Source organism: Gobius niger (assembly GCF_951799975.1).
Source record: "Gobius niger genome assembly, chromosome: 20".
Classification (NCBI taxonomy): domain Eukaryota; kingdom Metazoa; phylum Chordata; class Actinopteri; order Gobiiformes; family Gobiidae; genus Gobius; species Gobius niger.
This window is the reverse complement of record NC_136871.1, coordinates 28,152,513-28,264,093: the sequence shown is the minus strand read 5'-3', so window position 1 is coordinate 28,264,093 and position 111,581 is coordinate 28,152,513. Positions and strand designations below refer to the sequence as shown.

General features: G+C 41.9%; 1 protein-coding gene across 13 annotated transcripts; it reads right to left on the bottom strand.

Moving 5' to 3' along the window:
• Positions 1-5,857: 5,857 nt before the first annotated feature.
• Positions 5,858-101,052, bottom strand: atp2b2 (ATPase plasma membrane Ca2+ transporting 2). 13 transcript variants are annotated; one of them, XM_079578864.1, is made up of 24 exons: positions 88,422-89,142; positions 60,842-61,042; positions 56,214-56,471; positions 55,324-55,449; positions 53,141-53,266; positions 51,984-52,016; positions 50,482-50,571; positions 48,801-48,842; positions 46,365-46,526; positions 44,361-44,575; positions 43,132-43,374; positions 26,669-26,910; positions 26,249-26,483; positions 17,593-17,772; positions 17,355-17,442; positions 17,137-17,243; positions 15,658-15,849; positions 14,766-14,979; positions 14,345-14,556; positions 13,288-13,395; positions 12,822-13,004; positions 9,890-10,076; positions 8,382-8,431; positions 6,743-6,883 (listed from the first exon to the last, which is right to left on the bottom strand). In XM_079578864.1, exons 1-23 carry the CDS (start codon positions 88,618-88,620, stop codon positions 8,424-8,426), a joined length of 3,651 nt encoding a protein of 1,216 aa, XP_079434990.1. In that variant the 5' UTR covers positions 88,621-89,142; the 3' UTR covers positions 6,743-6,883; positions 8,382-8,423. The 13 variants fall into 13 exon arrangements, with proteins under 13 accessions (XP_079434983.1, XP_079434984.1, XP_079434981.1 ...); XM_079578863.1 differs by having other exon boundaries at positions 6,745-6,883; positions 8,385-8,431; positions 88,422-89,141; XM_079578857.1 differs by lacking the exons at positions 8,382-8,431; positions 9,890-10,076 and adding an exon at positions 100,929-101,052 and having other exon boundaries at positions 5,858-6,883; positions 88,422-89,009.
• Positions 101,053-111,581: the final 10,529 nt, after the last annotated feature.

The window sequence follows — 111,581 nt, the reverse complement described above, 5'->3', positions numbered from 1 at the left end:
GACCTTTCAGAGTCAAAATGGACAATTTGGGTGGACCATGTAACACCAACAAATCATATCAAATCATTTTTTTTTTTTCTTTTACAATATGGCTACCCCACAAAAAGGTCAGGCCTAAAGGGGCTTAATTTAAAGTGTTTTGGACACCATGTAGTCGACTTACCTCCTTTCTGAAGATGAGCACATGAAGAATAAGCTGCAGAATATGATGATATCTTTAACCTGCAACGGCATCCTGTTCTAGTTAAGTTTTTTTTTAAGTATAAATGACACAAATGCACCACTGAAATGTGGATAAAAGTCTGTTTTCTACATGATTCATCCTGCAGATGTTTGACTGCTCACTCACCTCTGACAGCGCGGGCGCCACGGGTCCCTCATCACTTCTGCGGCACTAGTGCCCTCTGGTGGCTGAAGTCTGGTAGTGCATTTACAGTATCGCTTTTCCCCATAGTTATAGAATATATCCCACATGAAGAGCTAACAAATTACCGAAAAGTTTAACAAAGGCTCTAAGCTTTGACCCAATAACATTTCCTTTCATAACAGTCAAATTGTTAGGCTATGTTTTATATCACTCTAGGCCTAATTACCTATCAATAGCTTAAATGTAGAAGATTATTCAAGGAACCTCCCCAGCTAAAGGCAAATCAGTTAAAAAACAAATTTAACAACAGTGAAGTATTCGCAGTTTGTTGCTTCATCCAGTTTCTCGCAGAGAAAGGAGTAAGTGGAGCCCAAACTCCTCCGCAGTGCCGCGGTGTTTGGCGTGTTTTAAAGGCCTGTCAGTTACGGGACTTTTCTATCGGCCAAAGGGAAGCAGCGGGATTCAAAGTTTGGGGCCCGAGAGGGAGCCTTTCTTCCTGGAAATGGCTCCTGGCTCCGAGGCCTGAATGCACCCTGGACTGCTCTGGAGCGGGGCATGTTTGTGGGAGAAAACTCGGTATTCACGGCCACAGCTCCCGCCAAGGCCTGACAGGAATGCTGATGATATTCACATATGGAATAAATTAAAGGTGCACTATGCAACTTTTTATGAGGAAAAAAAGAAGTTCATATTATTTGACCTTTCAGTGACCCAGCGGCTGTGAGGGTGGTTAGCTTTTGGAGCCTTTACTTTCCATCCCGTAGGCTCCTATGATGCTTTAGGATCAATTTAATGTTTTTTTTTTTTTTTAGGATTTCTGGTAGGGTACAGTTTAACCAGCAATGAAAACCTAAAAAGCAACTGATCCTTGAGCGCCCTACAGGCCATCAGGATGGTGGCTATGCTGACGACTCAAGCATCCGCTGGGTCACTGAAAGGTCAAATAGTTTTTGTTGTTTTTCTTAAATAAAAAGTTGCATAACACACCTATAATATAGGCTACATTGGTAAATTGTGATGCTACATTTTTTCTTTTCTTTTTTCTCACAATAACTGGCCAGGTTGGTACCACCTCATCATTTCTCATTCATCTGGACACTTTCACGCTAACAGCAAACACTGAGTCTTGCCACAGGCCAACAGCACTAACACCGTGTAGCCCATGTCTCACCATTTGGTGTTGATCAAATTTATAAGCTAAGTACACACAAAGTGTCATCTTATTGATGTATTATGGGCCGTTGTCTTGTGAAATACTGCCCTCTGGTGGATATTAGATCCTGCGTTATGTAGACTACAATCATTCCCTCCAATTCCTATATTTTTGCTGTCGTAGAAGCCCATATTGTGGGTGTCAATGTAGGCTACAAAACAGAATGGCATAACATTACATCACTACTCTATTTTATTGAATTAGTCAGTCACTGTGACACTGATAATTGTTTTGGTCCAGTGCATGAGTTAGAAACCAGTGCAGTGAAACAGATGAAATGCACAGTCCATATAAAGGACTATATGATATATCAGCCATTTTGGCCAGATGGCTACAGCTTGGCAAACTTTAGAGTTCAACCCGGTCGATAAAAGGACTATACTATGTCTATGAGTTGAACAAGGTCTAACATGCTAAGACTAAACCAATCCACAGCAGAGCATCTCTCAAAGCAAAGCACCTCCAAACCCGCAGCTCTATAGAGGGGTTTGTTCCCAGTCTGCAGGGGTCAGGATCTATCAAAACGTCTCCAAGGAAGAAGAAGAGGTGAACCTAATTGTGACCGAGCGATAGCAGTTATCTCGCCGACAGGATACAACCATATATTGAAAATGAAAATATTTTAAAGCCACACTGCGAAAGAATCCAGGTTATGTGTGCCAGAGTAAAGAGTCAGGTCTGAGCAGTGGCGAGACACTCTTCTTTGGGTACTATTTCATTGTATTGATTGGGTGAAATATTACGCAGTGTGGCTTTAAACGCCACTAAAAAAAATGTTCCACAGGTTGTTCCCCATGCTTTAAGTTTCTGTTGGTATGTAACAGTAACATGGAAACACTAGTCGAAAATCGGTTGAACATTCAAAATGAAACAGACACTTTACTGGGTGACAGGTACATGAACAGATGACACACATATAAGAAGTCATGTGACCAGGGCCAGGACACACCATGCTGGGTCATGCTGCTCCGCGACATTTATTAAGTGATTTTTGCATTTTTTTTGTTACTTTTTTTTAAAATCCTCTTGTACAGCATTTTTTATTTTTTTTGTCTCCACTTGCGCTCCCCCCTGTCAAAAAAAAAAAGAAGAGTATTCGGGACAGTCAAGAAGCAAGAGCAAGAGTTCGTCGACAACTTTCCAACAACTTCCGAACCATGTCCATAAGTTTCTCATAGTAATGATAATAATTATAATATAATTTAACTCGTTCCAGGCTAGAAAATAATTTACATCACACGTTTCGACTTTTTGGGAGACCACAAACATTCCAGCAACACACTCTAGGATTTTTCAAGGGTGACAATCAGAAAAAAGCATGACGTTTTTGCATAGTATTAAATGAACAAAGACATTGAGTTCTTTATTATTTACAATTATTGTTATAGATAAAAAAATATCATAAAAACAAGATGAACACTTACTCACTTACCCATGAACGGCTAAGTCAATAATATATAATATGCCAAAGTGTTTAACCTGTTGGCATTTATTATATTTGTCTTTTTCTTGGTTTTTCCACAAATCGCATGCGTCTAAATACAGTACATCGAGGCAGGTGAGAGTACTATTGCAAGTCATCATCCGCATTGTCAAAATTATTGGTTTAAAATATGTTATTGTTTGGATGATTTGAGAGATGAGCAGTGAGCAGTCTTTAAGACGTATACATGCTAGCCATTTTATTTGGTACAGATTGTTAGCAACAATAATGTCATTCATACTGTAGGTTTAACAACCAGAGCAGTTGGGCCATAATCAGCCGTTCTGAATTCACTTTCTGACTTTCAGCCCAAAGTACATCTACTACTTTTGAATTTAAGTGAGCAGTTTTCAACCACTTCTAGACTTTATACAAACTTTGTGTTGTTGAAAGTCGAAGGGGCGCCGAGTATCAGCCGTGGTAACTGTGGAGCTATGCAAGAACTAGTATACAAAATACTGCTCCAAATGCATTATATCAGGGCGTAGCAGCCCCTTAACATCCGCAGGGGCCTCTAACCAATTTGAATTCACTCTATTCAAATCAATACTGCTGGTTTTACTCATAAATTTGGACAAATTGCCAGGATTGTGTGCTATACACTTATTTCATTTTGCATGCCCGAAGTGAAGGCGCTCTATGGAGCCCTTACACACACTCTATAGGACTATATTGTCAGCTTGTTTTGGAGCATTATTTTGTGTGTCATGGGGGCGCATGGCTTGTGGGACAGGATATCTCAAAGGGACTTTCTTAGTTAAATATAGGTTTAATAAAGAAACTTAAAAAAAAATCACAAGTGTACCCAATAACTTGGCCAGCAGGGATACTTTACCGCATTGAATCACTGCTTTATTACAAAATTGGCATCTTGTTAAAGCTGGATGTGCCTGAACAAAGCTCTGTGTCTTTTGCAATCGATATTGTTATTGATTATTGAAAATATCGTCTTTAATGTGGCTATGTCGCTGTTTACTGTTTCATCAGCGATAACAAAGAAACCAACAAGCATGATCGCAGACTATCGTCTCAATGTGAACTTTTAAAAAAAAAACTTCGCCTGAGCTAACTTTGTAAAGCTTACACCCTCTACACATGAACAAGGTATGGACAGAGGATAAGGAGGAAAAAAAGAATTAAGTGCTTGGATACATGATTGTACACATATAGATTCACGTAGAAAAATTGTCAATTCGTTGCATAATGGCCTATAGTATCATGCTCGCCAATGAAGTTAGTAGTAGGAGAAGAAATAACAATATATCGTCGCAGTAGGCTAGTTTTAGTGGCCTGGTCCTTTCAGTGTGGTGCATCTCTTGTAGGCAACATCTCATCCCTGTTAATAATGTCGGATTTTCGAAAAAAGCACAGTAAATAGAATACAACTAGTGAGTACAGTTTCGGATGCGAGGAGGAGTACTGTCATTTGGGGTGGATCGAGCGGCAAGGAAGACAAGCTTGGTTAAAAGACACAAAGCACATCGAGATTTTTACACCACAGAAGTTGTCATTCATATCCAGATAGTGCAGAAAAATTATCTTTTTATATATAGAAAAAGAGTCCGAGTAACATTCCTCTTTAGTTTATGTTCAGTGTGTCCTCTGACTTTTTTTTTAAGATGGTATAAATGCCAAAAGGTTTGTCTCACATGAGCTGTCCGTCAGTAGGGTCTGAAGACAAAAAAAAAAAATCCCCAAAAAACCTTTGCAGACTTTTATTATTATAACATTGCAGCCTTGCGATGGAGATGGTGGTGTTTCTGTTTACGAGTCTTTTGAACAAGCAAGTTTGAAGGTCGAAAAACCATGTGAGCCGCCATCTTTGAGCTAAGACCATAGCAAACAGAAACCCCCGGAAAAATAACAGTCAAAATAAAGGTAGAATATCCCACTGTCTTCGAAATGTCGAGAAAACCAAGGCAAGCCACTCCAACTTGATCCCAACAATCATACAGAGTAATAATAAGATTTCACATGTACTATTCCCCTTTTATTTTGGTTTCTTTTTAGTTAATTCCTCTAAATATCTACAATATTTGACAAGATAGCAGGCAATTTCCAGCGGATTTTTTTTGTCCTTTTTCATCACACAGCTCCTCCTCAGCTTGCTCTTAGAAACAAAAACAAAACAGGACTTTGAATTCTCTACCAGGTTGTAAACAAATTACATTCTCTTTAAGACATAAATAATTGAAGCAGGAGCAAGGCAACATGCCGACAAACAAAGATAAACTCTCTCTATATATCTGTATTTATATTAATAGAATATATCCTGTAAATGCTATTATTGTGGTTGTTAAGTTATTTTCCTCTTTTCTGACAAAACTGTAGTGCAAGTTGAACCCTAAGCGCCTCGACCACGCCTTTTTAAAGGATCGTTTTGTACATTGGTTGGATACAAGTTCATGCCACGCACACAGAAACTTGCAAGGCTCTTTAGAAGAAGCTGCAGTCGATAATGAAATTAAAAAAAAATAATAATAAAAAATCAGCCAGGCCCAGCTCGTACCAACCAAAAACAAATGCGAAATAAATCCCTGGCTACACGTACAATGACATGTTGTAACGCTGCTCAGCCCGGTGGTGCCGATGCAAAATGGCGACAGACTGATGGGCGGGAACAAATTGCCATGATTTAGCTTTGTTAGCAATTCAAATGAAAAAAGGGGGGCGGGAGCTGTCATGTAAATAGTGCTATTATTGCTAAGCTAACGTATAGTACAACTGCTTTATGGCTGATGACGATGTCGCTATGAATACAAATATGTACAGTCTCGCGAGCGGATAGTTCAGCTTACAAGTCCAGCGTTTTTGCCCGTCTCTGCCCTGTCTGGAGATTAACTTTATACACATTTTAAATAAATAAAACTATACAATAAAAGGGCCCAAAAGTGGGGGAAAAGTTTTGGAAAAAAAGAAAAAACATCCATGTGCGTGTAGCCAGGCCCTTAACCCCTTGAAATAAAACCTGGGTAATGTACATTCATGCAGGAGCAACAGTAAGAATAACAATAATCAGAATAGCAACATTTTTAATTTAATTTAAACTATTATAGTATTGACAACGTTATTGTGGAGGAGATTTTCAAGTCTTTCGCTTTAGAGTTCCTCCCGTTTCCTCCTAACGCCACAGACACAGTCTTATTCGTGTGCAAACGTGGCACTGCAGTCGGACTTCCTTTCACCTGTCGCCGTTAGCAACCACATACAAGATGGCCGGCGTTTGTGGATCTTTTTTGCTTTTTTTTTTCCGCTTTTTTTGTTGTTGTTTGTTTTTTGTTTTGAAATTGTGATTGTAACGTTTCTTTTTCACCTTGCTGTTAAAACGTGAAATAGTAGCGTCTTAAAGGGGAAACGTTTGCATTTGCGCACGCGCGGGACCGGCCCCGCGCGCCACAAGCAAAAAAAAAAAACGGTTAACGTAGGGCTGACGAGGCGATGCTGGAGGCTCGAGGAGTGGGCTCCAGGCGTCAAATTTTGGAGTAAATACTTATTAACTTTTGTAGGGTTAGAGGCTGGTCTCCAAGCTGTGCAGGGGGGAGGCGGGGCTGGAGGAGGCGGCCGATTTGCTCGTGTCGATGGTGAGGTTGATGCCACTGTCTATAGCGTTGTTGTTTTTGTTGGGAGAGGAGGGCTGACTGGAAAATTTCCTCCTCCTCCGGGCCGATTCTTCGTCCGTGTCGTCGATGAGCGGGATGTTGGGCGTGGAGTCGTCTATCCTAAACTCGGGGTGCGTCATGAAGTTGTGAATGGATGAGCGGGAATCGGGTTTTTCCAGGCCTTCGTACAGGGAGCTACGGAAAGCGTTCACGACGCGGATCTGGAAGGGGGAGGGGGAGAGAGAGCATATGAAACTGTTAAGTGGTTGGATTTCAAGCTGTGGAAAAGGGCTTTGAGGGACCCTTGGAAGATATAAGAGATACAGTACAACAGACAGAGAAAATTAATGTTATTTTTTGGAAAGTGAAAAAGAAGTCTGCAGTCGTGTTTCGGCTTTCACAAGATGACTACAGTTCACAAGTCACTCAAGAACTTGGCGTGCACTAAGGAAAACCGTGAAGTCAACACAATTGTAAAAAGGAAAAACAACAACCAAAAAAATCGTACATTTCACATCTCAAAAAAGCAACACAAAAACGCTCGTTGTAAGTATACGCTTTTTTATAATCCAATGTGCGGTATACCTAGAAACAAGCCACGTTAATAATAAATGGAAATGCTCACAGAAACAAAGTAAAAAAGGAGGAAAATATCACATGCAGAAGAAATCTGGTGGAGAGGCTCAGTGAGGAGGAAGAGGGTTAGATCTCAGAGATCCAAAAATTGGGCGTTTGAGGGGTGGTGGGGGTGTGGGTGGGGGAGTCTGCCCGGGCGTTCCACACAGACTCTGAATGACACAAAAAAAAACAACAACAATAAACAACGGTGTGGGTGAGGCCGGTGAGGATGTGATGGGTCAACTCAAGCATCGCAGTGGAAAAGGCCAATAAGGCACAGAATAATACACACACATCGTTAGATGAGCACAGGAGACCACGCGGGAACAACACAAATGGACATGCAACAAGACTCAGACGGGACGCACACACTGTGACGCTAAAACATGTGTGACAGGAAAAAAACACGGCTTCATCTGAGCTCAAAGGTCAACTTCATGCACAGCTCAGTAAACACTCAACTATAGGCTCCAAGTACTTTAGCTTAGGACTCGTATATTCTACACTACAACTGCACCTGCTGTTATATTTATCAAATGCTATATGTCTATTTAGAATCTCTCATTTCTCTTGGCTGAACGTAGGTAAGGAAAAGAGCACTGCCACTTCTACCTGTAAATAATGCCACTCTCCTGAGAGTCTGTGGAAAGGCTGAACAAAAGTCTGCAGGTCACGTGACTCAGAGGTCTGTGTCTATCGCCATGGAGACGCTAAACTAAAACAACGGCATCAGAAAAAAAGAGACTGCTGTGTGTTTGCGCAGGCTGATAAAGTTAATATGTATTTTTCTCAGGTCTGACTGAGAATGTGAGAAGAGAGACTTCGACTGGATCTTCTAGGTGACTTTGAGGAAATAAGAGGTAAAACACATGACTGTCTTGCATGGTAGCCTGCTTTCTTACTATTTCATCTGACTACAATACTCGATTTTTAAACATGCTCAGCACTGCGTCCTTAGCATTACTGCACAGGCGACACCTCACATTGGAGCTTATGCTTGAATGTTTGCCGGGCTCTGGGTAAGTTGATCGGATTAGTTGACACTGAGGTCCGTTCAGACAGACACGAGGAGGTGACGTGATCAGAGGGAGACAAACTCACAACCTGAAATCTCACGCCGTGGGTATCACCCTTCCTGCGCTCCTAGCACTCTGGGGAAACAAACACATTCACCAATGAGAGGACATACACCTAAGCATGGACGAGTCTAAGATGAATCAGAGAGAGGCAGAGGACAGAGGAGAGAAGCACGAGCAGCCAGAGAGAAGACGGTCAGGGACGCCAGCTTCACTTTAAAGGAGACCTATTACACTTGTTTGTTATGTTTTTAAATAAATAAACCTGTTGAGAGCCTCCATTTACTCTTTTGCTATTCAGTGAAAAGTGATCTCATAGTTAAGTGCTGGTTTGGGGACGATCTAATCTGAAGTCAGTCTTCATTTAGACCGGTCTAGGCTATACCCAAACAACGACAAACTTTCATTTAAAGAGGGGGTATTGTGCCACATCATGTCAAACACATCTTTATCAATATCTTACACGTTGTTGGTTAGAAAATGCAACATTGATCTAAAACATCTCAAACAAATCCTGATCCTCCACGTGAGAGAGCATAACTTTGCTGTGCAGCAGTGTTGTTTTCGTCAATGAAGACGGTAGAGAAATAATTTAGTTGACACCTTTTCTTCAGGCTGACAATGCAACGATGAGCTAAAAAAGCTCATGACTAAAACACGCCAACAACAGTTCTGTTTGTCGAGGCGAAAATGTTAGAAAGTGGTTCGGCAGACTTGAACACACTCGATCGACATGACACAGAGTCTGTGTCGTCTGAAAGTCACATGGACTTGGACGCTGCACCCTCTGCGATACCACTGGGACTCCCAATTAAATTCAGTAGCGGAATGAATGCAGAAAGCCTGTTGTTGAAGGAATGTGCAGAGTGACACCGGTGCTGTTAATAAACAACCTCAAAGTGATGATTAAAGGATAAGGACAGAGGCCGCTGTAGAGAAAAGCCATGTTCATAATGATGACCTCGCAATGGAGCAGAAGATACTGCATTTAAAGCTATTGTAAAGTCAGAACAGTTAGGCAGGAAAAGTGGTGGAGAGTAACTATGGAGACACGTAGCCAGTTTCAGAAATGACCCCCAAAAGCCATCTTCTTATAGATTCTCATAAAATACTGTTGCCCGAGCGTATCCTCGAGTGGATGGGGCCTTAGCTTGAGTTCAGTATATTGGAATCTGCTTCAGTCCTCACATTCACTGTAAATATACAAATTAAAGTGTGTTGTGGTCATTAGGTGTCAGGATTACTAATTACCAGCCAACTTATATTTTGGATGAATAATTTCACAAAGTTAGCGTAATAGGTCCTCTTTATTGAAAAGAAAATATTTAAAAACTTAAATCAATCACAATGATCCTTTGTTCAGAGGAGGCTTCAGCCAGAAACGAACATTTCTCCATAAGTTTCGACTGTAGCTGCAGTCCTCTGGAGGAAAGACCTCGGAGACTGGGCGTGAGATTTAGCAAAGAGGGTTTTTTTAACAGCTGGCGACCCTGAGGAGAGCAGAGCTGAGAAGAGTGACAGAGGCTGACTCACGGCCAGTAGGGGGAGCAGTAGCAGCAGTAGTGCTTGTAGGAGAGGAAAGGGCATTGGACAAGGACACGTGACTAGGACTAGAAACATTGGTTACATCCTGCGTCTGGCTGGTGGTGGAGGACTGGCGCCTCAGAGCCCCCGCGCCCTGAAATGACGTGCCGCTCTTGAAGGTGTTCACTACTTCGATCTGTGGAGACGGACAGAGAGGACAATGGCTCTGAGACTCATGGCACACAGGCAGCACACAGCGGAGTGGGGGCATGTTTGTAAAGGGAGTCTGCACTTACCTGGGCAACAGCAGCTCGCAAATGTACAGTACCCTAAGAAATTTAGAAACGAGCTCGCTACTAACCTCCACTGTGGACTTGGAATGAAGATCATGAATGTTTATGCAAAGCTAAATACATGTTTGAAACGGCAAAGATGGACATGCTTCAAACAGGGTAAGTTAAATTAAATACATAAATTGAACAAAGTGCAAATCTAAAAACCTCTCAAAAACCACAGCAAAAACAAAACAATCAATACCCAGACACTACTAGATAGTAAATATTGAAACTAAAATCTGAACAGAGGTGGTCAGTGAGTAAATTCACTTAAGTACAGTACTTACATTGAATTTGAAAGGATTAAAGATTTACTTTAATCGTATTTTGGCTGAGAACTCACTACTTATACTCCACTGCACCAACATTCTATTTCTACTCTATTCATTTCTAAAAAAGGCTGCAAAGCAAAAAGTCAATTTATCCATTTGTTCAATTTAAAAGCCTAATAATACAAGCTCCAGAACAGTAGGTGGCGCTGTGCAGATGTACTGCCAAATTTCACTGACTCACAACAAGGAAGAAGGTTTGTCCCCGCCATTTTGCCAAACAGAGGCTGAATTCGGGCACAATTTTAAAGGTTTTTTTTTTTTTTAACCAGCAAAGTTATTTTCCCCACATTTCTGCAACTTTTACTTTTATTGGAGTAATATTTGACCTGTAGCATCTGTTCTTTAACTCAAGTAACAAACTTAAAACACCGCTGTATCTAAACTATAGTAGATCCTCATTCACAATGGTATCGATACATTGCAATCTTTCTACAAAAGACGTTTCATGTTTTAGAATGGCATTCTGAAAAATCAGAAAAATCAATTGAAACTGAAGCATTTTTCTTTTTCTATTGTTGTTTTTTTACAATATATATTACAATTATAATTAGATGGCATTGTAAAGAAAACAGTAAGTACAGAGCCATGATATCAAAATCTTCTAAGTGTGTAAAAATGATAGTGTAGTGACAGTTGACCTTTTGCAAAAGCCCCGCCCACTTAGTTACTGTTGCTAGGTCAGTCAAACTTTCTGATGCCGATGCTGGAGTGAGTCTTATTGGAGCAATACCTGCGCCCTATCCTCCTGATCGAGGCCAAAAGGGTTACATTATGCAGCAGAGGGATATATTAAAGATTTTTAGATCTAACGAAGGGTAAAGTACAACTATTGACACTAAAGCCTACAGGCCTCAGGCTAAATTCAAGAAACCTCATGATCTCTTCCTTAAATGCAAAAGCACAGCTTTGTGGACCAGTCGTGCTCTTGCACTGCCGCACTCTCTTATGTTTGCAATACTGTTAAATTACGAGCATCGCTTCACAGCTAGCTAAACCTACAGGTGCCCCAATGATAATAAGCTGCAACCAGTTATCGTTAGAACTGTGACAAAATTTTGACCATAAAGGGACAAAACACACCAAAAAAACAAAACGTAGTGTACAATTTAGGGCAGTTACGTAACACCATTGTGAGACTGTAGACTGAGGATGGTAAAAGTTCACCAGCCCAGTTTTAGTTACGCCAAACAGCTGCAGTTTGTGTAATGTTATGTGACTGTCAGTAGCTAGATGTTAGCTAGCTAAGGTGTTAGCCTCGAGGAGACGTATACTTGCTTGTTTATTTTTTGAGACATTTAGCTGGGAGCAGGCGGCTTTGGGAAAGGAAAGAACTCGACTTATTGTCCTATTTACATACTCCATAAGGAGGTCGCTTCACCCTTTTGCTTCTTATTCGTTTGGTAGGTTTTTGGTGGTTAACAGCTCAGAGCTCAGTGCTGGTATGTACCACTGTTCAGCAGCTTGACGGACCTAGCTTCATGGTAACGGTCGCTAGAATGTATGTAAGGTAAAAAAACAAAAACAAATAGCAGTTGTTTCCCTAGCACTGAACCTTAATGACCCATGGTACTCCTTTATGTCATTTTGAACAATGAAATTTCCAACTTTGCGTTATATCTTTCCTTTCACTGCTCCGTCTTTGTTCATGAGGGCACATTCAAATTGGTCACAGTGGTATCGGTCACAACGCGATTGATCGTCTTCAGCTCTGAAGATCCTTGAACAAAAAAAACCTTATGGAGGTGACTTAAAGCAAGTAAACAACATGCACACGCAGACTTGAGCGCTACTACACTGACGACAGGAGAAAGAAGTTAAACGGACAGTACTCGGCTCCTTGAGAAGAAAACACTTGGATTAGCTTCATTCAGTCTTAACGTTGGTAATGTTAACAAATCTGTTCATTACGTTTTACAAAGCATGCAAAGGCGTGAAAACAAACGTGGCTTTCAGATAATCAATACATTGCACAAAATGACCACTGACATATCAAAATCAAAACATACACATGCATTTTTTTACTTTTTACTTTCTTCCATCAAGCATCAAAATGTCAAGTTTTCTACAATCTGAAAATAGCAATAAAAAAGTAACTACAGCACATTCAGCAATTTGTGACACCAACAAATTGCTGAAACCACCAACTAAATGCAACAACTTAAAAACGATCCAATAGTATCTTAAGCTGCGACAACTACTACAACAACTACTACGACATCTACTACGACAACTGCCGCCACTATTCTTCGTCTGGACAGTTGTTAAATCTCTCACCTGGGTCTGAATGCGGTTGAGGCCTCTGAACCACAGGATCTGGCCCCGCCGCAGCTCTCTCTCTGCGTGGTCGATCTCCTCGTTGTCCTCGTTTACATCCTCCTCCGGCATCTCGTCTTTCCGCGTCAGCGCCCCTGCCCTTCGCAAGAACCGCAGCTTACTGTTGGGAACGGACGCTATCACCTGAAAAACACACCAAAAAACACAAATGTGAGAGGAAGAAGAAACGTAATGATGTACTGTAATTAATATCCCAGTTTTAATGCATTAACCTCTTTGTGTGATGTTAAATGTAAAGACTCCCTAACAAGGTTCACTCAACGTCTACAATAGTCTGAACAATTTAACAAGGGAAAGGTGAAATATTGTGAGACTTTTGATATCACAGTACCCATATAAGGACATTTTGTAAAATAAATCAACAGACCGGTGAAGTCTGGAAATACAGGGGGAAGTCGTGAGTTACCTGCCCCCAGACGAGCTCCCCGAGGCCCAGGAACACGCACCACATCCACTTCTCCAGGTCCAGAGGCTGACAGCTGAATGGCTTCCCCCCGAACTGCACAATCACAATCTGCACAGAGAGCAAAATCACCAAATTAAAAAAATACATCGCTTTCTCCTGAGTCTGGAAACATGGCATCTCTGTATGTTGTAAATCTACCTTGTTTTATGTATGAATGTAATGTCACTGAGATTCAGGGTCTATGTAATGGATGACCAATCAAAAAAATAGAAGGTAGACATAAAAAAAAAAGGAACAGACCGGTCAGATTGTTTGTGACTGAACCAATTTTGTTCTGTTACTCAGACTGGATTCCTGCATCACCTCTGACTATTTACGGTCTGTAATGATGCAGTACATTCCTGTGATGGCCTCACTGGAGAGGGTGATAAGGCTCATATCAAATACAGAGAGAACTAAGTGTGTAATTACACAACTTAACATTGTGTGGGGTCTCTGCGTTGCTACAATGCATAGTAAACCCCAAATCAACCAGAGATCCAGGGTGGGAGTGTTTTCTTCTCAAACAATCACTGCTGTCAAACCGCATAGATTAGATAAGAGGTTTTTCAGGGCTATGGCCTTTTGTGGGTTGTGACAGCAACATCAGAGAAATGTGTCTCTCTGGAGACCTGCAGTGGGATAGAGATGCAGAATGAATGGCATTTGTAGTGTATCAATGAAACGTAGGTTGGATGAATTCCATATTGCAAGTGATCAGATCATGTCTGGGAATTATGGAATAGCCTGGGCTGCATTTGAAAAAGTCAGATTTGTGTTGTTCACACTAATATGTAAAGATCAGACACAAGCTTCATTTGGGCAAAGAAAAATATGGCCTGCATTATAAATTCAGTGTTTCCCGTACATCAAATTGCAAATTCGCAAATGCAGCTCTCTAAGTATTGAGATTTTCATCAACCTTTACTCAGCAACAAATCAGGAATCCTCCATCCCAACTATATTTCAACCAAAGAACACGCATACGTCGAGTTTTTCTGTAGCGTACGGTACCTACCTGCATAGCGAAGGTGCCAAAAACAATGGAGCAGAAGATGGGATTCCTGAAGATGCCGTCGAACACGTTTCTCTCGCCGTGGATCTTTCTGGCGTTGATCTCATTGAACAGTTGCATCATGACGAAAGTGTTGAAGATAATGGTGTAGTGTTCGGAGGGAGGGGAGTGGAGAGGAGCATCACGGCCGCTGTCGATGTCAAAGATCTGCTCACCTGTAGGCAGCACATTAGTCAGTTATTCAGTATATACAGCTTGTCCATCATACATCATTGTGTTTTCCAGTATTGTGTTTTTTAACGTAATGCCTAACATGAAACAAAATATGAAAACCACAACATGTACCAGAAGCATCCATGAGGTCGTGCAAAGAAGTGATATTAAATCTGGCAACACGAGTACAACGCCGCAGTGCTGTCCATACCGACAAACAGCAGAGTGAAGATGATGACGAGTTGGTAGACGCCGTGGCCGAGGATGTTCTTGGTCATGGTGGAGGAGATGAGCGGCTTGTTGCGTCCGTATGGCTTCCTCTTGAGCAGAGACTCGGTGGGAGGTTCGGTGGCCAGGGCCAGAGATGCAAACGTGTCCATGATCAGGTTCACCCACAGCATCTGCACCGCCTTCAGAGGGGAGTCCTGGAGATTCAAAAACAAATGTGTGTGAAAACTAGAGCAATGGTTCTCAAGGGGAACTTTTCTTTCCATATTTATCAACAACAAAAGTGTGAAAATGTTACCTGAGGCTGTTAAAATGACTGGCGCTGTTCTGTGCTATCAGCTTTAGGGTTACTCGAAGCTTAAATCAACAATAATCTGTGGGGAACTGCAGTATTTTATATTATGCATTGCACATTCAAACAGCTGAGCTTTTTTATCTGGTAGATATTGCTGCTAGTCATGGCTTGTCATCATAGGGTGAAGGAGGGTACCAACGTCCCATCAGCTGAGAAATGGTGCCTAATTACTATATTTTAGTGTTTCACGATTGGAGACAGCAAGCTTTTGATTTGACCATCAAAACACAACTGAGAATACAGTCACCTTGATTTTGTGAATCATTATTCAAATTGGAGATAAATATGTATTTCTGATTGTTGCAGCACATCAGAATATATTGATCATTTTGCAGAAATCTTCTGCAAATGTAGTTGTTTTACTGGCATCTGTTTACAGAGGAGGCTTTTTGCTTTGGTAATAATCTTAAACACATCTTTATCACTATCCTATACGTTGGTTACTGAATATTTATCTAAAACAGCTGAAATAAAAGATCCAGTAGTTCCTGAATTTCATGCGATCTCCCATAAGCCTGACCTGTGTGATGCAAGCGCCGGTGAAAGCCACGATCACAGCCACCACATTCACTGTGAGCTGGAACTGCAGGAACTTGGAGATGGAGTCGTAGACGTTTCTGCCCCACATGACGGCCTTCACGATGCTGCTGAAGTTATCATCAGTCAGGATGATGTCAGACGCTTCCTTGGCCACGTCCGTCCCAGCGATGCCCTGAGAGAGAGAGGAGGAAGATAAATTATACATTCAGAAAGAGGCCGCTCTCCAATTGTTACTTAATGTTCTCTCTAAAGCTGCAGCCAATATTAGGAGCCAGACATTGCTTGCCAAAATGTATGGAGTACAATAAAGTCCTGAGGGTGTATGAAAGACATTTGGCAATAAATGTGTTGAAATTATGGGCTATACAGCTGCTGTCTTCCTGAAATGTGCGACGTAGAGAAGTTGCAACAGTAGGAGATGGTCCCCGTTGTGCACATGGTGGAACATCTGTAGCCGATGATGCAGCTCTGAATGTGACAGATTGTAGCCCCTTTTGTTTCCATACGCTGACACCAGGTTGGAAACAGGCTGGCAGACAATGTTTCTACTTCTTACACTAATACGCAGATTAAAGAAGCTTCTCCGGAGCATTTTTTTTTTCCCTTTAACCTCTAAAGATATTCATAATAAATGAAGGTTGCATTCATGAGAAATCACAACATTCTAAACAGCCTATAATCTAAAGCCTAGTTGGTGCAGCTAAGAATTTTATGGTAGAAACTATCAAAGGGTTCGGGACGGATCCAATGAAATGAAAACTAACAGTTAAACATCTTCTCTCTCAGCACATGCATACGGGCTCATGAAGGTGTCCCAAAGTAATGACGATATTCAATATCATGTGCTTGATATGGGTCAGATGAAAGGACTGTCAGCCAAAAGATGAATGTGGCAGCTGAGTTGAGGTGAGTTGAGTTGTATAGGCCCCTGCTCTCATTTTGAAATTATGACATTATGACGCAACCTACGTACCTTAATGTAGTTCACAATAAACTAAAAAGAATGAGGAACATTGAACGTTATATAAGTTAGAGTCTATCTTTCTCCTTTGTTGGTATAAAATAGTATTTTACTTATTGCATGTTGCCATTTTGTCCTCGCTCCATAATAATGTGGCATAAAAATCAACCATATTAACATGTTTGTTTCGCTGTGGTGGGAAAGAAGCAGCTGAATGACAAAAATGAAGATCAATACCATCGAAAGGGCAATCCAACACAGTATTGACCAGACCGCGCTACATACAGCTCAAAAAGATGGCATTACACAACCACTCTTTACACACTTCCATGCACAGGTCGTGTTCCCCCAGCACTCCACTAGGAGGAGCTCTCTCTCCACAGACCGGGGAGGTGCAGAGAGATCGAGGCCTGTGAGAGGGGGGCCTAAAAATACTGCAGAGGTGATGAAGATATCTGCAGATGTTGACTCAGATGGATCTCGGCACACATTACTCACCATGGCAAAGCCCACATCGGCTTTCTTCAGCGCCGGACCGTCATTGGTGCCATCTCCTGTGACGGCCACCACCTGCCTCTGGTCTACCATGGTGCTGTCGATGATGCCTACAGCAAACACAGCGGGAGGAGCAGAGGTGGAAGAGGGCGGTGTACGATTGTATTAGACGTGGAGGCAGCAACATGTGAGAAAAACAAGGGTGGAATCAGTGGGTTTACCTTTGACGAGCGTGTGTTTGTCGGTCGGCGAGGATCGGGCTAGGACTCTCAATTTGGGCCAAACTTTGTCCATTCTCTCCTGCTCAACCTGTAAACAAAGTGTTATTTTAAAAAGTGATATCTGTCAGTCTTTTTTGTCCCTTCCTTCTGTTAGTTAAAGGGTGGTTTGGGTCAGGCAGAGTCCACCATAATCTAATAGAGAAACTCAAAAAATGCTCTATTTCCCTGATAAACTCACCTCTCCTTTCTCGTTGCGGATCCTCCTGTTGAACTCTTTGCCGTCGATGCAGATGAAATCTTCCCCCGGGTGAATGATGCCACACTTTATTGCTATCGCTCTGGCCGTATTGATGTTGTCTCCCGTCACCATTCTCACTGTGATCCCCGCGCGCTGGCACTTCTGGATGGCATCTGGGACCTGGCCATTCAAACACACAGAAAGAAAAAAACATTACTGCACTGTAACAACAACTCAGGGATTTAACAAGTTTGAAAATATTTGCTGAGATTTTGCCAGATTAAAACAAAAGAAATATCTATATTTGTATGGGTTTCCAGGCATATAGAGCATATTTTAGATATCCAACCACCATGCGATCTAAACCAGCTCAAAATACAAATCAGACAAAATCATGACCTAATAACCCAAAGGAGGACAAAAATGTGAACACTCTTTTTTTCACTCTTTTTTAGCCATTTTCTGGTACGATATGAACTTATTTATCACATAAAGGATCAAGTCTCAATCTGTCCATAAAGATATTTTCTTACAGCAAATTGTTCAGTAGAACAGCTAGCTAACTGTTAGCATTAGCCCGACTACATTGCTCCTCTCCACGTCTTTGTATCTTTAGTTAGTAGAAAACTATATTCATAACTCAGCATTTGTTAAAGTAGTTTTTGAATAATTAGAGAAAGTTTTGATTTTTTTGCAAATTGTTTTCCCCCTTAACTGTTTTCAAACATGACCATATATGGGCGCTTCCAGAGATGCCGACTGTATCTATTTCAACTGTTGGGCAGAAATTTGAATTATATTTCAATTTTGAAGCTGCTGACAGGAAGTGACATAGATAGAGGCAAAGTTCCATAGCAGTTTGACTCATTTGCCATTGACTTAACATGGTTGGCATGGCAAAACTTTAAAATTGTTGTCCATCCATCCATCCATTTTCTTCCGCTTTATCCGGGGCCGGGTCGCGGGGGCAGCAGTCTCAGCAGAGATGCCCAAACTTCCCGATCCACGCCCACCTCCTCCAGCTGTTCTGGGGGGACCCCGAGGCGACACCAGGCCAGCTCGGAGACATAGTCCCACCAGCGTGTCCTGGGCCTTCCACGAGGCCTTGTCCCACTAGGACATGCCTGGAACACCTCCCGTGGGAGGCCACCAGGAGGCATCCGGAACAGATGCCCTAGCCACCTCAGCTAGCTCCTTTCGACGTGAAGGAGCAGCGGCTCTACTCCGAGCTCCTCCCAGGTAACTGAGCTCCTCACCCGATCTCGAAGGGTGCACCCAGCCACCCTGCGAAGGAAACTCATTTCAGCCGCTTGTATTTGCGAAAATTGTTGTCCTCTCTCTAAATTATGTCACTTCCTGTCAGTGTCCAATAAGGAAGTGAAACTATAAACATCACAAAAATGGTCAAATTAAAGAAAGCTGGGTACAATCTTTCATTTTACTATGTTTTAGAAAAAATGGATCTAATGTGTCATATGCACTTAAAACTCCATTTCAGTGCAGCCAACATCGTGCGCCTAATGTCCATCAGTACATAATGTTACAAATAGTAAAAGTTGAATTCAAACAAGCAAATTAATCGAAATTCAATTACAATTTCAATTATTACACTAAACGATTACAAAACTAGCAGACTTGCATTATTTCATGGCGCTGGGATTATTTTCCCTTCGCATTTCAATCTTTTTAATGTTTTTATGTAAAAAAAACAAATGGCGCTGTGTGATGATGTCATCAGGCCGCGCTGCTCAGTTTACTTGTGTTGGTGTGAGGGCTGGCCAGCAGGGGGCAGGTGTGAAACAGAGACCTGTCCTTAATCGAACTTGAAATCATTTGTACTTTTATGACTGTTCAGAAAACAGAAAATATTCAGCATCGTTTTTTTATTAATATACTGTATATACAGTATAAATAAAATAAAGACTTTTTTTTAAAGGCAGCAAATAATCGTTTGAATAATCGTGATTTCATTTATGACAAAAATAATCGTGATTATTATTTTTTCAGTAATCGAGCAGCCCTACCCCAGGCCTGACTTTGAATGGAGAACAAGCTTGGTGGTATTTTGAGGTGGTCATTATTTCCACATCCAAATCATCTGTGACCCAACTACACAATATCCACCTTTTTGCGTGTGAGCTTTTGCCCAGTATTCAGTATCTCACTTTATGAGTTAAGACGAACAAAGCAATTTGTTTACCTTTATAAATCCTTCCCGTAGTCCCTGTGGGGGTAATACAGGTGTTGATGGGCTGATTGGGGGTGTTTCTCCCTCTGGTGTCTCTGTCCAGAAAACCAACTACCTTTCCCTGCTCCAACCCGGAGGCCTGAATACACACTAATGGAATCCCGAAGAAGCTAACAGGCTAACGGGCAAAGCTAACTGCGGGCTAGCGCCACTTTAGCAATATTTACAGCCAAGTTTGAGTGACAAAAATCTCTCAATTGTGTAATTGGATCCCTCTTTGTCTTGTTTGTCAGCGTAGTATTTACTCTCAATTAATGAGTAAAAATTAAAACGCAACATGCTATGACACTTGCAGTGGCGCTTATGGTCTCAAGGGGCATGAGTTACTGCTTTAAGTTAGGTCTAATTTATATTGGCCCTAACATAAACATTACCATTGTATTATTGTGAAAAGCATAAATGTTATGGGGTAAGTAAACGTAAGCTTTCATTACTACTCCTTTTGAGAGCTCATTACTGATGTGAATCTGTAAACTAAATAAACTACAACTACTTCTACTATTAGAACTAGTATTTTATTATGCCATTATTGAATACTTCTTTTCCAAGTCATCCCCTGAACTAATCTATAGACTATCCTATACTACAATTGCAATTACTGCTGGTGCTACTGCTCCACTACTACAGCTCCCCGAACACTGCTACTAGTACTACAACCAGAATAACCGAGATGAAAAAAAAAAAAAAAAATGCTATTAAACTTGAACCTTTTCCCTCCACACATTTGTAGGTGTAAATATAGACGTAAATGTATGGAGGGTGATTTGCAGCGGAGGCAGCTGAAAGGAGTATTAATTCAGACCCATACATTCTTGGTGTCATGGGTCAGAATGTGGGCGAACGGCGCTCTCCTGCCCACAGATAAACAAATGAGGGCCGCTGCTGTGGATCAACTTTCTCAACACACGCAGGCGGGAGAAAGCATCCTTCACCCGTACATATGGAGCCTACAGCAGGTACACATGGGAGGAGGTGGTTTGAACTCCCGAGCACATATGCATAACATACAGCGAGATGAAAGAGCGGACTAATCCATCGTGTGGTGCAAATGTTTACTGTACATTTTAATGAGGCACGATGCTGAGATCTGAGTTATGTCATGGTTTAGTGAGTTTGTAAGCGAGTGAGAAAATAGTAAATCCTTGGTGCATAAGATCATAATGACAAAAGGCAGGAAAAGTAAAAACATTTTTCGACCAAAATCAATTAGAGTGACTTAAACCACATAACTGACTTAAACCGCAGAGCTAATATAAAGTGTTGGGTACATTTTTGTATATTAGCAACCGTCAATCTGAAGCATCAGTATTTTATAAAACCATCTGTCCTTATCTGTAATTTAGGCTTAAAACAATTGAACAACCCTTTTGTGGACCCTTACCCGTGTTTTAAAAACCACTGCTCCGTATCATCTTTCCTTTGCACTTTACAGAGAACTGCTTCATGCAGCATTTTAAACATGTCACTGAAACACTCTCACATTTATCTCACATTCAGAGATGGTTAGACTTTACAGATGTCGTGCAGCATCTGCAAAAGGTCCCGTCAAACATAGACAATGTCGGCATGTGCAGAGGAGCGGAGAGTAGCCATAATATTTACTCAAGTTAAGGCAAAGTTGCTTTAAAATATTTGACATGAGTAGAAGTAAAAATTAGTGACTCAAATAATTACTCTGAGTCTAGTCTAGTTCTATGAGTAGACCAGTACTTGGGGAAAATATTAAATTCACTGTGTGGACTGAGTAACTGAGCAAGACATGTGTGAGGAAAAACAAAAATGAAAAACCAATAAGAATGATAATTTCTCAAGAATAAATCTACATCTATGTCACCTACAAAGCACCTGGTCAGAAGTGCGTTACTGCGATGTAATTGTTACTCTGTCATATGCATGCTCCATAGTTTTTCTACCCTATGTAGGTTACTTTGTAATTATCATAATTATATTATAAACAGTCTTCATGGTCCTCTTTACCATTCTCTATTGTTTTCCTGCTCTTCTAGTAGGCTACTCTAAATCAGCTTTTCAAGTCACTACTCACAAAATGTATTTGTTCTCATTTCAAGGGTGAAAACAAATCTGATATATGAACTATTATAATAATTGTTTATAATATGTTAATAAAATTATTTTATGTTATTATCTCATACTCACTACTTATACTACATACAATATACACATAGTATATATAGCTCAGTGTCGACCCCCTGAGGGTCCCAACACTGTGGAAACCCCTACTTTGGATGTTGCAACAATACAATATCTCTATTATGGGGCAAAAAGGGCATCTCTTACTGTATGTACCTGTTACCTAACACTGCTTCATACTAATGCAGTAAGCCTCACTTGGTCTTTGGAGTTTTGATATTGCTACAGTGTACTCCAGCAATTTTAGCTGGACACCACTTATCCTTTGTGATCTACAAGAAAGGCCCACAGCAGCCCCATAGTAAATAATGTTCCTGGAAAGCAAGTGCTCACAACAATCTTGTTTTCTTCCCTTTGACCGGGATGATATCGCATTTCCGTCTGCCTACTGTGGTCGCCCCTGCCCCGTTCACCTCGGGGAGTCTGACTGCTCGGGTTGACTGGTCATCCAACCACCGAGAAGGCCGGGGCCTATTCAAAATACAATGGACGGGTCGGAGGAAGCCGGCAGAAGGCAGTAGGTGAGAGTCTTGTGTCTCAAACGCGGATACAGTTACACTCTCCTTTTTCTCGCTGTCTCTTTTCTGTGTTTAGCCTCTGCTGCTTTTCCTGTTCCTGTCCCGTCTCTCAGGAGCAGCCACTTATTAAGACAGTGTCACGTTGTGGCGGATGAAATTAGACACTAAACAAAGCTAAAACATGTTTACTGGAGTGGGTGACCTTCGGGGCGGGAGGGAAAGTCATCTGCTTTTTCATGTTGCACAGGGCTGTTATCATTTTATCTCCAAGTTTACAAATATGATCATACTTTTTAATCAGGCACTGCAGTATGTGCAAACCCAATAGTTTTCAAGGGGAAAGAGGCCATTAAGGCAGAGTCATTAAGCACTGAAGATGTGAAGTTAAACTATAAAAATAAACAGCTTCTGGACTATCGCTCTTTCTAATGCAGAGGTAGCTGATGAGGACTTAATAGTACTTACTATTACCCAGCTCTAACCCACAGAGTGTGAGCGAGTTATTTATTTGTATGGGTCAGAAAAGTCTCAATTATACGTCAGTTTAATAATAATAATAATAAAATCATTGACTAATATATTAAGCTTTTTGCAGGTACACAGTATTTGGAAAGAATATCAAACATCTTTATTGCTATGTTGGTTGGTTTGTTCTGGTTAGCAAATGCAAAATTGAACTAAAAAAGCTGAAACAAGCTTCACTTTCTGAATTTCATGCCATCCCCCCGCAAGCCCCTCTTTCCGGCCCCTTTAAGTAGTGAAGCTATGGTGAGTGTTTTTTACTTTGCGATGAGCGGATTAAGCTTAGCAAGAGATCGAGAGGTGAGGAAAGCATTTCCTGGATATGTTGGCCCTCAGGAGGAGCATTCTGGGAAACTGCTGCTGCGATGTTACTGGAAGATGCTCTTGCGACTCAAAACACAACACCGGGTATGAGAGAACAACTTTGTAGCATGGTGAAAAAGTACTAAAAAAGTACACTAAAGGTGTCAGCGAGTTAAGCCTCATATTTCAGCATTTAGTGTAATTATGTTGTGATACGTTCTGAATAAAGCCTGGGGTCAAACAAGAAAAATCTATTTTTAAATGTATTGTCAATTACTTTGTAAGGATACATTGTCGAAACAATGTATTGAGCACAGCCCTAATAAGAACCAGTTTAAGAGCACCAAGTACCACAGTTTGAGAAACAATGCTCTATACCCCAACAGGCATTTCCCCTCAAGCGGCGCCACTTGAGCTATATGTGAGAAAAGAAAAAAAATGGAAAAAATAAAAGAAACAATAAAGAAAACATTTTGAAAAAGAAAAAAAAAAATATGAATAATATTTTTTTTTAAATTGAAAAAAAAACAACAACACCATTCACAGCCAAGCGATAAGTCGATTGATCGTGAAAATGATCGATAGATTGATTGATTACAAGATGATTGTTAGTTGCAGCCCTAGTGTATGTGTATTCATGTATATGTATTCATTTATTTACTCCTTTTTTTTTATTTTTTTTATTTTGCCCCCGGGGTAATTGATCCCCGGGGTAATTGTTCCTTTGTCTTTAATGTAAAAATAATAAAAAATATCATGAAAAAAAAAACAAATACAAAAAAAACAAATGCTCTATACCAAACAGTAGATTATATGCACCTTCAGCAAAGGTCTGCCGGGATTTCAGGCAATCAGGTAACAGCATTTGCATAATTGCTTTGCTCAATCACTTACTTAAATAACAAGTTAAACACAGGGCTAGGGGATAGCTGAAAGGAAGCGTTCACATACTGTACATGTATGGAGGAGATACAGAGGAACCATCAGGGGAGCAGATAGGAGGAGACGAGACCAGTGAGCAGAGAGAGAGCGAGCAGGGGGATGGTGCAGATGAAAGAGGGGTTGAATTATGCAGCAGTCACTTACAGTACTTTACAGCACTGCTCAGCTCTACCTGGACAGGAGCTGACAGACCTGCAGCTTATTTCACTCCTGGGAAACAATACGACATCCACATTGTACCCCATCGCCTCTCACAAACCCTCCTCATTAAAAACCAATGGCAGGTCTTTTAATATGAGAAAGAAGGCCAAATAAATGCATCTATATGGGTCAAAACAAAACTAGACGAGAACAGAATTATATTTGGAACTCCACAAATGCCATTAATCCTGGTTCTTACACAAATTGAAGTGCTGCTGCTGCAATAAATACAGTAGCTGCTATTATTTCCACAAAAAACATTGTCCTCTGTATTTGTCCCTCCTTTCTCCTCCTTTCTTTCAGGAGAAGTGGGCAACCGTCCTGCAGAGTCTGTGAACATTGTCCATAAGATAGTCAGGACTATTATTGATCTAGTTTCCAGACTTTTCTTTCTAAGGATTCTATGCTAAGTTGACGAAATGCACCAAGACACATGAAAATAATATTAATACATTGATCAATTTAAATTCTGCTTGTATAACATCTTTATTTGTAACAATGTTTTCTTCATTTGCCTGTGTCTGGTGAAGCCTGTGCAGGTGCTAAGTCTTTTCTGTGTTTTCTGTGTTTTTGTCGCTCTGACATAAGACACCCACACACACACACACACACACACAGACACACACCCACACACACACACAGACACACACATTTGTCATGTAGCTTTCCCATCTGTATGTGGGATCGTTCAAAAGACGTCAAACCAACAACGAGTCAACAGCGTGTTTTATAATTAAATATACAAAACAAAAAGGAGGAGAGACATATTAGAGCTTCTAAGCAGTGGCTTCTGAAGAAACAACACTGACACATTTACCTCATCGCTGTTTCTAACACAAAGTCCTAACCCACTGGCAAAATATACAGTGGAAGTAACCATAGTAGTAATGTTTTTACAGGAATAGCATTGGCTTACTGGCTTACAGGAATATTTATTTTATATTTATTTCTTTATTAAAGACTTGGCAGTAGTTTAGTAACTATTTAGTAACTAGGTTTAGTAAGTTATATCAAACTAGTTCTCTGAGGCTGCAGTATAAAGATACGTTTTATTTATTTCTTTGATAGGGACAATGCATATTAATGAACAGTTGCACATGAGCACTGTAAATATGCCAGATTATAGCAGGGATGCTAGTTTCCATCTGTAGTCCCTAGGCAGGCAACACATACACAATTTACTAAATGTGACAACAAATCACTGCAAATGCAATGACAACTAAAAGTGTTCACAGGCCTGGTTTTCCTTTAGCCACTGTTTCAAACATGCTTTACAAGTGGCCAGAGTTTGAGTCTCTCTTACTGATAAAGGAAGACTATTCCAGCAGAGAGCACAGTCTGTCCAAAGGAGGTTCGCCTGTGTGGAACCTCACAGTGTGCTCGAGCTAATGCCCTGATGCCCATCCCACTCAGACTTTGGTTTAATGAAATCCTGCAATGGAGGCGGGGCAAGCATGCAATACTTTGTATACAAGGCAACCATATTTAAAATTAATGAAATTATCAAAATGGAGTAAATGATGCTTCTCTAAAACAGTGCAGTGGTGAAAGACTTTCTTGTCCAAGATTTTTATGGCTTTTTTGAAAAAGAGACTCTATTGGTTTGAGTGTTGTACCAGCAGAAAGTGACCATGTGGTTATGCAATACTCTATATGGGACAGAATCATGCAGTGGAAAAACATCCGGGCCTCACACAGAGACATAAAGGGCCTGTCTAAAGTTTAGACAGTAGTTCATTTACAGAAGTATTCTTAAGTATAAAGCTGGTACCTCTGGTCTGACGGGGTCCTCGATGCCCACCACGCAGATGGCAATGAGGTCGTTGAGGATGTTGTTCTCGTCGTCCCAGTTGGGTTCGGGGGAGCCTGGGAAGTCTCTGTACGCCACACAGATCGTCCTGAGCCCGTCACTCGCCATCGGCTCGATCACCTTCTTCACCATCTCGTCCTTGTCCCGTGGACGGAAGACCCTGGACTCTCCAACTTCATTCAGAACGTAATTGCATCTGTGTCACACGGGAAGAGGAAGCCAAATGTTAGTCTTGTGGGACAATTCATCAGAACAGATAGTTGAATAGTGTGAAAGGTTAAGGGTCAAAATTCTATTTATTTCACGGTCAATTTTCCCCAAATTATTGCTGACAATGCTTTAAAAAAGTGAAATAAACAGAGCGAAAATGATCATACTGACTTCTTGAGGACGATCTCGGAGGCACCCTTGCTGTACATGCGGAAACTTCCGTCAGGCAGCTTGATGACGGTGCTCATGGACTTGCGCACCGAGTTGAAGGTGTAGACTTTGTAGAGCTTCTCCTCGGGGATCTGGTTCCTGATGGGCTGGTAATCCTTCTTCAGATCCAGCACCAGTCCCAGCAGGCCGCACTCAGTCTTGTTACCCACTTGTTTGGGCAGACCCCCTTCCTTATCCGGAGGCTGCGGAGAAGATAAAAGCATTTTAAATGGCTGTAATTCAATTGTATGTCTGACTGCTTAGAATACAGCTACAATACACTCAGAGTATAACTGTCTGAATAAAAGGACTGCAATTTGATTTATTCTATTTATAACACCAGTGGACATTTAAAGCACCTCATGTATTCATGTCCTGGGCCGAACGAGCAGCCAGCATTAACTCTCTTTTATTCTTTTATTTGATTAAAAAGTACTAACTGGAGTCATTACCTTATTCCAGTCAACAAAAGATATCCTAAAATATTTGTGCTGCCACTAGACGTCAGCAAATTACAAAACTATTCCTTTGTGCAGAATCTTTACCATTATTAGATAAGGGCTTTAATGACCTAAAAACAGATCTACTAGTTTTGATTTTAACGTTTGTGGACAAACCATGTACAATTGAGGCTTAAAAACATTCAAACCATTGTGATTTTATCATTTGAAATAAAGTAAGGATAAGATGAGGATATGGGTAAGACTGAAACACAGGGGCCAGAACTGATTATCACTTTGCCTGGAGCTCCCTCTGCAGGGGTAATGGTAATGACTTGGCAAAAATAAACCTTCAGTTTCAGCGAGCAGAGGGGTTAACAACTTCAACACGCCGTGATGAACAGACTTCATGTTGGAGTTGGATAAGTAACTCCGCTTACACCAGGGTTCCACAAACTCACTAAATCTGCCAGACTACGGGACTATTTTGTGTGGGTTATTAGCCGGTCACTGAAGGCTGGTCTCAGAGCGAGTCATTCTCCGCAGCTATTACGAGGATCTCAGTCAGGCTCAACGACACAACATCAGCACAGAATCACAACACAACAGGACTAACCCGGAAACACTTTTCCCTGGAAGTAAACACCGATATGCGGCACTCGTGGGCAGGAGTTATTTACCTTTTACGCTGTTTAACCTGAAGCTAAAGCTAGCTAGCTCAACCAGCTCAACTGTTTATGGAAACAGCTGCGGTGGAGTCGCTCACACCTGGGCCCCCCCAACTCAAACTTTTATGTTTGACTTTACTAATCCAGACAAAGATGCTTCAATGCAGGATCATTTTATGTACGCCTGAAAATGATGAATAGCCTTAACCGTTTTCAATAGAAATGTAAAGCTCATATGTTATTAACAGTAGCTAACCTAGCTGCTCACTCTCCTCTACAAACATTTAGCAAACGCTTTGTTTTGGCCAAAAACATTGAAATTAACACACAATCCATCTCATACGTTCCTGTCAGTCACTGATTACGCCTTTATCTGATTCAGCTGTGTCACTCCGCTGTGGCATCGCTATGGCGACGCCACAGCGGAGTGATATCCCAGTGATTTAACTACCGGACTACGTGTGCGGTTATACCAAAATAATGCACCAGCCAATCAGAATCCAGTATTCACCCAGACCATGGTATAAAGGGGTTTAAAAATGCGGAAATCTTTTTTTTTCTTTTTTTTTTTCCTAGTATGCAATGAAACCCAGGGTACAGATCAGAGCGCTTCAGCATTAGAAGAACCAACCATCTGTTTAATGCTGCATGAATGATGTGAACTGCTTGTATTTGACAAAGGAACGATACTTAAGTAACTTGCGATATGCAAGGCGGCTGTACAATATCACAATAAAGATATTATTGCGATATTTTACTCAACCCTTCAACACAATATGTTCCATTCTAATTAAACACAAATAGTAAGTAACTAGTTTTTCAGACTTGAAAATGCAATGCATTGTTGCGATATATTGTGGCTTCTTGCGATACGGATATTGCATCACCAGATATTGCGATATATTTTTTGTGATATATTATGCAACCCTAAAAGCAAATACACTTTAAATGTGGTTTGAAGCTCAAATTTAACCCTTATTTAACCGGGAAAATAACGCTGAGATTCAGAATCTGATCCTGAAGGAAAGACACAAGGAGAACACAGGACGAGCCCTCCCCCACTTTGGGACCATATTGCTGTGAAGCCAGAGAGCTAGCGTCTTTACCACTGCTACATTAAGCCATAACACTCATAACACTCGTCAGGTCATATTGTTTTGTTCTGGGTGTATAAATTCAAGCCTTTTATTGAAATGCTTCAGAATTTTTTCTTTTAAATGGCTTCAAACAGTCTTATCGGTTCACTAGGCCTCCCCTACACCATCTCTGTTTGGCAGGTTTTTATCTTTCTATATAAGCTCTGTGTGATATTTTCTTGTGCGGTGCCATGTAGCTGGCCAAACGGCCCGAAATAGCAGATAGCGATAATTAAGCGTCTCTCAGGTGAAAGGCTGGCTCTCTGTAGGAGGCTGAAATGAGATAGATGCAATCAAACTCTGCTGTTCTTATAGGGGCTCAGCTCGGCCCAGTGCCGCTGTAATTGCACACTGGAGCCGTGGTCTTGCACGCTTCAGTGACCATCTCTGTATCCAGATGTCCATACCACGAAGAAAGGATAAACTACAGCAGCTAAATAATACCCAAGCACCAAATAGACGGTCCTCATTTGCTATTTATATACATTATTATAGAGTGCAGGTGCAATGATGACTACTGTGTTGATGCTAGCCAGGTGAGACCGATCCAGGGTTAATACAAATGGGGAAAAAAAAACTTCTAATGTTTCTGAAGTCTTAATTATTGTGAAACCTATCAATCCAATCCAATCCACTTTATTTATATAGCACATTTTATAAACACATTGTAAATCTCTATCAAGAAATAAGCAGCCAAAAGGAACACAACCTTCAACAAAAAAAAAGAAAAGTTAAGGTCTCATCCACTACTGCCTTTGTCGGGAATGCCAGGCAGCTTTAAGTCACTTATGGTTTCTTATGGTTTATGCTATTAGCTGGACAAAGCCAGAGCTAATTTAACCGAAGGAGATGTGCTCTTTGGCCATTTTGCACAGGTCATTTATTTCACTATCCCTTCCATGTTCTCTTTCATTTCTATACTTTCCGATATGTCAGCATAATAACCGCACTGAGCTCTCGTAAGTATTGATATTATGATTAATAGAGATGAATTGTGGTTCGAATCGGTGGTGAAAGAGTCCACGCAGGTTCAGCCGTCTCCATGGCAACCCCGGGTCAGGTGAAAGCATTATTACATTGAACTGGACTGAGCTCTTTGTCCAGCCATCAAACATACAAGGCGAGCGAGAAATCCATACATGCTCCTATGAGGCACTTTTACACCGGCTTATTTGCTGATAATATTGGACGATCTCCAGTTGTCCCAATCGAAAGGAGATTAAAAATAAGTAAATGTTCGTGCTTAGCAGGGTTGAAATCCATAACATCCCAGAGGCAGTACTCATGTTCTGTTTTCTGATGAGAAAATATCAATTATTAAAGTCATAAATTGTGTTCGTATGACTTTAAGTAAATGCATGATAACGACTTGGTTGCATGTCTGTGGTAAGTGCTAAATATACTTGTTCAAATTAGACAAATTCTTTCTACAAAACAGTGAAGGTTTAAGAATATCCAACCCACTATCACAAACATCTGTCTAATTGGCTCTTACTCGTAATCTAAATATGATAGTTGACCAGTGCATTACTCTCCCCCTCTTTAAATCCCGATGCATTTGCTTATTACTGTACCTTCCTCTGCGGGTCCTTGCGAGTGCCTGCAGTACACTTGACACCTACACTGTGAGCTAAAGAACAGCTTGTCAGGTACACACGCCCTCCTCCCTGCACTCTCCTGCTCCACAGCACGTCAAAAGTGCACCCGACATAATGCTTCTGACTCGCTGCTAAGGAGACACACACCGCCAGTCTGTGCTTTCGCCCCAAAATAGACTTAGAGCATGCACAGAGAAAAGCCATCAGCTTTTATATACATGCAACCCTATATTATGCATCGTTCAGGCCTTTTGAAATACTTTTGGGCACCTCAGCATTGGCTTCAGAATGTACAATTAATTCTGTAATTATAAGTGAGTCAGCCTCAAAGCCACATCACAGAACAATCCAGCCAATAAATTGAAGAAAATAAAAGTCTTCCATTATGAGGGATATTTATTGATGAAAAAATACCTAATAATTGATATTTGCCAAAAGAATCTGGAGGAAAGGCAAATGAGATAAAGCAGTTTAGAAGTTTAGAGCCCCCGCGGCTAGCTCAAGCACTGCCCCATTACTTTGACACCCAGACGTAAAAATATTCAAGATTTGTTTTGGACGCAGAGCATGAATGAGCATTGAGATGTCTGGACATTAGAAGCCTGATAACACGGTGAAGAGCTAAAAAGAAAAAAAAAATACTACGGCCCTTTAAAATGAAAAGAATATCAAAGGCATCGCAAAATTTGGAAACTCACTTTTCGTGTTTCGTTCCGCGGCTGGTACAGAGTGGCAGATTGTGTATCGGCGGAGTGGTAAATCACATTAATAGCGCGTTTGAATTGGTTTCTCAGGATAATGGGTGTCTGTGTCCGGTCGCTAACAAGGATTTGATAGAGAATGCTAATAAACTGAGCCAAATTGTTTTTTGCTGAGAGGTGAGAGAGACTAATGCGAAACCAAGCACATCTCATCCTGCCTTCAATATCCGTATATCAGTCTCTGAAGCTCCGTTCCCTCCTATCCAACATAAAAACGATATATATGCCTACTTTTTCTTTTTAACGTCAATAAATAAAGCCATTTCACACATTATGTAATCCAATACACTATACCAGGCATTTCCTTTCAACTATGACTGAACCATTTTTGATAAATATTGCGATTAAGTTTGCAAGAAAAAAAAAATCTTAATTGGGATCATAGTGCACATACATGTTCACATATCAAATACTTTCACAGTATTTGAGGCCTTATTTCTAGAGGCTTTAGAGACCGTAGCCCAAGCTAGTTTTTAGGTTAGTTTTAGTTGTTTACATTACCGTGACAATAATGTACTTATGAACCCATTACCAAAGTTAAGCAAAGGCCTTTAACAGAGGGAGAGAAGACTGAAATATATGTTCTTCAGACCTTATATCACACCGACAAAGTAGGACAGCACACAGGATAGAGCCAAACTAAAATAATCGGGCTCAAATACTCGTGACTTTCTTGCTGTGCCACCGTGCCACTCATATTTGTAGAGGTCTAACATACATGGTTAGGGTTAAAATAAACCCCATGTAGACAGATTTTGTTGTTTGCAGAAGACATTTCAATTACCTAGCCTTGTTCCTCATTTGCTGTATCAAAAACTTGACCTCTTCACGGTACTGACTGTATCTAGTTTATTCCCAGTAAACCAATTAAAAAGTGCCAGTAAGACTGTGAGTTCCCTACAGATAGCCATATACACTGCGTTCCAAATTATTATGCAAATGACATAAGATTTTCTAAATTGTCAACTCAAATGAGAGTCAGCATCATTTTCAAGTCTTTAACTGGTAGAGGATCAATTTAATGTGGTTGAAAAAATCTCCAAGTGATAACAGTATTTATTTCAAAAATAAATATAGTAAAAACCTCAAAATCCACTGTTCCAAATTATTATGCAACTCATCGTTTCAATACATTTTAAAGCTTGTAGTTAACTGAAAATGGTCATTTGTTGAATTTGTAGCATTAGGAGGTCATATTTACTGAAATCAAAAGCTATTTCAATAAAAAAAAAATATTAACAGGTCAAGTTATATTTTAGCATAGGAGCCCTTGTGTGATAGCAGCTTCAACATTCTTAAATCCATTAAACTTGTGAGTTTTTGGACAGTTTCTGCTTGGATTTCTTTGCAGGATGTTAGAATAGCCTCCCAGAGCTGCTGTTTGGATGAAAACTGCCTCCCACCCTCATAGAAGTTTTTTTTTGTTGAGGCTCCAAAGGTTCTCAATAGGGTTGAAGTCAGGAAAGGATGGGGTCCACATCATGAGTTTCTCTCCTTTTATGCCCATAGCAGCCAGTGATGCAGAGGTTTTCTTTACAGCAGGACATGGTGCGTTGTCATGATGAAGATGATTTTGTTCGGGAAAGCACGGCTCTTCTTTTTGTAGCATAGAAGACAGTGGTCAGTCAGAAACTCCACATATTTTTCAGAGGTCATTTTCACACCTTCAGGGAGCCTAAAAGGGCCTAAAGGTGCTGACCAGCTCTCTCCTCATGATTCTGGCCCAAAACATGACTCCGCCCCCTCCTTGTTGACGTCGCAGCCTTGTTGGGACATTGTGGCCATTCACCAACTATCCACTACTCCATTGAGTTGACCATCCAGGGTCACACGGCCTCATCAGTGAACAAGACTGTTTGAAAATGAGTCCTCATGTATTTCTGAGCCACTGCTCATGCTTGTAGCATCTGTTCTCTTAATCTGATGTGTTTGTCTGGCAGAAACCGTCCATATTGTGCCTTTATCTGCAAAAACCAGAGTGTGCTCTGAATCATCCACAAATCTCTTATCTGTATGATGATTACGCTTAATCTTTCATGAAATATCGAAGGTTTTCATACCTAGACCAAGGCATTCAACATTATTTATTTATTTTTTTTGTACCTTTTTGACACAAAAATACAATTTGCATAATAATTTGGAACGCAGTGTAGTGAGTAAATTAGATTATACAAATCAGCACATTAAACATTCTGTAACTCCCACATCTGCTCACATTCAACAGACATGTATTTGTATTGTATTAGTAACAGAATAAATGGCGTTTGCTAATGAGCGATGATTAGATTAGTGATTACAGGAAGGCCCTGGTTGTCATTTTGTTAACGAGAGGCCTGGACTAATGGTCTCATCTGCACTCTCTGTGAGGAGGGCTCTTCAGAGCCCGACCACAGAGCGCCATCAGACCCTCCAACCTGAAGAGTCTGGCAGAGGGAAACAAACAACAGATGTGAGCGGGGCAGTTAAATCGCTACTTAGCTTCCTGCCCGGTTACAGCGACCGAAAAAACATATATATGTTTTTGTTTTTTTTACACAGTTAAAGTAGTTAACTGGTGTCGAAAGCCAAAAACCTTCTTATCGTCTTGCTTATTCACTATGAAGTATTATTTTACATATGACATCTTATCATATGTGGACAATCAAAAATAAATTGTCAAAAATGGGAATATACAGATTTTGTTGTCTGGTAGGCAAGACCTTTTCTTACAATATGAATGATAATTTTTGACAAATGATGATTGTCATTTTGGATATTTGTGTCATATCAATTTTGGAATACTTGCTCTTCTCCACCATCTCAGAGTGTGTGCTATTAAATCAAACTCTAAATTTAAAAAAACAACCCATGTGTCAATGTTCTTTGTGTCTTTGAACAATGCATGGACCAGTCTAAATAGAGGATCTTTGCTTCTTGACTTGGCTCGTGCCTCTGTCCTGGCGTGTTGGAGGGAGCAGCTGCCCTCTCCCTGGGCCCTGGGTGCTCCTGCGGGCGGCGACATATGCCACAGGGAGCACTGGCACCCGCACTTCCTGCTCCACCTGCGGCACTCCCTAATCCTCCGCTATGCACCACCTCTTCTGCACTTCCGTTTCGATGCTTGTGTGAATATCTCGCACTGTGTAATCTTCGCTTGCATTAGTGACGCATAGTTTCCGACACGGATCACTGCTGAGGCTATAGAGGCACAGGTAATCCTTATTCGAATCATTTTATGTGGAAAATTTCTGATTGTTTTTAAACCATGGGAGAGACAGTTTGAGCAATTAGGTGCCTACCATTGTCTCACATACTTATTGGTACATTTTTACATAAAGGCAACTGAATAATTTCCTTTAGGAACTGTTCACACTCCTTTCCCAAAACATTATTTTAAGATAAAAGATTTGCCCAGGCGTGTTGCATTTATGGAACACTCTCGTACTGTAGGTATTATTACAGCATAACCGTCTGAAGTCGAGTCATGCACCAAAGACTGCCTCATACTCCTTGTTTCTCCCGTTTCAAGGCTGCTCCTCCCCATATATCATGTAATTGTTCAGTGGGCAATGCTGCAGCCAACTGGGCCAAGGCCTGGAGCTGGCTCTGAGGCACGGATATACACTCCTTCAGTAATTAAGACATTACCAAGTGGACCTCCTGTCTTCTGTCTTTAGTGGATATTGTACATAATAGTAACATTAGAGTGACATTATGACTGTGTTAAGAATAAATGCATAAAGAAACTATAGTGAAATCAGCTATTTACTCACCAAACTGTGAAAAAAGCCATTAAAAACAGCAACTGACCATGAGCATCGGATATCGGCGCCAATACTGGAAAAAATCCGATATTGGGTATCAGCTACAAATATGCAATACTGAACAGGCGACCCACGGGCGAGATGATTCAATCCGGCCCCAGCACAAATTCCTGAGTATGTCAAAAAAGAAAGCAAGTCTCTAGCCCATTCCTGTGCGGAGTTATACTTTTTTTTTTAAAGAAATAACCAGAATTCTCACTCCAGCCACTACAGGCAGCTTAAAGAAAGAAAGGAAAGAATTCCACAAGTGTCCAGTAGAGGGCACTGACATAAGAAGAGATCAGGATATAAACAACACATTATAATCCTGTGGTAAATAGTCTGCCCCTGGGCAGCTGTGGCTACAATAGTAGCTTACCACCACCAGGTGTTGAGTGAATGACTAATGATTAATGGCTTGTTAAGTGCAATACAAGTGTAAGCCGAGGGTACAGTCCTGCCAGGCTCATTATCATTCATTTATTAAAAAAAGTTTCCTCAATAGTATTTTCCCAATCAAAACGCAATTTACTGGAGCTTTTTTTTATGGACCCCGGCAATACACTCCCGATATATTCTGGCCCCCAGCTATGTCATTTTGAAGCTTAGAACATGGATAATTCAATCGCTGAGTAGTTTTAACCTCTGCAAATCTATTTTAGATCGGCATGCAAACCCGCAGCTAGAAACAGCATGCAAATGCTAACGGGATCATGCTAACGCTAACAAAAACTAATCACGGCTGGGTCAAAAACTAAGATAGAAATGCCTAATAATATAAAACGACCACTGCTGGAGCGGCCAAGTGTTGGTATTTTAGTTTATGAAATGCTGTTATCTAACATATCTTTAAAGCACAAGTTCAGCATAATGATCACATAATTTATGCGATTTGTTTATATTAATTCAATCTATAAGCCTGTCATGTAGCCAAGGAAATAAAATAATTCAGTGATCCTTGTTAAATGTTTTCCATGAGTTTATTAATAGATATAACTGATAATTGATCTGCAACATCAAGAAAAGATAAGACTTTATTCATCTTGAAATGGAGAAAAGAGAAACATTTACTTTTTCACTCACAGCAGCATACTCAAACCCCTGGTAATGGTATTGGAAACAATAGAGCTGGATCGGTGCATCTCTAGTTCTTTAGCACAGGAAGATTAATCATAACCAAAGACAGATCGCAATCACTAAATTGCAAAGGCCGCATTCATTTAGGTACTGCGCAAAACACCAGAATACAGTCCCCATCTTGTTATGTGTAAAGCTGCTAATCCTGTCAGTAGTTTAGATTTAAATTTATTCATGGTTAACATCTGATCATCAAGTCACACTGTGTGACTGAACCGCATACGAGGAGAGCCCGAGCCCACGATGGAGGTGCTAACACGGTGCGGCGCAAAAACCCACATGAAATGACCCATGGATACTAGCTTGGTCTGTCATATCATCTTTTCAAACAGTGCCTATTAACACCTAAACATTCACTAAATAACAAGGCTAACTAACAAATGACAAGTAGCCTAGCCTAGCCACTAAACTTGACTTTCATGTCCGTCCCTGTGCCTCCTCAGTCAGGCACTTGCAGCTGTACTACTAAATACCTTCACCACTGTACAAAAACATTGATATTTGACGATGCAGACTCATTGCACTTTAGCGTACATATCTAGTAATATAGTGCAATCCCTCATACTGCTTTCACTATTAGAAAGATACTGCAGACAAAAATGGGGACATAAATTTGCAATTAAGTAGCAAATGTTCTTTGTGTTGCTATTTTCACCATCAGCCCCCTGCTGCTTTTTAGGCTTCACTTTAATCATTTATCTCTCTTTTTTTTTTTGGTGAAGAATTGCAAATTGTTTCATCACAGACACGCAGCAGTCCAAATATGGCAGCGACGGGAGCGGTGGCGCAGGCTTTGAAGTGTGACTGGCAGATTATTAATCGGCTGCAAGAGTTTAGAGAAGCGTCTGAGATTGATTAGTGCAGAGAAGCCAAACATAATGTGAGTTTAGCGCCACAATTTGGACTTTTCTTTTTTTTTTTTTACATCCTCTTTCATCATCGTTTGACATTGCTCTAACCCTACATGAAGGGACCAGCCAATCACTTGTTACTGTCCCACAAAACCAAACGTCTGCACAACCAAAGTACATGAAAAGTACATGCTTCGTTGCCAACAACCGGGATTGAACCACAAGCCACGGACCTTTCAGTTACTGGGTAAACATCAACCAGTCATAGTTTCCTTTTGTACAATTTTTTGAGGCACAAAAGTTTAAATAAACAAAATAGCATAGTGAGAACGTGGGGAAAGACATTCATTACACAAAACTGTGCTAAGGAACTGTAACATCAGACCACACAGACTCCAGAGCAATTCCAATTCTATTCTATTCTTTTATGACTACTAAGTACTAGGCAAGGCAAGTTTATCTGTAGAGCACAATTCATACACAAGGCAATTCAAAGTGCTTCACAGATGCATAATTACAAGAAAGCAAATAGAATCAATAAAAACATCAACATAAAATTAATCAATTACAGTAAAAGGCAAGAGTGCAGATAAAATACTTTCAGTCATATGCTTGGGCAAAAAGAACTGTTTTCAGCCTGGATTTGAACATTGTCAGAGTTGAGGCCTGTCTCACATCCTCATGAAGACTGTTCCAGATTTTAGCTGCATGAAACTGAAACGCAGCCTACGACAAAGCTCAATTGGCCAATTCTTTATCCGTTGTTTTAATTTTCTTCCAGTATTGTTTACCTAGAAATACAGTGCTACTGCAGAGCCATCTTTGACTGTGGTTTCATTATGGCTCGATCAGCTCTTTGATCAGCTGCGGTTGTTTTAAATGCATATTAAAAAAAAGTCTAATTGACTGACTTTATCGTTTCCTCATAAATCTGGTTTCGAGTATGTATTGTACACTCGTGTTTCACAGCTATAAGGTCCTGGGTTTCCCTTTCTGTGTGGAGTTTGCATGTTCTCCCTGTGTCTGTGTAGCTTTCCTCCGGGTACTCCGGTTTCCCCAACCACTAAAACCTGTACAACATGTGAATCCTTCATCCAGGTGATTCTGACCATCAACCTGATCAACCTGGCTCCACATCTGGAGATGGCGCGGTACTGCTCCTTACGGGTCGTCCCAGCATCGTCAAAGGATGTGTCAAATGCAGAAGACAACTTTCGTTGTACAGTTGTTGTATAATGACAAATAAAGCAACCTTTTGTCTATATGTGTACTGTAAAGTGTCTTTCAAGCTTCTTCTTTCAAATCCATCATTATATAGTTGTATTTTCATCTACCCAATTCAGTTCACTCACCTGCGCCACCATCGCAAGTGTCGCAGGTGAGTGAGGTGAGTAGAGCTGGTCGTCTTGTGATCGGAAGTTTGTGGGTTCGAATCACAGCTCCCGCAAATGCACACTGTCTATTGTGTCCTTGGACAAGACCCTTCACCCTACATGCTTCCAGTGTGTGTACATTGGTGTATGAATGAGAGTGTGAACGGGTGACTGGTTCCTTACTGTAAAGCACTTTGGGTCGGATAAAGGTAGGCACAACATTCATTTACTATTTACTCTTTGACTCCAAGCAGTACTAAGTATCTCATGCCCCTAGAGGCCATAAGCGCCACTGCAGGTGTTGTAGCATGTTACGTTTTTTACTCATTAATTGTCCGTGAGAGTAAATACTACGCTGACAGAGAAGACAAAGGGAGAGAGGAATATTGTACATCCAATTAAACAATGAGATAGTAAACAAAAAATGTTTAAGTGGCACTAGCCCACAGCTAGCTATGCCCGTTAGCCTGTTAGCTTCTTCGTGATTCCATTAGTGTGTATTGGTGCTCCAGGTCGGAGCAGGGAAAGTTGAAATTGTGGTTTTCTGGCCAGAGACACCAGGGGGAGATGAAAGACCACCCCAATCATCCCATTAACACTTTACCTCCAGAGGGACTACGAAAAAGATTTATTAAGGTAAACAAGTTACTTAGTACTGCTTTGAGGCCGCAGAGGTTTTTTTGCTGGGCTCTTCAGGTAATGAATGTCCTGTTAGAAATGTGTGGCTGTATAATGGATATTCTCCAAAAGGTGACTCTCTCATTTTAATTTTGTCATGGCATCTGGAGCCCGAAAAAAGACTTTGTTCTTTAATTGGCATTTCATTGCACATATGGCTCATTTGTTGGTGCCTGATGTAACTTCTTTGAAATTCTACATTCTCCACATATTTATTCAACTACATCTTGTTCTTAACCACCTCAAGCCCATTTCTTTGCATTATTGAATAATCTAAAATAGGTCAGATTTTTAATTGGAAGTGGACGTCGATTTGAACGGAACTGGTCATTCAAATTTACATAAAACACATTTAACAAAAGCACAAAACTGGAAATTGAAGAACTCATTATCTTTGTGAAGCTGCAACATCAAAGCCTGGTTATTTTCATACAATGATAACCTTATAGTCGCTTCCATCTCCACCGCAATTTAAAACCTTGGTGCGTGAACTAAAGACGCGTCAAAAATAGCACACTTTAATGCCTTATTTTTTTTTTTCTCAATTCAAAACTATTTCCTAATGCAGGGACGGAGTGCTGGGAGCTGTATATCCAAGACATCTCTTCTCTCTTCACACTGTGCACGCGAGCATGCAGCGCCCAGATGACAAAAGCACTGTAAGCCTGAGCCAAAAATAGGACAACACAAAGGCCTGCTCAAAAATATCTCAAGTTATAATTATCAACAAACAGATTATATCCTCTGTGCCATATGAAGCTTTAAATTGACTTGCTTTATCTGATATTAGATAATATGTAAGAGCCAGTTCACTCTAGTTTCATCTGCACACACTAGTATAGAGTATTGGCTGCACCAAATCTATGGCTAAACTTTCACCATAAAGTGGCACAACATTTGCTTCAGTGCCATGTTGAGCATATTTACATGCATAATACATGGGAACTTAAACATCGGACACTTTGATTTCTATATATGGATATCATATATTATTGATTGGAGACTCAAGAGAATATTAGGTTTTATAGTATAATGTAGTAAAGTGACAATATTAAAGCACTTCAGCATTATTTCTCTCCCGACATGTTTTATTGTATAAAAATTCAAATGATATGAAGCCTCAGCTGCATGTAGTAAGTTACTTGTGACCCACTAAGCCTGGACAAAATCTTGCCATCAAATCAAAATAGCAGTTTGATTGATTGGACTTCATTACAATATCAACAAAATGTCTCTTATCGTCCACTGTGAACAGTTTTTTACTTGAAAATCTAATTGTAATTGCAATTAGATATTCTTCCACAACAGTTTGGGATTAACTGCTAACAAAACATGCACATAGCTTATAGATATGACGGACAAGCTCTGAAGAACTGGACTTGATAAATATTGATTAGGACTCCCGTTGGAACCGTTAGCACATCTTCCAAAGAGAACGGGTGTAAATGTAGAATAAATTGCACTGAGATGGTGAAAACAAACACAAATGGGCTGAATCTCTGGCCGCCTCCACTCCCACAGTGCCACTCTACAGCAGTATGCTGCTGCTGCTGTGTTCTTATATAAGAGGCCAATCCAGTGGGATGCCAGAAAGGCTATAGAAGCTTTGATGGCCACAACACAAAGGCACAAAGGCAAAGAGGCACCCTTTGATACCCATATCAGCCCCAGCGCCTCTGGCCTTATAAGGACCCAGTATAGCTGCGATCTGGTGTCCGCGTACAGGCGCACAGTGGATGAGCTTCATTCTCACATATAGGCCACGCACCACTGCACACACTCCAGTGTCCTATACATGCTATATGATGCTGATGAGCTCAGAAAAGTATTCAAACATTCTGAAAGGCTTGCGTGCTTCCACATCAAAAACGTGACAACAGGCAATCAGCGGCGAGCCTTGGGTGTCGCCTCGTAAAAAAATAATGCCCACAGTGACGTCAGTCTGTTATGGTTCACTATGGAGTCAAAATAATCAATACCTAGACACTAATCAACACTAAAACTAGTAACTAAACTAAATTCTCATTTGCAGAGGTTGGTGTCAGTACTTTGCAGTCTGGCCTTGAGCTTAAGTAGTAGCTGCCTGTCTAAACTGTAACCGAAGAGTAGTGTGTTAAAAAGTGCTTAATCTAAACTAATTCTGATTATGGACAATGGGCACGATAAACTGAGATCACTGTAATGGACTACTATATCAATGTGCCATACAACTACATTTGTGCTTTATGGTATCAAAATGAGAATCGAGTTGTTTCTAAGTCCAAACATTGATTTTGAAATTTTTGCATTGTGCTTCTAGCACCTAATCCACTTTACTGCACGTCACCTGAGCGCTACACAGGGGTCCATTTGGGCTCTTCCAAACATCTAATGAATTGAACAAAAGAACAAGCTTATTTGAGTGGACTTTTATGGACTTTTGTGTAACAATGAGCTTAGGGTCATATGAGGCACTAGTTCACGTTTGGCCAGACTGTACTGCTTCAAGCACCTTCAGTTAGTTTAACTTAACCAAAAGTACTTATGATTTCATTGCTGGACAGTGGACTGACTCGCATGACCACCTTAAAGACTTTTAGCACTACAGTCATACACATTATGACGCACTTTCCATAGAGTACTATTCCTCAAGATGAAAGTCACTGGCACGGGTCCAGGAGCCTCCTGCATGAATTAAGTGCTACATAATGATTCAATAATCCATATACCTGTACTTCACATGCACTCAGCACTCGAGCTAACCTGCTTTTTGAATGGAGGGATTAAACTGACTTATATTGTATAATGCACAAAGCCCCGCTGCTGGTGCCTAATTCCCTCAGCATAAAGCTACAACAGAGGAACAACAGTTGCACATAAGGCTGCACAGCATTCGGCAAAGATAACATTGTGTGATTTCAGCAAATGTGGCTTTACTACAATCAACCCCAGGCTATTACAGCCTCACGTAACGAGCAACGATAGATATAACCAAGGGTCAAAAGTTTTCATTTTAAAGGGATGATAAACTAAGGACAGAAATGTTGTATATTAAGCTTGTCTTATGAACCAAGAATTCACACGTGGCAATCTTCAGTGTAATTATGACCACAGGGGTGAGGATGTTAAATCTGTGGAACCCTAATGGCTTAGCTTATTCTAGATGCAGTTTCTATAAGGACCTTAACGTCTTGGTCAGCCATAAGGAAGGATTAAGACATCGGCAGATCAGCAAAAAGCTAAACCTCAAAACGTGCCTCATATACAGATAAAAATGGAAGATGTTTGGGTTTATCACCAACTGCTCGATAGTGAAAGCAATGATTCAGCATAAATATGCGCTAAGCAGGTTTCGTGTTCGGTGATTAAAGGCTGAAACTCCATCTGTCCGTCGGCCCAGTCTCCATTTCTGATTGTAGCCCGGGCTAATTGGCTTGGAGGAATTCTGCCTTTGCCGCCTCACTGTAAACAAGGGGACCATCTTCGGCACTTACACAGATTGGATTCAATTACAGTCGGCCACGGTCTGCATCTCAGATAAGACCAAATTACACAAGCGTTCTCAAGGTGACAAGTTGAGTGAACGCCGGATGAATGGGAAGCAGCAGGCAAGGACACAAGACGCAGCCTGGAGTGTGCGGAGACAAGGGGACTGTCTCACCGGCTCAGAGCACCTTATGCTGAGCGCTGCCATAGTGCAATAACTCGAGGGTTATGTGGATGAAGAAAGCAGCATACTCAACATTCCTTATCGTAACATGCATCCTGTTGCCTGACGAGTTAGAGAAGGAAACATATCGCAAGTATGAAGTCGGAACATGAGCCACTTTGCTTGGTGTCCTCACTAACAGCATAAAAGTTTGCAATACAACTTTTAGTGCAAATCAGGAGCAGCAGAAAGACTAGAAAGACAGAAAGTCTCATATCATTTGGATGGTTGCCTATTTCTGTCAAACTGAGCCCCACAGTCCCTGCCACGCGCTTGGCTACTGCCAGTGTGTGGTGTTTGAAATGCTCTCACCAGTATCTTGGTGGTGTAGGCGCTGTTGATGGAGATGGCGTTGACCAGGAGCTCCAGCGACTTTGGCGGCAGGATTCCGGACTCTGGGATGGCTTTGTGGTGCATGTCTGCCACGTAGAGCTGCACAGCCGTCATTCGGTTCGTGGTTAGAGTCCCGGTCTTGTCTGAACAAATGGCCGTGGCGTTGCCCATCGTTTCGCACGCGTCCAGGTGGCGCACGAGGTTGTTGTCTTTCATCATTTTCTGTTGAAGGCACACAACACATGGTTAAATTGTGTTTTTTTTTTATTACAATTAACCCCTTAACCCCCACATTTTCTCAAGTTCAGTTTTCCCAAGATCTAAACGCCAGAGTAACGCCTCATTTGAAAGCTAAGACCTACTTTGTTGTCACATTTTTTAAGCTTTTTCGTCGGTTTTCTTTACTTTTTCATTGGATTTTTTGTTGCTTTTTCAGAAGATTTACAGATAGCTTGTTTTGCTGCTTTTATGTCGTGGTTTCGCCTCGTTTTGTCACTTTTTGGTTGCATTTTGTTGCTTTTCCTTTTGGGGGTTCAGAGGTTAAAGTTCAGTTGTGGAGAGTAATGGGTTTCGTTTACTAGGCTAGTCTCACAGTAGTTTTCATAAAATGTATTGTTAATAAATAAATGTATAAATTTAAAGTTTTAGATTTGATGTAAAAGCTGGTGTAATCCATTTTTTGTCTTGAAATACCAGCTAAATGTCTTTTTCTGTTACAACCATCTACAATGTAAACGTGAAAGAAAAATGGGTGCAGAAAGGGGGTCACTTACTCTGGTATCAGATTTGGGGCCCAAAAACTGTAATAAAGGCAACATGGCAACAAAACATGGCAACAAAAAAAGCATATTTTATTTTTCAGCTTGCACCTGCTATTTAGCACCTGCTTTGATAAATAACCCCATGACATCTATAGCACATTTTGACGGTTTTCTTGGGCGATCAAGCTCAGTTCAACTTTAAACATTGTCCCGCTCTGAACACCCATTAAAACGTGCATCTAATTAACCCATGTGAACATTTGGGATGTGCAGGAGGGTCTGTGAGAGCGAGAATACGGAATTATTCAGTTGGTGCAGCTATAACACATTCACCACATAGATTTTACTCACTACTATTACAAGTGTCTTTTCTAAAATAATTTGGGCGACTCGACCCACCTCTAATTAGAGCAGTAGGAAGTACATGAGTATCAGCTTGCTCCTTACTTTGACAGAATAGGCCAGGGAGATGGTGACAGCCAGCGGCAGCCCCTCTGGCACTGCCACTACCAGCACGGTCACGCCGATGATGAAGAATTTGACAAAGTACTGGATGTAAACGGGAGTGCACTCGGGCAGCCAGGGACGCTTCTGCATCACAAAGTTATCGATGGCGAAGTACAGCACCAGGATGATTACTGTGATGGCCGACATGAGCAAACCTGTGCAGAAAATTTTAAAATCACAAACAAAGATGCTCAACTCATCACCGTGTTCGGATTAGGGCTGTCACGATAATTACAATATATCGATTTATCGTTCAATAAATAACAGATAAACGTTACATTTTTTGGGCTCGATATTTATCGTCTGCACATTTATTAGCATTTCCCCTTTTTTTCATTGTAAAACTTAGATTTTTGACTGAAGCAAATTGAATTTCATTATATTTCATGTTTTTTGCAGCTTGTGTGGTATTTTAGGATATGATGATGCACTTTTAGAACAAAGGTTTACTGTAATTTTTATGAGAGTTGACAGTATCTAGTATCAGTAGGGTCAATAATATCGTTTATCATGATACTTTTCTCCCTCAATATATCAAACTTCCAATTTGTTATCGTGACAGGCCCAGTTGGGATAGTCTCGATCCATTCAATAGTCACCTCCAACTGCTAATGTTTGTTAAACTTTGGAGTTTAGAGTATCATCAATAGAGCACTACGTAGCTGAGATAAGCCATAACACATATTACAAGTGTTTTCGCATCACTAATTCATGAAGACTCAGTTCAAAGACCACAGTTTAAACACATCAAGAGGCAGAAATATTTTATATTTTCATATTTAAATATGAACTTCTAAACAAGAATCCCATGCTTTTTAACATGTTTGTAGGAGGTACTAACATGTTTTAAAAGGCCCCACAGAGACAGATATATGGATGTTTGCAATGAATAATATAAGCAGTGCATTAGTTCACTATAATCGTTGTAGTTATTTTGCAGTTGCGTCCAACAGAAGTTTAATCTGTTTTGCCTCCTGGAAATGAGTCCCGCCGATGCCACCTTGACTGAGTCCTCATTCATCTGCAGTGCATCCTCATATTAAAAGTTAGGGCATATAAATATCAATATGAATTTCCTGTTTGAATGGGTACAAGGCCTGGGGGTGACTATCATGTGCGAGAGGATGAGGAATGCCATAAGTCCAAAAACTGTGGTGGCTGCTGCTAATCCATCTATGGCACCACGTTGTTATGACATTGCCCCCATTCAATCACTCAGGCCGACAGACTGATGCAAGACTCACTGTGCAGCAACAACAACATCCTGAAGGCTACCGCTAAAATGATACGGCAAAAAAAAAATATTCCAGAAGAAAACTACCAATCGATTAAAGGGGAAAAAAAGTACATCTACAACGCTTTCGAAATGAACTCGCACCTGGACACAGTTTGAATCGGAAAGTGTGACGCCTGTTCCTGGATAAAGGGTAAATAAAAACTTGGAGCGCAGAGGACGCAAACGACTACACAATGTTTGCTGACGCTCATGTGGAAGGTTCAGGTAAAACAAATAAACACACAATGTGCTCCGCTGATTGAGCTCCAGAGACTGCTGTTTTGGTCTGATTACAAGTGTAAACACAACCCAAAATATCTGGGCCAGTCTCGCCAAGTACATGCTGTAATTGGACAAGTTCGTCAAAAGCTTTGAAGGAACCTTTTTATGTGCTATCCTCAATAACTGCATTATGTTGATTTGAATGAGAGGATAATGGCTGAGTTATAGACCGACACTATGACTAAGCAAGAGTCGCAAACCATGGACTTTAATGAGATCATCTTAAATTTGTTTATTTTCTTAGCTATTATTAATTAACCAGAAAAGTCCCATTGAGATACACGATCTCTTTCTCATGTCCTGCTGTTTTTAATCTTTACAATAATGGAAGTTTTATGCTGAAGTTTGATTCATTTTAATGAGTTGCGATGGGGACCAGCCTGTACCTGCTTTCCCGATCTGCACGGCCAGTTTGGTGAGCTTCCCCTGCAGGACAGACTTCTCCTTTTTGGGCGCAGACACTTTCTTCCTCTCCTTCTCCTCGTCTCCTCCCTCCGCACTCTTCAGAGGCTGCATCTCCATGGCAGCCGCTCCGTCCGGTTTCTTCACTGTGAACACAACACACGGGGCAGGGGCGCGTTAGAGACCAGACAGCACCTACAGAGAGGTAAGGGCAAGCGCCTCGTCACCCACCACAAACAAAGAAAAGGTGGTGTTGTGTTGCCTTTTCTATAGATCAATGATAATAGAGAATTTGACCAACAGCTGTTTCCTGCTTGAAGTGGGGTATTGTCACAGCAGCAGTACAGTATGGGTCAGTGGCAAGGCTGCACAGCAAATCTAACGTCAAGTACTGAAATTTATGTTTTGAAAATTAAGATTCAGTTCACGAGCCGATACTGGAAAAATCGGGTATCGGTATAATATAACACACGATATTGAACCGATACCAGTTTGAACTATCACTGCGGTATGTCATTTTGAAGGGCAGAACGTGGAGAAATCAATTGCTGAGTTAGTTCTAACCTCCACTAATGTATGTTTGCTCGCCGCAGCATGCTAATGCTAACAACGAGAACTAATAAAGGCTGGGTAAGAAACTAAGATGGAAATATCTAAAAGGGGCTAGATGCAAGTTAGTCATTTATTCTCACTACTGCCACCCCAGGTCATACATGTAACTGCACTTTCTATATTAAGCTCGTGCAAGATGGCAATTCGGGCCCGAAGTAATTCCGTTTGGAGTGACAGTGCAGGATTTTAGAGGCAGTTGTGGTGAACAGGTCTGAGCTCATTCTACACATTAGGACATTGTTGGAACATGTAGGGGGAGGAAAATACATAATTTAAACAGTTTTAAACTCAGTATAATCCCTTTAAGTAGCCTTATAAATTAAAATAGTCACTTCTGGAGTGGCCGAGTTTGTATTTTAGTTTATGAAATGCTGTTAAAGGATAACGGATCTAACACATTTGTAATGATCAGATTCATGTGAGTTGTTAATATTAATGTAACTTATAGAGTTCAGGATCGTGATGTCATATCGCTAAGATAATTCACATTAAAACCCAGTGCGTTATAAATAAATTTGACCATTAACGACTCAACAGCTAACAGAGTTGTTCCACTGCTTTTTTTCCCACTTTTTATACTGTCTTAGCTAATGTTTGTCAATGGAAAATGTATGCTAACAGCTGCAAACATGGCGGATCTCCATGGTAACAGTGGATTCTGTTTTCCCGTCATGTAGCCAAGGATATAAAAAAGTCCAGGGATCCTTGTTAAATGTTTTTTCCATTCGTTTATTAATAGATATAATTGATGTACGGTCCATGGTAAGATCATGACAAGAAAATGTTAAGACTTTATTGATCTTAAAATTGAGAAAAGACGACTATTCACGTTTGCACTCAGAGAAAGTCACTTTTAAGTGTTGGTATCGGTTAATATCGGATATCATCAGATACTCAAACCCCCAGTATCGGTATTGGTGAATAATTTAATTCATTCAAAGCTTTCATTGAGTAAATAAAAGCAACCTTAAAAACCCATGCCACACTACACTACTGCATGGGGAGTTGGGGGAAAATCATTTTATTTATTTTTTTGCCTCAACAAAAAGATCCTTAAAATAGCACCACAAAAGTTATAGAAATACGACGTTGAAACCTGCGAAACAAATTAAATGCATTCATTCTGAATAGGCAAAAAAATATGTCGTAAAAGTTTTACATATTTTTCAATAAACCTGCAGGTCACATATTATCACTGACATTTACCACTAACAAATAATTAAATACTTGAGATAACGGGGATCAAAATGCTACTTTAGCTCATCTTGAAGGAAAGGGAAACGTTACTAACAGGCAATGTGCACGAAAGTAAACACATGGAACGCACTCTGAGAAAGAGACTATGCAAATATATTATACCACTATATTGTAGCTATGGCAACGCACAGTGAAAGCTCAACTATAAAAGAAAAAAAAAACGTTACTGAGTGATAATAAGGATCATCAATATTGACTTCTTAGTCGCAGAATTTAGCTGATCATAAATGTGTGACACAAAACAAAAGGAAAAGAAGTGACTTTCTTTTTCTACCCTTTTAGATAAACGCTTCAGTGGAAGGAACAGACAACAAGTCGACGATACAGACACAAGAAACAACGGGACGATGAGAGCGACAGAGTGAGAGAGTTGGTTTACACACTACTGAGACACAATACGTCCTGGGTCAAATAGTTTTAATGGAGTTCAACCGATTCTGCTGTATTCCAATGTGCCTACGTGATCGGAGGACGTGGCCCAGAACGTACGGCGTGTGTGAATGAAGGAACACACAGAGGAGGGAGGAGAGATTTGAGATGGGGTTTGTTACCTTTGATCTGGTTGCTCTCCATATTGCCATCTTGCATTTTACCTATGATGGAGACATATAAGACAATAACCAACAAAAATAACCGAGGCAGACAAAGCAACAGTCCAAAGACGCGGACACAACGGAAACAGCAACAGGAGAATGGCTTTAATACGTGTCACAGAGAAAAGGCCATGTACAGTGAGTTCATGTCGGCTCACGATACTGAATATGAGTGTCGGTGCGGGGTTGTCCACTTTATATTTTAACTTCATCTAAATGTATTGTAGCAGTTATTTGGCACACACAATAAGTTCAAGTATAATGAGCAGTACAGTGGCCCTGAAGAGACAGTCACAGCGACAAATGACCAACTTGAAAATACACACACGCAAAATATCGAATCTGGTTTGATGGAGTTGAAGCTCAAAGATACAACCTGAAGTCACAGCCGCTTAGTGAAAGTTGTTTATGTTGATTGATGTTTTATTAGTCAAAGTCTGGGGAACCTGTCATCATCATTGCCTAACAGAGAACAGAACTTTCCTCAACTTGTTTTCGTGATTTGCAAATAGTTTCTCTCTTTGTCAAGATTTGTTTCTGCCTCTTGCCCTTCAGGGCCACCGTAGCATCAGAGTAGAAAATGAGTTATTGAGACAGAAACACTGCACACGCACGGGGCACACACACAGACCAACACAAACAGCAGAGAGCATGCAGAGGAGGGGCCATGCACCATCACAGCAGACGGAGGAGCGAGAGAGAGAGAGCCTGGAGGAAGAGCCTCCCACATGGTCAGGTTACGTAACATCAGCCAGAAACTCAGATCTACCTCAGTCAAGGCCAAGATTGGTCTGATTTATCTATATTTGGACTTATGCACATGTGCTCCATACGAGCAGACCATGTCTCTTGTGCATGTATTGGTAATTAAAGGACTCCACGCTGTAATTACAGTAATAATGCGGTGTTTGTTTTGTTGCTAGTCTCTGCAGAGCCACGAAACTCAATTGTGGGCCATCTTTAACATGTATATTCAGGAAATGCAGCTCATTCCACCTCCACGTTTCGCATTAGCCCAAGTCCCTGGAGTCACAATAAAGCTGAAGATGACAAATGGCTCTGTTCCAGCGCAGGACAAGGGCACCATTACACTGCAAATCACGCCTCCTCCGCCTTGAGAACGGGCGCTTTAGAAACAATCTCCAAGGCCAAATAAGACTGCATGGGGGAATTTCATCTTTTTGCGTCTAGTTTGTACTGAAATAGAGCATTTGCACCAAGTTATCTCACAGGACACAACTACCTAAAAGGAGGTGACCCGTTGGCATAATTTCGTCCCTATAAATACAAATGAATGCACTTGAACTTGTGCTATGGCAACGGGGATAAACGAGTCAAATGGGTTAGGTCCCTACTGTCATTTACAGTAACAATGTACAGCAGTGCAACTACTGTGCTGTGTTTATTTGGTACATTTAATTCACTTTGAAAGAACACATAGATACAAAGAGGTGAAAGACAGAATCTAGAAGAACTCGGTCCAAAGTGCCAAAGTGAGGAGGCAGCAAATAACTCGACACACACTTAAAGTGTGGACAAAGAGAACACAGAGAGCACAGAGCAGCTGAGGCGGGCGGGCGGGCGGCAGAGAGAGGAAAGGTAAGTCACAACAGTCAGAGATCAGAGCTTATCAACCTACCATTAATGAGGCTGGCACTGCCGGGAGCAGTAATGCCCGCAGCCCCATCCGTGGCTATAGTAGCGATGGGGTGGAGAGGGGGGTGGGAGTCTAGCCGTGACAATAAGGGTCCAAATGAACAAAAACACATACACAGCCGTACGAGCACACAGCCACACAAACAATGAACAGAAATAACATGGTTATAAGACATTCAAGATTCAGGCTCATGTCAAAACTAACTTTAAACCTATGTCACTATCACAGCAAATGTATACAACTACAAATAGCAATTTACTGTATGTTAATCTATGAAGTAAAAACTGGAAACATGTAAAATGTAACATTTAACACACAACACATGAAGGTGGGGACAATATGTAAACAACGACCTCAGGAATGGACCTGTTCATTTTACTGTAAAAAGTACTGTAACCATGTTATTCATGTTGTTTATTAAGAATAGCAAACTTAAAAAGTGTTAAGCGTTGGCCAAGTCAATTTCTTTTGTGTGTTTGCAGTGCTTCGACATAAACAAGGTCATGTGACAGCCAGGTAAATAAAGATCCCGAATTATTGATAGATTTAGTTTCTTTAGTACGAACAGTGCTACAAGAAACAAACCTTATAGATAACTTTTTTCCTCATCACCGTATGCCACAGAAATAGCACATGTGAACAGCTAATGTCTAAATGTGTCTAAGCCTAATGCGCTGCTTGTCTTTCTCTCATCCCATTATTCTTCCTCATTGCAGCTATGAGATGGCAGCCTGTCTAGCTAAAGACATTCAACACAAGGAGGAAATCGCGCTGATGCTGAATGCTTGTTATAAATGCTTGTTAGTTTGATGAGCGCTCAGAGAAATGTGTCGTCTGTTCACACTTAAAAAGATGCAGAGCTAAGCGGTCCAGGCTTCTCTTTTTAAGTGAGGGATTAACGTGGAGTGCACTGCAGAAGAAGAAATATCGACACAGGTTCAAATGGCTTGACTGTTTCATCTGAACGTAACCAAACTACATGATGCTGAGTTACTCATTAGAACATGTGTATGATGATGGGGCGACAGTGGCGCAGATGGTAGAGCGGGTCGTCTCGTGATCGGAAGGTCGGGGGTTCGAATCCCACCTCCTGGAAGTGTACACTGTCGTAGTGTCCTCGGGCAAGACACTTCACCGACATTGCCCCCTGTGTCTGCGTACATTGGTGTATGAATGGGTGAGTGGATCCTTGCTGTAAAGCGCTTTGAGTGCCTAATGTAGGTGGAAAAGCGTTTTGTAGTTCACCAGAAGATAATTTTTGCTTCAACTGAGCAACACTAAATAGCAACCAAAACAATCTTTAACTGAACATCTTCAGACTACTTTAATCAAAACCAAATCCAAGTCATTGGAACTTGTGTTGATATTCCTCATTTGCAGTGTGTAGGGTCTATGCATGGTGGTTTCCAAAGGGGGTTATTGGGGCTCAAAGGTCACAAAGGTTATGAAGCACTCCCAGGGGTCAGAGAAAAGTGATACTGTACCTGAGTTCTGGTGTCCGTCCTCCACTGCCCCACCTTCAAAAGGCGAATCAGCAACAATAAGAGTCATGACAACAGTGAACCCACCCACACACTCAGGACTCTGTATTTCGGCAACTGTAACTACCATTGAGAAGTATCCGGAAAGAAAATCCACCCATGTTATATATTGAGACCTGACATGGTTAGTTTAAATCCACAAAGGATAAATCTGACAGTTGATACAGGCACTTTAGAGGCAAACCAAATGTTTTCCTCCATGTGTGATCCTGTGTAAAATGTTAAAAATAAATCAGTGTACGACATACCATCAGTTGCACGGTAACACATGTTGGAGCTATAGCCAATAGCCAAAAAGAAGTAAAATCACTATTCCCAAAAGCTGATCAATATCATTATCATGTGTTTGAATAAAAAAAATAACTTTAAGCAAAACATAAAAACAATTGTGATGAAAAATAAGATGTAACTTTTTGGTTTTGCTGTTTATTTGCCCAACAGTTAAAGACATGTTAACCAGAAACAATGACAAAACATATTTTGACCAAAGTGCTTGATTTCCGGATTGCTTCACGAGTCTATTATTAACCATAAAAGCAGTTTCACCCGTGTACTCTTCAGACTGTGGATCAAACAGTCATTTCTAAACAAAGACTGATGCATACAGTGGGTTAATAACATTAAAATGCCTCAATTAATTCATCGCTCGCATTAGAATGGTTTAAAGAACGGCAACGCAACAGCAATTAAAAGAGTCAAAATGGCTGCCAGACCTCTTTTGTACCACTAAAGTTGTTACTCTAATGGGAGTCCTTTAAAGGCCACACAGTATCCTGGACTAAATGATGATTTGTGAATTATTCCGCCTTGTTAAGCTCTCTATAGTAAACTGCGACTTTATTTTTTTAAACCATTCTAATGTTAGCCATGAATTAATAAAGGCTGTTTAATTTGTTTAACCCATGGAGCGTCTCGGTCTTTGTTTAGAAAAACTTCTCTTGACACTACAAAAGCAAACTTCTACAGCTGCCCTCTGCATCAAACTCAACTGTGTACTTTAGAGTCGCTAATCACATGTACCGCTCGTCCAACAAAACAATAGTGCAATACTAACCGAGAGCTATAACTCATGTATTCAATTGAAGACGTGTTTTCTGTACCTTTCTTCTCCTTCTTCTCCTCCTCCTCCACACCGGCGCCCAGCAGCGTGAAGATGATGCCCGTCTGAGAGTTCACTCCCACAGCAGAGACGATCATGCGCCCCGAGCCCTCCATCACATGCGTGCCTGCAGACAAACGGGTTACTGTGCTTCGGCCTGAGGTAAGAGTTAAAGTGAGCGGACAATCGGACATGGAGGTTAAGGTGTGGCCAATACTTAGCACATGTCCAGATCAAACCGCAGGACAAGCCATTTGGTTAGGTGCACTGTCACAATATTGGTACTTTCAATTGTATTTGTGCAAAATGTCAGTAAAACTATCAGGTGCCTGCTGTTGTTCTCTGAGTTACTATGGAACATAACTGAATAAGCACACACATCAACAGTGCCCAGTGAGTCGTCTTGTAAAACATCAGTTTCACAAATTCCCTAACCTGATATTCAATCAAGTAAAAGTTTCTTGATCCAATCTGATCCGTGTCCATTGTGGTTTGGAACAGTACTGAAAAACTAGAGAAACAACAGAGAATTCGATAAAATACTGTCTTATGGGAAATATTGGTTATTAGCCATGTCTGCAGTAATTGTAAGGCAACACAGGCTTGATTATATAATTGTGTCTGAGGCATTTCCTGCATCTGAATTTAATTGACAAACTTCCACTGGTGTGATAAACCCACAGCTTACATGTGTATAATGGAGAGTAAAGCCAACACATAAGTTTCTAAGGCTGCGTGACTGACAGCCCAAACTGCTGTGCTCATTTACATGTGTTAAGTGTGATGCAATAAACTGGACAAGCCATCACAGCCCACTGGTGTGTGCACGTACTGTACTCTGTGAACTGGCAGTGGGCGACTCACATCCAACACAGACGCAGGCAATTTGGAGAGAAGGAACATGTACTATACAGCTGGCTAGAAAGGTATTCATCACCCATTATTAATTCCTATTTTGTGAAGCAGCCTCAGGGCCGGACCGAGCCAATTTGGCGCCCTAGGCAAGCTTTAACTACTGAAACAAAAAAGAAAAAAGCAAACAAACAAACAAAAAAACATGAATATTCATTTATTCATTTCCATTAATTAAAGTATGGACATTATGTAAACACATTATGATTATCATTGTTTTATTATATTATGATTATCTATTCAAAAATATTAGAACATGTGCAATCATGAAATGTGCACAACAGAGGAGGAACCTCAACTTCTGAAGTAAATGTAGACATTTTCATGGTGATGCTACGTGGCTCCCCGGAGGCGTAGAAGGACCAGGGAGAAGACGTTTGAAAGCTTGATTTGACTAGTTTCCAACACACAAGTCTCTGTCACGCTCTGTTCCAAAGTTATGTCAGAAAATCAGCAATGTTGTAGATGGTGGGAGCATGGGGTTTAAAAAAATAAACCGCACTTCGGCGCCTCCTCCAGCAGATGGCGCCCTACGCAGCCGCCTGGGTCGCCTATGCCACTATAAAACCACTCTTTTGGGTGCCTCTTCATTGATATCTTAGGTTATATAATTTGAGATAATGTTTCTAAGAATTAAATAGTAAAATAGTGCTGGTGAGGACTTGGCCTTGGGCTGTAGGAAAAACTTAATAATAAATTTCAGTTTCGATTTACGGCATGGTTAGCAGCTTCAGAATCAGCACAATGTGATAAACACACTGAGCGCAGAACGGCTCAGAAACGAGATAATGCTGGATTAAGGGCTTTAAAAAATGTGAATGACTGTTTAGGGTTTTAAGAAAGACACAATTGCATCCCAGAACGATGCACTGACACTGTAAAGGAAGAAACAGCGAAATTAAACAGGATTACCCGAGGATTACTCAAAACTGTGAGAATGTTGTGAAATACTACTCCAGGTATGGTTTTAACGAGAGGACAATGTAATAACATGGTTTAAAACTCAAAGTCATTTAAGATCTTAATTTTGTCACAATTCAATTCATAATGTTAATGCCCTGTAGAAACCAGGCTTCAACGTCCTTTCTTTAATCTGCAAAACTCCCAGCAGACATCTCGCCGATGTGGAAGGGGGAGACTGGCTATTTTACCCATCAGAGCAACTTGCAGATGTTTTCTCCCCTCTGCCAGACTTTTTCATCCCAGATCATGGAGCACAGTTGTTTGTTTTATTTTTTTATTCCCTGTAATGTTCGAGTCCCAGTGACGTACCAGAGAGGAGCATGGGGTCCTTGTCGGCGGATTTTTTGACGTGGTCCGACTCTCCAGTCAGTGACGACTCATCAATCTTTAGGTCGTTGCCCTGAATTAATATTCCATCAGTGGGAAGCAGGTCACCTAAAAGAAACAACACGTGCCATTAGCAGTAAATATTTTCACGGAGCCCATCCAAGACGCTCCCATAAGCCAACCAAAACAAGTTTGTAGGCCAGCTAATGTGAGACAGCAACTTCACACCTCTCCTGTACACTGCAGAAATATATGACTCTTGAGAGGTCCCGGGGGACGTTTGTGAGTGGGCCGTGATATATAGGCCTGTCTCCAGTTAATTAAATTTTTATCATTAACATATTGTACCTTTTATATGTTTAATTGCTTTAGGTGCACTTTAATAACTTTAATCCCCTTCTGGAAATAAGATGGAGGCCTATTTTGGGTTGGTGAACCATGAAAATTGCTTCACGAAGAGCAAGCAGCCAATCAGTGTCTGTGAAAGCAAACTTCAATTCAACAGAAAGACTTTGACATGCTGCGATTCCACAAGAGCCCTGAACGCAGATGTGCGTCACAAGAAGGACAACCCGTCCAATAGGTTGCATACATATGGCATTGCAGCACATTTTTGTGAAGACAATGAAAATAGACGAAAAAAACACACAAAACTGTAAGAGAAATATGATGGGAAAACACACACACAAGCACACAGAAGTTTTGAGTGTGCAAAAACTGTCTATGATTTGCAAGTAAAAATTTGTTCTCATTTATATTTGATCTAATCTAAATCTATTCACCCTTTCCATAGATGCCGACATAGCAATTAAAAAGGTTATTCAACATCTGTTTTCCTGTAAAGTTTTCAAACTCTATTCTTCACTTCTCACCGTATTTGATCTGCGCAATGTCCCCAACCACGATGTCGGCCACGGGCAGCTGGATGACCTGTCCCGCCCGCACCACCTGGAACTTCTGCTCCTGCTCGATGCGACTCTGCAGCCCCCTGAACTGCTTCTCCTTGGACCAGTCGTTGAAGGCCGTGACCAACACGACACACACCACCGACAACAAGATGGCCGCCCCCTCGATCCAGCCCGCCTCCGCCTCTCCCTCGTCCTCCACGCCGGACGCCGCGGCACCGCAGGCTGAAGCACAAAGGGAAATGCAGGAAATGGTATTTATTTGTGAATAAAGTGCTATCTATCGGAAAATCAATATTTAGTTCGAACATTACAGCAATTGTATTATTTTATCAAACAGCTATTTGAGTTATATCCAAATTGCTTCTCATAATAATAATGAAAAGAAACTGCTCACTGTTGTTCTCCAAAATATTTTCTTTGTAAATAAAATCATTTGTCGTGATCATGAGAAAGAATGAGATCCATTTTGACTGTGGTGATCTTTGAAAGCTCCCGACTGTTCGAACTCTTTCAACAAAAAACAAATGTATGACTTTAAAACAATGAGCCTCATTCATGAAAGATTTCATTTCTCAATCAAATCTGTCCGGAAACATATTTTTCTGTTGTGTATTTGCTGAAACTGTCTGTCTGTAGGCGATCTGCACTTTGCACTTATCTAATTTATATTTTAGTACAAACAAACCTATAATAAATCTCCCCCCCATCAATCCTCCAGTGTGTTCAATAGACACTGAAAAACATCCCTTTCCCATTGACTGCTTTGCGTGTTCATTTATGTGTGTACGTTCAGATACATGCGGCGCTGGCCCCTGTGTGCCCTGACAGACGGTGCTTTTGGGAGTGACAAACCGATCTATTCCCACAGCTCCTTGTGTTTTATGAAATTAGCCAAGTGGTACTGTACTACTCCGTTGGCTGGACCTCTCTAAAGGCTCTCGGGGGGCTAATTTAGTTTGGGCTATAAAACACTGGAGCTCAGGGGGAGAGCTGTGCTTTCACACTCCTATATGCAATGTATAAAGCTATTAATCATGTATAAGATGAGGTGGGAAATAAACAATAATAATAACCACACCTTTTCATTATTGCCACCAACTAGACAGCATTAAAACATTAAAGCTATCATTATCTGTTTTACTGTTGCTTTGTGTTCTGCAATAAAACAAATCTTTAAAATCAAGGTGAAAATGCAGCCTGTGATTTTTTGACATTTGGGTTACATTTGTACTGCAAAAAGAGAAAAGATATTAAAAACACATATATCAACAGTAATTAGTGGAAAGTTGGGAACCACTGATGTAAAGATGATGATGTATGTTTAGTGCTGTCATCTCCATTTTAATTACGCACCTTTTTGTAGACGCCTCACAAACCTCTCAAAGCAAAACGTGGGACAATGTAAACAGCAATTAAAATGATTAACTTGGCAAAACAACGAGACACATTTTAATTACCTTTTGTCCAATATTAATTTGAGTCGATTAGCTTCATTGTTTACTTGTCATTTCTTGTGGATTGCACTTGTGTGTGTAGTTGACAGATATTGTACTTTCCATATACTACGATAAACAATTACGTGCTCAGAATTCAGTTTCTTACACTATTTTAATGTCTGTAGTACTTAGAACAGCACTCGGCTGTACTTAGATCTGTCGCTGTCCATGGTGCTGATTCAATACAGCAGCGATACAAACAATAAAATGGGCTGTTTTGTCAGCAGCTGATATTCTAGTGGTTAAGTCTAAGCACATATGGCGGAAGGCTGTCCTCAGTGCTGTAGGTTTGAGTCCTGCCTCTGACAATTTGCTGTATGTCTCTCCCCGCTCATCGCCCCTTTCACTCTGCACTGTCCTGCACAACAAAGGCTGGGGCACAAAAAAAACTTGAACATGGTTGATTTGTGACTTTATTTGACAGATTGACTGTTAGTGTGGAATCACACAGTCAATGTTAAAGGTGCATTATGCAACTTTTTATGCGAGGAAAAAAAGGTTGATATTTGTGCGTATTTGACCTCGTAGTGGCCCAGCGCCTGTGTGAGAGGTCAGCATGGTGCCTTTACTTTCCATCACAGTGGTCTCTAGGATGTTCCAGGATCAATTGTTTGGAAGGTTTTCACTGCTGACTCACCAGAAAACCGAAAAAACAGTTGATCCTGGAGCGTTCTAGAGACCACAGGGATGGAAAGTAAAGGCGTCATGCTGACCTCTCATACAGGTGCTGGGCCACTACAAGGTCAAATATGCACAAATATCAACCTTTTTTTCCTCGCATAAAAAGTTGCACCTTTAATGCTCTCAGATAAAACGAAGAAAAACAGTCCATTAATCAAATTAAGAATGAATCAACCATTTCATTTTAATTGAGTGTTCAGAAGCTGGTTTTATTGTCGTTTCACAGCATCTTGCTATAGATGCAAATGTGTCAACATTTTCATGTGAACAAAACAATAATAAAAAAATGTGGTTCTCTCTGAGGTGCCAAGAGAAAATAATATGTTGAAAATGCATCAGCAAACAAAGTAAAACTGTATTTAATTGTGTTCTGCTATGTTTATATTAAGTATATATATATAAAAAAAATATAACAATCTTTTTATTATCTAAGTCTTTAATAGCTGCTTTTTACAGCACATCAACACGATGCCTGACTGTTCAGATGTATTCAGTGATTAGCATAATGATTTCTTGGCATTTCTCTGCGGCTAAGTTTTATAGCTGCAATCAAACGTAAATTACACTAATAAAAAGATGATTACCTTTGATTTTTTTGATTTTTTACTGTGAAAATAACGTTACACATTCTCCGATGCAGTGATTCTGAAACGTTTGGCACCGCACTATAAATGAAACTATGTAAACCAGAACAAACCAAGGACTGAAAAAGAAATGCTACAACAGGACCAATCCACGACTAAACCTGGACTCAACTGAGTGCAAGGCTCTGGGAAGAAAATGACTATTTGTTATGTTTTCTTTTGAACCCCAAGCACGATGGATATTTTAAACATGTTCAGGAAAACACTGAAGATGCAAAAAAATGACAATTTGCCAATTGTTATCACTGACAAAAATAGATTAATAAAACCATCTGTAAGGCCGTCTAATTAAAATAAAACGTGTCATTTTTAGTACCACCAGAAGACATGGGCGTAACGCATCTTGAGAACTGCTGCGCCAGTTCCCTAACATGTGCAGGTGTGTTGAAGTGTGCTAACTGCGGCTGGTCTTAATAGATCTTATTCCAGTGCTAATGCTGTGAGGGAGGTGGCCATGACGGATGCTGCTGACTCAGGCCTCCATTATGATCTCTGTCTTCATTTCCTGTTTCACGGCTCACAGGGCTGATGCATGGGCATTAGGTGCTCAAGGTTATTCCTCTCCTCAACATTTCATTAACTTCCACTCTGCCGCTCCAACACTCTTGACACATTTGTGTGAAGCGAGAGAGCGTCTACACCTGTCCAATGAAAGAAGGGGCCAAACCAAAATGGACACTTAGTCACTAGACCTTTCAGAGCGGTGGGCAAACAGTGAGACATCGCGGCACTTAACGTGAGTAAGAGTTGTGGAAGCAAGTGACGTCAGCGCAGAGTATCACCGTGAAGCGTCTACAGGATCAAACCTACTTACTAGTGAAAGCAGGTCAGCTCTTTCAGATGGAGGCATAAAACTTAGGTCAGGGATCTCCAACCAGCCGCTCAGGAGCCACCAGGAGCTGAGCACGGATAGTCACAGGATTTCTATAAGATACCTCTGGTTACTAATACTTGATTGCACATTTCCTGTCTATTTTTCACCCCTATGTGTTTCTTGAGGGCTGATGGAACAAGTGAATTTCTCCAATCCAATGAGATCAATAAAGTTTATTGAAGCATCTTGGCTACAAACTCTCCAGGGTGTATTGTTACAAGTGTCTTGGACGCATGAGTAGCTCTCTGATGGTTTTGGTTTGTACAGTTGTGGGAAAAAGTATTAGCCAAAATCCAATAGAAAGTCTATGGGAAACTGACAAAATACTTTTTTCCCCAACTGTAAAAGTGGCTCAACATATACAAAAGGTTGGAGACCCTGCTTTAGGTAAACAAACGTTTTTTTTTAGAAATCAATATTCTTAAAATAGCTCTGGACAGTCTAAAGTGACTCACTGATTTTTGAGAGTCGGCCTTTTATTATAGTGTTTATTGAACATCAAAATGGCAAAGTTGGGAAGATGAGCTGGGGCTCTGCTTCAAACCCAGGAGATCATTGCTGAACACCGATAGATTTAGTCAAACTACTATGCCACTAAAACAGGCAATATGAAGGTGGCTGATGCTAACCCTCCTTGAGCCATCATACCACAATTAAAACCGCTGCCGTTTCTGCAGACACTATTCATAGACTTTGTAAATGTGTGGTTTATTATTCATCTTTTTTGACCACCAGACACTGTAATGCTGTGCACTGTACCCACATGTTTACAGGACGTCCCCGTGGCTACTTCCTTTAAAGACATGCCACTGAAAACTGTCAATAGATCACAGAGTCAGCATGCATGCAGCCTCGTCTTGGCGTGATAGTGAAGTCTACTTGAAGCCGCGCACTCACCCTCCCCGGTGGTCTCCCCGGGCGGGTGGTAGAAGGACAGGCCCAGGGAGATGAGGGCCGCGATCTCCAGAATGATGAGCGTGACATCCTGCAGCGCCTCCCACACCAACTGGAGGAAGGTTTTTGGCTTCTTTGGAGGTATCAGGTTTTTCCCATACACGTCTTTCCTCTTGTCCAGGTCAGGCTGGGCACCGGCGAGTCCTGAGGGAGGGGGACACAAGATCATGTTTTCAGTTTGTGACAACGCGGTAAAGCTTAGGTGATGGTTAACGCAGTGTGGTTTTGTTTTCTCTAATAATTGACAGAACAACTCAAACTGATAACAGTGCGCCGCAACCAAACCCACTCGGAAAACAAGCAGCGCCAGTTTATTGTTTTTTTTATTTAGTTATATTGAATTATAGACGTCCTATTTTGATGTGGCAGATCTACACACACAGACCCCTCCCCTCTGTCTCTCCTCTCTCTCCTGCTCGGGCTCAGACATTACCACAGCATTATGTCATGACTGGTGCGTCATCGGGTCTCCCAGGAGTGGCACCAGATGCACCTGATAACACACGCACACACACACACACAGACACACACACACACACACACACACACGCACACAAAGCGCTTCACGTGAGCAGTGGCATAGAACTGTCAGTGAACCCCCTGCAGTCAGAGGGAACCAAAAACGCTGGGTGTATTCAGCAAATCACATCAATGATATGCTAATTCAACGTGCGCAATCTTTTACAGCAAGAACAAGCTTTTGACGCAATATAGAAAATCCAAAGCATTGCTACATTTTTCTGGAAATGTAAAAAATGTGGATGAACCAGTGACAAAACATCATCAATGTTAAATAGTTAGTGTGCCACTCCTTTGGCTACGGTTGCCGTGCTGTTGCTATGCCCTGACATCAACTGTATAAGTAAAAAAAAGTCTACACAAAGTCATGAATAAACCTAGAGCAATACTTTTTACAGTACTTTACACTTTATCTTTACCTAGACCCAGGATTTAACCAGGGTCAAACCAAACATGAACTACATTTTTGCAATTTTCGGAGGCTGCGCTGCGAAGAGAAGATCAGCCTTATCCTGAAGGCTAATGCGGGCGGGGACAATAGACTAACGCAATTGGTTTCATTTGATAAAGAAACAGCGAATGAGCAAGCGGGGGATGCAGAGGACAAGAGGAGGGCAGTCTGAAAGCTCCTACGTACAAGGAGAATGCCCTGGTTACAATTAGATCAGTCTATAAATAGCCTCATTATCCATTCCCTTTTAATTGTCTGCACGAGGAAGGCCCAGCGTGCTCGTATTGATCCCTGCGGTTCGATGCAGAATATTGCACACAAACATCGGAGGGGAGAGAGAGAGAGAGAGAGAGAGAGAGAAGATCTGAGTCGTGACCACATTCACGTGCCGAGAGTGTGAAAGAGAGAAGTGTGCAACACGGGGCTGAGACTGAGGAGGCACGCTAACATTTGTTCTGACAAAACAAGAGCGTCTGTGAGCAGGATCCAGCTAGTTTTGCACACATGGCTTTTCAAATTATTTGTGTGAAATAATCCCCAGGTGCTACGTCTGAAGCTTTTATTTTATAGCGGGGCCAAAATGTTCCATATTGCATCACTTTCAATATACATAGTGAATTGGGTAGCACAATTTTGGTGAGCAGCTTTTATACATGAGACGCAAAGGAGACAGGATGATTTGATGTTGGCATCGGACATAAAAATGGAGCCTTATGATTTGATCTTCTGAAATACGTGCTTGGTCAATGTTGAGTCAAGTTGTGAATGCGCGAACAATAGCGAGCGACAGCTAGTTAGGACATAAACCTGAAGCTTTTGAAACACCAGAGCAGGGGCAGCAGATGCAGTATGATAACCCTCACTGTGACAGACACATACTATTTAAGACCTAGTGCCATATAAAGGCCTTCCAGTGTTCCAACTCACATACTTAATACGTGAAAAAACAAAGTACGTACTTCAGCGCTCCCGAATACAGCTGTTGGACTGATTCTTCTCTAAAGGTGTCATGGAAGCGCTGCAAAGGTAAGTCTTTCTTAACAATAATGATGTTTCAGCAGGTGTAGACCCGCCTCAGTGACAGTATTTATAAGCTGCTCTGGACATTAGCATTAGCCGCATTAGCATTGGCGAAAGCATTGCGATTCGCCTATTTATTTATGTATTTATTATGGAATCAAGTTTATGGCTGTACTACAGAGATGATATGGCCGTCCAGCATGACCCAATATGACAAATTAAGATGCGTTTAGACTGTGATTCCTCGTCATGCAAAAATCTCTACAGTTCTGGCTCATTTACGATGATGTTTGTCCCAACCAGCGGATTGACCTAACACGTATTTCGGAAATGTGGAATGGCAACTCATAAAGATTTTTCTTTGCAGTCCAAACCCTAAACTGTTCTACAATAAATGCACATTTGGTTTAATTAGATAAACTAGTATTGGTTTGGCTTGACAACATTTGAATATTTCAAAACCAATACATACTGTCCTCTGGCATTGCCTGCTTGCTGTAGTGTATGATAAATGATGTTCATTTGATAAAGCAGTGAAGGTTTTGATGTTTCCAGGCTTCACACAAAGCTACTGCACTTGAACTTAAAGTAATCCTTTACCAACGTTTATAACCCTTTTTAGTTTGAAAATCAAGTTTGCATGCAATAATTATAAACATGTGCTTCCTGATAAGTGGACAATGAGTATGGGACCGTGATAAAATGTTTAAAATGCCTTCTGCACAAAATGTCCTCAAGCTAGGATCCAAATAACTTTTGTAAACCATTGCATACAAGTAAAAATGAAGGCATCATTCGTGCAGAAATGTGTATTTTACTACTGCATTAGCCTAAGTGACTGTCCTGAAAGAGGTTTTAGGAAGTGCGAGGGTTGAGAGTTGGTGTTGGAAAAGTGAGTCACCACATTATGAGGATTAAGGATGACTGCAGAGAGTCCTGGCAGAGAACATTAGTTTGTAATGAAGACAGAGGACAGCTGCTTTGCATGATGACACAAACACTGACTGATGATGAGTATGGAGAGGGGAAAGCTCATTATAAGCGATATGCAAAAAGAAAATAGCGTAGTATACTTTTCTTCTGTCTAAAGATGATGACAGGAACAGGCAGTGCATCACGTAGATGCACTTAGATCCAAAATGTTATTTCAGGAGAAGAAAGAACATCACAGGAAACAAAACCTAAGTGTCAGAGACATGCAAATGATGGCAACTCTGTTGGGACTGTAGAGACTCATGCAAGCAAACATGGCACGTTCATGGCTATACGTATTTTCATGTTGTCACACACAGTCTCATTCACAAATCAGTGTCCACAGACATTGACGGTGAGGTGAGAGAAGTGTCTTGCCAAGGACACAACAACAGTGTGCAGAGCTGGGATCTGCCCACCTATCTAAAGGCTGGGAACGCACTAATAACATCATCTCTTTCACATTGTGAGCCCAATGAATCCTGGCGTTGTCATCTTGCAATATTCCTGTGGCATCAGGGAAGAACAAATCCATAGACGGAATAACCTGGTCATTCAGGATGTTCCGGTCATTCTTTGGGCACATAGTGTTGCTAAACCTCAACCTGACCAACTGCGGCAACCCCAGATCAAAGCAGTTAGTTAACTGCAACTTTAACCGAGTGCATTTTCTCCAGTTCGGCATTAGAAAGAAGAAGAAGCTTTTAGATTTGGCTAAAACCGAACTGGAGAAAATGTGTTCGGCTCATGTGGGGGTTAAGAGGTAAAAAAAAAAAAAAAAAAAGGATACTTTGTTTTTCCCTCAGTCTGTGCATTTGTCAGTAATGGTGAAAAATAATCTTGTTGTGTCAAATTAAATCAATCATACCTGACCAGTTTATATCAAACGCACTGTGGTACGTTTTTAGCATATACAGTGACAGCAGCAAAGGCGGTGCTGACAAAGCCAGTTAGGCATCCCGTGACATGCACACTGGAGATGCGAAATGCAACGTTTTTATCAGGTAAGATGAAACGTGTTGGCTTTTTTAACAGTTGGCGCTTTTTGTCAGCGGCTATTAATAGATCCCCATGGAAACACTATGCGTCCCACTCATTGCATGCAGCCCACTGGAGCCGGGAGAACGCGTGGATATGTCAAGTGTGTGCGCTCTCCAGGTACTGGCATGCACCGGGGTCGAGAACGCCATCGAGGCTAACATGTGCAGAGCATGTGGGACCGACAAAATCCCACGACCTACAAATGCCCTTGAAAAAGGAAGGAAAAAAAAAAAAGAGCGCTCAAAAATGGCTGCAGAATTCAATTTCAAGTAAAGGGCTATCGAACACGACCGAGATTTGATTTGCATCTGGTAACTGCATGTCCGCCTCACGTTTCAAACAACTTTACAATAGCCATGTTTAAAAAAAATTAAAAAAAAACTGAAAAAGAAAAGGGAAAAACTCAATTGGCCAGAGAGTGTTTCCATAGCAACAGGGCTCTCTGATGATGATAAAGATGATCGTGAACAAGGCAAAGCGTTGACAGCGTTGTTTCTTTCTTTCTTTTTTCTCCCCTTTTTTCCATGTAAGGGATCGATAGCTCAGGCATCTCGACACTGGTTGTGATGCAGGAGGCGACAGAAGGCTGTGACTCACCCGAGCGTACACACACACACACACACACACACACACACACACACACACGCACACAATATAATATAGTAAGTCCTCACAGCTACGCGACCAGGCTAATGCACGGTTGTAAATATCATGCTGTTATCGCAACTTAGCGCAGAGAGCGAGCCGTGTGTCACCGCGTCCTTGACAATGACCTCTATCTCAGTGACACCATTTTGCGGCCGTGAGGCAAAGGAGGTAGTTACTGGAGCTATTAGTCCAAATGAACGATGATCTGAGCCACATGAGTAATACAAGCAGGATGGAATGAATTTCAAATAGCTGCTCATCTTTCTTTGCCTCGAGTTTATAAATCTCAGCACGTCGGCTTTAAACGCACAGGCACTTCCATTACTGTCAATGAGGTCGGGAGGTTTTGATGATAAATATTTTCATTATGGGCTATATTTTTTTAGATTTATGCTTCGTATGTGAATAGTCAATAAGAGGGCAGGAAAGTGTCTGAATCTGCTAAGTAGGTTTGTCATGGTGCCGGTCTGGGTCTGGATTTAGAGCTAATTTCGCTACACATAAACTAAAGTTGCTCCACAACAACTGCAACTCCTACTACTATAACACTTGGTGATTCGGGAGTAGCGGGTACTATAAATAGTGCAGAGCGTATGTGGGATAAGCCCCTTATGTCATTCACCGTAATGAAAAATAATCTGGTTTGTACAGGCAAAAACCCCCCACTGCGACCGGCCGGGTGATTGGCAGGTGACCCCGCCCTACTTGTTCAGGAAATCGCCACGTTTTGATCCAATTTTGTTCCCACTCGCAAAAAATATCACTACCAGCCACCATCTCACGAGTCGGGAACAGCCAACTTTTGTCGTCTGCAACTAACCCTACGCCGATCACGGACAAAGTTTCCCCAAATCCACCCCACCTACATACAACGTATACCAGCATTAAATCTAGTCCCTGACCACGCAAGCCCTTTAAGCACACTCAAATCTTCAAAGCCATTTCTCACAGCACCATCTTCGGATCATGTCTCTGAGCTCCCTCCTGGAGAGCATGTTTAAACTCAAACCTAATCCACGCACTTGTCCCCCCCCTCTTCTTCATGCACTGAGAAGAGTGTGTGTGTGTGGGGGGGGGGGGGGCCCAATGTGACATGCCTTCGGTAACGCACACGCGAAAGCCCCAAGTACTTTTATCCCCGGACCATTGAGCTGTCGCATGCTCTCACGCAGCCGACCACACAGGCGGCCATATTGCTCGAGCCGTAAACGATTGCGTTTCCCTTCACGCGGCTCCTCGGGCTGCGTGCGTGCAGAAAAACATGCATAAATATCGCCATACATTAGCCATTCCCCCCGATGCTTTGATCTAAACGGCGACGGGCTGAAAAAGCGGCGGGAAAAAAAACCCGCGGTAGCGCATTTGCTGCTGTTGACGAACCGCTGATCTCTTTGTTACGGGTGATTTAGTGATATACTTACTGTGTGCAAACAGAAACGGCACATTTTGCAAGGCATTAGTGCTGTATTTATTTATGGTTTGCGGCGTCTACGGGCTTGGCAGGCTGATGAACGGTGGTCGAACTGAAGTTGTAGTAATTAATTTGTAGCATTGAGGAGAGCTGTTTTACACCACCGATGCAAGATGAAGCGAGGGTTTTGAGGTCTGAGGAGATTAAATATTGTTTGGACAGAAACAGCCGGTTTAGCACAATAACGCAGACACATTAATTGATAGTCAGTGTAATCGTTTGTGGCAGCTAGTATTAAGTTGCTGTACTGTGCTGCATAATAAACCACTCCTATGTGTGGGGGGGAAGCTACTTATTGGGTAACCCTGTCTGTAAATATGGCTCATGTGGGAGGTGGACAAAAGGGAGAGAAAACACCCATCCAGTGGCACTGACCATTACCTTTTCCTCTTCATGTGTAGTCCACGGTGGAAACATTCCACCGTGTTGCTTTAAGCTCTACAAGGCACAACACTGAAATCCCACAGTCAATTTGAATGCTTTTGTGGTGTGACCCGCAACGCACAGCCTCTTTTGTTTCTATGACGATGCTTGGGTTTATATTAATATGTTGTGAAAAAGAGTTGCAGTTATGTAATCATAAGCAAGAAGGGGGGTAAAAAAAACTCAGAATTACAAACTCGCAGAGGGAGTCCATAGATGTAGTGTGTCGTAGTGCTGTTCATATCGGAGTTTGAATGCCTGAGGGTTTAATTTGCACCTCTTGGAAATCTTTTTGGAGAACTGGCAAGTGGCTCGGCGCAGAGGGGGAAACAAGTACAGCATGTTTGTGAATCACTCCAAAAATCACTGTCTACGTCGCTACAGCGAGAGAAATCAGGGCGACATGAGTATGTGGAAAGCTCAAAGTTTGTCTTTAAAATGAGGAGAACTACAGTATTTATCTGTTAACTACAAGATCAAAGGGTGCTTTCGTTGCATTGTGTGGTACTCTTGTCGTTTGTACACTGCCTTCCAAATGATTATGCAAATGACATTTGACATTTTTCTAAATTGTCAACTCAAATGAGAGTCAGCATAATTTTCAAGTCTTTAACTGGTAGAGGATCATTTAAATATGGTTGAAAAAATCTCCCAGTGATAACAGTATTTTTTTCTAAAATAAATATAGTAAAAACCTCAAAATCCACTGTTCCAAATTATTATGCAACTCATCGTTTCAATACATTTTAAAGCTTGTAATTAACTGAAAATGGTCATTTGCATTAGGAGGTCATATTTACTGAAATCAAAAGCTATTTCAATCAAAAAAGTATTAACAGGTCAAGTTATACTTTAACATAGGAGCCCTTGTGTGAGAGCAGCTTCAAAATTCTTAAATCCATTAAACTTGTGAGTTTTTGGACAGCTTCTGCTTGGATTTCTTTGCAGGATGTTAGAATAGCCTCCCAGAGCTGCTGTTTGGATGAAAACTGCCTCCCACCCTCATAGAAGTATTTTTTGTTGAGGCTCCAAAGGTTCTCAATAGGGCTGAGGTCAGGGGAGGAGGGGGTCCACATCATGAGTTTCTCTCCTTTTATGCCCATAGCAGCCACTGATGCAGAGGTATTCTTTGCAGTATGACATGGTGCGTTGTCATGATGAAGATGATTTTGTTCAGGAAAGCACGGCTCTTCTTTTTGTAGCATAGAAGACAGTGGTCAGTCAGAAACTCCACATATTTTTCAAAGGTCATTTTCACACCTTCAGGGAGCCTAAAAGGGCCTAAAGGGGCCGACCAGCTCTCTCCTCATGATTCTGGCCCAAAACATGGCTCCGCCCCCTCCTTACTGACATCACAGCCTTGTTGGGACATTGGGGCCATTCACCAACCATCCACTACTCCATTGATTTGACCATCCAGGGTTACACGGCCTCATCAGTGAACAAGACTGTTTGAAAATTAGTCCTCATGTATTTCTGAGCCACTGCAGCCATTTCTGTTCATCAGCTTCAATTAACCGTTTAGGGGAGGCCTGGATAGAAGGTTTATGCACAACTGTAACCTCTGGAGGGTCCTACACCTTGATGTTCAGGAGACTCCAGAGGCCCCAGCGGCTTCAAATACCTGTCTGCTGCTTTGTAGCATCTGTTCTCTTAATCTGATGTGTTTGCCTGGCAGAAACCGTCCACATTGTGCCTTTATCTGCACAAACCAGAGTGTGCTCTGAATCATCCACAAATCTCTTATCAGTATGATGATTACGCTTAATCTTTCATGAAATATCGAAGGTTTTCATACCTAGACCAAGGCATTCAACTATTTCACGCTTTTCTTCAGCAGAGAGACCCTTTTACTTTCCCATATTGCTTGAAAATGATGATCTGCATAATAAAGTGGAACACCCTTTTTCAGTAGTTTTTCCCTTAACTGGGCTTAACCTGAAAACTAATCATCCCAGGTCTCTGAGATTAATGTCAGTGATTCATAGAGCCCCGAGACACGACATCATCCATGAGTTTCATTATTATTTTGATTTTTTTTACCTTTTTGACACAAAAATACAATTTGCATAGTAATTTGGAACGCAGTGTAGAGACGGACACGAATGTAAGTCTGAAGAAGAGATTATGGGCTATTATTGTTACATGTAAGATATATAAGATGTACATACTTGCTCTCTGGTATGACTCTTGATTTGAATTGTGGATTTTAGTTGAGCGTAGTCTTTTATCTGGGCCGGCTGCCCTGACTGTGCTCTGCGCGGGAATGAGATGTGTTTACAGCCTTGTGTGCTCGAAACGGGGACAGAGAAAGCGAGAGTGTGTTTAGACTCGACCTGTCCCAGATCAGGCAACAGTGAACCAGGCTAAGTCACTGCCGCCTGTAATTTCAGACCATTCATACAGTCACTCATCTGGCCAACAATTCATAAAGCATATAATGACATATTTATGCTTGTGTTCAATATAAAGCATGAATAAGTGTTCTTAAGTTGAAAAACACTTTACAGGCACTGGATTCTGAAAAGACTGCTACTATAGCTACTATAGACTGCGGTGGTCTATAACGAATATTTAAGGTCATTCTGTAATAATCTGCAATTGTAATTCCTTCTGTGGCAAAAACAAATCCTTCATCTTAATGGACAAGAGCAGATGCTACCAATACTGGTCAATAACGAACGTTACGAAGTTGGTCAATAACTGTTTAATAATGTGATACTGTATCAACAGCATTTCCAAATGACCTAATTTGGATTCAACTTCATCACAGAAAAAGACAGGCTGAGGCCTTAGTGGATCACCAAAGTGGCAGCATGTTCTTGGTGTGGAAAACTTAGAAATGGCTGGAGCTCTTCAGGTTTGTAGGTCAAACAACAAAGATCAAAATAGAAGGAAAGCCGAGAACTTGGAATTTGATTGCAGAACTTATTTTTTCGTTGTTTTCGTTGAAAGACTTCATCTTAATAAGTTTAACTTGTAAGTTTTACACCAGTGAATGGAAGCTCAGGTTGGTCCTCTTGATTAGAGAAAAGTGACCAAAAAGTCGAGGTATGTTGCTGCTCTGCACACTGACACTGTTCCTGATCAGATCTACGTAACCAGCAGTGAACAGCTGGTCAGCTGTACAGACAGAGGCGAGAGGACATGCAGAGACAGAGCTCTGGACAGTAGTGCCTGAGCTCAAAGTGAACCAGAGATGTCTTTAACCATAGGCCATGGTAAAAGATGTCTCTGTGCCTTTGCTCTGCCAGATCCCATCAGACCAAAGCAGGAAGGGCCTTGTCAGTACTTGGATGGCAGACCGTTTGGGAACACCAGGAAGCCTGGCGAATGGAGAGTGTGAGTGAGTGACTGGTCTCACTTCTGTCAGTCTACCCCAGGGCAGCTGTGGCTACAATAGGATTACCACCACCAAGTATAGAGTGAATGAATAATGTAATGTAGAGCGTCTTTGAGGGTCCAGAAAAGTGCTATATAAAACCGATGCATTATTATAGCGCGAGAGACAGGAGACTGCGTCTGCTCACGCTGCTGCTCAGAACCCACAGTCTATGCCCAATGACACTGACCAGGCTGCTTCACTCTCCTACGCCTAGGCCAGGACAGAGACAGGAAACGGAGATTTTAGTTTGGCCACAAAAGCACACAGGCACTGTCATTGTCGCTGCACAACTTAATCTGTCAGTGTCCAACAAGAATCTAACAGCCCCATGTAACAGTTCATATGTTTACTTCTTATTTAGTTTATATCTCTGACAGAGAAGAGGGTCTTGTGTCAGTCCCAGCTACATTAGGATGCCGTTTCATGGGCTTTATTTTCCTGGACTCACTCTTGGAGTTGAGGAATCACATCCTGTGCTCAACTTCAATGACTGGGACACACAAAAGACTTAAAATCTTATGCAATTTTAAAACACAAATTGGTGTTTAAACAGACATGACATGTTTTTCACAATTAATAACTTCAATTTACTTCAACTCATTTAGGGTGTTTGGGGTCCTACCACAATCGCACAGAATCACTTGAGTGAAGGGTCTTATCCGGCCAGGGAGAGGTGTATCAGGCTCGAAAACAGTGAAACTCCTGTAGTGTGTCGAGAAAGTGCAACAATAAACATCACCAGAAATGCCAAACCATGGAAAAGTACTTACATTCAATTCAATATAAACGGTAATCTGTAGTAAAATTATCTCACGGTCAAGTGACAGTTATCTTCTTTATGTCGCTAAAAACATAGTGCCAGTTATTTCTGTGTATCCCAACAAACAAAAATAGTATTCTTCAGGTCTAGCTCATAGGCCTTAGTTTATTAACGTATTAAACATCCACATGTCACATATGAATTTTACTTCCACTATGTCTTCTGCTGTTACAGACCTATAATAACAACATTCTATATAGAAAGTCCCAGAGTCGCTGTAGTTTTGTCACCCCAGTTTAACTCCACCATTAGGAGCTGTTCTTCATGCATGCCCACACACGCTGCTGTCCCGTTGGGAGTGAAAAGAGAGTGCGTCCATAAGGCTGAAAGGGAGAGTGACAGTGCCCTATCTGCTGCGTCCCATCTGGGTGTCAGTCTCTGGTTTCGCCCCGGGGCTCAGATAAGCTCCGGGACACAATAGGGACAGCCATTAAAATTCAAACTACCAGCAACTGCCATGAAATAGTCATGACCGGTGAGGGAAAGCCACACACTCCGATGGGGGCGCTTATTGCCCATCTGCCTGAGGAAGTGAAGGGCAAATGTTTTCTGTAATTGCTGAGCTGCGTGCAAAATGAGAGAAACTGCACGCGTTTTTAAAGTAATAAGCTGCGTTCACAACAGGGATGGGCATCTCAGGCCTCTGTCCAAAGGCGAAATGCCAAAACACAGGCATTTTTACAGGAATTAAATATGAAAAAGGAGGAGCCTAACCACGGAGTCCTGTTAACTGCGTTGCTGAAGGGCAGAAAAGTATCGATCCGACTGCGCTGCAACGTGACGGGGGTTTATGAAACTCCAGCCAAAAAATTCCATCTGCTGTGCAAATGGATGTCTCCCCTCTAAGCACTCCTGACACCCAACCGATGTACCTACACCACATTAAAACACAATTGATTTTTCCACATGCAGCTAACCCAAGGCCTGTCATTTGGAGTTGGCAGAGCTGGGCGTCCAATGTGCACAACTTGATTTAGAGTTTTTGGAATAGACAATCGAAGAGACAGATTTTTTTTCTTTTTTCACGCTCCAATTCTGATAAGCATTGCAATATTTCACATTTGAGAGGACACTGATATAAGATCTAAACCTAGTAGATTACGCTCTATGAGACCTCAGAAATATTTGTATTAGAAAATGATTTATCACAAAGCCCTAAATTAGCCTCAACAGAACTGATTTAGGTCAAGGTAGTACAGTGTAGCTGGAAAACACGACCCAAAAATACCAAACCTACTTCATAAAAGGTGGAGCTGAACCTTGCAATCTGTTCATCAGACGCAGCATAATCCTTCCTCGAAGGACAAAAAAACAAACAACACTTATTTAGCTCAAATTAATTACTTTCTAAAAGTAAATGTCTTTAAATTAAAATGTTATCCTTATTGCCTCCTAGAAAAAAAAGATTTTTCATCATCCCAGTGTTCCCAAACAGTCCCTGTTTGCCCCATCTAATAGTGCTTCTTCTATACGATAAAAAGGTTTAAATGTAATGGAGCCGGGGCCACCTGACCAGTGAGTGACATCAGTAAAGTGCACAAGGACCCATCTCCACACGAGTTACCTAAGCTGCTGAATCTCCTATAGTGCACACCCAAACACAAGATGCAAACTCCACACAGGCCTGCATATCAAACCATGGACTTAAGCTGTGTGGTGAAAGTGCTAACCACTGAGCCACCATGTTATTTCCTCTAGCATGTGTGTAGAGCAAACACACAAACTCCCTGAGCAGCGACGTGGCCATCAGTATGACCCTGAGCGGGAGCTCAGGTGGTCCTGCCCTGGCGGTGTACAGGCTTCCTTGTATTGTGGTTTCATTTTAAAATAATATTTGAGGGTCTTCTTTGTGACTGAAGGTTTTTATTTTATTTCTTCACACTGCTGCAAATGAAGGACAGTTATTCTGTTTCAATGATTGTAACAACTGCTCATTTACAAACGTCTAGGTTAAAAGGCAGCTTAATCAGCTGGGGCCACTTGAGCTTGAGCCCTCTGTACAACTGTCTGGTTTGCCCATCACATAGTTTATTATAATAATATTAAATTTGTCAGACAAATAAATAAAGTATAAACCAAACTTTGTAGTAAATGTTATTAAAATAATGAGCAATATGCTGTCGGAATAATCCTATTTATTTTTCATGCAATTCACAGGCTGTAGCTAAATGAGGCTGTACAGTGGGGACAGAAACCAAACTGAAAATAAGTGTTGCCCAGTCTCCTCTCCCCAACCCCACACTCTTGGACTGTAGTGTGAGCTCCTACACACCGGCCTGCATTTTTTGACAATATTTTGAATGAAGATGAGAGCTCGAGGCTTGGCCAGTGCTGAGGGCGGGGCACATCCACTTTTCACTTACAAGCCTTGCGAACGGTCTACGAGGCGTCTTTCCTGTGGACTTTGTAGTAAAATACAGATTGCATGCTGCCAGCCGGCACCTGTCGCTGCCTTCGCCCAAAGCTGCTCTCACGAGCCGCTGCAGAGGGAGGGAGAAATGCGTAAAGATGGGTCAACATCGTGGACTCAGGGCGGGGGATGAACAGGGGATGTGTCTATGACAAGGGAGACGCCGAGTTGACCGTGACATTCGGCAACTCCTCCCACACCATGAGGACTGTTAATAAGTGTGTCTAACATTATCAGCTATTCTCAGGACTGATTTTATTTTGTGCGCAGCATAGATTTTCTCAGCACAGACAACACTGGGGCGCAGCTTAGAGGGAACAGTGCCCATCACGATAATTACAATATTGACTTATCGCTCCATAGGTGAAATGAAGGATGATAACAATTTAGACTCAATAAATGCATGTGCTGCATGCAAACTCACAATTCCACCTTTTTAAAAGGGACAGGTGGCATTCAAAGCAACAAGCTCATCAGCGCTCACGCATGTTTCCACATCATTAACAGATTAGCGGTCAACTGCATTCAGAAAGAGGAAGAGTGTAAATGTGCAAAAGAGCTTTCCCGATGGCAACACTTCTCAATGGCGGAACATGTCAGACTGAATCAAACACGTAATAGGCAGCTCTAGTGTGAGAACATTTCAGATTTTGCCAAACAAACGTATCGTGGAGACCCCAGTAACATTAATGACACTGTATGACATGTATATCCAGGTTTTTCATTAGAGCGTACAAACATTGTAAGGCCCATTTTGAACACTCACAGCCACACTCTGTGCTCATGTTAGTGAACACGCACCACTGGTGGACAATCGAGAGCCCACTCATCTCACACAGCATCCCAGTCACTTTAGCCAAAAATCCAAAATATATCATTGCGACAGACCCTGACTGATGACATAACTCAGACATTTTACAATGTACACTGTTGAAAAGCCGGTGTTTAGCAAACTGCTGCAGTGATTTGACAAACAGCCAAAAAAAGCTGCATTTCTCCAAAAGCCTCTTGTGCAGGAGAAGGTATTTTCAACAAAGTAGTATAATACATTATCTTAAGCATTAACTTTAACCAGGTTTCATTTAAAACAGAATTGAGTTATTTATCAAAAAATATGATCAATTATTGCACCAGCATGTACAACACTACTCAGTGTTGGTGATTTATTGAAGCATTTTATAGAATATAAGATATCATATGTTTTATTGTGGCTGGCCTTGTATCAACAAGAATGATGAACGATGAATTATGCAAAATCTATTAAAAAAAAAAGCAAAACTGCAGAGTCTAGTCTAGATGATTCTTGCACATTTAAGGGGAGGCAGCGTAGCATCAGATGCTTTGATCCTGTGCCCTTGGATGAGTGTGACTATCACTGCACTATCCCACTTCCCACAGGCCACACTTACACAGGCTTACTTAGTGTCTGCATTTATGCCAATGGGCACAGAATAGTAGAAAACAGCACCTCATGAGCTCTGAATTCAGAAATGTATGTAATACTATGACCAAGCACAAAGCCTCAAAGAATGGAAATGCTACTTTAGATACAAGATCCATATGAGACCAGAAAGTTCATCAGAGAAGTCTTAAATTTATGAAAACGTTATGAAAACAACTGACTGAAAAGGTATAGGCTGAAGCCAATGCTTATATTGCCTACCCTTTTATAACAACAACAGTCACCCATTCACACACCAGTGTACGCAGACACTGAGGCAAGGTGGGTGAATGTCTTGCCCAAGGACACAACAACAGTGTGGACCGACGGGATATCAAATGTATCTGTATCTAATCTCTTGAACATCACATATTGATCTTAATCCATGACTTTCTCCATCCATGCGGGCAGCTCTGTTTTTGAGTGCGTGCGGTGGGACTATTTGGTGCTTGTGCCCTAAAGCGTGGCAGGGCTGGTGCAAACGGCATCTGGTGGTGTGCCCTTGATATGGAGATGGTGTGTCTGCGCTGACTGCTTTGGCCCCGCAGCGGCAGGAGATAAAGGAGAGGTCAGATCAAGGGAAAAACAGCTGACACAGAGAGAAACAAGCCTCTGCATATCCAGCTAAAAACAAAGCTGCGCCTGTCAATGGCCGTCAGCAAGACGGGCTTCAGATGCCAGTTCACATTCGGGGGCGCCTTATAGGAGGAGATATAGATACGGTATACAGTGATGACCTTGGACTGTGGGAGTGTATGCAGCCCTGATGTGATTTCAGATCCTGTCAGGAAGATTTAGCAGTCTGGCTGCCCATACAAATGGCCTACTGTATGTTAAAAATGTATGTATTTGTTTCTTTTTTTTAAAGAGGGGGTATTATGCTTTTTGCAAGTATGTGATAATAATCTCAAATACATCTTTATAAAAATCCTACACTTTGTAGGATAGTTACAAAGTGCAGGATAGTTACTGGAAACTTATCAAGTAGTTTCACTTCCTGATATTCGCACAATCCCCCGGTAAATCATTCCCACCACACTTCTCTTGCTCCCCTCTGCTGTGCAGCTGTTCAAAAAACAGACAAACAAAAAACAAAAAAATATTAATAATAATAGTAGCTCGGCCCGTGTGGCAGTAGTGAAGCTGTGGCGAGAGACTTTTGCTTAGCTGAAGCCTTTCATCGCAAAGTAGAGTGAGAAGTGAGGAAAGCTCCCTTTGATGCCGTTAGCTATAGCACACAGAGACACAGAGACATGTGTAGCCTGGGGTGAGTCAGCAGCTCCATAAACAGTCCAGTGCAGTCTGCAGTTGAGGATAATTCAGTCAGGCCTCCCCTGGGACAGCCCACCCTCCAACAGGTCCAGAGCCTCATCATTAATAAAACACACCATGCATCTCTCGCTGCATGAACTCATGGCCAGAGCTTTACTGTAAAGGCACTTAAAATACACACTGGTTATCAATAATAATGACTCATGGGTATAGTTAGTGGAGTAAAGACCTAATATGTTTCAGGTTCCGTATAATATATCATTTGCTGATCTGTGACCAGGCCTTTCAAGCTAGCTGCAGTTTATTATACAGCTGCACTAATATGTACATACTGTATATATGTATATACATTTGGTAAACAGGGTATGAGACTGAGCAGCTAAGACATTTATTCGACTGAAATAACAAGTCAAGAAGCAACCGCTAACACAGACTAAAGAGCATTACCTAATGCTTGGAGTGGGAAACAAGATGATATCATATCATCTTATACATATCATTGATATGTATCGGACAATGACTGGGTAGATTTACCTGGTTAGATTATGCAAAGATTTGTAAGAAAAATGAAATCAGCTTTTATCTAACAGTGCATTTCACTTGTTATAAAATTCCCTCATGTCTCCCTATCTGAGCTATGGTGCGGGAATATGGGGAAATAATTATAAAACAAATATTGAATCCATCGTCATGCTAAACACTTTGAAAATACATGATGTTGTTAACTGTAACACACTGTGGTGTATAAAGCACACAATCATAATCTTCCACCTTATATTCAGAAGATGTTCCAACATAGAGAGGAAAACCATGGCAACAACAAATAAAAAACAAAGACGTGTTTGTGTACAAGGGGTTTGCTTATGGAACGACTTGGACAATAAAATAAAACAATCTTAATCTTAAAACATTTAAAAGGCGCCTTAAATGTCTTATTGTTAAAAAATACCGAGCTCAGGAATGTTAAACTGAAATGTATATTTCAAATGTCAAAGGTTAAGTTTGGTCGACCAGAAATGGCAAGAAGAAAACGCAAGTCTGATACTGCTGTTAGTTGTGGAAAATGTAATGTTTTATTTTGGAAGGGCTTTTGTCTGTCTAACAGCAAAAGCTTTACTTAAAACATACATGACAACAACATAAGTTTAACCCCTCGGTCACAAATTATAAGGATGGTGATGTCGTTTGTCTATTGTGTCTTGTGTATTTGTTGGACCGAAATAAACCACTACTACTACTGCAGTTTGACAAATATATTTGGCTTTGGTGGACACATACAGCCTCTTGTTATAGCTAACGCAATTGTACAGTATTCACAGCCTCAATTATTTAGCTGCGATAACACAGCAAGGTCCTATTGTAAGCTATTTCATTTTTACTAGCACTTTATTCTCTCCCATCTCCCAACCATCAATAACGGGCGGGTGGACATTTATAGCATCATCAATGAAACGCATAGGCTAAAAGGCGCTTCCGGACTGCAGTGCACGTCTTCCCTGAGGAGATTTCCTTAATATTGCACACAGAGTGAAATAGTGGGGAGCGATTGACCACCAAACTCCGGAGTCCTGCCCGCCTCAAGGTCAATGTACCACACCTGTGCGAGTGAGGGTGTCGCGCGGCGAACGTCATGGAGCAAAATGACAGCCTGTATCAATTATAATCTGTCCTCAGTGCCTTTTGCGGAAGCTGGCCAAGGGGAAGAGGAGGAGGAAGGAAGAAGCGGAGCACAAGAAAGTGTCCTTATTCCAAAGAAGATCCCTTGTGGGACGGAGATTAAATAGACTGCGGCGAGTGGGAGCAGTGGAGCGGGCTCGTGCAGAGCTGACTGAAAGATGCGATTAGGACGATCATTGGGGAGGGAGAGACGGACGGATGGAAGAATTGATAGAAGGCTGGATGGATGGAAGTTTGTGGGAAAAAAAGTGGAACAGGGAGGAGAGCGGCAAAATACGGAGGAGTGAGATACAGATTCATGTTGGCTTCATGCATAATTGGGAAGATTTTAAACTTCAAAGTCGACCAAACCACTCACTTTTAAGTTTGAATGATAGTTCAGTGATGGTCTGATCAGCTCACTCAGGGATTGTAATAATCAGAACAAAGCACCTGGATATTTTGGATTAATGTCACAGAACCTTTCCAGACATTTAGACCAAATGCGACTGAGGCATTTGGCGTGGGCGATTTCGGGTTTGATCCCCAGCCTGTGTGGAGTCTCCATGTTCTCCCCGTGTCTGTGTAGGTTTCCTCCAGGTACTTCGGTTTCCCCTACCATTAAAAACATGTACAATAGGACAGAATGTGTGAGTGAGTGGTTGGGGGTGGTCAGACTGGTAGCCTCGCTTTCGTCAGTCTACGCCAGGGCAGCTGTGGCTAGAATCATAGCTTGCCACCGTGTGGCGTGACTGAATAATGACTGCCTTGTAGCGCTGTGAGAAGCTGGTAATACAGGCTTGTAAAGCGCAGAACAAGTGTAAGTCATATTATCAAAGAGTCACACAGCTTGGCAAGGCAGATCCAGCGTCTCGAGGGTCCAGTGAACTTTACAAGCAAGCAACAACGCTTTGCTACACAAGCCTCTCCTACGTCATAAAGACAAACGGATTTGCCCCGAAACACCAGGTCTGAAAAGAGGATGAAATAAAAGTAAAGCTTATTTAGTCAGTGCTGAGGTTGTGTGAAATGTGAAATCACATTTCAATAAACACAGAGACCAAAAAGAGGTGTTTAAAAGGGAACTGCAGGGCTGTGGAGCGGGAGACAGTGTCAGGCAGGGCATTAAGTGTCAGAGAGACAGAAGGTGAGAAAGCTGGGGGAGGCTTGCATGTCGGAGGTAGGGAGTAAAATGATTGCAGTATCAACAGAGAGAAACTAATTAATCAAGAAACATGTTTTTATCCACAACTTTGTGCTTCAGTAGCTCCTCCTGAAAGAGAATGAAGCTACTTAAGCAAATGACTGCAACATGTTCCAGCAACCAACTAGGCGCTCGTGGTGCATGTTGATGCTTCCAGTGTGAGTGCACCATTAGGTCAGGCGATAACGCAGTAGCCTTCTGTAACAAATGTGAAATAATACAGAGTGAAACTAATTTTGCGAAAGATAAAGCCTATTATTGTTCCCTTGATCACCCGTAACGTAGATGCAAGTGAGATCTTGCAGTGATGAATCACATATCAGTCATGTGAGTCAGTGATAAACATAACAAAGTGGTGAACAGTGTCTCACCTTTGAGCTTAAGTGAATTTTAGTAGAAACATTATAAAAGCTGCAGCCAATCCTGTGGCCGTAAATGCTCATTGTTTGGGGTTTGGACTTCAAGGAATTAACCTTTTTTGTTCAATATTTCGTTTTTGTACCTTCAGATGTGGTTTAATTTGAAACATTCCTCTCATTAACCGCAGTTGTAAAAGTCCTATTTATTTATTTTATTTCTCTGCCATATCACACAACCCTACACTGGGGAAAAGTGAATATAAATAGTACACTATAGTTATCTGATGCTATTGCTGCATTGTTACAAGTAAAGATAAGTTGAGCATCTAAATTCTGCAGATTTATCGACTAAAGTGCATTTCAGCAGGACATAAATACATCCTTGACACTCTTATACAGCAAAGGAAAGTGGAGACAAGATGATATCTGAGAGGGATGCTGCATCCTGAGCGATGTACAGGAACAAGAAAGAAATACGGTGTCAGGTTGCAGATATACATTGGGCTAAAGCAGGCAATTTTTGACAAGATCTTTGTTCCAAGAGAACGATGAGGAAATACAGAAATTCAGCGTGAAACAGGCTGGGATGACTCCGCGCACGACTCTAATAAATATGTCAAGTGAAGTGTTTTCATGAGTATCATCAACAACTGGCTCCCGGTGGCAATAAAAGCTTTGTACAATACATCATGTTGTACTATCCAAAGCAATATTGTCAGAGCAGGGGCTTCCTCGCACTGCGGTTAATAACCCAAAGAAATAACTTTTAAGTAGTTTCACAGTGCAGCTTCAGATTTGTCTCGCACACTGTTTGGAAAGTGTGTGATTCTATTAGTGTTGATCAAAGTTCAAACTATTTATATTATAAATTGTGATGTGAAATGTAATATTTGAAAATAAAATCATATGAAAATCAATTTAAGATGGTCGTTTGACTCCAGGCTTTGTAATTACACCTCCTCTGAAGGGAAAAAGACAGTGAACAAGGCCAATGTGTGCCTTTCTGCTGTAGTGTGCAAATCATATCTTTTCCCATAGCTACAGAAACCTATAGACAGAATAAGTCAACGTGGTGCCAATCCAAAATGTCTTCAGAATTCTGTTGGCTTTGCATTTTAGCCTAGTATTTTCATCCCAAATGCTGTTTTACGGTTTTCTGTTTATAAAAGTGTGTAAATGCTGTCTGAAAAGGCTCAACCCTTGGTGGTCAAGTAGGGGCTTGACCATATTATTGCATTCTGCACGCCATGTTTTCTCAATCAATCCAAAATGGTGGCATAAGTGAAAAACCAAATGCTCTATACTTTATGAAATTGAACATTCAGTAAAAATAAGATCAAGGAAACAACAATAAGCCAATGGGGGTTCAATTTCTTATCTCCATGCAAGATTTTTGACCACTCCATTGTGACTGACCCGACTGACAATCATTCATTCATTTGGTTTCCCAGACTGACCTTTACAGCAATGTCAGCTCACAGTAAAACAGAAAGGATAGGCAGAATAAAGCTAAACACTGGCACCATTCCGTACTGTCTGCTCAGATATACCAGATGTATATTTCTACACTGAAACATATGGCAAATATGTGCAAAAGCAGAGGACATCGGCGGCTCATCTGCTAAGAAACACGAAGCTGATGTGGACAAAATTTCGACATCTGTCAGGCTTTTAGCAAATGTTTTAAACCGATGATCAATGAAGGGACTTTGCAAGTGGCTTGAAAATCAGTTCTTGTGTAGCGGACGATTTAAGAACAAGCGCCTACTTGTGACGGTTCGACAGAATAAAAAAAAGTGTCGGAGAGAATGGCTGAAGGTTATGGATGTGGAGCAGTACTATTTAGGCTAGGCTGCACAGGGGCCCGGTGGGAAGGCAGTGACCGAGCAGATCACGGAAATAGAAATGGGAACAGAGGAGAGGCAGGCGGTGCGGAGGGAGAAGGCGCTGGGACAGGCAGGTACAGTCGCTGTGATGGAGGGGAGGGGACTGCAGGGGACCGGGGACAAGGGCAAAAAGGAGAGGAAGATGACACCTCTAAAGTGGGAGGAATCATCTGTACCGTGGTCAGGCAACAAGGCCACACATTACGGGAGAGCTTCTGAGGATTTGGCCATTTGTCTCGGAGTAGGAAAGATGTAATGCGCTCAACTGAATAGGTAGAAGTGGGGAGAGGAAGCAGAAAGAGACCTTAAGCAAACTTTGGGAGACCAGATTCAAAGAGAGGTCAAGGTAGAAGTTAAACTGCAGATACACGGTTTCGGTTTAGCATTGTATTTTCTCTCAATCCCTCCAGGTGGACTCGCCATGTTTTCATTATATTCCCTTTGGCTCTGGCAGTGGGGAAAAACGACTGAATGAATGACGGATGGATATCATGAGAAAGGTTGGTGCAACAATCTCGAATGAACATCGAAAATCGGTTTGCTAACGTCCAGTCTATCATAATCTGGAGCCACATTTCTCTCTCACAGCACTCTCTGACAGTTCTTTAAAGCAAACATAAATTATGGAGCAACTCATGAAATCGAAAAAAAACACAAGAGCATCACGATACGCCAGCTCCAGATGCTCCAATTGCAATTAAAAGCGTTTCGTGGCAAACCGACTCTATAGAAGGTCTTAACCCTCTGGCTCTGAATTCCGAATGCGAGTAATTTGCACCTATATTTACCTCCACTCTAAGCACACTTTTCTCCACAACATCAAAGCCTATGCCTAAAGCGCCACTTCATCCTCTTGACCCTAGAGGAAGAGCCGCGGAGCTGCGCCAAAGTACGTCTCTCCCGATCTCTGGAGGTAAAACACTGTAGTTGTTGCGTTGTTGCGCCGGCTATCTTTCCTCCCAATCGAAGTGCAAGCTGGGTCACAGAGCGCGCAGAGAGGCTTCCTCGAGTTCCCCGTCCTGTTCTCGGAAAGTGAGCGCAGGCCTGACATCCCATCTGGCCCCGGAATGACTCAGAGCATTCACCCCTCGGAGCGCCTCGGGGAAACGCTAGCTTGTTCACCCCACGCTAACCTACAAGGGCCGCACCAGTAACTACATTCCGGTTCAGGTGTACTATACGACGAAGTAGGTCAATAAGGGGTTTAGTTAGTTAATGCACTGCAACAAGACTCCTCTTTAGATTTATTTCTTTAAATTAAGGACATGAATTGGTAACACACATTTGATTTGGTGGTTTTCAGAAAGTAAGGTATACTTTATTGTTTGTGCTGGTCATACAGAAGCTTTCCATTGCAGACACAGGTTCATGAGTCATCATTTGTACTTTATAGGATTCGTGGACATTTTGCCTCTCATCCCCTAAATATCTCTCTTCAAAGGCAGGCTGGATATACAAATGGATATACAAATGGATATACGAATCCAGTAGTCGGCGGTTGACTTGTACTGGTGCCACCTATCTACTATATTTAACCTGCTGTCGAATAAAGATCTTTAGTGCTGACGACACAATGGAAAACTCTTGCACAACTGAGAGCTCACACAAACATGTCGCTGCCAATTTTGGAGAAGGTGCATTACTGTTGGTACAGTCTGGAGAAGACTAGCGGGAAACAGTTGGGAAAGTTAAACCCTTCATACCATGCACCGTAAACCAGCTATCTTTTGGGTTATCCGTCTTTAAATAGACCAAAATATATGCGTCCCTTATTATGACATTAGCCAAGTCTAGATCTGACCTAAGCTGAAAGACCTGACTAAATATCACTGAAATCTTGCGCTAATGTATCCACCGAGCACTAAAAATGTCAAGTTTCTTCCTTTATTAACATGCACAAAAAAAGACAGCTACTTGCACAGTTTTGACAATGCCACTTAGTGACGAATGTTTTCCTTTCATCATGTGATTGTCTATTGACTTCCACATTTTTCCTTCTAATGGGAACAATCATAGTTATTTTTAGACTGTTCATCATAGCTATGCATGGCTTTTCTGTCTCCAATCCTCCTATACTGTGTGAATAATGCCTAGAGGCTTTAATGCACTGAAATGAATTGAGGTCGTATTATCTAACCCTAAAGCGTAGCGAGCAGATTCTGGGATAAATAAATGGGCCCTCGACTGCCAGTGACACGCTGATGATTTGACACTCCTGCATTGCATCCGCGACCCAGTGGCTAATGCGCCTTAATGCACGGGCACAGGAGTGCAACCCGTCCGCTGGTTTCATCTTCAACACTATCAGTGCCATTGTGAGGTCCATGCCATATAATGGAGTGGGCCCATTCATCCGGTGTTACTAAAAGGGATTCCATGGTCTTCAATGCACAGAGGCTAATAGGTTAACCCCGGTCAGGACCTCTTTACATCAAGTACTGAGCTACGGGACGGGGCCACAGTACACACACACACGCGCCACACACTGTGACGGGACGCAGCACATATCCGGTGATGAGGGAGGAGAGAGCGCCGGCATATGCGATGTGGTGGGCTGCATTAACATAGAAACACCTGGGATCCCTTATTCAAATGACATTACATTAGACAGCCAGCTCTGCATTTCCACAAAGTGACAGCAAACACTTCAAAGGGTACATTGTTCAAATTACTATGCAAATATCTGGTGAGCAGAGTAGGCAGTGGATGGAGCACGCTACCAATAGTGCAGTGCATCCATTTTCATAGGTTAACATAAAATTGAATAAGGAAAACCGTCAGTAAAACTGAACGTATGCGCATTTTGAAGTTACCACTCATTTTTGTTTTTTAGAAGGTAAAAACATGTAAATCTCGGTCAAATGAAGAGCTCAGTGATTTGACCAGATGGTGTGGCTTTTGCGATATGGATATTGCGTTATAGTAATACAAAAATGTGGCAATATATTATTGTAAAGCCCATTAGCCCTACCACCAATCATTTCAAAGAGCCGACAAGTCACAATAAATCGTCTGAGTTGTAACCTTATACCCAAAGCTAATCAGTAACAACAAATACTGTGCTTAAAGCTGGGTTAACTGACTTTTTATTGTAGAATTAATGTATTTTTACCAGCTCAGAGAATGTTGTAAACACAGCAAAAAACAGACCATGTTGTACTGTCTTCATCTAAATCAGAGGTGTCCAAACTTTTTCATGGGGGGCCGCATATTAAAGCATACGCAGGGTGAAAGGCCATAGATCAGTGGTTAGTGCCACGAAACCTTCGACCAGAGGTTTAAATTCTTCCCCACGCCTTTATTTATGCTTTAAACCTTCATGCCAGCTCTGTCTCACAAAAAATGTTAGTTGTTGGGTTAGAATTGAGTTACTTTTCAAATACCCCGATCTAAATGTTTATTGAGCAAGGGAAGATACAAGTAGAATCCAAATTTATTTTGGGGGTGGTCCCTCCTGCTGCACTTTAGCACCGCTCAAAGCTGTACACGGGCGTAAAACATGAATATAATCAATTTGTTTGAGCAATTCAGATGTACAGGAGAGATAGTGAGAGCTTGAAATGAGTTTGTGTAACATTTTAGAATACAAAACATGATCCTACTGACCAGCTATTTTTGCAGAGAGTAATCAAAGAATGGGTATGGATTAGGATAACCTATGTAAGTAATTGGTCAGGTTTGAGAAGAGCTGAGCTGAGCCGCTCACAGCAAACACAGATTTGTTTTTTATTTAAAATGTATTTATAACGATATAACTGTAATTAAACAAATTCTTTTATTATATCTATAGGATGAAAGGTTACACAGTGTGGCTTTAACTAGAGCTTTGGAGAATATGTACTTTACTCCAGTGGTATTTTTGTTGAGAGCTCATTGCTTTGACTGCTCTAGAATTGAAACGCAAACATTTCACACTTTCTACGCCATCACAAAGTAAAAAGGATACATTTGGCTTTGTGTGTTTTGTCCCACATAAAAGCCTTATTGCACACTCCAGAACAGTAGGAGGCGCTGTGCAAATGTACCATCAATGCCACTGACTCAGGACAAGAAAGAAGATTTTGTCCCAGTCATGTTGTCGGTGCAATCGGGTGCGATCTTCTAACTTAATAATTATAACGCTTCGACTTTGAATAGACTTTGTAAAGCGTTTTTTTCAGTAAATATGTAACTAAATAAGTATTTTCTCATGTAATGAAATGATGTACTTTGTTATAATGTGTCATTAATCTGAAATCCTGGGTTCCGTTTAAGAATAAAATATAAACCATTTGCACACCCTCTAATCTATTGGCCTCTACACACATTTTGTAAAACACTTGATTTACCATTTGATATTCTATTCTAACGCGAATGCTCTGGACATGCATAAAAGTGCATAAAAACAATTCACATGAGCACTCCAGACAGTTGCATAGCGATTTGAATATCTCTCGCCGTGTATTCAAGAAGTTTATTCTGAAATTAATGAACACGAAATGACATTAGTCTGATTGGATTAAATAATATCAACATAGAGAGTTTTGTGTTAGTCATAAAACGCGTGAGTGTAATAAGTAGTGAGGCTTTCAGAGTGCAAAGGCAGTTTTAATTTCATGTCTGTAATTACACAGTTTCATTGCTTCTTCTAATTCAGCCTCATTGGAGCTGCTCGTTGTTATGTGATGTAGGATGCTCACGATGGTAATAGCAATCACGGGAAAGCTACTCATCAGGTTTTTACCTACTGCTCAGCAATTGGACAGATTTTCCTCATTTTACTCCCGCTGCCTCCGACTAATCTAAGTATAACACCGTCTGACCTAGAAGGGCTGCCATTGGACGAGAGGAGCAGGAAACTCAATCCTGGGAGAAAGCCGCCCGGCCTATCCGCTTACAGGCTCCCTCTGATGTCATACAGGTGACACGACATGAATGCTGATCCATGCGGGGAACGTCAGAGGAGGAGGGAACAGGGAACAGCCCGTGGAAATATTCAACAACCTCACAGAGCTTTTTAAAGAGAAACCATCCAGCTTTGAGGAAGCTAGTACTATGCAGAAATACCTACTGTAGCTTTTAATTTTTCAGAGGGGATTTACTATATTCACTATATTTAGTAATGCTAACTGTTGAAAATCACATAGTTGCACACATTTAAGGGCGTTCTGCATTACATATACTTCTAGTTTCTGCCCTAATGGTAACTGCTAAACCACTTTGCAGTAGAATTAGCATGACATAGTAACAGGGTGTAACACATAGCAATGCATAAAACACAGGGTTAATCATATCACCATGATGAAAGAAACAAAGTGTGTCTTGTTTCCGCGTAATATAAGCAACACACAAGTTATAGCGCGTTTAAGTATGGTCCATCCTATTATTGTGTGGTATATTTAAGTGCTACTGCGTGCAGAAAAGCAGAGCCCACAGATCATCCATAATTCAGTCCCATTTTTATAAAAGAAACAACGAGGTAAGAGCCGCCACAATCACCTTTACTGCTTTTTGCTTTCTCATCCTTCTCCTCGTCACATGCCTGAACCTCCCGTGCGTTCCCCCGGAGACTCGCTCCTTAATAGAGCTACGGCTGATTGGCTGACAGGACGGGAGGGGGTGACAGTGACAGGGTTACGGGGGAAGGGGGAGCTGTCCGGGGAGATTTCTGTGCATACAAAAAAAAAAAGAAAAAAAGAAAAGAAAAGCGGCCCAACATCGGTCTTATGCGCCATAGTACCAAACGCCGGTCCCACACGCCGATCTGAGCTGAATTTCCATTAGTCTCTTCAAACGGGACTCCCCTCCCGCTCGCCTGCTGCTGCTGTGATGCTGTGCTTACGCATTTCACCAGGTGCTTTACCAGGTCCCCGCATCTCGCCGCTCCTCCATAATTCACGGCAGACATGGCCGGCGTATCTAGGGCTGTGCGGCCAGATAGGAAAAATGTGCAATATGCAGTCATCAATACGCAAGAGCGGCGCTAATCAAACGCCAGCAACAGCAGCAGCAGCAGCCGAGTCCATTTGATTAATGATGCAAAAAAAGGAGGTTGGTAAATTCCACCACACCAAACAAGAGCCTACAATGAACCTGGGTAAATGTCAGAGACTGTGCAACTAACTAATGCATCATGATACAAGCTGTTCCTTCTGATGTGGACCATGCCATTTGGGATAATTGGGATAAAGTGAGGTGATATTTAATTGGATTTGAGTTTGGAGCTAAAAATGATTTGGCAGATGACATGTATGTAGCATCTTATGTAAAAATCCATGATGTAGGAGTGTTTTGCAGCATCAAATTTTACCCCAAAATAAAGAAACTATTTCTTGTCCACTTTCACAGAGAGAGCAAATCACAAAACCTGTTCTTTTTGTGGAACACCCAACTGAGGAAACTGCTACGTGTTGCAAACCACTAATGCACGATGTGTTTGCAATACAGGTGTGGTAATTATTACTGATCAATACTGTGCAGTCAGTATCTCCTAAAATGCACGGATGAGAGTGCGGGCATGAGCAGTGGTTGACAGTGAGGTTTGATGAGAGTGCAGGAGGACTGACCTTCTGTGGGAGAGGTTTTGAGGCGCTTGCACAGCCCCTCCACTCCTCCATAGTCATCCTGGATCTTGACCACCGCCTCAGAGCCGCGCAGCTCCATCAGCGAGCGCAGCTCCATGACGGAACAGCCAAAACCCGCAGCATGGCCGTCCTCATTTATTTGGTTCTTGGCGTAAAAATCGCTGTTCGACATGTCCCCCATGATGTCGGCTCGTCAAGTCGGTCGCGATTAAGTGTTTGTTATTGCTTTATAGATTACAAGAACTCACAGTAGAGCTCACGAGCTCGCTGAAAATCGCATCCAGGTACGAGGCAAAGAAAAAAAAAATAGACAGATGATCAGAAGTGCAGTTCAAAGGCAGAGACTGTGGGTAAAGATAAATCAATAGATGCCGTCTCGCCTCAGAAGTGAAAAAAGAGAAGAACCAGAGAGAGGGAAGGAGGGTTTGGGAGCATCCAGGTGATGGTGGGACAGCCCAGTGGTCGCTCCTTCACGGCTGCAGTCCGGCGCCGCTCCATCCATGGTGCCCCATCGCTGCTGCTGCTCTGTTCCTGCGCCTCCTCTCTACATGGTGCTCTCCCCCATCACTGCTGCGGAGACAGAGAGACACAGGATGAGTGCGGCGCTAAGAGCAGGTGGGACTGTGGATGCACCGCTCTGCCTGCTGCCACCACCGCGGCTGCTAACCTCATTGTGAGGACACACGCTGCCGAGAGAGGGATGAGGCAGGGGGCGGGGCAGAGGATGCTCCGTTCTGCTGCAGAGAGGAGGTGTGAGGGGAGCTGCTCTGACGACACAGAGGCACAGCCACGTAACGCTGCACTGTCACTACGCTGCCTCCCCCGTCTACAGCAGAAAGCTCACACTGCTCCGTCCACAGCAAAGAGCTGCTCTCCTGTTCTGTCTACAGCCACAGCTCTGCCTCCTCGGTCTAAAGTAGAGCTCCCCCTGTGCTCCTGTCTACAGCCACAGCTCTGCCTGCTCGGTCTAAAGTAGAGCTCCCCCTGTGCTCCTGTCTACAGCCACAGCTCTGCCTCCTCGGTCTAAAGTAGAGCTCCCCTGTGCTCCTGTCTACAGCCACAGCTCTGCCTCCTCGGTCTAAAGTAGAGCTCCCCCTGTGCTCCTGTCTACAGCCACAGCTCTGCCTCCTCGGTCTAAAGTAGAGCTCCCCTGTGCTCCTGTCTACAGCCACAGCTCTGCCTGCTCGGTCTAAAGTAGAGCTCCCCCTGTGCTCCTGTCTACAGCCACAGCTCTGCCTCCTCGGTCTAAAGTAGAGCTCCCCCTGTGCTCCTGTCTACAGCCACAGCTCTGCCTCCTCGGTCTAAAGTAGAGCTCCCCCTGTGCTCCTGTCTACAGCCACAGCTCTGCCTGCTCGGTCTAAAGTAGAGCTCCCCCTGTGCTCCTGTCTACAGCCACAGCTCTGCCTGCTCGGTCTAAAGTAGAGCTCCCCTGTGCTCCTGTCTACAGCCACAGCTCTGCCTCCTCGGTCTAAAGTAGAGCTCCCCCTGTGCTCCTGTCTACAGCCACAGCTCTGCCTCCTCGGTCTAAAGTAGAGCTCCCCCTGTGCTCCTGTCTACAGCCACAGCTCTGCCTCCTCGGTCTAAAGTAGAGCTCCCCCTGTGCTCCTGTCTACAGCCACAGCTCTGCCTCCTCGGTCTAAAGTAGAGCTCCCCCTGTGCTCCTGTCTACAGCCACAGCTCTGCCTCCTCGGTCTAAAGTAGAGCTCCCCCTGTGCTCCTGTCTACAGCCACAGCTCTGCCTCCTCGGTCTAAAGTAGAGCTCCCCCTGTGCTCCTGTCTACAGCCACAGCTCTGCCAGCTCGGTCTAAAGTAGAGCTCCCCCGGTGCTCCTGTCTACAGCCACAGCTCTGCCTCCTCGGTCTAAAGTAGAGCTCCCCCTGTGCTCCTGTCTACAGCCACAGCTCTGCCTCCTCGGTCTAAAGTAGAGCTCCCCCTGTGCTCCTGTCTACAGCCACAGCTCTGCCTCCTCGGTCTAAAGTAGAGCTCCCCCTGTGCTCCTGTCTACAGCCACAGCTCTGCCTCCTCGGTCTAAAGTAGAGCTCCCCCTGTGCTCCTGTCTACAGCCACAGCTCTGCCTCCTCGGTCTAAAGTAGAGCTCCCCCTGTGCTCCTGTCTACAGCCACAGCTCTGCCTCCTCGGTCTAAAGTAGAGCTCCCCCTGTGCTCCTGTCTACAGCCACAGCTCTGCCTCCTCGGTTTAAATTAGAGCTCCCCCTGTGCTCCTGTCTACAGCCACAGCTCTGCCTCCTCGGTTTAAAGTAGAGCTCCCCCTGTGCTCCTGTCTACAGCCACAGCTCTGCCTCCTCGGTCTAAAGTAGAGCTCCCCCTGTGCTCCTGACTACAGCCACAGCTCTGCCTCCTCGGTCTAAAGTAGAGCTCCCCCTGTGCTCCTGTCTACAGCCACAGCTCTGCCTGCTCGGTCTAAAGTAGAGCTCCCCCTGTGCTCCTGTCTACAGCCACAGCTCTGCCTCCTCGGTCTAAAGTAGAGCTCCCCCTGTGCTCCTGTCTACAGCCACAGCTCTGCCTGCTCGGTCTAAAGTAGAGCTCCCCTGTGCTCCTGTCTACAGCCACAGCTCTGCCTGCTCGGTCTAAAGTAGAGCTCCCCCTGTGCTCCTGTCTACAGCCACAGCTCTGCCTCCTCGGTCTAAAGTAGAGCTCCCCCTGTGCTCCTGTCTACAGCCACAGCTCTGCCTCCTCGGTCTAAAGTAGAGCTCCCCCTGTGCTCCTGTCTACAGCAGCTCCACCTGCTCCCCTGCTCTCTCAGCACCTGTACTAGAGCACAGCCTGGAGCAGCAGGAGGCAAATGCAGTAAAAGACAGCAGACATAACACTAGTAAGCACTGATCTCACACAATGTTTCTAAAAAAAAAAAAATACATCAGACATAAATATGTATGAAACAAATACAATCATGTTTTTCATTTCTTTTAATAACTGTTGCTATAGCAACAAACCTGCCATTGTTTATGAAACGGCTCTCTATGGTTCCTCATTGTATTTTTGTATTTTACTATAATAGATCAATTAATGAAATAAAAAGGGTATTGAAATTAAAATGTGAGTTTTGGTCCAATGATGGTTCATGTGAAAGTCTTCCTTCATCATTTTAAGATTTTAAAACCATTGCCTTCTGGGTGCTGATTTATCGCTGTAAAAAAAAATGCTTTTTTCTGAAAAATAGTTATTCAGTAGTTATAGCCTACAGAAAAAAAAAATCTAGTCTACATTTCAGACAGCTACATTTGCTAAAGACAGTTAAAACATAGAGCCAGAGGATCCGTTTCTCTATAAATAAATCTCTCCTTTTCTCACTGACCTGATAATTTGATGATTTGTGATATCTGGCCACCAGGATCAGTGCACAGGACATTATTGACTGGTCACCAGTCATTTACATCTGAGCACTTCAATCAATGGCCTCAGTGACACAGCAGGCCCAGCATTGATCCACTCTTTGAGATGAAACTAAACACAGTTTGTCATTATATTATTTAAGTGACATGATACGCAGCCTCCATCACAACAGCCCAATGTAAACGGCTCCATTATACAGCTGCACATTTGACTGAAACATCAGCAGCATCCAGACACAGGAATAAGCCTGTCCCTGCTCATCACACCTGCTCACTGCTGACCCCAGGACAAACACTCTGTTTACAGTGGACTAAATGAGACCTCAGATCATTGATCCTCTGCAGATCCAGAGGGCCATGCTTCACAGACAGTGAGTGGTGACAAACAGGAGCATCTTTCTTTCTACAACTAGATCTGTGCCCATTCTCTCATAATGTAATGATTACTATGACGAACTGAACTTTAGAATTAAAGACAAATCATAAATTATAATAAATGAGAATTTCTGGTCTGGTGTGTCTCTCGTACCACGGATGGATTTAGACTGGGTTTTGTCCTGTTGCAGAGTGGAGTTTTTTGTGTCGACCTTGGTCATTGTTAACATGGCCAGAGTAAGCAAAAAAAAATGACAGGATCATGTCATTCATACCACACAGTATTAACCCATTAAAAAGAACAACATTCTTAAGGAAACTGAGGACACGTTTATGAAAACAGTGAGTTTAATGATTGAGAGACAGTTAAAATGTTGTGCTGTCCATGAAAGCTGTCCATGGTGCTGAAAGTGTTTTTCAGTCACACTGTATGTGTGTGGACTTTTTGTTTAGCATTGTACAAATTGTAGCTAACTGGGTTTGGACTAGTCCAACATGAACCTTATACTGTGGGTTCATTCAGGCTAATGATTGAGAAATATGAAGGATAAATATTGAATATTTTCACAGCATTAAATACTGTTCCTAAATGGTTGATTGATCTCCTTCTGCCAGCTGCCAATCATGTCCAATCGCAGCTCCAAAACTTCAGCGGTGCCAAGTTCAACATCTGCTCCAAATAAATGGTCTCCATGGAAACACAATGTGAACAGTGAGCGAGTGTGCGGGTGCAGAAATGACAGGTAGCTCTCCCTTCACCAGATGGAGGCTTTAAAGAGACTGACAATGGCTATTATACTGTACCAAGTACGAACGCTCCACTTAAATCTAAGATTATGTTTTTGTCAATATTACCCAGAGCTCCAGGGTGTAAATCATTTAGGAAGCCTGAAAAATGCATTGATCATTTCACAATTCAAGACAATACAACTGAAATTTGAAAGAGCTGACGGAAAGTAACAGTAGCTAAATAAAAGTAAAGGCCATACTGCGGATTACTTCAGCCAATAAAAACATTCAAACACTTGCATTTAGTTGGCAAAGGCTTTCTATGGGTGCTTTGCTGAGCTTTGACTACAAGTCGAATCATTCGATTCCAATGAAATGATATTCGCAAAAGAGAAGCTTGAATGTGGAGACAGAACAAATGATTATAGCTAAAGGAGCAGTGAAAAAGGTAAGTGATTTGAGAGAAATAATGAGGCGGTAAAAGCAGGGAGATGGTGCTGCTTGTGGCTAAGCTAACTTCAAAGAAAAACGATACTCTCTATTTGTGGAATCTAAACGAACCACCAGTGTGAACAGAACTGTCGCTTCAGAGCACGAAAATGAGGCCAGCTCACACTGCAGACGGATGCTGTTTGAACTGTCGCTTTTAAACAACATTTAAAAGCCAGCCTTTTATTTATTTATTTTTTACATACAATATTTATAAAAGTAAATTGACAAAGACTTGTTCTGCAGCTGGTAATTCAATCATGTACAATTAAGGGCCAGGAGTGGAAGTGGTTTTATTCACAGCAGTAAATGTTATAGCAGCCGAGTCATAAATCAGCTGATCTGAAGCAAAGACACACCCACAGTTTGCAGCACGAGAACACGCACAAGAACAAAAAGTATTTTTCCTGTTATTCAAGACACCATTTTTAAGCATATTTTAAATAATTTATAAAAATACCGGTTTGCTGTGTTTATTTGGCTTTAAAACATAGCATGAGCTAAGGAGCTCAGCAGTGTAGCGCCTCAGTAATACCCGGATAGGAGACTGCGTGAGAACACCGGGAAGCTTTAGTCAATGTAGTGTAAGTGAGTGCTTAGCTTGGCAGCCTCGCTGCCATCAGTCTACCCCAGGGCAGTTGTGGCTACACAGAGTATGGAGTGAATGAATAATGTACAAAACTGCAACGCGACTTTGAGCATCTGGAAAAGCGCTATATTTATATATATATATATATATATATATATATATATATATATATATATATATATATACCAACGCATGTGCTTCAGAATGTTTTCATTGTGTGAATAACCGAAAACATAACAAGAGATTTAACAACTCTTACTGCCCAAAATAAAGAACTACAGCTATATTCACAATGCAAGTAGCCTGCAATGTGAATATTATGTATTTATTTCAGGACATATTAATGAACATTTCTACCAATATGCTAGAGTTAACCACGAGGCAATTTTTCATCTGTTGTCAGGACAGATAATAGTGTCAGCCTAAAATCACATCTGCTGAACATACAGTGGACCAACAAGATTAATCCCAAATTGAATCATTTGAATGATAGCAATTCAAAAAATGCAAAAGCTACAATTAAAATGTCAACTGCAAATAACTGTACAGTACACACATGTTCTGAAATGCATTGGGTTCTTGTATTTATCAACAATTATTACTACTTCTTCTTTAAAATGATCATGCTCCTGGATGTGCATGCTAGTGAATTTAATACTAACATAAATCACAAATCTACTCTACATCGCAATACTAGTCCAGAATATAGCACTTGCACATTTTCCTAAAATCACTCATTCCTAACAGCCCATTGTGGATGTAGCAAAGCCCAGACTGTGACTGTCTCCTCTGAGTGGAGCCAGGATGCAGTCCCACTCCGTCTGTGTCAAAATGTCCTTGAGCTCAGAGCTGTGCCCACTGCACCATCCCCAGCACTGGCACACAGCCCCCCCTGCCTACAAGGAGCAGCACTGCAGCCTCCTCTGTGCAAGGGTATTCAATCTGCATCTTACATCACACACGAGCTGCAATGCCAGCAACCCCCAAAACACTAACTATAAATGCTGGTGATTAACTTTGTAGGCTATTCATGCCATGACGAGAATAGCCTCAATTATTTACCATGATTTATTGTACAACCGCATGCCGACCCAATAGAAGGCAAACAGGTGACCAGAGCTGGCCCAGTTATTTCAGAAGGACAGTCTGTCTGTAGGTTAACGTTGCACACTAAGCTGCCTCCTTCACAGCAGACTCCATCAGAGCTGTCTTAATTGGGCTGAGCGCTGACGTGCTAACTAAATACTGGAGACTGCAGTCGGAGGAGAAAAGGAAAGATGAAAGCTCGAGCTGAAAAAGACTTGAAAAGGGCTGAGATCAAATCCAGACAAAGCAGTAGTTACACATTTGAGCGTCTCAGAGTATAAACATGGGTGGTATAATGTGTGTCTGTCGGCCCATTAAAACAGATCTGGCTTCAAAGCGGTAAAGTCCATACATTGATGTACTACCACAGTGACCTGCTCAACATTTGACTAAACATTAAATCAGATTAATGCATTATCGCAGATCAAACTAGACTTAAAGGTAAAAGCATACAATGTTAGCAAAAACCTAATGCTTTACTCGTGTTCTGGCTTTCCTTTTCCGCATGTTATAACCAACATAACAGGGCAGCATTCACCTTTGCTTTGACCTGCCCCCGTCATTTCTACTCAGCGCAGGGGTCATCACAAACATGCTTTTGTTTAAAGTTATAGTGAGCTTGAAAAGGTTCAATGAGAGTGTGATCCAAACCAAACAAGAAATTTAAGTCTCTGTTGGTAAATGGTAAAGTGGTCTCAAATTATATAGCAGCTTTCCACCTACATTAGGCATTCAAAGTACTTTGATCTGTAAGCAGATTTTCCCTGGTCTCAATATGCACTACTACTTTGAACATCTTTGCATTTGTGTTTGTAAGTGTAAGTAAAGACGTCTAGAAAATATGGCGGAGCAATTTTAATTCATCATTTATTACACTAGTTTATGACATATTTGGTGGTTTGTGAGCTGATTTAGGACAATTTTAACGTGCCGAATCCACGAATCACATTGGTTTAGCGCCATCAGGTAATTGTTAATCCTTCAACCAAATTTTGCCTTTACAATGTGTTCCGTCCTGGTGCCTGTCTGTCCACAATTATTCTAAAATGTGCTCAAATGTCAGAATGTAGCACCTGACTGCAATCCTCCACTGCCTGAAGAACAACTAATGGGAGAAAAAAAGTGAACAAAAAGAAGTAGCACTGCGGGGCACGTGTTTGCATCGAAGCATTACATCTTTCGACCTCACCCACCTTTACAAGCCGAATACATTACTGTTTATAGTCTATCTACCCTCTGTTTTCCATAAAGCGGCATGCTGGGAAACAAGCAAATACAACCTCTAGTACTAATTATTAAGGTCTAAATCCCAAGTATATTAGCCTTTGGGCGTTTCCAAAGACAGGCTAATCTGCTGATGATCTGCCCACTGTATCAGTACCTTTAGATAATTCATCACATGTGGGATGACAAACTCGCCCATGGGGATTTCACAAATCCATCAACAGTGACACAGAGAGCAGGGCCTGAGGAGTAAGGGCTCATTGGAAAGGCAGCTTCAACTTGCGATTTTGACCACGCAGTGTCCAGGAAAACAGACACTGAGTCATGCTCATGATTCAAATGTTAAATACTCTAAGCTTTGGCCTCAACTGCGATGTGCAACGCCTCTGTCACTGGCAGATTTCTGGCAGCATAATGTGAGCATATGCATAGATAAACCTGGAGTATTCTGGTCGTGTCCATGCCATTGCAAGTGGGATACAATTTCACTATTTGGACAGTGTAGTTTAAGACATTGGTCGTTGTTGCGAAAAACCCTTTCACACGTACATTAGAAGTCACCAATTACCAGCTACCCATTTCTCAGCAGTCCCACTGATTATCACTGTTCACACTTAAAACTCAGTCCCAGATTGTTCACAAGTCTCCATGACGGTCACACTTGCCCCAGCAGCGTCAGAAACACACAGGGCTGGAGGCCTGTTGGAGGCTGTAATGCATCGTTATTCAAACGTCGATTCATTTCGCTGCAAGAAGATTCATTTCAAAGCAGTGCAGAGCCTGACAATACTTTCTCTATTCTATTTTCCCATTTCTATTGCTGCAATAATCATCTAAAACCATGTCGTCCCGCTGTTTCAGCTACATCCTACATCTGTGGCGAACCATCACACAACATATTGCCAATTAATTATTGTTGCAGTTTTTGCTGATGCAATATTCATATCGCAAGAAGCCACAATCAGGTCTTGTTCAAGTCTGATGGAGATTTAACACATTTGTGACAAAAACAAATGGCAACTTAAAAACGAGTAAAAGCATGGAAAGTTTGGAATTAAAAGAGGCTAAATTTGAGGTAAATTAGGAAAATTAGGTCCACCGTCATGGTTTATCCTATCATTGAAGGTCTCTCCTAAAGGGATCTACAGTATTTGCCAAATGTTATTTCAATCAACTGATAATTGCATCTCCAAGTCAGTTTACACTAAAGTCACACTACCAACATTTCACCCATAAAAATATTCAAAAATAGCAAAAAATGAAAACTTTGGGCTGCTCGATCTTAACAATTATTTTAGTAAAAATTAAAATAACAATTATGCAAACAACTATCTTTACTTCATTTATTTAATTATTTATTAAAAACAATGCAAAATATGTTCTTTGGACAATTAAAAAAGTCCAAATGATATTAAATATGCTCACGTTTCTAAACTAATCCTCTATTGAGAGCTCTAAGTCACACATGCCCTCTGCTGGCCAGCCCCACACCTGCCCAAGCAAACCGAACCGCGCAGCCTGATGACATCATCAAACAGCGCTGTTCGTTTATGTCGGACCAAAGCATTTGCCATTAGCATGTGAAATGCTAAGGAAACTTAATCATCCCAGCAGCATGAAGTAACACGAGTTTGCTTTGAGCTCCGTTGAGATCTGCTCCTGAGGAAGAGTTTTAGACTCTTCTACACAGCCAGCCCTGGGAAAGGGCATAGAGGGCTCTAAACATCAGAAAAAGGTCAGCACTTGTCAGTAGAATTATCTCAAGAGCTACATATCAAAAATATTCAAATGATCAAATGACAAATACAACAGTTCTATCACAATGCGCTGATGGTTAAGCCGATCAGTCTCTTGCGGTAACATTTGCAAAATACTGCAACTTCAATGACAGGCAGCCATGTCTTGAATGTCCACCGGCTGATTTTCCCTAATGCGCCAGACCCTCAAACTCAGACACACCAACTTAACACTGCAAGGTCAAAGGAAGACAAACTGAGGCACTGTTCCAGATGAGCCTGTAGTGACCATCAGGGACTTATTGGTCTAATTAAATTAAACATGCTACAAGGAGAACAGAGTCAAAGACGGGCAGAAGGGCAGTGCACTTCAAAAGAGAATGAACATTTTTATGAGAAACTTGTTCCTTTAGTAGCACAAATACATTGAGGTTTTTCTAAGTTGAAGACATTTCACTTCTCATCTAAGAGGCTCATTTCAGGGGATCCGCAGGTACGTGAGCTGAATAGCTCTTTGAGGAAAGCAGCTATCAGCATCTAGCGCGGTTTATGAAGCCCATAAGCAAGATTTAAGTGGCTGAAGTTGTTGCAGTTGTTTTGGATAGGTTCTTCATCCACTTCTATGGGCCACGGCCATCAGCAACATGGGCCATAATCACGTGACTCTACGATTTGGAAATCACAGAGGTAAAATATCACGTGAAATATCACGATAAAATTACAAATGCAATTAATCATTCAGCCCTACAGTTTGTAAACCTTAAATCCACTCATCATGCGTAATTCATTATAGTTGATAAATATCAATGCTGAGGTGCCCATGAGCAAGTTTAAGCTGTATTAAAGACTGCTCTTTACACTTTACTCTGCTTTGGCGGCTGGAGAGAGAACAAGGGTAAACACTGCTCCAAACAGGTCCAGTGATGATTTATGGACATTAAAAATGGGGAGGAACAAAACGCAACAAAAGAAATCCAGGACCAACCCTGCATGAAGCAAAAAACTACCTCAGGAAACGAGAAAGAATCGTAGCATGGTTCAAAGCTCATAAAGTTGATTTTTCATGATGTGTTCCCATTACTATTTAGAGAGGGATTTTCCTTTTAGTCTTTTTGAACTCTTCAAAGTCTCTCCAACCATCTTTCCGCATACCTAAAATTCTGCCCTCCAAGGATGGTTCATGACTTAAAGATGGAGGGGCGAGGCTTATTGTGGGTCACTGCTGTTGCTGTTACCAGTGTAACATCTGAATGGACGATGAGCAGTCAAATGTCTTCAGCTCATAAAACCTGGTTCAGTTGACTACTTTTTGAAAACATTTTTTTGCAATAAAACACTCCAGGGCGATTGAGCAATGAGATTGCAAGGATCTAGAAAGAACTGCAAAGTCTCCAAGTACAGGTTCCAGTAGCAGAACCTGCTTTTTAAAGATTCAATGCCTGTCTCCTCTGCTCTTTTGTCCTGCTGATCGAGTCTTTTCTTCAAACACAGACAAGCCCTGATCCTGAGTTGAACAGAAAAGTAATTGTGTATCTTCGTCACTTTTACAGAAACATCAGCTTTAAGTGGAGTGTGCCTGTCCATTACCTTTATGAAAACTGGCTGACAGCTGTGCTTTAGTGCAGTAGCTGTCGCGCTGCTTTGCAACGGTGCTGATGACAAAGCAAAACTCTGTGCACTGCGACGCTAACGAATCGGCTCGGGACAGGACAAGATAAGACTGAGCGGGACGAGGATTAACCTGATGAAATGCAACAATGTGAGCGACGTTAAATTTTTTATCAGGGCAAGACTATCAAATGGAAGACACACTAAAAAACACTAAATATCCATCCAACGCTGTCAACTGTTATTCATCCAAGTGAATATTTGACTCTGATTCAACCTATGCTGCCATGAGGAGGCTCTCTGGATGGAGAGTGAACCATCTGTCAATAAATGTACGTCTAGCTGTCTTGCTGACACTTCATAAGATTAAATATCTACGTGGCTTCATGTATAAAACCTGCCAGCTCTGGTCGAGGCCTCTCCAAATATATTCTGAAAGGTGTGTGACTGTTTTATTCATTTTCACAGTCATAATTGCAAATCCAATTCCTAAGAAGAGAAGAGTAGACTCGTTACTTCAGTGTGAAGTTTTGCTGACGCCGAGTGGTTCCAATCATTTTCCAAGCAGCCCGACAATTACAGTGACAGTCATCAGACAGTGGAGGCGGCGAGGTTGAACAATCAAAAGCGTGCTCCGCTAATGGAACATGGCCAATAATCAGGTGGCTAATTCAGAGCGGACAGCAGCCACACGCCGACACACGACGAAGCTGCAGCAGGAGAGGAGCTGCTGTGACAGAGGCAGAGAGTGGCCGCACGCTTCAACAGATGGACTCGGCTCCGACGCAATGGGAGAACTATCCCGGATCGCCTCACGATGTTCACGTATGGATTTGCTGTTCAAAACTTGTAAAGACGAATCCAGTGCTGTTACATTGAAGTGAGCTCTGGAATATCTCCCATTTATACGTCAAATCAGTCACACAAAACCAGTTAAAGTAAATAAAAATTATGATGACGATATTCTGAGCAAACGCTGCTTTCTGAATTTTAACGAACTGCATGTTTATTCAGTGGATTGTCCTTGCAAATAAAGCCAACAATGGAATGTTGTGTTCCATATTGTAATTGCAACATAACGGGAAAATTCCACTTTAACATACATTTTCTTCTTACATCAGTGCCCATTACCCAAAGCAATAAAAGCATACATCACCTTTCAAGAACCCCCCCCCCCACACACACACACACACACACACAAAAGGAAAAAAGCAAAAGACTCACACCAAAATATGACCCAAAATGCCCGCCTGAAGTAGATTCATAATCCACTACTATTTTGTGCCTTGCCTTTTACTTACATGGCAGCCAGGTCATCAGCACCATCGCTGTGATGTGGAAATCCTCCCACCTCAAAAGAAGAGCGCAGAGACACACACAGCTCTGAGCCACTATACGCCGTGTGCCGAGCGTGTGTGTGTGTGGACAGTGCACAGCCTGTACCATGTCGGAGAGAGGCAGGGGTGGGCGCACTGTCGAGGCATTTCATAATGGATGTGAAGATAGAACTATATAAAACGGGGCAGAGTAGTGTCCTGTTTTTTGGCGAATAGTGCTTCAGATATGGTGGCTGAAGGCAAGAGAGCTAATGTAATCGGAGGGCACTTGGAAGCAGTAAATAAACTGAGAAAATTACACTGTAATGGGGAATATGCGTTAAATATTATGGAGCTTTGAAAGAAATGTTTTTCTGGCTGTGCATCGCTCCTACAGGTCGCCCCAGCGGCATTGAGGGTGGGTCAAATGCAGAGAAAAGATTTCCCTACAGGAATTAAGAAAGTAGAACTTAACTTATTTCTATACTTCAAGCTATTCCACAACATCCAGAAGATTTCGGGCTTCGCAGTGGCTTTCCTTGCTCTTTTGGAAGCACCATTCACTTTTCCCACAGACGCCTCAAAAAGTCAGTACATCAGGAGTTTCTAAGCGTTAAGGGTGTCACTCAGCTCAGGGTAGAACACATAATCATAAAACTCTATTTAAAGGTTCCAGTATGCATTTCTCTATTTAAGTGAATCATTATTGGGGAAAGGCGACTCATATTACACTGCCTGACCAAAAAAAGTCACATGCTCTAATATGTTGTTGGTCCGCCTTTAGATTTGAATAAAGCACACATTCCCCGCTCCCTGAACCACTCTTTGAATTCCTGGCATTGTCATTTTGGAATATGTGACTAGTCACCAGAACGAGGGACACAAGTCGGCTGACTCACAATAGTGCAAATAGACCAAGATTTATTTTAATTTTTTTGAAAATCTCTTGTTTGCAGAATTGTCACAAAGAAGCCTCTCCATGTTTAAGCTAGCATTATTGATATATTCAAATGTGTAAACTTTTAGGTTCAAACCGGCTTGAACGCTGAAACGGAAACTGAGAATCGGGACAACTCCAGCAGAAGGTCTAAGAAAGCCTTACTGAATGGACCAAACTTTTCCAACAGAAAGTTGGCATTTAAAGGACGAGGTGGAGCTGACTAGTGCAGGACACCACGCTCTGAGACGGGGACAAGCCCAGGAGGCGGTGCACCAGAGGATCAGAGGAGACAGAGGGCAGCTACAGTTTCTCCATCCTCCAAGGTCATGCGGGTGGAGTGGCTGAAGGACAACGAGATCATCGACCCGGTCGAGGACAGGAACTTCTACATCACCGTGGACACAACCTGATCATCAAGCAGGCGCGTCTGTCCCACACGGCCAACTACACCTGTGTGGCCAAGAACATCGTGGCCAAGCGCAAGAGCTCCACCGCCGTGGTCATCGTCTACGGATTTCCCATCAACCAGTGCTCCTCCTGTGACCAAAACAGTGAAGATGGCGGCCGCGACACAACGATCTTTCACCAAAGAAAAAAAAGAGTGGAAAAAGAGTGGTGCGCACTGAATGGGTGCTGCTGCCGGATGCTCTCTCATCGAATGCAATTTCTCCATCTGTGAGATCAATAAAGTATCACCTTACCTTACCTTGATTTGGGAGATTTCAGAGCGTGCAGTAGGGGCTTGTATATTTACATACTGGGTAAACACCGGGGAGGAGGCACCGCTGCTTTGGTTTGAGTTGTTGACAAATGATTTAGCAAACAAATGCCACGCAAAAAAGGCAGTTTTATACATACGCCTATTGTCGATCCGTTTTTCAGGTTGAAAAAGTCTTTGTGTGTCATTGTGCGTGCGTGTGTGGCTTCATTATTAAGCAACGCTTCCCTGTGTGTGGCTGACGGAGGTCGCTGCTGCCAACGCTGGAATACTACTGCAGAGGTTCATTTTTCTGCGTGAAACCAGTGAACTTTTCCAGGCTAACTTTTCCAGTGTGACTGATGATGTCCTGGCTGTAAGCAAGCACAGCGCCATGCTGACCACTACGTTTCCCGAGCCAACTCCTTGCCTTCAGAGCACGTTTTAAGGCAGAAGGATGTAGCGCGGATTTGCATAACTCTACATTGAAAATAACTGAGTGAGGAAACTTGATTTTACCACAATAGTGAACCAGTTTGCTGAGCAGAAAGGTTACTTCAGACGGTGAGTGCAACTTTGTTTGTTTTTTGCTTGTGGCTGCTGTGTCTGTTTGCTTTTTGATGAGGCCATTGTTGTGCTGTAAGCTAGCGTGGTGTGTTCAGTTGATTGGATTTGTTTGCGTTTTGTTTTTGGTTGTAAGCTGTGTGTGCAGGTTAGTCATTGTCCATGGCACTAAAGACCGTGTGTACGTTATTCTTTTCCTCTGGTCAAATGTGTGTGTGTTTGGATAATGTTGCTGGTTGTCATCTTGTTGCTAGTTGCTAGTCATGCAAGAGACATTTATCTATATATTACCCGTTTGCAAACCTTTTTTTTTTTTTCTTTGATGGCACATTTTTCTTGCTTTTTGCCTTTTCTTTTACAGCGAGTATGGCTTATCTAAATGAGATGTAAATGAGCCTATTGTCACTGCTCCAGCAAAGAGTTGCTGCTGGGAGGAAAACTTTAGAAGCCAGTTTCTCTGCTTAGAAATATCCTGGGTGCCTAGCTTCAACTGTTCATAGGATCTCCAAATATGATCAGATTTCCATGTGTTACACATCATTGAAAAGCTTGGAAACAACACTATCATGATCTATGCCCAACTCAAAATGCCCCAAAACTGAGTTGCGTCCCTTGATTCCATGACTGGGCACATATGCCCTTGCCATTAGGGAGGAAGAAATCTACTGATGGAATAACCTGGTCATCAGCTGATCTCATTCTTTGGGCACATAGAATTGCTGAACCTAGACCTGACCAACTGCAGCAACCCCAGATTAGTTAACTCCAGGTGGTGACTGTTTCTTTTTTGTTGTTGTCAAGCGGTGTATATAGTCATTGGCTTATCAGCTTGATTAACTTCTGTCGTGCCTGTACACTGGGAAGTGGTACTATTGTCCTGGTCAGAGCTGCGGTCACAGGCATCAGTCGCACATGGGTAGGATTTGGAGGCGTGTGCAGTTGACCCAGTGAGACATGATCCAGATTACCATCAGTAAGGCTCAGTGCACAGTGCACACCTGTTCAGCTGGTCATCTGCTGCCCCGGGACAGCAGCGGCAACAGCTCTGTCACACACCTCCTCCTGGTACACGCAGCTTAGTCACCGCTTTCATTCACAACAGCAGCACAAGAACCAGCGGCAACATGAACAAACCAAATATATGGGTTTGTTTTTAGGAGGTAGCCAAACACGTGGTCACAAGACAGCGATGTGGGGTGGTGTGGCACAGTAGGTTAAAAAAGTCCATGGTGTGAACATTCATACAACGTTCGAGCTACCAGGTGTTATGGTGATTAAAGAATGGAGCAGAAGTTAGAGCTTGAAAGTCTCAATAAAAAAATCTAAAAAATCCAATAAAAAGCTGTTTAGTTGCCGTGCGAAAAGCGAAACCATGCGAGAGAGCAGCGCCACGTCATTATGTTCATTATGGCTTGGTCCATTAAAATGACGGACGGCCTTCAATATTTTCCATCAGAGGAAAAAATAAAAAGGAAAAAAAAAATCCATAAATGAATTTTTGGTTAATGTAACCTCTGCGATGCAGGATCCAGTGAGCACCTCCAGCTAATCTTTTCTTCAACACTTGTCATAACAATCAAGACTTAAATACAGACAATAGGCAGCAGGCTGGTTAAACTTACTTAAAGAGCAACTAACCCACAAATCTACTTTTTCTGCAAATACGTTGTATAAATGGGTATCTAATAGTGTTGTTTACATGTCTTGGTCACTCTTTTGACAGTTTAGTGCATATTTCTTTAAATCCTGTCTTTGTGCCCAAAAACCACCTGTGTGGCGCATACTGTTAAAACGTCTTCAGCAGGGGTCCCCAACCTTATTCCTGCTCGGGGCCGGTACAGGACTTGAACATTTTCGGTGTGTGCGAGAGGTGTATTTTGGCCGTGCTCAGGAACACGTGTGTAATTAGACTATGGATCACGTTTTCAAAGCATGGAGCGCAGCCCTTTGATCGCAGCGCGCTACAGCGGACCGCGGCACATTCTCTCTTGTCTCAGGTCTGTTCATAATAAATACAGCTCTCTGTGCTGTGGTAAATGCAAATAAAGTTGTGAAGCTGCAGTGCGATGAAGTTTTGGGAAAATTAGCACGAGTAGAGGGGGAATGCAAAAGGGAGAGAGCTGACGCTGGTGACAGAAAGACGTAGGAGCTGTACGTAACACATTCAGCTTCATGAGGCTGCGCTGATTCTGCCTGTAAACAGATGAACTCCAATCCAAAGGATTTCTATTGATGAGCTTATTGGCGATTCAAGTGGGGGGAGAGGGCTGTTTACCGGCGAGTGAAGGCTGTTAGTATTTTAGCATGACTTCCACTGCTTTTGCAATAACTCCTTGATACAGAATAGACACTGGCACCGTCACTGCTGCTGGAGTTTAGGCTCTTAATTGGGGAGAACTCTTGGCTCTTGGGATAATAATGTTCCTGCAGAATAATGTTTCATTTGAAGACTCTGCTTTTATGTGACATGTTTTGTGCAATTTACTGTAAAATAAAATATAGCCTACTAAATAAATAAAGCTTTGTAATACATAATAATCACTTTCTATACCTCACACATTCTCTGCTGAGGAGACAGATACATTTCAGATGCTTATGTAGACTACAGCAAAAAGTCTAAAATCATTTTTGAAAGTAGCCAGTCAGGACAGAGTTACGTTACAGCTGCGACGCTAACACCACTTTAGCTCAATGCCTTTAAAGCCACAGCTTTGTAAAAGACAGTGGAATCACTAATAAAATAACAGCGCCTCAAAGCAGTCTAAAGGCTCATTCATACTTCATAAGACGTAACAACTTTTGTTCATTGTTGCCTTGTAACCATGGAAATGTTTTCAGTTACAAGACACTTCCATGGTTATAACGCAAAAACAACAGCCCTTGGTGTAAGAACAAAGTTCTTGCATCTTATGAAGTATGAATGAGCCTTATGGCCCATAGCCGCGATGCTCCGCGATGCTCCGCGATGCTCCGCGTGTAGCCGTGTAGCGAATGCTGTTGAATTGTCCCAGTAGAATTTATCATCTAAACAAGTTAGCTCGCTCTCAGTATCTGTACTTTTAAAACAAGTTAGTACAGATACTGAGAGCGAGATTTTACTCAAGTAGGCTAATGAAATCAAGTACTTTGACCACCACTGCCCAACAGATCCAGAGGTGCAACAAGCACAGGTCAGGAAAGTCCAAAAATCCATCTGGTCATACTTCTACTGTCCTAACAATATTTTACATACATTTTTCATTCCCCAAGTATAGCCTGTGTACATTGCAGTGAGTCCAGCTTGTGGTTTTGTGTGAGAAAGAACAACTGTTTTAGCCATTTATCTAGGTCATGGGAGGGAGAGAGAAAGTACAGGAGACACAGGGAGAAAGGGAGCAGCGATGGGGATCAGAAACAACCTTTGAATATCAATGCAGCATGTCTGGGAGAAAGTGAGCTGCAGTGCACCAAAACCTGAGAAAGAGCAGCAGGGGACAGAGGAGGGACACAGAACGGTCGGACAAGAGGACATAATGCTTTGTAAGCCTTCACCTGTGGGAAAGAATCAGCACAGCCTTACACTGTACTGTCATCTGTAAACCGTTCAGTGACGCAAATGTATTTATTACAATACCTCAGGCGGCAATAACAACACTGAAGCACTAATGTTTTAGTTAATACAAAAAAAGTGACACTGTTACACAATATTAAAAGCGAAAGAGAAATGAAGCAGGGATCTGAGATGGAAAATTAAATCATGCGCTCAACAAGCTTTTTCCCACCAATTTTTGCAAATGCGTTCTGTAACTCATGTTTCCATTTAGATGAGTTGTTTGTGGTTTCACAGCAGATGTAGTAGTACAGCTATAAAAAAAAAACATTAAACATTATAACAGTTTTGCCTGCTAACTTTTTCACAAACAAAAAGCCGTTTCAAATGTCTCATAAACCCTATCTGAGCCCCAGCTATGAAGCATAAATGTTCAATTCTATTGAATTGTTAATTTATTCACAATCACACAAGCAATTGAAATTATGTAAATGTACTAAGAATAAGTAAAAGCAACACAGGTTGCCCCCCAACTCCACTCCCTCTTCACCACAACAGTCAGATAGAGCAACTGCATCACTGCCGAAGCCGCACCGATCTGTCTGTCGATCTCACACTCCATCCATCCCTCACTCGTGATCAAGTCCCCGAGATACGTGAACTCCTCCACTTGAGGCAAGGACTCTCCACTGACTTGGAGAGGGCGAGCTGCCTTTTTTTCCCCGTAGAGAACCATGGCCTCAGATTTGGAGCTGCTGATCCTCATCCCGGCTGCTTCACACTTGGCTACAAACCGCCCCAGGGCAAGCCAACAGAACAACATCATCTGCAAACAGCAGAGATGAGACACCGGACACCCTCCGGCTCCGCCTACAAATTCTGTCCATAAAGGTAATGAACAGAACCAGTGACAAAAGGCACCCCTGACAGAGACCAGCATATGCTGGGAACAGGTCTGACTTCCTGCCATTGTTCCATCGAGATGTTGTTGTCGAGCAACACTGAAAGTTCCACTGTGCATGCTCTCAGTTTTGCGTGTAAACTACGTTTAAACATTGAATGACATAATTTTACAGGATTTAAGCCTAATCCTAACCTCAAAGGGACTATACAGTTTTAAAATGTTAAAATTAAGTATTTCCCTTCCCCTACATGTTCCAGCAACGTCCTAATGTGTAGAATGAGCTCAGGCCTGTTCACCACAACTGCCTCTAAAATCCTGCACTGCCACTCAAAAAGGTGTTACTTCGGGTCTGAAGTGCCGTCATGCACAAGCTTAATATAGAACTTGCAGTTACGCGAAAGACCTGAGGTGGCAGGAGTGAGTATAAAAATGACCAACTTGCATCTAGTCGTTTTAAGGTTTTTAAGGTAAGGTGTTTAGGGATCATAAACAAATGGAAAATGCAAGTTGGAAAATGTGCTAATGCACAGCAATACCATTCAGTGCAACCCGACAAGCAGTGGGTTTCGACAGTACACCGGCAATGCGAACCAAGCTCCTGTTGCGGTTGGAACGGGCAGCCCTTAGCAGAAGGCTCCGGAGCACCCTCCACAGGCCACCACGAGGGACACGGTCAAACACTTTCTCCAGATCCACAAGGCACAAGCGGACCCGTTGGGCGAACTCCCATGACCCCTCGAGCACGCGATGGAGGGTATAGAGCTGGTCCAATGTGCCGCAACTGGGACAAAAAACGCACTGCTCCTCCCCAACCACTACCATTACCATAAATTACAAATCTAATTACAATGGTAAAATTGATGAGTAATAGAAATGTGTTTTTGAGCAGAACATAGTAGACAAAAAAAGCTTATCTACACATTTTTATACACATTTTTAGTAAACAAGCCCTTGTATTTGGCCTTTTCTTCAGATGCAGAGAATGGCATTACCTTATTTCTAATTACCTCTGAAGACTGCTAGTCCCATCAATGTAATGCGCCTGGTCTTATTTGTCCTTTTCTTAAATGGTCCCTCCTTGCCATCCATAAAAACACCATTTCCTTCAGGGGGGAAGTGTTAACCCATGGAGAGCCATATCTGTCCAGGGTCAAGCACAAATCTCATACGCTTCCACAAGTGACCTGCCAATAACCATTAGGGTTATTAATTGGAAAAGCCGTGGCCCATCTTCTGAGTGCAGTAGTGGGATAGTGGGATAGTGGGATAGTGGCATGTGCCGTGGTGGTGGAGTCCACGTGCTCACACTGTGGTAATTAATGGCACCGTCCCACAGGTGCCGAACCTCTCCCTGGGGTCACACAGCCCTCCTCTTTGCCAATATACACTCTCCCTGCTGCAATAAAGGTCTAAGTCTAGAGACAACAAAAGAGCACTATTTGAAACGCATATTGATATTCTTGCTGCTGTATCCTGTGTTGATTATTGAGGTGCAAAGAGTGGTTTCGCTAGGGATTATTTCTCACTTCCATTTTGACAGACAGGGTCGTACATTTTTATTCGTCATTAATGTAAATTTTTTAGGTGTTTAAAGAGATATTCTATATTTGTTAGGAAAAAAACAGAGATTGCAGCATAAATGTAGCTCAACTAAATTTTGCGACAAAAATGAGTTTAGTTTATTTGAGCAGTTGAAATTCTGCTCAAAAGGAGTGGGCCGAAGCAAAGGGGACATAATAAGCTAAAGCTTTTGTGAGCCGTAAAGTTAGTTATGGGGTTTTCCTGTGTAGTTAGGATACTCGGGGTGGTGTTCTGATTGATCTATGCATGTCTGAGGAACAGTGTTGGGAATAATGGCATTTAAGTATAACGGCGCTACCTTTTCGGTAACTGAGTAATGTAATGAATTACTCATCGTTACAACGCTGTTATCGTTACTGGGAAAACAAAGTGGCACGTTACAATTCAGCTGAATGAAGCACTCCAGTGTCAGCTCACCACAGCTGTACTTCTTGCTGCAGGAGCATGGGAGAGCAGGGGAGAGGGTGGGCGGAGTCTCTTTGTTGATGCCCCTCACATCTCTAAACTCAACAAGACAGCGACTGAGCAACAATGGCAACGTTGACAAGACTGGGCAATTCAAAGCATACTAGCCCCCCTCCCGTCAGCATCATGTAGGGCAGAATCGAGTTGGTGATCATTGATCAATAGTGTTGGAACTTATTTTTAACCCAAAGACGCAGAATCGGTGGAGACGCGTCTTCCCCCCCTCTCTCTCTGCACCTTTATTCTTCCTCTCTCTCTGCTCTACACTCCAGGAACACTGCAGGCCGCTAACTTTCGGGTAGGGCATCTAAACTTTGCTGATTGTTGTTTTATGTTTTGCCTGATGAATGAATGGAGACACTTCATGCACAATGTCTGTGCGTAAAGTCTGTCCTGATGGTTGGCCATGTTGGCATGTGTTTCTTTTACTCCTGTTCCTCCACATTCTCTTTGAATATGGCTGTAATCCTACACTAATAAAACAGCACCGCAAATACCGGCCAAGACCATTCAGTCACAGAGGCCTCCCCCACTCTACCCCCCATTCAGTTCATTCAGTTACTATATGTAACATCATGATAGGAAAGAGAAAAATATCTTCATAATTACTTTGCAGCGTAACTAATTACTTTTACAGTATAGTAACTAAGTTACTAACTCAATTACTTTTTGGGAGAGGTAATTTGTAATGGTAATTCATTATTTTTTAAATTAAAATGCCCAACACTGCTGAAGAATCCTGCTCTGCCCTGCCTTTGAGTGTTCCGTGCTCTGGAAATCTCTGCTTGTACCCATCTACATCCCTGCCCTGCCTACCCAGGAAGAGCATTGTCCTGCTGTCACGTTGACTGTGTTCATGATGTTATAGAGCAAATCTGTCTCACATATTGCTAATTGTTTTAGCAATATGATTTGAGAAAAAAGAAAAAGTCATGCTCAGAAAACTTTCGTGCTCAAAGCTGATAAAAACACATGCCACTAACTTTTTTGCTGCAGTTGTGGAAACGTTTACCAGCTACTTTTCATTTCTGGATTACTACAATGTCTCCACGAGGAAAATGTTTCCTTGGTTGTCAAGGAGAACCGCCAGATACAAAAAATGTTAGAAAATCCTCACTCCAAACCGTGACCTAGATTAACACTGGCCAAGTCAATATATGGAGCTGGAAAAACAATTGTTGACCCATTTATTTCTGCATCAACAATAGTTTATAAACAGAAGCTTACGGTCAGCCTGACTCTCTAACAGAGCAGACGATGGAGCATTTCTGGTGTGGTGGTAGATAGAAGCAAAAAGTATAGAAAAGTTGTTCACCAACAGCCTGTAGTTTAAAACAGAGGTGTAATTGTGGGAGGCTAAAGTCTCGGGTTTATACTGCACATATCTACATCCACATGAAAGAAAGAAAACACACAGAGGCGGAAATAGGGCTGTCACGGTATGAAAATTTTACCTCACGGTTATTGTGACCAAAATAATCACTGTTTCCGATATTATCGCAGTATTTTTCTTTATGTGTGTTAATATATTCAGAAAGCATTGATAGTCCTACACAAACTGATTTTCAAAAAAGTTTGACATTCAAAAAAAAAAAGTTTGACATTCAAAAACGTTTAACAATGCTTATTAAAAAAAAACTCTTCCTCACCCTCCGCGGGCGGTCTCTTTTTCCTCCTGCTCGGGTCCTCTACCAGAGGCCTGGGAGCTTGAGGGTTCTGCGCAGTATCTTTGCTGTTCCTAGAACTGCACTTTTCTGGACCGAGATGTCTGATGTATTTCCTGGGATCTGCTGGAGCCGCTCCTCCAGTTTGGGGGTCACTGCCCCGAGTGCCCCAACGACCACGGGCACCACTGATGCCTTCACCCTCCAGGTTTTCTCCAGCTCTTCTCTGAGCCCCTGGTATTTCTCTAGTTTCTCGTGTTCCTTTTTCCTGATGTTGAAGTCGCTTGGTATTGC

What these genes read in the sequence shown, in the direction of transcription:
- atp2b2 (XM_079578855.1), bottom strand. Translation starts at nt 88,620, where the DNA reads ATGGGGGACATGTCGAACAGCGATTTTTACGCCAAGAACCAAATAAAT. An exon ending in CGTGCAGATCGGGAAAGCAG is followed by an intron (nt 44,576 to 46,364) that starts GTACAGGCTGGT and finishes TTTTCTGCACAG; the next exon opens with GTTTGCTCATGTCGGCCATC. An exon ending in AGGACCCCGTCAGACCAGAG is followed by an intron (nt 17,773 to 26,248) that starts GTACCAGCTTTA and finishes TTGAATGGCCAG; the next exon opens with GTCCCAGATGCCATCCAGAA.